The sequence below is a fragment of the Gymnodraco acuticeps genome, unplaced genomic scaffold (assembly GCF_902827175.1).
Source record: "Gymnodraco acuticeps unplaced genomic scaffold, fGymAcu1.1, whole genome shotgun sequence".
NCBI classification, from domain to species: Eukaryota; Metazoa; Chordata; class Actinopteri; order Perciformes; family Bathydraconidae; genus Gymnodraco; species Gymnodraco acuticeps.
The window spans coordinates 2,931,214-3,075,392 of NW_022990693.1; the positions used below are offsets into that span (position 1 = coordinate 2,931,214).

General features: G+C 41.4%; 4 protein-coding genes across 7 annotated transcripts in view; 2 read left to right on the plus strand and 2 right to left on the minus strand.

Moving 5' to 3' along the window:
* Window positions 1-5,704: 5,704 nt before the first annotated feature.
* On the plus strand, window positions 5,705-35,620 carry nlk2 (nemo-like kinase, type 2). Its single transcript, XM_034230510.1, has 11 exons — window positions 5,705-7,594; window positions 17,649-17,778; window positions 19,445-19,500; window positions 20,224-20,330; window positions 20,532-20,617; window positions 21,387-21,596; window positions 24,141-24,242; window positions 25,561-25,647; window positions 28,090-28,288; window positions 28,403-28,496; window positions 28,995-35,620. The coding sequence occupies exons 1-11, from the start codon at window positions 7,074-7,076 to the stop codon at window positions 29,047-29,049; spliced, it is 1,647 nt and encodes a 548-aa protein (XP_034086401.1). The 5' UTR covers window positions 5,705-7,073; the 3' UTR covers window positions 29,050-35,620.
* An 11,947-nt stretch (window positions 35,621-47,567) lies between these two features.
* Window positions 47,568-92,350, minus strand: LOC117555583 (Na(+)/H(+) exchange regulatory cofactor NHE-RF4-like). The gene is given in 12 exon segments (XM_034230499.1): window positions 47,568-48,299; window positions 60,451-60,606; window positions 60,706-60,902; window positions 62,592-62,799; window positions 62,890-63,026; window positions 77,421-77,553; window positions 79,083-79,154; window positions 82,691-82,764; window positions 82,767-82,901; window positions 82,995-83,056; window positions 84,796-84,823; window positions 92,285-92,350. Coding segments are annotated over 12 exon segments (1,251 nt in total). The 5' UTR covers window positions 92,301-92,350; the 3' UTR covers window positions 47,568-48,266.
* A 404-nt stretch (window positions 92,351-92,754) lies between these two features.
* On the minus strand, window positions 92,755-110,614 carry nlrx1 (NLR family member X1). 4 transcript variants are annotated; one of them, XM_034230565.1, is made up of 12 exons: window positions 110,435-110,614; window positions 108,730-108,783; window positions 106,797-106,909; window positions 104,150-104,543; window positions 103,478-103,709; window positions 101,036-102,203; window positions 100,675-100,858; window positions 99,701-99,796; window positions 98,914-99,000; window positions 96,757-97,008; window positions 96,462-96,666; window positions 92,755-94,624 (listed from the first exon to the last, which is right to left on the minus strand). In XM_034230565.1, the coding sequence occupies exons 2-12, from the start codon at window positions 108,744-108,746 to the stop codon at window positions 94,454-94,456; spliced, it is 2,919 nt and encodes a 972-aa protein (XP_034086456.1). In that variant the 5' UTR covers window positions 108,747-108,783; window positions 110,435-110,614; the 3' UTR covers window positions 92,755-94,453. The 4 variants fall into 4 exon arrangements, with proteins under 4 accessions (XP_034086456.1, XP_034086459.1, XP_034086457.1 ...); XM_034230568.1 differs by having other exon boundaries at window positions 106,697-106,909; window positions 110,435-110,607; XM_034230566.1 differs by having other exon boundaries at window positions 110,430-110,607.
* Window positions 110,615-141,318: 30,704 nt separating this feature from the next.
* Window positions 141,319-144,179, plus strand: part of efhd1 (EF-hand domain family, member D1) — a 25,119-nt gene continuing 22,258 nt past the window's right edge. Inside the window, exon 1 of the mRNA XM_034230611.1 lies at window positions 141,319-141,704. Coding sequence (XP_034086502.1) covers window positions 141,421-141,704 — 284 coding nt within the window. The 5' untranslated portion in view covers window positions 141,319-141,420. The remainder of the gene's footprint in view (window positions 141,705-144,179) is intronic.

A 144,179-nucleotide genomic window follows, 5' to 3' on the forward strand; every position in this document is an offset into this window, starting at 1 on the left:
CTCTGACCAATCAGCAGTCGAGAGTGTTGACGTCACTAGTTCAGCCCTGGCCCTGGTCTGATAGAACCACGATTTTATGGGGCCGGAAAAAGTACCCGCTAGCCGGTACTAGGCTATATGGAAAGGCCACCAAAAACTGGCCTGGCCGCTTGAGGACGGTTAAGGACGCTTAAACGGGGCTACCCGCTGCAGTGGAAATGCACCATTAGATGATTGGTCGTGCTTTTTACAGCGCTACGGCATCCAGAGATTCATTTTTGTATGTATTTATTGTCAAAGCATTTTATATATTCATTGCTATCGGGACGTTAAGAACATTCCATGGAATATAACAAAAAGTGTTTTCTGAAATAAATGACATACCCCATTGAATTATGACTGAAGATCGTCAGCTGTCTTCCTCTCCCTTGTTGTTCCTCGATACGTAAAGGCTGCAGCACCTTTGACAACTTCTCTCTACATATCAAACATACCGGTAAACCAGCATCGTTTGCTGTGAAAGCATATAACTCTGTCCACACATAATTAAATCCTGTGTTCCTCCGGTACTTTTCTTTGATTTATCCATAGTTCGCTCATCGAGCCGGAAGTCAGGTTATTCGCCTCCAAGAAAAGGCGCTCGCGCGGGACCGTAGCAGGATGTGACGCATATTTTAGTTGACCTAATTAAAACCGTTTTGTTTTTTTATTTATGTGTCACAGTATCACCTCAAAATACAAGATACGAAACATTTTCAACCATGCAACAAAATATAAATAGTCCTACAAATACTTTTATTTTATTTCCTTCTTATTTTTGTCTAAACTCAAGGGAGCCAGAGCAGAGGGCTTAAAGGGCCGCATGCGGCCCGTGGGCCGCGGGTTGCCGACCCCTGCCCTACCCCTACACCTTACCCCTCCGTTTGCGCGTTCACGCGGAGGGTCCGCCATATTGAGGGCTGTTCCAAACCAACGAGTGTGGAGCGGTGTGGAGGGGGAGTGGGCTCTCAAGCCCTCAAACAACGAGTCTGCATCGGTGCTGACTTGAGACCGGTCTCTACCTGACCGGTCTCAACGCTGTGTGTGTCCGTCAGGAAACAAGCTGTTTACAAGTAGTTCCAGCAAACATCCACTGATAAACTGCGATGTTAACAACCTCATGATAACCTCATATGTTTTAACTTAGGATCGTACCTGTGTTTATTCTAGAAAAAGGTAAATGTGTGCATTTTATTATAAAGTTGTGTATATTTACAGACTGTTGCAAAAACTAAGAAGCTTATAAACATCAGGTTTAAAACTAAAAGAGCTTTACAAAAAAGTAACACAATGAAAGATGTTTGGAGTTTTATTTGAGTTATTAATTTACATTTTTTGTCTAAGAGATGCTGATTTGAAACCGTTGTTACATACAGTTACCGCATTTCCTGTTTCTGCCGGAGAGAGGGGAGGCCGTCCCAAAGCTTGCTGCTGTATTTACTCCCTCCATCTGACAGGAGGGAGCCTCGTTGAGCTGCGAGTGTGGCTACAGACGGAGTTCACTCCGTCACGGAGGGGTAGGGTCGAGGGAGTGGTTTGGGATTGGGCCTACAGCATTTCAGAAAACACCACAGCATTTCAGAAAACACCACAGCATTTCACATTGGTTCTCCTTTAGGGAGAACACTTCTTGTTTGTGATTGGACAGAGCCAGCCAGAGAAGCACTGCTGTGATTGGTTGTTTTTGCTGCCAGTCATGAAATGACGCTTCGTGATTGGTCAACACCCGACAGCGAAATCAGAGCCCTAGAGAGATAAGAGTTACGACACTCTTTGATGTCGCCGCCAGCCGGTCACGTGGTTTATGTATGCCGGGATAGTTCAAAACGCACTTCCGTTGCAATGCTTCTCTATGGCAAAAACAGCACAAACATGGTCAAAATAGTCATAGATTAAACCAACGCTGTTATTTTTTAAAGATTGCTTTCATATTTACATGATGTGGTTACACTTTGTATGGATTGGCACTATTTATAAGTTTCGTTATTTAACGATATGTTGAGGGGAAAGTGTGGTATCACAAGCAGGCTATGTTGCTGTCACTGCCAGGGCAGTCACGTCCGTAGTATAGTTGCTAAAAGGCTCATCCTTCATTCACTGCTGTAGAGTAGCCTATTCAGTAGGCTATTATTTGTTTAAGACTGAATAATACCTTTGAAGAACAATCATTAAACTAGTGTGTATATTACAATACAAAGGAATCCTAGCATGCCATCAAGCATTAAAAAGTAGCGCTAGGCTAGTTGTACAGTACAGATGAGTTAACACGGAAAAGTACCAACAAAAACAAAGTACAGTCAACATGTCACATAATGAAATGTTAGTATATCCCAAAATTCAATGAAATATTAAATGAAATATTTATCACAAACGCCACCTCATTTCTACTAGTGCTAGCAGTTAAGTCATATCATACAGAAAAAGCCGACTAAGGATGGCTGACACGGTCAGGTTCAGCGGATAAAAACCAAAATAACAATAAAAACACATAATCAATCTAAATCCTGCTTGTTAGTTACCCAGCATCATTGATATATAAGCTGCTAGCGATTCATTACTGAAATCGTACCTTCAAAGCTGACGAAGTCGCGCTAGCTAACTAGCAGGCAATGCTAGCTAAATTGGTTGTAACAACCAAGATAAAATATAGATAATTACGCAGTGCATATACAAATGAAGACCAGTATACGCATCATAAAGGGCCTCTGATACAATATAGACAGTTGACAATTCAAAAGAGTTCGATATTTCAGCAACTTACCTCTGGAACTAATCGACGCGCCGTAATGTAAGTGAATGAGGTTCAACGCCCAAATGACAATATTTTTGAACTATTTCGATGTCCATACCCCGGAAGTAGGCGCCGTCATTTTTTTTACAACGGAGGTCTATGGGAGTGTCGTAACTCTTATCTCTCTAGGGCTCTGAGCGAAATATGCCCCAACACATCAGCCGTTAGCACACACTCAGAGCTCCTCATATCTGTTCATAAACTGGACAAAAGTTAAACATGTACAAACCACAGACTGTCTATGTCATGGCGAATACAGTCGCTGCTTTATTTATGTCTGTATGACGTTGTTGTGAGTGTGGACGGAGCAGCAACAGGTTCGTTTAGCCTGATGGGTCCGATTCCATTTCCATCAGAAAACACGTATTTTAAAAGCTTTTCGCCTGCCGTCTTATCTGCAGACTTGTCAAAGCGTTAATTCATGGTTTTTACTAACCGTTATCAGTATGTAGTTGCTTCGGCATCACTTTGAAACGTGTATTACAATTAAATCACGGTCAAATATGTTCATTTTGTTGTAGTTGGTATCTCCCATAGGATTTACATGGAGATACGCCCCGCCCCCTCTCAGCGCCTCTTGTTTGAATGACAGGAGCAAACACAGCTGACAGCCGCGGTGAAACTCGAGCGATTATAGCGATGCGAATATTGGGTGGTCTACCATAGTATTTACATGGAGATAAGCCCCTTAAAAACCATGAATTAATAAAGCATTAATTCTGTGTTTACTCCTGTCATTCAAACAAGACGCTGGAGAGGGGGCGGGCCGTATCTCCATGTAAATCCTATCGGAATCGGATCGATCAGGCTAAACTAACCTGTAGCTGCTCCGTCCACACTCACAACAACGTCATACAGACATAAATAAAGCAGCGACTGTATTCAAAATGACATAGACAGTCTGTGTTTTGTATATGTTTAACTTTTGTCCAGTTTCTGAACAGATATGAGGAACTGTGAGCTCTGAGTGTGTGCTAACAGCTAACGTGGCAATCACAAACAAGAAGTGTTCTCCCTAAGGAATACCCTTTCCGTCCAATGTGAAATGCTGTGGTGTTTTCTGAAATGCTGTGGGGTTTTGTGAAATGTTGTGGCGTTTTGTGAAATGCTGTTGTGTTTTCTGAAATGCTGTAGCGTTTTGTGAAATGCTGTAGTGTTTTCTGAAATGCTGTGGCGTTTTGTGAAATGCTGTTGTGTTTTCTGAAATGCTGTGGCATTTTGTGAAATGCTGTTGTGTTGTGTGAAATGCTGTGGCGTTTTGTGAAATGCTGTGGCGTTTTGTGAAATGCTGTAGTGTTTTCTGAAATGCTGTGGCGTTTTGTGAAATGCTGCGGCGTTTTGTGAAATGCTGTAGTGTTTTCTGAAACGCTGTAGCGTTTTGCGAAATGCTGTAGTGTTTTGTGAAACGCTGTAGCGTTTTGTGAAATGCTGTAGTGTTTTCTGAAACGCTGTAGCGTTTTGTGAAATGCTGTAGTGTTTCTGAAATGCTGTAGCGTTTTGTGAAATGCTGTTGTGTCTTGCACTTCAGGGCCACCGTACAGATACAATGACATTAATCTGTTTATTAACAACGAAAATAATACAAATTAAGTATGCCTACATTTAAAATAACACATTTATACATGTGTACAATAAAATATAACCGTCCTTTGCCTCATTTATAAAGTAGCCTATAAACCTTAGCATCTCACTAGCAGTAGCAACGGCAATCAGTTACAGCTGCCCTAAGTCTGTAGCCAAGTCTAATAACACCAGTGTACACGTTGCTGTGTCAATACAGCTATGTATTTGTTAATTATTTGTCTTTACAATAATACACCTGGTTTATCAGCAAGCAGTGGAATCCCCTCCAGAAGCAACAATTGCCAAGGGCTTGCGTTGCAAGGTTGCAACCATGGTTGCAACCCTCACTCGCCAATATTTATTTGTTATTACAATATATTTTTAGTAGCCTACTATCATAAATAGCCTATAGCACGTTTGTTTATTTTAGCAAACCACGTTCTCCAAGTAAAATTGAATATAAATTATAATTTATAATCTTTTTTAAAAATAGAGATCGCACATCAGTCCTGTGTACAGATCAGTTCGATAAAGTCATGCCTAAACAGCGACATTTTACACGATAAATACGGGTTTAAACTGGTTTAAACAGCAGCATTTACCACGGAAGGCGAGTGGCAGCTACCGTAAACCTTCTCTCTGGCATCTTGTGGCAACTCCCGCTACGGAGTAGTGGCATCTGTGGCAGATGCCGGAAGTGCTTGCCACTGCCTGCAGATGCCACGAAATGAGCCTGGAGAAATTGACATCTCGTCGTAAGCCAAACAAAGCAAACTTTTTTACTGATACCAGTCTGTCAATGTACTATATTTCATATAATATATTCCATTTTATTTACTCAGTTTTACAGTTTTTTTCTTTCGTTCTTATGCACCATTTTGTATTAGCCTTGGGAACCTGCAATACAATAACTATATGGCAAAAAATGCCTCAATGTAAATGTTGGGCATAATGACAATTGACAATTTGACTCATACAAAGTGCAATTGACAAATGTTTGAAACTGAATTCAGTTGGCGGATCGAAACTCTTTTGAGTGCAGTAATAATAATAATAATAATAGATGAAATTTGTATAGCGCCTCAAGTCACTCTTGAGCAGTTTCACCTGCATCGACTGACACATGAAGGAATAAAACCCAGTTCAGCCATTAACACACTGTTTTAAGGCTACAATTCCCCCAAATTATATTGTAATCAATCTAACAAGGAAATTGGTTTGGTTTATCGGTCTGTTTTGGGACTTGACGCCAGATCTTTTCTTGAATTGAATTGAATTGAACAGTCAGTTAGTTATTCACTGTCTCTGTGAGGATATCATTGGTTCCTCGGAGCAGCATTCACAACAGCCCGCAGACATCATTGGCTGCGCACGGTGTCAATCACATGGATTACCATGATGTCATTGCGCTGCGGAAGGCGATTGGCTGGCAGTCCTGCGTAATCTCACCGCCGAGTCGCTAAGGGTTTGTTCACCATGTTGGATCAACTGCACATCATAGTTAGCCTGGTGACCAATAGTTTGATAATGTCAGTGTCAACGGAGTGGCGGGGGCCCGGAGTGTAGAGCTTCAGGCGGCGGGGGGTGCTTCCTCTTCTCCGGCGAACACACTCAGCGACACCGACTCAAACGGAAGTACAGTTTGTGTGATTTGGCGACATCGCTTTGCTAGCTCCGAGCTGTCAGGTTGAAGACTGTTTATCTCTAGTTTGGCAGCTGGATACTTTATCCTACATTCAACGGATTCAACTTTCCCCCCTGCAACGATATCCCCTGGATATGTGACTATGAGCTGCGAGACGACAGTGTGACCAGGAACAAGGCTGTCGATGGGGAAAATAAGTTGCCTGCCAACCGTCTGCGAGGATTTCTCATCTCGTCTTTTGAGTCATGGTCTCAGCTTGGTAACTCTGTCAGAATGACGGGGGTTTCCTTCCAGATGCGCGCCTCGCTGGAGTGTATTTAATATGTGAGTAGAGTAAAGTGGAGTGGAGGACCGAGGCCTGGCCCTGCCTGCGCTCTCCTGTTGTGGCCTGGGTTTGGATACAAGCTCCCGTGCACCGGATCAGCAGCGTTAATTTCGGCTCGGAGATTACCCGTGTCTGGCCTGCGCACACACCGGGAGGAGGACTCAGTTTGGCGTTATAGATGCGAGCCGTGTGGAGCCCCTGTGGTGAGAAGAAGACCGGAGCCGAGGCAAACTTAGACACTTTTAAAAGATGAGTGATCTGCTTCCTATGTGACAGGCTTTAGATCACACTGTTCTATCAACACGGGGAATCTCATCCGGAGGGAGGGGGCGCCACCTCTATCATGAGGGACATCTAGGGCCACCGACTTTTTATTTATTGAGGGGGGCGCGGGTTACTTTTTAGTCCGAACTTTTTATTCATCATTGTTGGCAGTGCAACTGTACATATTTTCAGACTTGGGTGGCCATTACTGTACTCTCATGACATGCTTCCGATATTAGCCCCGGGCTACAGTAGCCTAATGGTGTGAAAGCAAGAAAACTCATTTAGAGGAAGTGGGTCAGATCCTTGTTGGCATTATGATGAGAAGGCACACCGCAATGGTTTCTCTACCCACACTTTTAAAGTAGCAGGTGTTGTTGTTTCCACATTTCCACTGTTTTTAATAGTTCCATCAGTCGACAGATAGCTTGCATCACTTTTAGAGGCGGCTTCTGGCGGGTCATTGAATGGCTCTTTGCGGCACAACGGCTACAAATGTTCCAAAAATGATGGCTGCTTACAACGGTGGCTCCTCTACAGTAGCTGCCCATCACCCGCATCACCACCACCAACTCCAGCACCTTCCACCTCCCCACATGCATCACAACCACCACGCGGGCCAGCATCACTTGCAGCACCCGGGCTCCGCCGCCGCCGTGCACACGGTGCAGCAGCACGGCTCCACGGCTGCTGCTGCCGCTGCGGTGATGCTCAACCCCGGCCAGCAGCAGCCCTACTTCCCGTCTCCTGCTCTGGGACAGGCTCCCGGACCGGCTGCAGCTCCCGCCCAGGTCCAGGCGGCCGCCGCTGGGAAAGCTCACCACCACCAGCAGCAGCAGCAGCAGCAGCAGCAGCAGCAGCAGCAGCACCACCAGCAGCAGCAGCACCACCATCAGCAGCAGCAGCAGCAGCACACGCTCCACCTTCAGCCGCAGCTGGACATAGAGTCTGACAGGCCCATAGGCTATGGAGCGTTCGGGGTTGTCTGGTAAGTGCAGTGCAATACTTTTTTATTTATATTATTATTCACTGACTGTACCAGTATTCATTTATACGAAATGGGATTAGGGCCAAATGTATTGAGTTCTGACCAAAAGTGTTTTTTTGATTTTGAGTTCTGTGATTAAAAGTCAAACATCTGAGAAAAGTCATTATTATCACTTTTTTTTTCCGAATTCTAAATAAATGTTCAGCTAAATCTTAAAACCTTTCGACCAAAAAACATTTTTACTCTGAAATGAACAAATATTTCATGGCCCTAATCCTCTTCTGTATACTACAAGCCAAACCTCCAGGCAGCCACTGATTTCCATTAATTTCATTATAATATAATAATCAACTTGTAATAGAGGCATACTGAATGCCTTCTTATGTGAGTAAAATTGTAGCATGACTGTATGGACTAATAATGCAGTTCAGATATTTTAAACGTGTAGCCTAAATGGGCACCTACAATAAAGTAAATTGACAACAAGAAGTAATTTAATCCTGATGTTTGTTCGTTGTGATAATGTATCTAAATCAATGATTTTTGAAATCCCTGCTAGTTGATCTTAATACTGAGTGATATGAACAGAAACAGAACACACTAGCACCTGTTGTAAGTGGACTAAAGCATGTCGTTGGAATGTGCAAACTGTGACTGTATCACCAAGTAGAATAACTAGGTGAATAACTTCAGTAATCTCAATGAAATGTTAAAAAAGGTTTAAAGGTTACTTCATCCCACCTTTTTATATGTTATATGATATCTACTTGTTTGGATGTTTGCCCATTTCACTGACGGCGTTATCCTTGTTTTGCAGTCGACACTGCATTCTGTCAAATTTGAATTAGAGGCGCATTTATAATCTCCAAAGTATTTATGAGTGATGACTTTTACAATTCTTGTAGTTTATAATAAAGTATACATTATCCAGTGGATGATTTTAAAAGAAAAAAAAAAAAAGGTTATCCTGAACTGCAAAGCACTTTGTGAAGTCTGCCACAGCAGTGTGTAATGACAATGGTATTTGAGGTTACTCTTCTCATTTTTCTACATGTGGCTAAGATTTGGTAGTAGAAATTAGTTTTGTGTACTTGAACAAAACATATATTGACTGGCTAGTTGGCAAAAGTATTATCAAGCAGGCTTGTCTGCTAGCTTGCATTAGCTTGCTTGATAGCTCATAGTCACACTCTTAAAATTCTCACTTAATATGATATTTGTTTTCTCAGACTCTCTACATTGGCTAGGAAAAGGTGAAGGAGGGAAGAGTTAACAACTCCCGAGTCAGATTCTTTTCATTAGATTAATGCAGAAAATAAGATTTGTGGCAAACGCATGTTTATGATACTTACACACACTTTGTTTGGCAGGATAATATCCACGTCAACACCGCTAAGGTAAAGGCGGCTAATGTTTGGTGTAATGTCATTTAGTATTATCATTTAGCCACTTTAGCAACAGCATTCTTTAAGTCATGTAAAAGCACAAGTGGGGTGTTTTATGTTGCAGAGCAAATTGGTACATTTCTGTTAACTACAGACCTTATAACAGGCATCTAACAAACCAAACAAAACATTGACTTTTCGATTCGTTGAACCCTGTGTTTAGCAATGCTGCAAAGGCTTTATAATTCAGCACTGGAGCATGCCGCTTGGGTTCACTGATTTCATACTTTGTTGAATACCATAATAAAACTAAATATTTCCCGCAGATGATTTGCATTAAAAGCTGTGATGTATCACACTAAGCATTAAGATGTGATTTTTTTAATTTGTCAGCCATCAACCGATTTTAAAAGTCAAAGTCCGGAAAATACTGCTAACGAGAAAAAAACTGAGATTAACAGCAATCTAAAAGGGGCAAAGTGGAACATGGAAGTTCATTATGTTACAGAAGAAAAAAGGGAGAGCAGCAAAGTGGCGAGTAGTACAGAACAATTTGACTTTGTTTTGCTTATTGAATTAGTGCTGTGGAAATGTCACATAACACTGATTTCATCAAGCCAACTGGTACACACACAAAGGGAGAGTTGAGTTTAACAGCAAACCGGAAAACACTCAACTGAACAAATTAACTTAAGGCTTGTAAGTCATAATTAATGATAAAATGAGCTTTTACGGTAATTTCAAGCAGCATGACACCTTTCCATAGCACTGTGGCTGTTGGTACTCAAGGGTTGAAAACATTGTTGAAGTATTTGTGAAAGACTGGATCTTAGTGCGCCGCCATCTGTTTGCTTTAACTGATCCTATTTGTAAAGGTCACTGAAGGTGAAGGGTGGTTGGAAAGGACTACAGTGTGTAGAGTTCAAATACTCTTACTTACGCTTGTTGTGTTCCTCATAAGGCTTTGGTCTCTGCATGAGTTTTTTGAACTATCGCTAAATAAGGCCCAATCTAAACGTCCACACTAGGAATCTTGGACTTTGAGGCACGTTCCAGCTAAGAGTGTGAGGTCTAAGGGCTTTGCCACTGCCACATCAACAAGCCTATAGGGCTCAATCACAGATACGTTAAGCCCTTTATTCACACTTAGTGTAAGTCTGCATTTCTGCACGCCTTGCATGAGGAAATTACGTTTGTGACAGTAATGGTAGGGTTACCAAGAGGAGCCTGGAAGCTTAAATAAAAGAGATGAACGTTATCCCCACATTTCAAAATGTTATGGAGGTAGAATCCCTACAATGACAAGGGAACAAATCATTACGATTCACGCATTGGCAGTACATTATGCATCATTAATTTGGAAACCATTTCTTTGGACTTCTGCTGAATGATACTACATTTGACAAAAAATAATTATTTGACGATTACCTGGAAAAGCCTGGAAGATGGTCAAAGTGCTTTGGCAGTGAGGAAAGAAAGAACGTACATAAAATAAATCCCAAACCCACAAGGCAAAATCATAGACGACATGTTTGTCATTGACAAGGGAACTTAATATATTGACTTAAAGTGTTTTATGCTTATGGTTTTCATGAGCCTTTGCAGCATCTAGCACTCAAGCACTTACCTCTGACGTCAGTTAAGTCCCTAAAGGGTTCAGGGCTTAGACCTTAGGGTGGAGAATGGAGATTAAGATTTGGCCCCACAAAGGTGCTCAACCAACAAACACTGGGGTGGGTAATGAAGTATTCTTTCTGCCCTTATCCCTTCATTCATTTACTTGTCACACTTTCCTAATCCAAGATCAGACAAATAATCAAGCTTGCATAAAAGATTTAGTTTAGTTTATTTATTTATTTATAGTGTCGTGGACAGTCCCCATCGATGAACTGTCACAAAAACAGTAAATGGTGCAGCTTTAGCCGACATGGCTAATTTCCAGCTGTTGTCCCCGGCCAGATGGTAATAGACACCCTTAAAATTACAATATATCAACAGCATTAGTTATAAGAAAATATATAAAATAAAAAGGAGGAAAGACAAGTAGATACCGGTGTGAGGATAAAAGAGAACAATAAACAACACACGTTACTATATACAGTACATGTCACATATAGCACATCACAATCACATAACAGAAACCAGGGGCAACATCCATGATCACAACATGTAACACAACATGTAACACTCACGCCATACTTAACACAGACTAGTGTGTGCAGGTGTAGTTCTCAGTGAACCATGTTTTTAAGTGAGCTGTGAAGGTGGTATGTGTATGTATGTCTTTGATTTGAGTGGGTAGAGAGTTCCAGTTTTGTATTGCTATGACCGAGAATGATGACTGACCAAAAGTACTCTTCCTGAATGGGACTGATAGGTCGCCACGTGTGGAGCTTCTCGTGGTCAGTCTGGTGTTGTTACGTTGAGTAACCAATGAGCTAAGAGGTGGAGGGGCTGTATTGTGCAGGATTTTGTAAACCAGAAGGATGTTCCTATACTTTATTAAATCTTCCCAACTCAGGATGTTATGCTTGTTGAGGATGGTACAGTGATGGGAGCGGTTAGGTTTCTGGTCCAGTACTTTGAGGGTTTGTACAGGGTTGCTAGTGGCTTCAGTGTGGAGCTGTTAGTTTGCCCCCAGCTTGTGAGACAGTATGTAAGATGTGACATGATCATGGCATTCATGTATAATTTGGCAGAATTCAATGTCATTGTGTTTCTTATGTATTTAAAATTTGCTAGGCTAAACTTGACTCTTTGGGTCACTTTTTTGACTTGTATTTTGAATGTTAAATTAGAGTCAATAATGATTCCAAGGTACTTAACCTGAGGCACAATGTTAATATTTTCACCTGAGAGGCTTATATTTGACGCAATGTTGCATTTTCTTTTTGTGAAAAACATTCCAACTGTTTTGTTGACATTAAGCTGAAGACAGGAGCGGTGTAGCCAGCTAGTGATCAGCACTAAAGCTGAGGTCAGTTTATCAGCAGCCTTTTGCTTTGTGTTGGCATGCACATATATCACAGTGTCATCGGCATATAGCTGTGTTTCCACATCAGGACAGACAGATGGCAGGTCATTCATATATAGGGAAAAAAGAAGTGGACCAAGTATTGAACCTTGTGGTACTCCGGTGCTTAAGTCTAGAGCTGGAGAGAGTAGATTATTGACGATAACATGCTGACGCCTACCAGTAAGGTATGATTCAATCCAACTGAGTGTTAATGGAGAGCAGTTAAAAGCCGACAGTTTGGACAGAAGGACCTTATGGTTGACTGTATCAAAGGCTTTGCGTAGATCCAGAAATACTGCACCAACAACACCTCCTTTGTCAACCATTGCTTTGACCTTTTCTATAAAAAAGCAGTTGGCTGTTTCGGTTGAATAATTTGCCCTGAAGCCAAACTGCATGGGATGAAATTGAAATGGGCTGTTGTTTAAGAAGGAGACAAGCTGTTCTGACACCCACTTCTCAGCCACCTTGGATACTACAGGTAAGATGCTAATTGGGCGGTAGTTATTGATGTTCAGAGGGTCACCTGACTTGAAAATGGGGGTTACAATTGCAGTCTTCCATGCACTTGGGAATGTCCCATGTAATACAGATTAATTGATGATTTGGGTAAGAGGACAATTTTTTGGAGCTGGAAGTGAACCGGATTCCGGAGCTAAGAGGCGGCGCCTCTGCGGTGTGAACAGGAAAAACCGGTACTTTTCAGGCTCCAGCTCCAAGCCGGAGCTGAAAATGCGTTGGTGTGAAAGGGGCAATAGGGAAACACATTTGGACAAAACAAGAGAGGAGAAGAAAACATGGGGTGAGCAGGTGGAGGTTGTTGAGATGGAGGAAGAGGAGGTCGCAACAGAAATGATAAATAAAAAAAAGACTGCTACTAAACGCAGGAGAAATAAAAAGGATGTATCAACCGTTGCAAAAAGCAGTAAAGTAGTGAGTGAGGGAAAGGAAGAAAGAGAGCAAGAACAGGCGGATGAGAGTTGGGATGATTGTGTGTCTGACAGCAGCGATGTGCCAGGTTTTTTGAGCAGTAGCCAACAAAAAAAGATGTACTCGGCTGAAATGATAACAAATGACCTGGTGCAGACAAAAAACCAACATAACGTAATCATAGAAGAATATTTCCCAGATTTGTCCGTTTTTTGTGCCTCAGCAAGACTCCACATGAGCCGGAGAGAGCAGTCTGTCCTGGATGAGCTGGAAATATATAGACTAAAAAGAATTGTTACTAAAGTAAGGAAACAAATGGGCAGCGTTGATTTTAAAAACCTCAATGTCTGTGTTTAATTTATTTGTTTTTATTTTTGCTTTTAACATCTCACTCGAAATGGATACTTTTAGAGTGGGACGTTTAAATGTGAATGGAGCCAGAGAGGAAAGAAAGAGGGCTTTAATATTTCAGACTGCAAAAATAAAACATATCGATGTCCTCTTTTTACAAGAGACGCACAGCGACGTTTTTAATGAGATGGACTGGAGAAGGGAGTGGGAGGGGGAAGTCATTTTAAGCCACAACACCTCTCTCAGTGGGGGGGTGGGCTTCCTCCTCTCCGAGTCTTTTAATCCTGTCTCACTGGAGGTCGAGCATTTTATCAATGGGAGGTTGCTTTTAATAAAAGCACGGTTTGACCTTTTTACAGCTGTTTTTATAAATGTGTATGCTCCAACAAACGGTGCAGAGAGGAAGCTTTTTTTACTCAAAGTTAATGATGTATTAAACGGTTGTGCCACGGAGGATTTTTTATTCTTGGGTGGGGATTTTAATTGTACAGAAAATGCATCTTTAGATCGCAACCATGCAGAGCAGCATCCCAGCATGCTCTGAGGCAGCTGGTCCACTTCCACGGCCTGGTGGATGTATGGAGAATAGGGGTGTAACGGTATCCGTATTCGTCCCGTACCGTCACGGTTCGGACGTCACGGTTCGGCACACGCAGTCACACGACGAATACGCCTTTTTTTTACGAGTGGGAAAAAAGTCTGTCATTCAGGGCAGTATCCACTACACTATATATAATCCAGGGGGCGGTATTGCGCCTAAAAGCTGTTTGCCAGCCGCCCTTAAACAACAAATGAAGAACAAGAAGAAACAGAACAACAAAACGAACAAAATACAAGAAGAAGAAAATTAGTATGGCGATTTCAGATAACACACAGGAGCTAGAACCCACCTGCTTCTTTTAAATCAGCTGTGTGGGAACATTTCGAGTTCCCTGTGGACTACAATAACGATGAAGTGTGCGAGTGGTGGATCGGACGAGGACGGTGTGTCGGCGTTGTTAGACAGCGGTGCGGTATGCTAATAGTAACACACGCCAAACATGCTAAATCATATCAGAAGGCATCACCCAGATTTGCCAATCACCGGAGCCCGGCAAAAGACAACAGCAGTTCAACAGCTTATCCCCGCTGTTTTTAAGAAGCCAATAGACATGAGAGCCGAGAGACCAAAATAAATAACGGAAGCTTTGTTTTCAACGACTTTGTGCTTTTGAAACACTTTCTTATTATTTATGATGTCATATTTTCAAGACATTCTTTTTAGTTGTACAGCTTGATGAAACCTTTTTGTTTGACATCAGCCATTATAGATAATATGGCCATCTGAGTGTACTGTGTAAGGTTTGTTTTTAACTGTTTAATACAGTTAATTATTCAAAATGTCAGAGTTCTTTATTTTTAAACTGAAACTTGCACTACTGTTCGAACATAAATAACAACAAACCTGGAATTATGCATTTGGGACTTTTTTTTGCTTTTTCTTGTTGTACCGAACCGTACCGAACCGTGACCTCCAAACCGAGGTACGAACCGAACCGTGACTTCTGTGAACCGTTACACCCCTAATGGAGAAGGATGCACGCAGACAACAGGCAGTACACCTGGTCCCACATCAGAGAGAATAGAATCTCATCAGCTAGACTAGATCGTTTTTATTGTTTTAAGCATCATTTTAACACTTTTAAAATGTGCAGCATATCGCCTGCTGGTTTTATGGATCACTCTTTGCTTTTATGTCATGTTTTTATTAGAAATGTTTTACCCAGAAGTGCATATTGGCATTTTAACTCGGTTTTAACATTTGATAAACATTTGAAAGAGGCCCTTATTTATTTCTGGAGTGTTTTTAGGCAGAGGAAGGGAGATTTTAGCAGTCTTAGGCAGTGGTGGGACCATGGTAAGACTGAGATAAGATTGCTCTGCCAACAGCACACCCTCAATGTCACACAAGACATCATTAGGTCTATGAAAGACCTGGAGAGTGATATGGTGGAACTAGAAACAATAAGTGAGACCACAGGAGATCGAGGATATATTGAAATCCTCAAATGCCCCTTTCACACCAACGCGTTTTCAGCTCCGGCTCGGAGCCTGAAAAGTACCGTTTTTTTCCTGTTCACACCGCAGAGGCGCCGCCTCTTAGCTCCGGAATCCGGTTCACTTCCAGCTCCAAAATATTGTCGGTCTAGAGGCAAGAGCTTCGGAGCTGAGAGGCGGCGTCGCTTACGTCTCTCTTACGTCGAGGCGGGTTGAAGTAGATGCTGAAGACCACAAAGAAGTCTTGCATTTCGCATGTGATGTTTGTAAAGTTCCAAGTAAAGTCGTCCCTTGTAAAGTCGTTCGATGCCTTCCATTTCGTTTTGTAAGAGGATAACCAAAGCGAACAGCGCTTCAATACAATCGGCCATTGTTGTTGTTGTCGATGTGAGGGATTTCCACGCGGTTTGGATTTTATGAAGCGGGCACGTAAACGGTGACGTCATGACGCAGCAGCGGCAGCTCTGGGCGGTGTGAACAGAGCGGGAGCAGAAAAGGGAAACCGGAGCTGAACCAGAAAAGCTCCCGCTCGGAGCTAGAAAGGGAAAAGCGCTGGTGTGAAAGCCGCAAAAGAGAAAAAACTGGCTTTAGCCAACCTGCTGGACGTTAAAGTTCAGGGTGCACTAGTCAAGTCCCGGTTCCTCAACACCAATGAGATGGATGCTCCCACTAGTTTCTTCTTCGGCCTGGAGAAAAAGAATGGGCAGAGGCGAGTGATCCACTCACTGCTGTCAGACACAGGGCAGGAAATAATGGAGCCAAGCCAGATCAGGAGGCGAGCTGTGAGCTTTTATTCCATCCTCTATACAAGCGAGTACGAGGAGGGGGAAACTCTGTCCGAGGGGTTCTACAACGAACTGCGGCAGGGCTGTGCTCTGTCTGGCATGCTCTATGCACTCTCCCTAGAACTCCTCCTCAACAAAATACGCTCCAAACTGCAAGGGCTGTTTTTACCTGGTTTTAGTGGAGGCATGGTTTTATCAGCGTATGCGGATGATATCATTGTTTTTATTAGAGACCAAAAAGATACAGACATTTTAGTTAACATCGTGAGGGATTTTAATTCAGCATCGTCAGCGAGGGTGAATTGGAGGAAAAGTGAGGCCCTCGCTGTCGGTGAGTGGAGTGGCGGTCTCCCAGTTCTTCCCCAGAACATGATATGGAAGAAAGATGGACTAAAGTACCTGGGTGTGTTCCTGGGTAATAAAAGCATAGTCCTGAGGAACTGGGAGGACGTCATAGGAAAGATAGAGGGAAAGCTGTGGAAGTGGCTGCTCCCTCAAATGTCTTTTAAAGGTAGTGTGTTGGTTTTAAACAACCTTGTGGCATCCCAACTGTGGCACCGTCTTAACTTGTGTGGACCCTCCCTCAGGCTTACTAGCCCAAATACAAAAGAAGTTGGTGGATTTCTTTTGGGAGGGTCTACACTGGGTGCCACAGGGGGTGCTGTTTTTATCTAGAGAGGAGGGGGGACAGGGCCTTATCCACCTGGCCAGCCGAACAACCACTTTTAGGATACAGTTTTTACAGAGGTATCTGACCGGCCCGGCTGATTTGGTGTGGAGAGATGTGAGCAGCTGCATTCTCCGACGCGTGAGTAACCTGGGGCTGGATGCTGCTCCAGGCCCACAGTGGAGGATTGTATACAAACCTCCCATTAAAAAACGTACTGCCGACCTCCAGTGGAGAATTTTACACGGTGCCATCGCCTGTAATTCTTTTATCTCCATTATTAATCCTGCTGTTTTTAACAAGTGTCCATTTTGTGGTTTTAGAGAGACTGTTTTCCATGTTTTTACAGAGTGCAAGAGACTCACGGGTTTCTTCTCTCTTTTAACATTGGTTTTTAGTCTTTTTAGTATAGTTTTTACCGAGAGTGTTTTTATCATGGGGGCTCCATATAAAAAGACAAGCAAGGAAAAGTGGCAGCTCCTGAATTACCTCTCTGGCGAAGCAAAAATGACCATTTATTTAAGCAGGGAAAACAGTGTTGAAAATAAGAAAGGGGAAGAGGCAAAAGCAATCTGGCTGTGTAACATCAGAGCCAGACTCTGGCTGGAGCATCGTTTTTATAAACACATTGGAGACTTGGACGCTTTTAAACAGCGTTGGTGTTGATGATGATATTGTGTGTTCTGTTGTGGATAAGGATTTGCACTTTGCACAAGTTTTTAAGACATAGGTTTTAATGTATTATTTTAAGTGATTCGTTTTTTGTATTGCACAATGAAGCACTTTATTTGAAGAATGTATAATTGATCGTATGTAAATAAAGTGTTTTTGCAAAAGTCAAAAAGTCTTCTTCTTCTTCTCATTATTGGTTCTCTTCCCCCAGGTCAGTGACAGACCCCAGAGATGGAAAGCGAGTTGCCCTAAAAAAAATGCCGAATGTCTTCCAAAACCTTGTTTCTTGCAAGAGGGTGTTTCGGGAGCTGAAGATGCTATGCTTCTTCAAACATGAAAACGTAAGTACCAGCTGGAAACACATGTGTAGAACCCCTTTCTTTACCTGCAGGCCATTGTGAATGACAGTCCTCCTGTGACCGACAAGTCTATCAACGCTAGCACTAGTCGCAAGCTTTTCCAATCAATGATTTCATTCTCATCATGGATGTTTAAAGAGAAATGGATAGAGCGTTGGAGGCATGCCCCCCTTTCATTCATATAAACATTTCTCAGTGGCATGCAATGCCAAACTGGAGTAGAAAAAGACCTGGATCATCTGGGGACCTGGGCCCATAGATTTTGCACACTTGGAGCCCAGTGATGTCATGTTACTGACAAATCATTTAGTATACAGTCTTTTGGCGACTATGAAAATTTGCTTCAACTCACAGCTAGTGTTAATTTCGTTGACTAAAACTATGACGAAATATGTTCGTCAACGATCTTTTTTTCCATGACGAAAACGAGACGATGACGAGACGGCACCGACGGCAGTAAACAATAACTGCAACGAAATCATCATGCAATATCGTTGACGAAAAGTGACGAGACGAAAATGTAGTTTACTAAATAAAAACTATGCCAACATCTCTTTTTACTTTCGTTGACGAAAAATGAGGAGACGAAATATCATCAAAGATAGCGTTACATTTCTGATAGTCAGTTTTTCTCCCAGCAGTTCCATTTCCGGTGCTGTGGCTGGGCAGCAGCTTTGTGTCTGTGCTGCGCGCGGCGGTACATTTGAATTACACCGGGCAGCGGCACACTGTGAACTGTCAGGAAGACTCGGGTCTAACTCATGGTCTAACTAACCTTATTTAACAGAAAATAAAATGGCAACAACAGGGCATGGGAGCAGTGGTCGCACTCGCGTTAACCGAATTACCACCCCCCCCCCCCCGTCAGCGCGAATGAGTGATAAATTGTGCACTCGACGGATAATAATGGATTATGACGGAAATGTTACGATCCTGTCCGTCAAAATGACTGACAACGAAAAAGTCTAAAGCCACCACTGCTTGGGAGAAAGAAACGATGTGATATTTGGGCCCATTTTAGCTACAATGAGGCGGAGAAAAAAAGCGAAGGCATTGTTTTATCAGAAGGGAAGCAATGCGGCCATAACACAGCTGGTGAAAACACCACAAACCTGAGCAGATACTCTCTGCAAAGCTTCTTCATCATTCAACCTGTGGTTTTCATCAAATAAGGACAAGATATAATCCTATTTATTTATATATGCTAAAATGACAAATTATTGGTTTTGGCTAGACTAGTTTGACTGAAATGTTCTATATAATCTGATGACTAAAAAAGACTCAACAGTTTTCATTGACAAAAAGTAGACTAAAATAATTAGTTTTCTTTGACTAAAATAAGACTAAAATGCTCAGACTTTTAGTCGACTAAAACTTGACTAAATAAAAACAGGATGAAGGTGACTAAATATGACTAAAACTAAAAAGGAAATGTAACACAGGACTAAGACTAAAACTAAATTTAAAAAATAGCTGACGAAATTAACACTACTCACAGCTAACTTTCAGGATTGATTCTCTTGATTAGTAGCGTTAGCTTTGTTAGCATGACGACTGAAAAGCAGTCTATAGATGTCTTTGGATATTTCGGTCTCACACCTGGTATCAACGTGAAAACAACATATCTTGGCTTTCCCTTTTTCTTCAGGTTCTCTCTGCTCTGGACATATTACAACCTCCTCACATTGACTACTTTGAAGAAATGTATCCTTCACCAATGATTCATTCAAAGAGGGTTCTGTGTTGATAGCTGTTGCCAGACACCATGGGTTATCTTCGGGGAATTGGACAGCTCTGTAGTACCTCGTCAAACTTCTAACAATCATAAACATTACACAACATGTCCATTTCAATAGCAGTTTTCAGTTGTTTTTGAAGTTGGACAATAACAAAACAAAGTGATGATTTTTAGTATTCTGTTTAGTGGATGTTTCCCTCTAAAAGAAGACATGTTGTGTAAGCAAAATTGCCCAAACTCTAGTAAATTGACGAGTGCATTAAATGTATGAGTTAATTGAGCCTAGTGCATTGATGACTTAAAGCAAAAATTCATATAATATATAAATAAATAAAAAATACATATTGTAATTTTTGGGTTGAACAGAGGACTGGTTTGTATTGTGGCAATATATTCTTATACCTTGTGGAGATCGAGAATGGCTTAAAATGTTAGATATTTGCTCCAAGTCAAGTACAATTGATATCCAAGATAGAAATATTCTAAGGGCAAGGAGGCCAGATCAGCTGTCACGAGAACACTAAACTGTCCTTGGGTATAGTTGGAAACAGGAGCCCTGCTGATTCTGAGGCTTAACTTGAACTTTAAGATATTGAGTATGGCTTTAGAACACAGAGGTTCTCAGTGAGATTTTCTGTTTGTGCTGTTGGATGTGTTTCTGTTTCTCCCCTTAATTTCCCACTGGTCAGCTATGTGGTGACTGAACTGATGCAAAGTGACCTCCATAAGATCATCGTATCACCACAGCCTCTGAGCTCGGACCACGCCAAAGTGTTTCTTTATCAGATTCTACGAGGTAGGTTCTCAGCTACTTTTCTTTGAAATCCTCTATCCTGCCATTGTTCACTTTATTCAAGTGCAGTGTTTTGGTTTCTTTCAAAGTAAGTTGGAAAAGATAAAAGCAGCTGGTTGAAATTCAAAGTACTGCAAATCTATACCATGTCTGGTGTAATATTCTCTCCTGTTGTCTCTTCCTCCTGCACCGTACCATCACCAGGACTTAAATACCTTCATTCTGCTGGCATTCTACACCGAGACATCAAACCTGGCAACCTCCTGGTCAACAGCAACTGTGTGCTCAAGGTGTATGAAACAGGCTTTAATTGGCCATCCTTCTTTAACCCTCCTATTGTCTTCGTTTCCGCCCCCCCCCCCTTACTTTGGTGCTCGCGGTCAAACACACAAACACAAAAACCATTAATCAGCACCAAATGTCATTTAACACGCTTTCAAACTGTACATATTGTATCAGACTACTGGTATACATGAAAAACTGCAGTAAATATACAAAGAACAGACACTGAACATGTATTGCGTGTGCCAGTTGTTATCCATGTGGGGGGATTGGCCACATAAGAGCGGGAAATGTATCAAATTGTTCTGTGTGTGTGTGCCAGGTGTGATTCACATGGGGGGATTGGGCACATAAGGGGGGGGGGGGAACACATCTAGAGTATGTAGGTGTGTGTGTGTTTGATCTGATGACAAATAATAGTTGTTTTCTTATGTTGGCTGGTAAGTACAGTATGTACCATGGGCTATAGGTCTGTACTTAGGGGCTATATGAAGAACATTGGAAACCTCTATAACTACAGAGTTTTTTCAATACCTTTGTCACAGTGTCAATAAGTTGTTAACTTTACAGGCTTTAGGAAGATTCAAGTTATTAAAGGACAATTTTACATGCATTGTACGTGTTCTTTTCTTCTAGGCCGATCTGGGGAAAACTCAGACAAAACAAATGGTTTTAAAATACATTGGTGAAATAATCAAACCCTCACAGACTAATGAATCAAGTGGAAAAAGTCAAATATGGGACAGGTGTAGTAACCTATGAACGACTGCTCTCCAGATCTGTGATTTTGGCCTGGCCCGGGTGGAGGAGTCGGACGAGTCCCGACACATGACTCAGGAAGTGGTGACTCAGTACTACCGGGCTCCTGAGATCCTCATGGGGAGCCGCCATTACTCCAACTCCATCGATATCTGGTCTGTGGGCTGCATCTTCGCTGAGCTGCTGGGGAGACGCATCCTCTTCCAAGCCCAGAGTCCCATCCAGCAGGTAACGGATCATCATCCATCCATCCATAGGGGTTTCTTTGATGCTTGATTTACATAGTGAATTTAATTCAATTTACTCTACAGCCCTTAAAAAAAGACTTACAATTACAGTTTCCAAAATCTAAGATGATATCCAATCACAATATCAATATATTGCCCAGCCCTAAATTAAATACACACACAGTATTCATATACTATATACACATACATAATCGAATAAAATGTACACACAAAATAGGGTTTTACAATAGTCACGCTGTTGTTATCTGCATAGAGAACCAACCAGGTCTTTATTGTCAATTTCCAGTTTTATATTTCATCATATTTGAGTGAGAAACCTTTCTGGTAACTCAACACTCTCTCTATGGTTACTTTTGTTGTCTTGATACATTCAGGATAATGTACATTTCCACAACATCAATTATTTACTGATTGTTTCCAAGCTGCTTTTATTTTGCACATTGTCCCCCGTCACTGTTAATCTGCCGCCTGTGAAACCGAACGTTTCACATTTAAAAGCCTTTAGAGCTTAAGTAATGGTAATAAGGTAGATTGGAAGCTATAACTAGGCATGGGTGAATTTAAAACAGTATTTGTGTTCAAAAGATGGTGTTTTCAGCATAATGAACAGTGGTTCTGTGGTACAGACAGCTGAAACGTGAGAGTTGTTCATGATACAAAAGCTTCTCAGGGTGTCTCTAAATATTCTATAAGAATCACAATCAATACTTTTATTTATCAATCTTCTGTTTGTGTGATACAGACAGGGAGATAAAAAATAAAAATACATACATACACACCTGTACACCCCGAGACATACATAATCAAACAAAGACACATGTGCAGTTGTGCACACATTAAAAAGCAAGTTGGGTTTTGTGCCCAACATTTTTGAATAAAATAAACAATGCCATTTATTAAAATAGATTAATACTAAAATATTATAACATTATAAATTAAAAGAAAAATAATATATATTTTTTAAATAATTAGAATATATTTATATAAACAAAGGAGTAAATTAAAATGTCCAACAAAAGATTAAAATAAAATACCAATATTTATATAAGTTAATTATAATTTTATAATTGATCTAATATTTAGATCACATGAATGAATGAAAGTGCTACTTGTTTTTTTGCTAGCTGATGCTCAATCTCATCCTCTTTTTCAAAGTCACTGTCAGACTCAGATTTCTCAGAAATGTGATCCTCACATTCTGAAGCCTCTTCCTCTACATCATCATCAAATGGTTCTCTCTCTTCCAGAATCATTTGCAAGGCCCTCTGAGCAGAGAATCGTTTGGCCATCTTGATCAGCTGTGATAAGGACCCAAACTGGCAAAGCTTTATTTACTGTGTCTCGCCCCAAATTTGCAGCTTGGATAGTGTGTGAAAAAAATAAAGATTGGTTCGCACACACACACACACACACACACACACACACACACACACACACACACACACACACACACACACACACACACACACACACACACACACACTCGGGCTGTCCCGAATACCATTTGTCGGGCTCCGGATATTCGATAGTATTCAGCAGCGAATATTCGGATATTCGGCCTGCGCGGGGGGGGGGGGGCGTAGTAATCAGCAGCGAACCGCTTCAACATGTGTATTTCGGTTTATTCACGGCATTCATTTTGTTATTCTACAGTATTGTTGTTTTATAGTTATTTGTTAATGTAACCCAATTTGTGTTCTTTGAAATTGAAAAGGATATCGCATTGTGTTTGTTACTTTCGTTGCAGTTGTATATGTCTTAAGTGTAATTTGGCTTGGCTTCCTATTTATAGACATGCTTTTATTTTGAAGGAGAGTTAGCGCAGTTGACAGGAAGTTGTTGTTGCTTTGGAAACAACGTGACGGAGATTAACGGAGAAAAGTAATATCTACATATAAAGACGGAGAAAGTAAACGATAACGTTTATGGTTAAGTGTTGGCACCCCCCGAAGAGGCACAAGCTCTTACGTTGATATTGGAGATTTGAATAAATTCAATTTGAAAAACAAACGGGGAAAAAACAAACAAAACGAATATCCGAATAACGAAATTGAAACCCAAATAGTACTCCAACGAACGAATATTCGGATACAGCCCACACACACACACACACACACACACACACACACACACACACACACACACACACACACACACACACACACACACACACAGAATGGTCATTGAAAATGTGATCTGATATATGTTCTTCACAGAAAATGAGCCAAGGCCATTGAGTGTGAGTTTGAAAAAATAATTGATCATATCATTTTTCTTTACCTAAATAATGAAAACGGGTCCCACAGACCCGAATACCATACAAGGGTTAAAATAACCTTGTGGAAGCATGTCTGATACATGTGAGAGGATCTTCACAGGTTTGTTATACATTATACTGTCTTTTTTTATGAGGATGGTATTACTGGTGGGATTTAGTTGCTTCTCGCTGGTATGAAATGAATTACTCTGTTCTCAAAGAAAACGATCCGGCATGCTGAACCATAACGTGTGTTTAACCGTGCAGCTGGATCAGATCACTGACCTGTTGGGGACTCCCTCTATGGAGGCCATGAGGACGGCGTGTGAAGGGGCCCGCACACACATCGTCAGAGGACCCCACAAACAGGTAGGCTGATGAAGAGATACCGGCGGGGTTTCATCATTGTACAGTACAGACGCTCTAATGACACCAATCCATCCAATCAGAACACTCTGTTTATCGCCGGGGAAGTTGGGTTTAGTGATTGTTATTCCATTTTGGAATCAAATAAATACATATTTAAAAAATTCAATACAAATATTTATATAAACAGAAGAAGTCAAAGATGTCAAATAAAAGATAATAGAACAAACATATTTACATAAATTAAAAGTCAGAATGTAAAATAAAAAGATAAACAAATAAAATGTAACTATATAGAATATAATAGATAGATAGAATTGGAGGGATGAAACCCTCTTTAATGGTCACACATGCAGAGCTGCTTTTGACCCATCCTAGTAACAGGAGCAGTGGGCAGCTATTGTAAATCGCCCGGTGGGGGGTTGTCCGGTGCCTTGCTCAAGGACACCACGGCAGGGCCCAGGAGGTGAACTTGGACCTCTCCAAGTACCAGTCCATACACCACATTTAGGTTAGTTCTGGGACTTGAACCGACTACCCTATGGCTCACAGTCCAAGCCCCTACTGACTGAGCCACTGCCGGTAAAAAAAAAACGATAGGAGGTCAATTAAATGTCCAGTAAGAGGTATAGTAAAAAAAACAATAGTCTATAAACATGTAACATTCATTTGTAACACTCACTTGATACACAATATAATTATTTAACATATATGAACAAGCAGTAAGCTTTTTTTCAAAGAAGAGTAGGAGAATACAAAATGAAGGAACACAATTTAAAATACCTGAACCCTGAAAATGCAGACTGTTTCCCCTCTGCTGCCCCAGCACTGCCCTCAGTTGGAGCTGCTCCTTATTGCAGGGTGAAAGAGTGACATTGAACTCACTCAGGTGGGTCGCATGTATTTGAGTGGGTTACAAACACAAGAAGTCAGAATGTGCAATACAAAAATAAAGAAATGTTTACAATCATTAAAAGCTGAAGTAAATTATCCAATAAAGAGGACATCAAATAGAAATATCTATAATCATAACAAGTTAAAGTAAAAATGTGCACATTGTAATACATAACAGCTGTTTTACAATATATACAGTGGTGTATAAGTATGAATAAGTCTAAAATAGGTTTTTACCTTGGCAGTTCGCCACCAATATTTCCCCACATGCCCTGATGCGACCTTTTTGAATATTGAAGATTCAGAAACCATGCATCTATTGCTTGCAGTTTTCCTCCCCACATTCTGTTGGCACATTGAAAGCTATCATTGACACACATGTTGTTAAAGTTGAGCAGAAGCTGAATGATGTTTCTTTGGTCCACAGCCATCACTTCCTGTTCTGTACACACTATCAGGCCAAGCCACCCATGAAGCCGTGCACCTCCTCTGCAGGATGCTGGTGTTTGATCCGGTGAGTCACTGTTACACAGGCACATGGTTTTGCGTTTTGTTAATGAACCAAACCCCTTGAAGGTCATTGAAAACCTGGAAAAGTCATGGAAATTCAAAATGCTAATTCCAGGCCCTGGAAAAGTTATGGAAAACAATATTGTTCCCAAAGTTTTGGAAAAGTCATGTAAATTTAACTAAAATTGCATCAAATATAATTTATATTTTATCTTATCGCCGAAATAGTAATACTATAACGATAATAAATACTGTATCGTAATGAAACGTATAATGGCATTTAACGGTCGAGTTATTTTGCTGGTGAGAGATTTGAGTTGCTTTAGCGTGTAGAAGCTAGTAAGCCTATTTGATTTGTTTTAGATACGCTCAACATGTTTCATATGCAGACCTTATTTTCCTGTTCCATGTTCAAATAAACCATTTTCAGTGGTACGCTGAGAAAGAGTCATTGATTTTGGTCATGGAAAATTAGGTAAAGGTCATGGAGAAGTCGTGGAAAAGTGGTAATAAGGTTGAAAATCATTGGTGAAAAAGTGTATGAACCCTGATAGATGTGTACTGTACAACGCAGTGTACACGGTGTGTGCCTCTCACCACACAGGACTGTTGGAAGCAAGCAGCAAAGTAACACAGCAGGTCTACCTGGCCAGTGTGTGCACCTGTACTGGAAGGAGCCAGTTCTTCGCATTGGTTGCAACATTTAGATAACTTTATTTATTCTGTGAATATTTTGGGGGCTTTGATAAGCTATTCACTTATCTGTGTCAGCTTCTTGGCCGTGCAACACACCGGAGTCGTGCACTTACTACATACTGTATGCTGAAGTGTTATTTAAAACAAAACATTAAGTTGACGAAACACTCAAATGTAATTAATGTCAGATTAACTTGTGTGTTGGATGGGGCAGTGATATCATAAACCTGTTCATTTACGCATTCAAACATTCGGTAGTTTTTCTTTTTCCAGCTGTTCTGTAATTCACCTTGCAGCTACAGCTATGTTGCTTTTATCCTGGATTAAGTGTGCAAGTCATGGATGTTTAAAGTTGAACTTCTTCATATTTGTCTAACATGATACTTTACTTTTCATTCATGAAGTATGACGCTGCGCTGTCAGTACGCTTATCCATGTTTGTGATTGGTCAAATGTTGCTAACCCCGCCCCTTTCACGTGAACGCACTCTCAGCTGGACGGAGAAACCCTGGCTTGATTTAGCGAGTTGATAACCAGCGTCGTAGGACCGCCTAGCGAGATCTCGTTTGTTAGGGTTAGTTAAAGGTCCCATGACATGGCCATTTCTACGGCTTGTTGGAGCTCCTACCCCCCCCTCCCTGTGAGCCCAGTGTGCTCTGATTGGTCGGGACGTTGAGAGGCTCGTTGCTGCGATCTGCTGCGAGGAGCGGACAGGCTTCCGGGTCGGCGATACAGCGAGAACAAGCGAAATTCATCCTGAGCACACAAACACTCACAGCCGAAGTAAAAACAATAAGTGTGGCTTGATATTGAGTAAGAAAAAGGTTTATAACGCTGTGAGAATGGGTCTGCAGAGAGCATTTCTCCGCCATCCCAACTTAGCAGCCTGAAAGACGTTTACCCATTTAAACAATCGTGGTAGATACCTTGTTTGTTTTAAACATCATAAATACACAAACAACAATGAATACTTACAGGTTGTGTACCGGAATCTCCCGCTGGTCCAAACAAAGTAGGAACAGCATCGTTCTTCAGTGTCCTACGATGTGCATATCCGCCATGAATCGCTGAAAGGTTTGGGAAGCTTTGTTTCATGAAAGGCTGGCAGAGGGTGTGGCCTCTGGGTATCCCCATGTCAGAGTACCCAGGAAGAAAACAATGGAAAATGAGAAATCTCCAACGAGGCGTTTTGGGGCAGCATAGACTGTGTTAGAGTTTTACTTCAATACAGGGTGTACTTTGAGGGTTAGTGACTCTGCAGACCGTTTACATAAAAACCTTCATAACACACAAGGGGATGGGTAATAACCGGAAAAGCATGACATGGGACCTTTAAGCCCGGTAACTCAGAGATATTCAGAGTATGTTGAACTGGCTTCGTCGTACAGGTTCCCTCGTTTTGAAGTCAATGTTTTTTTGAACGTGATCGTGCAGTGTGCGATGCAGAGGGAGTAGTTTTTTTATTAAACTGCCTGAATTAAGATCTGTGGTTAACATATAATGCGTCAGTAAAAAATGTTCCCAAGTTAAAGTGGCTAAATGGGACTTCTAAACATGGATGTATGAAGAGAACTGGTTACATTGTCAGAGGCGGGACCCTGGTCGTTCCTATGAACGTTGCCTCTCGAGAGCAAAAGTACCCATATCTGGGCCCAAAGATAAATGAACCTGAAACTATATTCTGAGGCGAAGAGTGATGTTAAATGTAGCCAATACTCACTCAACTGTAACTGGTGTGTTTGGTCTCCAGTCAAAGAGGATCTCAGCGAAGGACGCCCTGGCCCACCCGTACCTGGACGAGGGTCGCCTGCGCTACCACACCTGCATGTGCAAATGCTGCTACACCACCTCCACCGGACGCGTGTACACCAGCGACTTCGAGCCCGTCACTAATCCCAAGTTTGACGATGATTTTGAGAAGAATCTCAGCTCTGTGAGGCAGGTCAAAGGTACGTGTACCTGCTGTTATTCACTTACTGGTGTTGCGATGAAGGACATGACTATATATAACTTCATTTGGATAACATTGAGTAAGACATGCTGTCGGTGTTTCATCCTCTCAGAGATCATCCATCAGTTCATCCTGGAGCAGCAGAAGGGGAGTCGGGTGCCGCTCTGCATTAACCCTCAGTCAGCTGCTTTCAAGAGCTTCATCAGGTGGGAGGCTTTAAGGTCATTTGATGATGATGATGATGATGATGATGATGTGTAACTTTTTTTTTTCAAATCAGAATTTTCAATGAAAGACAAAATACAATATTGATATTTATACAAACATAAGAATAAATATTTAAACAAAACAAAAGTTTAAATAAAATGTAGAAAAAACCTAAGGTGTTAAAGGAATTAAAAATAAAATGAAGAAATACAGATATTTATATCAAAGACGTGAAAGGCCCAATAAAAGATGGAATAAAATACAAATATTCATATAAACAAAACAAGTTGATATAAAATGTAAAAAAAGAATTAAAAAAGCAAACACAAGGAGTTAATATAAAAATATTTTTAAAAAGTGTACACTGTACTACAATATTCTTTTAAATTAGAGGAACACATCAAAGGTAACCGCTACACATGTAACTAAGCACCAAACGTCTCTGTTAGAATACACTGAACAGCTGATACTAACCTCCCTCTGCCCTTGCTCCCCAGCTCCACGGTGGCTCAGCCCTCTGAGATGCCCCCCTCCCCACTGGTGTGGGAGTAGCTGCTGCTGCGTCCTCATCTTTCCAACACGCTGCTAGGCCGGGAACAGGAACGCCTCTCAACGTCTTCTATCGTCTGCGTAGCATTTCACTGGAGAGCAGGACTCGCAGGTCTGCTGAAACATGAAACATGAAACAAATGAAGAGAATCCACTGATAACTGCTTTACAGGGGTTAGAGGAGCCCGGTATGCAAATGAATGCTCTGTAGACCAAATCAGAATGTTTTAAACAAACTCATCTGGTTACTTCCAGGTAGATTACAGTTATTGTACATTTGTTTAGCTATATATATATATATATATATATATATATATGTATATATATGTATATATATATATATATATATATTAATATACATTTAAAAAAGATGTCTATTTTAAGATTATTGTGATCACAAATGGATTAATTTCCCTACTCAATCAGGCCACTGAAAACTAAATCCAACTTCTTATTCAGACAATCGATTGTAATTGTTGGTAGGCTTAACGTTTTTCCAACTGCAAGCTCCCCGTATTTTATAAAAACATGCACTTGTCACATTGATATTTTAACTTATTAAAGATGAATTATTACAGGCATGTAATCCCCCCTGTATCCCCAAGTGTCCCCCTTTCACAGTTGGCCATAGTTTTTAACTTATGTCACGGTTCATTTGCCAAAGATCAGGAGCCTCATGTATAAATGCAACATAAAAGATGTGGGCAATGATGGGATTTATAAAATGATATCGGTGTGAACATTTTCTACGTTTCTACACCACGTGAGGAGTTCACAATCGTTCCAGGGCTGCGGTCTAACGGTCAAAAGAATCAGGTGCTATGTGTTTTTATAACCACATGTCCTTAATGTCACGTGGTTAAAAGACGGAGAATTCATCAGGATTTAGGAAAAAAAACTCCGTACAACAACAGTGATAGCGTAACGTTCATAATATTGATTGAATACTCGGTATATGTCAGAAGACACGGTAAGCTTGTGTCTTTTCATTTACCAATCACACCATAACGCTTTGATATATGTATATCAAATATAATGGAAGTCAATGAATAGACTTAAACTAAATAGCAAGACATTTATTTCTGGTTTTTATACATCTCAATGAAGATAAGCGTATACTCAAATCCACACGTTTGGCATCCTAAAAAAAAAGGTCAGGCATACAGGAATGTAATAATTGTTTAGATATATATGTGTGTAAATATACATGTTTAAGAACAAGGAAATTAAGGCATGCTATTTTGCGCTAAAACTAAGGTTTATACATGAGGCCCCAAAACATTTCTAAATATTCTCTGTAATATGAAGTTGAACCTGTACCAATATGTACATTTTTGTCAGTCAGTCATCATGAAGGGGGACAGGTTTATTTCCATTGGAAGTAATGAGTGTTCACAGTGCTCAGTAGATTAGATTTGCTGATGCACAATTGTAATGATATTGTGTGGGCTTTTTAGATAAATAGTGTTTGTTTTTGTTGAAGTAGTTCAGTGTTGAAGGTGAGGGTTTAACGACTCATTTACATGAAGAACAATTGAACCTTTCCATGAATAGGAAATACTTTTAAAGGGACCACTCTAAAGGATGCCCTCATACTACCAATAAAAAACACCTTTCCCATGGTACTTGTACTGCTAATACTTAGCTCAGTACTAGTGTATTAGTTTAGTTGCCAGCTCATAGAGTCCTATAGTGAACCTGGAAATGTTGAGTACACCAACGTTTTATGATAGAAATGTACGGGTCCCCAGCACAAAGAAACTACTGGATGCTAACCTGCATTTGTTGGGCAATTTGCACATTTAGCATATATGCTTTAATTAGCATGAATTAGCATTGGGGACAATAGTTAAATAATGGCTTTGCAGATTTGGAAAATGTTCGAGTGGTTTTGGGGGTTATAGAGGATGCTGAATCCATTTTAGATCTTTATCATATACAAAATTGCAGTTTTACCCAGAAAATGACAATATTTGTTCTCTCGATGGGCTGATTTTGATACATTATGGGTCGGTTTGGAAGATTAATGGGACTCTGGATCATTTGGATTGGACAGATCCCCTATTTATAAAAAAAAAAAGAACGGTCCACAGTAGAGATAATAATTTTCATTTTGTGCTCTCTATATCCAATGTTCACAACACATGGTCGTCAAAACCAGCCCACCTAGAGTACAGATATTGGCACTTTCTGGTTAAACTGCCATCTTTGATCCTGAAAATGTCAGAAATGGGTTCAGCATCCTAGATAACCCTCAAAACCACTCCAACATTGTCCAAATCGGCCAAGCCATTTTCTTTATTATTGTTTACATAGCACATGTGCTAATTGTGCAAATTGTCCAACATATGCAAGTTAGCATCCGGAAGTTTGTGCTGGGCACCCTACTATACATTTCTAACATAAAACTTTAGGTTACTCAACATTTCCAGTGTCACTATGGCAGGCTGGCTATATTGCTAAACAGTCCTGTGAGCAAAACTTACATTTTTTGTATGAATGAAAATGCTCCACCCTCTTGTGTGCCTCCTAACTTCACTGTTGTTCAGTAAGGCAACTATTAACCACTTTGCCAAACTGAGCTAACTTCACCCCAAAGAGTAGGAAGAGAAAGACTCAGGAATAAAACCAGAGTCTGCACTGAGCTGAAACACGTTGGCCCTGTTCCCCATCACACTTGCTTAAATTGCTCCCTGTACAAACCACTCAAATAGAGAGGATTTAAAACTCCTGCAACCTGTGTGGTAGTTCGAAGAAAACTTACATCTTACACAACCATTTTCGACCGTAAAGCTGCATTCACATGATCCGCTGTACAACGTCCTGATTTGCCAATCTGTTTCTATGGAGAAGCGCTAAAGTGAAGCTCTACCCTCTGCGCTGCACACTGCTTGGAATGGTTGCAGAGCCCTTCGCTCACATTTACATGTTTTTCTTTGACCTCGTTATCACTGACCTTTCAACACGCAACCAATCCGATAACAGCTGTGTGAAGTGGCACAATCTATGACCTAACCATAGAAACTGAACTAACCAGCTGCTGAGCTAAGAGAAACCAAGCTAAGAGACATTTGAGTATCATGTGAATCCAGCTTAACCCTAACCCTACTGTAGTCCATCCTTCCTGTTTATTGTCAAACTTGAGTTAACCGGTTGATTGTGGAGGAAAGATGTTGCTGCTTTTACTTATAACTCCCATATCTGACACGTGCTGAGCAGAGGAGCTGGTTTGTGTCAGCAACAGTCCCAATCCAGGTCGTTTTGATCGGCACAATGGAAAAAAACAGATCGGGATGAAATTCAGTTCATAACAGATCAACTGATAAGTGGATGAGGACTACATTCACGTATTGTTGTGAAGGGTAAAGGTTGAGGAGGAAGAAGGCTAATGCTACGTGTATCAGATCCAGATTGTAGAGAACATAGAGACTCTATGGTAGCTGAGACGGGACAGTCTTCCTCTGGACGTAGAACCCTGTGTTCTTGTTAAAGGACAAATGGGGAACAATCATTCTCTTGTGAACAAAATGTTCAAATGAAAAACGCATCAGTAAAGAAGCAGCTTAACCTCCAATATTTCTTCTATATGAATATATCAAACATCCTACTGGGCGACTCTTTCCTATTGCTTTCAGCTGCTCACCATAGAAGTAGCAGGTATAAATGATGGCATGGTCTCATCTATATGGGCTTTTTCTAAATCCAGAGCTTTAGTCCCCCTTCTCTTACATATACACTGTCGCCCCCCCAAAAAGAGCTTTGAAGTAAATTATTTAAGATATTTTTCAGAATTGTTTTCTATTCCTGTTGTGTTTAACAGCATGCATTGTTCCCCACACCTCAAAGTATGATTATGTATATATGGTAAATATAGAAACCTACACACAAACCTAAAAAACAAAACCACTGTATAGAAATGGTATTAGCCTGCACCTTTGGAGGGCTGCGAAGTTCCTTTTTATTTTTCAAACTTGCATACAAATGTATATATTTTCTTGATTTTTACCCTGCTACTAGAAGAATCCTGTAATGATTCCCAGAGTCATTTGATCTGTATCTTGTGTGTACAGCAGAGTTGTAGATATATCTAAGGAGAAGCCTTTTTTTGTTATTGTTGTTAATGATTTCACCACAGCAGCACTGTGTGAATATGTATATAAATGATTCACCGTGTTGGTCTCTACCTCTTGAGCTCATTATCTTGGCTTTGTTTACCTCCACACCTTTCTGATTTCACGTGGGGACGATTTGAAAACACTTGAATGTCCATTCAAGCTTTTATACTGAATTACTAATTACATGGACTGCTCCCCCTGCAGCCTTTACCGCACTATCCAAACACTCACCTGAAATTTTAGAAATCATCAAGACGTTTGTATTACAAAGTACCACCGATGGCCAAGGGGTCCCTGACTGTTAGCCTATGTTCACTCTTTGATAGATCAGGAGGGCAGGGAGAGGCTGCTCACCACCAAGGCTGTGTTCAAAGCTCACTGGCAACCATTCAAACATGACTTATTTTAGACTTTCAGATAACAAACTATCTTTTTCTTTTGGCTTATTTCATGCGAATGAGAATTGGACTAGTCTCTTTAGTTTATTGCAGGCTGTCCTATATATGTTTTTTTTTAAACTAATTAGAAGCCAGTAGAGTAGTCGCGTTTTAAATATGAATCCCTTGTTGAATTCAGTTTGAATTTGTCTTTCAAATTTCAAATCAATCACTCCTCAATCAATTAAAGTTTCTATATGGATCTTATCCATTTTTTTTATATTTCGAAATGGGCGCATTTTTCGAATCCGGCCTGCGGTCCTTTTACCCGTGTCATCCCCTCTACCCCCCCTTTCAAATCTTTCTTACTGATACAAGTTGAACTGGCCCAAAAGTAATGTTTAAGAGATATATAGACATGTGAAATGCTTTGCCAATAGAAATAAATGTGAAAAAAGAGACATTTGTGATTCCTGATATTTCGCAACCAAGAGCCGGGTTGGATATGAAACTCTAGTATGAGAAGCTCTAAAAATATATATATATATATATATATATATATGTGTTTCCATTTGTTCACAGAGCTTGGATTGACTGCAGGCTAGTTATTCCCCCATAACTGCACACTATTCTTCTGCTGTTTGGATAATATTTCTTCCTAGTGTTGGCAGAGATTGTGTCAACACAAAGTTTTAACCCTAGAAAACCAAACAAAAATACACTAAATGAAAAAGAACTCGTTTCTCCAGGGCGACATTTAGAAAAAAGGAAAATCCAGCAAACCAAGGCACAGCGTTACCTGTTTGAAACCAAATATTGAAGTGCTCTCTATGAAACTAAACAATAACAAGTCATGATCATGTAGAGATCCAACTGGAAATGTGCCCTTGGTAATAAATTAGCTTTCAGATTCAACTGCCAGGTTTGTTACAAATACACAGATTAAGGCCATGTTGAGTCATTTCACTCAGAAGTGGACGCAGCGTTGGAGTCGGACAAAATGCCCTGAGACCTCCGGGGTCTGGAACTATAGAGGATGCCCTATTTCATTTCCCTTAGGCCCCACTCCCACTCATACTTCTTGAATCCATTGATTAAAACTCTATTCAAGTGTTCGTACTAGGTGGTTGACATACCTCTAAAAATGTACAGATTTACAGACTTTATAGTATTTCAGCCCAAATGACCTGGCTGACTTTAACGGAGGCTTGGTATTAATGCAGTCTTTAATATGTTTCTGTTTTTAAGTACTTACAAATCCCTTTTGCCAATCAACTGCATAGATTATACTACTCCCTCCTAGAATCCTCCACAAAGCCACCTGGATGTCTGGTGTTTCTTAATTACCTTGTGTTTTATATGACAGAAACATATTAAAGTGTTTACCTACATATTCATTTTTTTTAAGGTGTCAGTCATTAAACTCGCTGTAGCTCCCTTTTCAATTGGTTCCCTACGATAAGGCTCATCATTTGGTTTTTACCACATGGAAACAGCTTCACAAGGGATTTACCACCTCGAACCCTGCACATTGACATGTGTATTATTCATCGTTGACGATTATCCCTTAACTATTCTGATACTGGTTACAGAAAAGAGACATGCCATGGGTGTCTATTGGAAACTTGATGGGAATTTTCTCAGGAATGAACACAGCTAGCAGTGGTACAGTCCCTCTCCCTCCCCCAGCTCCTGTATGAACTATTTGTGTAGATACTAGCTTCCTATATGTTTTATTTTGTGTTGGAATGAAGTACTTGAATCAAATGATGCTCATTTTGAAAAATTGTAGAGTAATAACTGACAAATGTGTGTTAGACTAACCCCAACGCAGCAACTACTACTCTTTGGATTCATAATTTGCTGTCTTATACAATGTTTGTATATTTGATGTTTTAATCAGATGCATTGTAATTTGAATAAAACTTGCAGTATATACAGTACATAGATGTATCTAATAAACTCTGCGTTCAAGCACTGTAAATCAAACTTAATGACTAAATATTAGTTGTCATATGGGATGTGTTAAAGGTTCCATCGAAAGAATAATGGTGAAAACATTAAATGTGACATCTAACGATTGCCAAACCTTGTCCATTATTTCCTCTTCAAGCTAAAAAAAAAAGGAGGCAACCTCCCAAAGCACAAGACCACACTTCATGATGAGTTTGATAAAGGGCTAATTCCAAACTGCTCCCTACTCCTACCCCTCCGTTTGTGTGTTCGTCCGGAGGGTCCGCCACATTAAGTGCTGTTCCAAACCAACGAGTGTGGAAGGGGAGTGGGTTATCAAGCCCTCCAACAGCGAGTCTGCATCACCTGACTTCACCTGCTTCACTACCTGACCGACCGAACGCTGTGTGTCCGTCAGGAAACACGCTGTTTACAAATAGTTCCTGCAAACATTTACTGATAAACTGCACAACAAGATAGACATTTAATATCGACATACAGATGTTAACAACTTAATGGTTACCACGATGTATTGTTAAACATATTACATTACATGTTACTTGTTAGACGCTTCCCCACAGGAGCAATTTGGGGTGAAGTGTCTTGCCCAGGGACACAACGACATGCTGGAGTTTGTTCCAAAGCTTGCTGCTGTTTTTACGCCCTCCATCTGGAAGAAGAGAGCCTCATTTAGCTGCGAGTGTGATTACAGATGGAGTTCACTCCATCACAGAGGGGGAGTGGGTAGGATGTGGTTTGGAATTGGGCCTTTTACAGGGATACAAACGTGTCTGGGTGAACTCGGAGCCGTTAGTACGGGGTGTTCAGGTATTCAGAGCAGAGCTCAGTGTTGGAGCTGCACCTCACGCTCTGCTGCAGTGAATGTGTCAACATTACTTTATCTCAATATTATTTAATGAATCGTTTAGCTTGCTAACTAGCACACATTGTCACTGACTCCTAGTGTTAGCTTTAGCCTTCATTTTCTAATTTATTTTGTCATGGGCTTAATGTTACACACTATCACATGTCATCATAATCATCTCTTACATTGTCACCCTTACTGATAAACAAGGCCATACATTTTAAGTTCTACATATTTATAATATTTATTTTCCTTCATGTTAGCATCACTGACTTATTTTCTTACCTGTGTAAGATGGATGAACCATGGATAGATGGATAGACAGATAGATGGATAGACAGATGCATAGACAGATCAGAGATGGGCAAATGGCGGCCCGGGGGCCGCAGATAGACAGATAGATAGATGGATATAGATAGATACTTAATTCATCCCAAATTGTGAAATGTGTGGAAACAAGTATAAACATAATAACGTTAAATACAAACTAGGCCGATTAATAAGATGTGAAGTGTTTTGTAACTTTGAACCGCTTGTCTGAATACACAAAAAACAATGAAGAAAGAGTTATCTCTGGGCTGCCAGCTGCTACCCCCGGGACCCGAAAGTGGCGTAGCCTGTACTTCAACATCAATGAACATCAATGCATACGAATGTGCTCGATATATGCTAAACACAAAGTATCTGTATCACTATAACATGATGATGGTGATAAAGAATGCATCTAACGTTCCGCTGTTCATTAAAATACAAAAACAGCGCATTAAACAAACCATTATGCTCTTACTTTGAAAACCATGCGGAAATGTCGTCATCAGCAGGCCATCACGTGGTTTCCGAAAATAACCGAGTGACACGAGTAGATTTTAGCTGAGACCGGCGGAAAGTTTGTCTCAAAACGCTGTGTGTGTAAAAAGACGATCCACAAGCAGAAATGTGAGATCCACAAGCAGAGATTTGAGATCCACAAGCGCATTTTTGGTCGACAAATACAAAATGGATTCACAAATGCCTGATCGAAAGTTGTAAATGTTAAAGAGATATTCAAAGATCTTTTTTTTATTTGTGAAGATATTTTTGCGTATTTGCAGATCCGTTTTATATTCGCACATTTATTTATGAGTTTGCAAATCTTTTAAATGCATTTGTGGATGGTGTTTTACATTTACAAATCACATTTTACACACAAATTATTTGTATTTTCACACAAATAATTATGAGACATATCTATGGCCATAGAAAAGCACATACAAATGATAGCATAGTGACATGGGCCCGAATCCCTCGATGTAAAACACAATATTGCTATATAGTGCTCAAACTTCAAGTGTGCTAACGGTCCAGCCCTGTCAGTTTTGAGATTTCGCCAAATGCCGTTGCCATAGCAATGCATCCCTCACCATAAAACACAATGTTGCTGTAACTCCAATGGACACGGTCCGATCGTCCCCCAAACTTCACCTGTATATCACCTGTCCATGCCTCAACAGCTCCATGTCAAATCTGAGATCTCACCATATGCTGTTGCCTTGGGAAAGGAATGCTCGCCAAAAAACACGATGTTGTCATAGCTCAAAGGAAACTAGTCCAAACGGCACCAGACTTCAGACTGTCCTTATTGCTCCAGCCCTGAACAGCTCTGTCAATTATGGGTTGTCCTCATATGCCGTTGCCATGGGAACACAATGCTCGCCATAAAACACGATGTTGTCTTAACTCAAAGGAAAATCATCCAAATTGCCCATGACTTCAGATGACAGTTAATGGTCCGGCCCTCAACACCTCAATATGACAATAGTGAGTTTTCCTCAAAAGCCAATGGCAACGCATCCCTCACTGTAAAACACAATATTGCTTTAACTCCTATGAAATGGTTAAAAACTGGTCAAACTTCACGTGTGCCAACGGTCCAGCCCTAAAGATAACTACATGTCAGTTTTGAGATTTCGTCAAATCCTGTTGCCATGGCAGCATAATGCTCGCCATCAAACACGATATTGTCATTACTCTAGTGAACGTGCTCCAAACGGCCCAAAACTTCACATGTTTGATATTGATGCAGACCTCAAGACATGAAAGCCTATTATGGGGTGTCATCATATGCCGTTGTCATGGCGACAGATTACTCACCATGAAACACCATGTTTATGTCTTGTGAGTTTTCCTGAAAAGCTGTTGCCATGGCAACACATCCCTCACCATAAAAAACGATATTGCTATAACTCCTGTGTAAATGGTCAAAAAGTGCTAAAAATCCACATGTGTGCTAACAGTCCAGCCCTGAAGACCTATACGTGTCAGTTTTGAGATTTCATAATATGCCTTTGCCATGGAAAGTCAATGCTCGCCATGAAACACGGTTTTCTTATAACTTCAGGCGAAATGCTCCAAACGGCTCAAAACTTCACAGGTTTGATAAAGATGCAGCCATCAACACACTTTAACCCCAATTATTGGGTGTCCTCCTATGCCGTTTCCATGGCAACACAATGCTCGCCATGAAACACGGTTCTTATAACTTCAGTGGATATGCTCCAAACGGCCCAAAACTTCACATGTTTTATAACGATGGAGACCATAAGGCATCTAAGCCTATTATGGGGTGTCGTCATATATGCCGTTGCCATGGAAACACAATGCTCGCCATGAAACACGGTTTTCTTATAACTTCAGTGGATATGCTCCAAACGGCCCAAAACTTCACATGTTTTATAACAATGGAGACCATAAGGCAGGCATCCTCAAAGTCCGGACTCCGGTCCGAGTCCGGACCGAACCACAACTGTCTCTGGACTCTGAGCAAATTATACTTTTCATATGTATTATCTGTATTATCTGTGTTATCTGCGAGACATCGCCACAACACAACGAGTCAAAATTCTCTGCTATGTCCACTGCAAACAGCGCTCTGCATGTCCGACTGTTCCACTGTCTGTGTGTGTCTGTCAACGCATTGGTCCAATCACATTCAGCATCCCGTCAGCGTTTTTTTCCCCCCCACCAACAGTCAGTGAATCAGAGGCACAGTGGGGCGGGTCTTCGCGGAATGCCGGTGGGAAAAATGCGTGTGTCGTCTCTTTCAACCTGTCTGAGTCAGAGCGAGAGTTTAAAAAAAATAAAAGTCAGAGCGAGAGTTAACAGCTCATCTAGTTGCATCTGTACTGTAGCTAGTAGCCTATAGTTTCACCTACCGGGGCTGCCACCCCAGTGGGCAGCTTTGTTTTGAAAGAAAAGTTGTGGCTCATTATTTAGGGGATTTATGAGAGAAAGTCTCTAATGTCCGAGTGCAAGTGAATGCAGCACAAGACGCACGTCTTGTAACCCCGGCCCTGGCGCGAGCGTGGAAATATGATTGGCGGCGATTTCATTTCAACGGGACGGTGCAAAACGAGAAGCATTCAGACCCAAGTACTGAAGGAATGAGGTATTTGCGGTTGTACTCAGCATTGACTCAAAACGCACTAAAGCTTTGATCTTAATAAGTTTGTGAGGCGTTTTGCTGAACAAAATGAGAATCGCCGCATTCAGCTGTAATAGACTTGATGCTCTGCTCACGGATGAGCATACAAAACTGTTAAGATGATGACCTTACTGTACGTGTGTAAATATTTTTTTTTTTTTGTGGGGGTCTGCCCCCAAAAAACTGTTTTAAGTCCTGAGAAAGTCAAATAAGACGGTGCGTAAAACTACACTGCCCAGCCAAAAAAAAGTAACCACTTTGATTTAACTAGGCCAGTAGGTAAGGACTTTCCACTGTATCCATATAACTGCAGTATAAAAGAATGCATGACTGAAGTGATGAAGACCATGTTTGAATGCAAACAAAAAGAGAAAATAACAGGTCAAATCAAGCAAATCCCCCTCTCAGATTCCACAGCAACCAGAAGAACATAAATACTGGCTGGTGATTTGATTAATCAGCTTTGTGATGGAATAACAAATGCACAGTGCATTTCCTTAGCTGTGTGTGAGTCCACTGACACCACTGACAATTCTCAGTTGCTGGTGTTTGTGAGTTTTTATGATGAGGCAAAGGGGGAGTTTGTTGAAGATGTGTTGGGCCTGACGAACCTCAGTGGATACAGAAAGGGGCAAGACATTTATAAAGCACTAATGGGAATGCTGAATGAAAGAGGGTGCAGCTGCCTTTATTCATAACTGTGCAGCTCTTACACTGCGACTGAGGGATCAAGCACATACACAATAACAATGAAAACGGCTGCATACAGATTTTTGTTTTTGCAACCTTGTGTTAAGAATCTTGTTGCAATTGTTTAAAGGTTTAAATGACCGTAATGAACGGACCTTTGTCTCATTGAAAAACATTTTTTGGACCTTTAAGATTTGTATTTGAGTACCCCTGCCATAAGGCATCTAAGCCTATTATGATGTGTCGTCATATGCCATTTGCATTTGCTCCTGTGGGTAATGTCCGCAGTAATGACTCTTACATGTCTAATATGTGTAATGTGCTGTGTGTGAGCCCCGCCAGGGTCGCCGCCAGGGATTTTGGGCCCCATGAAAATATATCTATTCGATTCTACTTTTGGGGAAATTAAGGGGAACGTCATTTAGACTAAATAGACCACGTAGAACACATTTCTGACAAGTAACCCCCCCTAGTGTCAAATATCTGCGCTTCAATGGTAAAGTAACCCTTATTTATAACTTAATTAACGAGGATAATTTTTTTGGTTTACATTTGTTTGAACATACTTTGAATTGAAGAATAAAGAATATGTTAACTAAATATAATTGAATCAGCTAAATTAACTGACCAGATCATAATCTTATTTCTAATTGTGCATATATGTCACTCCGGGTTTACTGTGAATGTTTAGGGCTAAAGTCCCGATGTGACACCAGTGTCACAGCAATATTTATGGCATTTGTTTCATATCTATTTAATCAAGAAATGTTTCCACAACAGGTTAAATGTAATCAGAATCAGAATACCTTTATTCGTCCCACAGAGGGGACATTTAAATTTGTTACAGCCGAAAAGAGCCGAAGACAGCTTAATGTTTAACAAATGGCATGTAAGCATTTTTATTCTTAAATGGCTTGAATGTTAACTTTAGCAACAAAAAACCTTTCCAAATGTAGCTAGTTCTGTCACATGTGTTAGCCTGGCACATGGACATCTTGGACATGTTGTTATGGGAACACAAAAGCAAATGACAAGGACCATGACCCACCAGACTGTTCAGGGTGTGTCACTTAGGGACTTCATGAGATAAAAAAGGCTGAAGCTGTATAAGGAACTTTCCAGAACATTTACCTTTCATGTGACACCTGTGTCTAAGCAATTATGTCTGCCTTCCGTGTTGCACCATTAGGACCCACTGATATCAAATGCTTAACTGCCTAAGTTGCAACTATGCACTTTTTGGTGGGCTAAGCCCCAACTTGACATATTTTTGGCTTCATTTATAGTGCCTGAATGTAAGTTTAAATATTATGCAATGTAAAGTTTTTCTTGGCCTACATTACCGTTATAGAAGGTAAGATATCAGTGATAGTTATGTTTCAGAATAACCTTTATTGGAAATTGTTAGAACAATCTCACTCGTCACAGGCTTGAGCTTCAACCTCAGGACCCATGTATCTGTGATCCTCTCCAGAATGGAAGTAGTCGTCACATACAGAGCATCAACTAGTTCCTGAACAGTGTCCTTCACATGCTGATATCCAAGAGAGGGAGTTACACAGTCACAAGATGGAGGAATATAAAGCAGTATTCAATGTTTACTTCAGATTAGCTCCACGTCAGAAATGATCATGCTTGTCATATGTCTCTCTCCATAGAGGCTGAATCATCATGTTAATCACATAGCTATCATATGCCTCAAACAGTCCTGATGCTCTTTTGGTAAAGTAACTCAAAAGCAGGCTAATATAAAAGTAGTGTAACTCATTACATTTCAGAGACAGTAATATTGTAATGTAACGTAGGCTATTACTTAAAAAAGACAGTAATAGGTCATTGTATTACATTTTGGAAGTAACTTGCCCAACACTGCAGATGATCCAGTCATCTCGTTGCTGCTTTCGGGCTGCGAATAAACAACTTGTGTTTTACTTTTAGGCTGTCTGAAGGTATGGACAGCTATCAAAGCTACTATACAGATCACATTAAGAACAATGTACAAATGTTTTATATGTATTCAACTTGTGCCACTGGACTTACTTTTCTGTGGTTGACCGTTACTGTGACATCAGTATAGCCACGGAAGATAGTTTGTGTGTTTCATTCCCATGCATCAAGGTTATTGTCATGTAGCCTAATTGTTTTTCCTGCACAGTGTAGAGTCTTGTTGTGATGAGAGGGATACAGGTATTTTATTAAAAAAACGTGCTCCCTGGAGAATAGCTACAGAATTTATATCACAATTTAATCGGAGCTGATCACAACTTGTCATGAGTGATCCAGTCATCTCGATGAGCGTTCGGGCTGTGAGTAAACAACTTGTGTTTTACTTTTAGGCTGTCTGAAGGTATGGACAGCTATCAAAGCTACTATACATCACATTAAGAACGATGTACAAATGAAAGTCGGACACAAATATATAATTTAAATGATTTACTCAAGTTTGCTATGTTTTGAACAGGCATCCACACAGTCACCTACTTTGTAATGTTCGATACCTCCCTGTAAGCGTTACAATATCCACCTCTCACCCACAACCTCACATACGAGTACTGAATGTGCATCAAAGTGATCGTAGGAAGGCAGGTATAGCAAAAGATGAACATAAACGACAAACGAGGCGATCGACATGTTTATTTCCTGGTAAGTCAACAATGGGTCCTCAATGTACACGCCCCGGATTCCTATGACGAAAATAATAGAATGTCGCCAGTTGTCATGACTCAAGTTATACTGCAACACCGGCAAAAATCACCGACTGTTTGAACGTATTTCAACGCATCCCTCGCCGTTAAACACGATAATGTTTATCATAACTTTTTTGATTTACATTTGTTTGCATTAAGGCTTTATGACAGGGCTCGACAGTAATGGTTGCCAGGTTGCCATTGGCAACCATTCAGAAAAAATGTCAACCACTTCTTGGCCTTTGGTTGCCATCAGTGGAAACCAGTTTTTAACATAAAGAAATAAGGACAGCTAAATGTGCACCCCAAAATAGATAAATGTTAATTATTTGTTGTATTAAGAGTGATATTTAATTATTGTTGTGACCAGTCGGAACCTGATACTTAAGTTGCACGTGCATTGGTGTGATTACGGAGCCAGAAAGCGATGCACGTTTACTCACGTGCGCGGTGCTCCCATGGATGTATAATAAGAACTGGATACAGCGTGGGAGGCGGGGCCTCATTCATTCCTATGAGAGTTGCTCAATGGCGCATGATGACAAAATGGCCCCACTTTTGAGAGAGCGAAACGTCACAGATTACCCGGCATGCCTGAGAAGTACCCGTATGTGCACTCATAGAGCATGCGCAACTTTAACCACGCTGCCCAAAAGGCTCTTTCACATTAAGCACGTGAATTTGCGTACACGTAACAGAACCGCGCATTCATGACAGCATGGTACTGGATTTATATTAACGAGGCGGCAGTTAGCAGCTAGCGGCTAGCTAGTAAATTATGCTAAGTTACACATCAATCGTTATGTACTTTTATATTACGCTGACATCAGGATCTAGTGATATCCAAGCAACAGAGTTTCATTTAGCATGATACTTGTGTGGGTTGTACATGAAACCACTTGGTAATATATACAAATGTATATGTTGAAGCCTGTTATGATCAATTGTGAGTTAAAACTTTATCTAAAAAGTAAAGCTGATGATGGATTACTGTGGTGGAGTTAAAATAACAATAGCCTATTTCTTTTTGAAATGTGATGGATAGTAACTGTGATTATTCATGTTAAGTAGCCCACAAGTAACTAAAACAATTGCAAGTGCAATAAGAAGCTACAGGAACGTTAATCTACGTCGGTAATATTAACTTTATTTAATACAAGATTTACATCATACAGCCCATGTAGTATCATATTTTACAAATGATGAATTACAGCAAACATGTGCAATATATCCATTATTACAGCTCCGTGGGATGGCAGTAATGCGATGTGGGTCCGTTGTTATTGTGCATCCATGGGTAACGAGAAACTCATGTAGTACTGAACACGTAACATGAACGTGCCGGGCGGCGCGGTCCCATGGGTTAGATGCGCGTTCATAATGCAGAGGGAAATAACTCTCAGAATAACGTTATTAGCACATTTTTACAACTTGAGGAACGAATGTTTTTAATAAGGGCTATACAAACGTTCATACTGGGTAGTTTATTTAGTTTAAAAAAAATTATCCAACGAGTTACAGACCACTCTTTCCCAATGTAAGTCAATGGGAAAAAGTGTTTCTGGGCCCAGCAACCTGAAGGAAGTGTAGTACCGCCGTTTGACCAGCACGAATATCCTCATCAGACTCCGGCGCACTTCCTGGGGGCTTGGGTGCGCCGTGTGTTTGTTTTACAAAAAATGGCGAAGCAAATTAAGTTGTTTGACTGTGGGGTAAAAAGTTCGGCCAACCCGTCAACATCTCAAACGAATGATCAAAGTGATTCAACTGATTGCTGACAGCATTAATAATTAATATCTAATTCTTAACTGTGAATGGTTTTAATTTATTTAACATTAGACATTTATTAGTCTGGCCAATCCAATACTTTAATGCTGAAGGGCCAATGGATCTATGGTGGGGGTCAGCACAAAGGTCAAGAAAACCCAAATTTGAAAGGGAGACAACGGATGACCAAGAAACTAGTGACTTGCTCAATTCATTTGTGAGGGATCTGTGAAGAACATGACAACAGCTGCACTACTGGTATTTTGTATAGCAATTGAGGGTGGACAAGTTTACTACCACTTAGGTTTCAAATAATTGTGTTAATTACTTATTGTAAAGCATTTGAAAATTATTTTGTGTCACATTTTCATTATTAAGTTGATGTATAACTGTATAGTATCGTAATTATTTAAAATATAAGGTGACTAAAAATGGCAACCGTATTTTCAATTCTGGAAACCAAAAGCTGATGCCTGGTTGCCAGCCTGGCAACTGCTTTTAAAAGTTAGCGTTTAGCCCTGCTTTATGATATCCTTCACAGTAGACATTTGAACATATACAATTGCTGACCACCACTGTCATTGCATTTTGGATGATTTAGTGAACTTTGTAACACCCATGGTGTTCCCGGTAAGAAATGGAATTAGTAACCATCCGGATCAGATAAAACACACACACACACACACACACACACACACACACACACACACACACACACACACACACACACACACACACACACACACACACACACACACACACACACACACACACACACACACACACACACACACACACACTCTAGATGTGTCCCTCCCCCTTATGTACCCAATCCCCCCATGTGAATCACACCTGACACACACACACAGAACAATTTGATATATTTCCCGCTTGTATGTGCCCATCCCCCCACATGGATCACACCTGGCACACGCAATACATGTTCAGTGTCTATTCTTTGTATATATTTACTGCACTTTTTCATGTATACCAGTAGTCTAATACAATATTTACAATTTGAAATTTGGTGATGATTAATGGTTTTTGTGTTAATGTAATAGCAGTTAAAACAGGACAGGTCAAATTTGACCAAGGACACCAAAGTAAGGGGGGGAAAACTAAGTCAATAGGAGGGTTAAATTATTTCTTGGCTGACGGAATAGGCGGAACTAACGCTATTTGTCATTCTAGTCGGACCCATTAGAGCAGTGGTTCTCAACTGGTGGGTCGCGTTTGAAGGCCCGATTTGCTAACGCTGTGCATGCAGTAGGCGTTGGACTGGAAGTACCGGGGAACATAAACGGTTTTGAAAACTTCTGTCACGTAGTGATCATCTTCTCAATAAAACATCTTTGCTAATGTTTTTTCGAGTCTTCTGGCAGAAGATCAGAATCAAGATTGTTGCTGTATTCTTTATACATCCATGGGTACAACTTCAGATAAAAATGAACACATGATCAAATATGACCCCCGGTTTGATGATTGACAGGTCACAGAACAATGGGAGCTATCTACCCTTACCCACAATTTAATCTACATTTAATCTCCTCTTTGCTCTTCTCTCTGTGTGGAGCAGCAAGTTCAGCTGTCAGAACAAAGTGAAACACAAACAATGGCATCAATATTATTCATATGTAGGGTAGTAATATATTTATTTATTTTCTTCTCAGAGAGTACCAGAATGCGTAGTTTAAATGTTAGTATTTCTAAAAATCTCCTGGGGGAGAATCCTCCCAGACCCCCCTTCTGGGGTTGGGTTTTCAACAAGTCACATTTTTCACGTGTGATGAATTGACAGGATTGGCTCTGTAACTATAAGTATCTGAAATAAATATGTGCACAGAAAAAAATACCAATAACTGTATTGCATTATTTTCTTATGCGCAATTACTTCATACTGTCTTTGTCTTTTTCGTCCTGCATTTAGTGTGCCCCCCTCAGAAAATAACTGGCCCCAGCCTGGCCCCCCCCAGTCAAATTGGTCTAGAACCGCCGGGTCCTTGTCACCTTTTTCATACCTGATGAGTTTGCATCTACTTTAAAATATATATTTGCTGAAAAGTCTAAACCTTAAAGATTTAATCCTATATCTTTTGACTGTCCATCGGCAGAAAAAAGTCATTTCTTTTCCCCCCTTTTTTCAAAAATACAAAATAAAGAATAGGAATGGCCAGCATGCAGTTAATGGTAATTAGGGCATGCTTTCAGTGACATCATGTAAATAAATATTGCATATTGCTTTTCTTGTCATTGTGTACATTCGTCTCTCCTGATCCTCGTGTGGTTCCTTTACTTTACTATATGATTATATGAGCGTAGCAACCATGATGCCTCAAAGTAATAATTGTTTATATAAACAGTTTATAATAAAAAATAAATAAATCTTTTAACCAACAATTATGTTTTCTGAGTTTTGTGCACATTTCTGTATTTTATCAAAAAGTGATCTTAATTTAAAGTTGTTAAATCACATTGATTTTACCCATATCGTGGTGCTGTTTCCTGAAAACGTTTTCTCAGCCCAAAACTTCAATGCCAACACAATACCCACATGCGCTGTTGCATGAAAAAAAAAAAAAAATCTACCAATCAAAGTCTCTCCATAGCGCCATCATAATCTTTTATTTTCTTCTTTCTAATGTTATATTTATTTATTTCTCTACATGGGGCCATGTCAGGACTAACATGTGCTTTGTTCAAGGCTCTGGGCCCTGGATAGTGACAATGATATAAAATCAAACCTTTCCAGCACCATTACAGCAAATCATATCAAATGAAGACCATGACAGACAATACAATACACATATTTATTCATTAGCTATTGGCGGCTGTGGCTCAGGAGGTAGAGTTTTGAAGTGTCCTTGGGCCGACACTGAACCCAAACTGCTCCCTGAGAGTGTGTGTGTGTGTGTGTGTGTGTGTGTGTGTGTGTGTGTGTGTGTGTGTGTGTGTGTGTGTGTGTGTGTGTGTGTGAATGGGTAAATGCTGGCTAGTGTTGTAAAGTGCTTCGAGTGGTCGTTTAATAAATGCCAATCCATTTACCATATATCATGCTCATTATTTTAAAGAAGGTTCACAGCTTACATCATGCAGTAGTCTTCACTCAAAAACATGACCATTGCTTATAATTAACAAAAGTATATAAATCAAAAAGTACATTTGGACTTCAGAGGATTAAGAAATCAATTCATGCAATGTCATTATCATAAAAACATGGGCCCAACACCGGTCCCAGGAGAAAATTAGAACAATGTCAGAAGCTCTTCTTCCTGTCTCCTGAGGTCATAGTTGTTCCATGCATTCCCATCACAAGAAAACATCACTTGTTCTCTCTGGCAGCTGAAAAACACAAAAAAGAGGGACATTTATTCAGAATATATATATATGACACTAATTAGTATTAAAAAAACATCTGTTGTAAATTTTATACAAAATACGTGTTTTGAAAAGCGATATACAATTAAATGTAATATTATTATTATACGTATTTTAAACTGAAATGCTTAAAAGGAAATTAAAGGGTTTCTAAGGAGAAGGGTTACGATGCCTTTAATGTTGCCGCAGAGAAATGTGTTTTGGCACTTATACATGTTTTGACTAAATTGCTAAGCTGGCTGCAAACTAGGGGTGTTGAAATTAATCGTTTCTACGATGCATCGCGATGCGGACGTGGACGATTCTGCATTGATGCAGGGACAGAACATAATAGATTATAGCGTAGTAACGTTGCTTCCTGATTTTTCGGCCGCGGCTGTAATAAAGTTTTGTTTATTTATTTGTTTCTGTCTCACGAATATCAAATCGGTCGGTGACGCAGAGATCAGGGAACAGAAGTGACAGCGTCACAGCGACTCCGAACACAGAGCAGCTTTATCCACCAACACAAGCAACACCAGTCCAAAACCAACAGTAGAGTGACCCGCTCTGAATCAGTCCAGAACCAACAGCAGAATGACCCGCTCTGAATCAGTCCAGAACCAACAGCAGAATGACCCGCTCTGAATCAGTCCAGAACCAACAGCAGAATGACCCGCTCGGAATCAGTCCAGAACCAACAGCAGAATGACCCGCTCGGAATCAGTCCAGAACCAACAGCAGAATGACCCGCTCTGAATCAGTCCAGAACCAACAGCAGAATGACCCGCTCTGAATCAGTCCAGAACCAACAGCAGAATGACCCGCTCTGAATCAGTCCAGAGCCAACAGCAGAATGACCCGCTCTGAATCAGTCTGCTGTGGCTCAGAGACACATGATTCAACCCGATATCACGGCAAGACGTGAACATGTGATGATTTACATTACATTACATTACATTACATTGCATTTAGCTGACGCTTTTATCCAAAGCGACTTACAATAAGTGCGTTCGACCAACAAAATACAACTTGAAGAAAACAGAATCATATAAGTACATCAGGTTTCATAGAGCAAAAACATTTCAAGTGCTACTCAACTGGCTTTAGAAAAGCCAGTCCTTTATTAGTATAAAAGTGCTTCGTTAATAGTTCTATCGCTCGAAGTGGAGTCGAAAGAGATGAGTTTTCAGTTTGCGCCGGAAGATGTGCAAGCTATCTGCCGTCCTGATGTCAATGGGGAGCTCATTCCACCATCCTGGAGCCAGGATAGCAAACCCACGTGTTTTCGCCGTTGGGAACTTGGGTCCCCCTCGCAGCGAGGGCGCAGCGAGTCGTTTGGCTGATGCAGAGCGTAGTGCACGCGCTGGGGTGTACGGTTTAACCATGTCCTGGATGTACGAAGGGCCAGATCCATTCGCAGCATGGTAAGCAAGTACCAGTGTCTTGAAGTGGATTCTAGCAGTTACCGGAAGCCAGTGAAGCGAGCGTAGGAGCGGAGTAGTGTGGGAAAATTTAGGAAGGTTGAAGACCAGACGAGCCGCTGCATTCTGGATGAGCTGCAGAGGTCGGATGGCACATGCAGGTAGACCAGCCAGGAGGGAGTTGCAGTAGTCTAGGCGTGAGATGACGAGAGCCTGGACCAGAACCTGAGTCGCTTTCTGTGTCAGCTGGGGACGTATCTTCCTGATGTTGTAAAGCGTGTATCTGCAGCAACGGGTTGTAGCAGCGATGTTTGCAGTGAAGGACAGTTTGTTATCTAGGGTCACACCCAGATTCCTTGCAGTCTGAGTCGGGGAAACAACTGAGGTGCCGATGTTGATTGTTAGATCAAGAGTGGGACAATCTTTTCCCGGAAGGAAGAGCAGCTCAGTCTTGTCAAGGTTGAGTTTGAGGTGATGAGCATACATCCACTGAGAGATGTCAGCTAGACAAGCAGAGATGCGTGCGATGACCTGGGTCTCTGAGCGGGGAAAGGACAGAATTAATTGGGTGTCATCAGCGTAGCAGTGGTAAGAAAAACCATGCGGGCTAATGACTGATCCGAGCGAGTTTGTGTACAGGGAGAAGAGGAGGGGACCAAAAACAGAGCCCTGAGGGACCCCTGTAGTTAATTGACAAGGGTCGGACTCGGACCCTCTCCAAGTCACCCTGTAGGTACGGTCTTTCAGGTATGAGGTGAGGAGGGAAAGTGCAGAGCCTGAAACTCCAAGTTTTTGGAGAGTGCGAAGGAGGATCTGATGATTCACCGTGTCGAATGCAGCAGACAGGTGCAACAGGATGATGACAGAGGAGAGGGATGCAGTTTTGGCAGTGTGCAGTTCCTCCGTGACAGCAATGAGAGCAGTTTCTGTGGAGTGACCTGCCTTGAAACCAGACTGGTGCGGATCCAGAAGGTTGTTCTGATTGAGATAACAGGAGAGTTGTTTAAAGACAGCGCGTTCAAGTGATTTAGACAGGAACGGGAGGAGAGAGACAGGCCTGTAGTTTATAACATCAGACGGGTTGAGAGTGGGTTTCTTTAGGAGAGGGTTTACTCTTGCCTCCTTGAGACTGTTTGGAAAGTGACCAGAAGTTAGAGAAGTGTTGATGAAATGGGTGAGAAACGATAGAATATCAGGAGCGATAGTCTGAAGGAGGTTTGAAGGGATAGGGTCCAGAGGACAGGTGGTAGGGCGGGCAGAGGTAATGAGGGTAAGAACCTCACTTGGAGAGAGGGGAAAAGGAGGTAAGTGTGTTGGTGGAAGGAGGGTCTGGTGACCCAGCGGTGAGTAAAGGTGAGTCAGAAAAAGAAGAGCGAATATCATCAACCTTTTTTTCAAAGTGGGTAACAAAGTCGCTTGACAGAAGTGAGGAGGGGGAAGGGGCTTTGGGGGGGTCCAGGAGGGAGGAGAAGATGGAAAATAGTTTTTTAGGATTGGAATAGGAAGATTGGATCTTATCTTGAAAGAAAGTGCTTTTTGCCTGAGAGATCGAAGCAGAGAAAGAGGAGAGGAGAGCTTGATAGTTTAGGAGGTCGTCACGGTGTTTGGATTTCCACAATTTCCGCTCTGCTGCCCTAAGGACGGTTCTATTAGCACGCAGTGCATCATTTAGCCAGGGAGCAGGAGGGGACTGACGAGCCTGCCGAGATGTGAGAGGACAGAGCGAGTCCAGAGTGGATATGAGAGTAGAGAGGAGAGTTTCTGCAGCAGAGTTTGGAGGCAGGAGTTGGAACGAGTCAGAGGAAGGGAGGGCTGAGAGCACGGACGAGGCAAAGGTAGAGGGGGAGAGGCAGCGAAGGTTACGGTGGACAAGTGCAGGATGAGAAGAGATTAGTTTGTTATGTTTGGAAAGGGATAGAGAGAATGAAATGAAGAAGTGATCGGATGTGTGGAGCGGGTTTACAGAGAGGTTAGAAGTAGCGCAGTTCCTTGAGAATATGAGATCTAGGACATTGCCAGCTTTATGAGTCGGTGGGGACGGAGACAGTGAGAAAGCAAAGGCGGTTAACAGAGATGTTAGTTCGTCTATCTTCCCTGTCTGGAGGTTGAAGTCTCCGAGAAGTACAGCGGGAGGGCCAGTTTCAGGGATGTGTGAGAGGAGATTATCTAATTCCTCCAAGAAGTCCCCCAAGGCGCCTGGTGGACGGTAGAGAACAACAATGGTTAACTGTATAGGATGGGTTACTGTGACGGCATGGAATTCAAAGGTGGAAGGAGTGAAGTTAGGTAGCTTGAAGAGGGAAAAGCTCCATTTGGGAGAGAGCAGGAGACCAGTGCCACCTCCTCTGCCAGTGGGTCTGGGTGTATGGGAGAAGGAATATGCAGTGGAGAGAGCTGCTGGGGTGGATGTGTTGGATGGAGTAATCCACGTCTCAGTGAGAGCAAGGAAATCCAGAGACTGCAGGGAGGCGTAGCCAGAGATGAAGTCAGCCTTAGGAACAGCTGACTGGCAGTTCCACAGGCCACCTGAAACTAGATGTTGGATCTCAGTGGAGCATGTGGGATAGACGAGAGCAGGCCGGTTATATCGATTACGAGATACACAGGGGCCAGTGATAATTGCGAGAAGACACATAAACAGGAATGGAGAAAATACACATGATTATAGCATGAGGGGCTAAACAACCAAATAAAATGAAACAAAATAAAAAACACCAGCGATACTTAGCTCAATCAAAGTAGGATTTGCCTCCTCTTTGCCTCCCTCGTGACTCCCACAGGACTCTAATGTCTTTGCCAGTCTTTGACTCCCACAGGACTCTAATGTCTTTGCCAGTCTTTGACTCCCACAGGACTCTAATGTCTTTGCCAGTCTTAGCCTGTCTGACGCTGAAGCTGACGCTCCAGGAAAGTGCTACCTAAAATGGACACCTGATTGCTGAGTTCTCACAGCTGTGGGGCAACGTCCTTTTAATTAGTTAACTCTGCAGCTGGTGGCCCTCAAAAGGAAATCTAGACTGGCTTCCTCCTGATTCCTTATTGTCTTTTAAGTCAATTACATTAAACCCTAAGTTATAAAGTTATGAGTTTAACCCTTAATACAGTTACACCTACTCAATAAAGCTCTTAGTATTCTACAAATGTTTAAATCAAAGTTAACCCTAGTAGTCAGTTAGTTCACTTTTAAGGTTTCAGTCAAATGACTTTTCCCAAGTTTCTGTCTGACAGATGCTGTAGCGGTTTTGAGTTTTTTAAAAACACAATTCCAGTCAGATCAACTACAGAGCATTGATACAGAGTACACACACTGAAACAGAGAAGTCTACAAACACAGTGTTACTCACACAATTCTAGAAGTCTCCAGTAGCTTTCTTACCTTTTACCACGCTGGGAGACGTGAAGATATCACGATTTCGTCCCTTCAAATGTGACAGTTACACGGTATTGTTAACATGGCCCAACGAGTGGAGAAATACCCGGAAATACCAAGCAAATGCTCTACCCCGACGGTTGGTTGTTATTGTCAATATTAATATAATAATTATTTATTTTTTAATAGTCACACTCGATTTTGCCGATTTTCTTGTTGCCCCAGCTGGTCCACACCTCTTTTAGCAGAAACAAAGGCTACATTAATGTATTAAATCGATGTTAATCCATGTGTGTGGTTGTGGAATTAACGGACGTGACTGGTGCGATTGCGTTGCCAGGCAACAGCTTGGGTTCATGTTAATTTACAAACTCTTCAACTACAACCCTAGTTATATTTAAAAACATTTTAGAAGGCCTCACAAAATACTTTAATGTAAATTAAAATTAAAATGTGAAGGAATGTGTGTATAACAAAATGCATCCGTCATAAACAATACCGGAAACATATGTAGGCTAGATCCTCAGCTCGGTGATTGGATGTTTTAGCCGCAATGCACGTTGGGATATGGTGTTTATGCAACACATTCTCACTCCCAACTCGGCCTATGTTGACGTTATGTCAGGGTCCCTGTCGTTACTTTCCAACCCAAGGGGGGGCCCTTTAGCGTCGAGTTTCAACTATCAGGGAGTCCCATTGACTTGCATAGAGCTCCCTGAGCGTTGGTAATAGATGAGTTGGGATCGCGGCGAAATGCTCTCCGCAGATCCATTCTCACAGCGTTTATCAACCTTTTTCTAACTGAATATCAAGCCACACTTATTGTGTTTACTTCTTTATTTTAATTGAATAATGTCTGACTTTTGTTGCCGTCAGTTATGGGGAGAGTAGGGACTCAGAAAACTGAAATCTGTATTGTTTCATAGTTTTTTCCTTCTAATTTTGTATTATTTTCTAAACCACAAACTGTTATTTACTCAACAATAACACATCATTATCCTTGTGTTTATTTATTTGTTTGATTGTATAATGTCAGACTTTTGGAGTCCGTCAGGACCGAGGGTCGGAGCAGCTCATAGTAGTTGCTTTAGAGAATTTTACACCCGGAAGTAAGTATTCTCTCCGCTTCGCAGCACTTTGAAAAGGGATGGAACCACGGCAGACTGACCAAAACTGGATTCGAATGGGTCCACCCCGTCGATATGTCGCATATTTCATTTTGATAGGCTAAAACGCTTTTCTAAAATCAGATTTATCCAATGGCTGTTGAGAAAGCAGGGAAGGCTATCATCACGGCCGGGGGTGTGTTTGCTGTCAATCAAACTGTAACACACAGCGGGTGCTGGTCAAGTGTTAACCAATGAGAGTAACTCACTCACACACACCCCCCCGCGGCCCCACCAAACAACAACAACGAAAGTCAGTCAATAACGCAGGCGACGCAGCAGGTTATGGAAAATGGAGGAAACTACACCTACAAAGAAAAGAAGATGCACATACAACAAAGACTGGGAAGACACTTACCCGTGGGTGAAGCCAGTGCAGGGCGACTCTCAGAGAGTTTTTTGCAATCTTTGCAAGAGTAATTTTTCACTTTCACATGGCGGTGAATACGACGTCAAAAGACACAGAGAATGCGATTCTCACAAGAAACGTGTAGCTCAAAAAGAGACATCCCACTCTATGGAGACATTCCTACTCAAACCAAAAAATGATGGCCACTCAGACAAGGTAACAGCAGCAGAAATAACCAGTGTTTACCATACAGTGCAACACTCCCATTCATACCGGTCAAATGACTGGTAACAAGCTAGCGCCGACCATTTTTCCAGACTCTGACATAGTAAAGAAAATGTCATGTGGTCGTACAAAAGCAGCGTCCATAATAACAGATGTGCTTGCCCCTGCCTCTGTGGAGAGTTGTTTGACAGAGTTAAAGACACCAGTGATTCTAGGTGGGGGGGGGGCACCTTTTGTTGCTGTGATGGACACAACTGAAAGCTATTTTATTTTATGTATTATGTTTTTGTTCCCTCCTGGCCAGTTTTTATTTGTACTTCTGGTTTTATTTTATCTATTAATTTATGTTGTGCCTAATTTTACAGGTAATACACTAGTTAGTTAGTTGAATTAGGAAGATGCATTTCTAAACACTTGAAGTGAATAATGCCTGCTGCCTTGGTTAGCCTTAGTTTACTTTTCTTTATTAAGAGATACGAAATTGTTACTGCATTTTGACTTCACTTTCTGTCATTGTGGGACAATGTGGGATACCCTCTCAATAGCACCCCACATACAGCATACTCCTTGTCCCACATTTGGTTTGTTGGGACCTGGGGGGTATACTACGAAGCAGGATTTTCGCTTAGCCGGCTAAATTCAGGGAAAACTCCGGCTTTCCGGTCCTATGAAGCTGGTTCTCTTTTTAGCAGTCTAGATCTCCATGGTAACTTATGCTTAGCGGCTAACCTGGTCGGGACCAGGTTAGGTTGCAGGCTAAGAGCTCAACTCAGTGAAAGCACTGCCTGCTGACCAATCAGAGCTCAGTGTGCGGAGTTTAAAGCGATCAAGTCATATTACAGGAGAAAGGAAATACAGAAAAGCTGCCGTCGCAGGAAAGACGGCTGGCAAAAATCACCGACTGTGTGAACGTGAACATTAATGGAATATCACCTCCCATCTTCAGAGCAATCTGACTATTATAACATTAGCGTTAAGAAAGCTTACTTAAATATCTGCCACAACATAAGTAACCGGATCAGAGTAACATTAAGTAGGCTACAGTCCGCGGCATATCACTTCATAATGTATCATATATTTTCTTATCTGAGTCAGCTGAGCCGTATCTGGCCGTGCAACACTCACAGTGTCACATACTGTATGCAGAAGTATTATTTTAAGCAACACATTAAGTTGACGAAACACTCGAGACAAATGTAATTAAAGTCAAATCGTGTTTTAGACGGGGCAGTGATATCATAAACCTGTTAATGTACGCATTCAAACACTTTTTCTTCTGCCAGCTGTATTCACCTTGCAGGTGCAGCTATGTGGCTTTTATCCTGGATAAAGTGTTTAAGTCATGGATGTTTAAAGTTTAACTTCTTCATTTTTGACTAATATTATAGTTCACTTTTCATTCAGGAAGTATGACGCTGTGCTGTCAGTACGCTTCTCCATGTTTGTGATTGGTCGAATGCTCCAAATACCACCCCTTTCATGTGACCTAACTAGATAGGAAACGGCTGGCTTGAGCGATCCACTTGATAACCAGCGTCGTAGTACAGTTTAGCGAGAGCGCGTATGTTTTGGATTAGGCCAACCAGCTAACTCAAACATATCCAGGTTAGGTTGAACCAGCTTCGTAGTATAGGCCCCAGGTCACCCTACTGTGACCCCTCCTGTTGTTAATTGATAAGCCTGAAACATGCACTTGTCAAGGTTCAGTGGCAAATTTTGCAAATATGGCAGTAGCCATCGATCATCTTAAGATAAGATATACTTTATTGATCCCAGTTGGAATTGTTTTCGTTACATCAGCATGTGTAACAGTTGTAAATATGCAGTGGTGTTTATTTGTAAATCATTTAGTATAATCACACAAATTCTGTGTTTTATATTTAATAATTATGTGTTCTTTATTTATTGATTATTCAATACCTGACAAGGTCGGAGATGAAAAACTTGGGTCGCAGGTTCCTCAACAGTGCATTACAAGACATCTATCAATATGTGTGTATACCTCGTATTCTGCACATTTCTTATACTATCTACATACATCTTATAAGAGTATAATACATATGTATAATATCAGTTAAAATAAGTGCTTAAACATACAGTAGTTAACATTGCAGGAAAGCAATATATTAGTACTTTGTCAGGCTTAATATTTATCTGTAGATACCCCCAAAGCTTTTTTCTTATTTAAAAGAAGACCTTAACCTAAAGTATTCTTTAATGTTTAAATAAAAGCCTTATTAGTTTGTCTGTCTGTGTCTCCTATTAATATCTAATAATAAAAATAATAATAAAATTCAATAACATGCTTTAACCACTAGGTGTCCCTTTCTATCAGCTGTGCACCGTTATGGTGTAAATACAGCCTATCTACCAATTGGATCAAATATAAAAGTCATCCGAATTAGTATTGATAATGCAAGGAGACGTATATTGTGTGCTTTCTGTGCATGGATCGCTGTGCATTCGTGTGTGGGTTTTTTGAGACTCCCCTGACGGTCACCCGATTCATACTTGTAATTTTTTCTATCTATAGCCAATCAGATGTCTCCTTCATTCTAAGCCAATCACATGAGCGCGCCCCCCAGGAGGGTATGATTTCTTGTGTTCATGACGTAGCACTTCATATACGCATTTTGCGCTGTCCGGAGCTGACAGCTCCATGGAGCCTGCCTGCAGGCGCTAATCTCAGGACCGAAGGACCGTAGTACAGTCGTCTTTATTTTTACGTTATTATTATTCAAAGATAAATAAGGAAGTGTGTGTTATAGGAGATGGCAGAGAGGTTTCAGCTCCGATTATTAAATCAAAGAGGCTTAATGTTTTCGATTATATTATTTCACTATAGCTATGTGGACGGTGTCAAGGTCCAATGTTGACACAATTAAACAATAGCGGGTTTAACTAAAATACAAGATGTCTTTATTTATATTATTAATAATAATAATAAAAAATATTTTATTTGCGTGCATTACCTGTTCGGAAAGCGGCAATGTAATGAGAGTGGAGGTGTCCTGAGATTAGCGCCTGCAGGCAGGCTCCATGGACCTGTCAGCTCCGGACAGCGCAAAATGCGTACATGAAGCGCTACGTCATGAACGCAATAAATCATAGCCTCGTGGGGGCGAGCTCATGTGATTGGCTTAGAATTGAGGAGATATTTGATTGTCTATAGATAGAAAAAATTACAAGTACGAATCGGGTGAGCGTCAGGGGAGTCTCAAAAAACACGAATGCACAGCAATTCGTGCACAGAAAGCGGTTTGTGTTTGCAGGTTCAGAGGATTTAAACGGAAAACAAATGTGTGAGGATCAAAAATACATATGTAAAACTTTTTTCTGTATTTGGATTTTATTTACATGTATATGAAACGGAACACATTTGTGTGTGCATTGAAAAACACAAGTATGGATCCGGAAATACAAGTGTGAATCCTTTTGCGCATCATGAAATACAAGTGTGAATCCTTCTGTGTGCTTGTGTGTATTATGAGACTGTTCTGAGCCCATAGTTTAATTGCTGATATATTCAGTGGCGACTGGTCATTAGGGGCAGCCCCACCTAGTGTCAGCAGAAAGTATTAAAAATAATGATTACAAAAAAAAGAAAGAAAAAATGAAAAAATATATTAAATATATTTTAAGATCATGTTTAATCATCTGATTCGTCTGTACATTGCTGTTTTAGTCTGTGTTCTTCTAATTAGTGTCTACAGTGTGTGCCTATTGAGCTATTTAGAGCCATGTGGGACAAAACCCGATCCTGCCCCTCCCTCTTACTGTCTAAGTCAATGGTGACTGTAAAAACTACACTGCGCATGCTCAGAATATTTTCCTATTTAATGTGTGTGGCAAAAAAATAATGACCATAGGGGCACTGAGCTGCCATCCCCACCATACGTCATCGCACATCATTCAGAGCTGATTGGCTGTAAGTACGTGTGCCGCGAAAAGTGTGGTGTGTGAAGAGGAGACGAGAGAGCTGCAGTGACGCGTCCTAAAACCCAGAAGTAAGCTGCGCATGGCTTCCCTCGACAAAAAAGCAATGAGATTTCTCCATAGGATTTTAGAAAATAGCTCCAAATAAGGTCTGTGGGAAACAAAGCTGTTAGATAAATGCACGTTTTGTTCAGCCGGATAATATCCACATGTCTACCCTACTTTTATAATTTTCGAATCATAAATCTATTGATTAGATTAGATTTATGATAGACTTTTGAAACTACAAGAACATAAGGAGGACTTTTACAAAAAAGTAATAGAGATTTCGTCCAGAGGGATAGGCAAATGGACTTCATCTTCAAGTCAAGGTAAGACTGCAATTTTATTGAAAATGGGATCTTACTAAGAGAGAACAATTCAATATTTAAATGATAAAATTACATTTTTTGGGTATCCTTCTGTTGAACTGTTTGTTTAAAATTAATTGAAGCATCAGACAAAAAAAGCTTTTGAAAATAATATTATATTTTGATTTAGGTCAAAATATAATATTTGTAAACCTGAAGAGTCAGTGCCAGTGCCTCACCAGCCATGAACCTCACTGCAGAAGCTTATAGACATCTAAGTTTTTTGTGCCCCACCACTTTTGTACATATAAAAACGCCACTGGATATATTTATGATCCACGTCACATATTCAGTTTCGGCGGCAGTTCTTCCTGTTTGTCCAGAAGTCTTCTCATCAGGGCTCAATAAATAAAGAACTACGGCAGATGTGTAATATTTAATGCAGCCGAACCGTGTATTACAATGCCGTTATGTGATGACTTCCAAAGAGAAAAGCAAGCACACTCAGAATAAAGTATTATTTTATTTTTTATCAGATTTCACATCGCATAAACACCATATCCCAACGTGCATTGCGGCTAAAACATCCAATCACCGAGCTGAGGATCTTGCCTACGTCTGTTTCCGGTATTGTTTATGACGGATGCATTTTGTTATACACACATTCCTTCACATTTTAATTTTAATTTACATTAAAGTATTTCGTGAGGCCTTCTAAAATATTTTTAAATATAACTAGGGTTGTAGTTGAAGAGTTTATAAATTAACATGAACCCAAGCTGATGCCTGGCAACGCAACGTCATGTCCGTTAATTCCACAACCACACACATGGATTAACATCGATTTAATACATTAATGTAGCCTTTGTTTCTGCTAAAAGAGGTGTGGACCAGCTGGGGCAACAAGAAAATCGGCGAAATCGAGTGTGACTATTAAAAAATAAATAATTATTATATTAATATTGACAATAACAACCGACCGTCGGGGTAGAGCATTTGCTTGGCATTTCCAGGTATTTCTCCACTGGTTAGGCCATGTTAACAATACCGTGTAACTGTCACATTTGAAGGGACGAAATCGTGACATCTTCACGTCTCCCAGCGTGGTAAATCGTCACATGTTCACGCCTTGCCGTGATACCGGGTTGCATGATTCTACAACCAGACAAATTCAATGCAAATTTGACAATAGTTGTATAATATTATGGAAATGTAACAACGTTTCAGTCGTGAATCTACAGTTATATAGCCCCTTGTTGGGGATGGACACAGTATTCTTGCCAGATGCACAGATGTAATAAGCTGTGAGATCATACCTGTGTGGGTAAAGTTCCTGACTGATCCGGGACACACTCTGTTGGACTTCCATCTCCATGTTTCAGCGGGGTTTCACTTTGGTTCTTCGTGCAGTGTGAGACAGTGTTATCCTTGACTGAACATTCGTCATAGAACAACAACGGAGAAATTCCTATCTGCGGGGAAACAAGAGAAAGCAGTGGAAGACACATTCTGATACAGTGTCTGTGCGATGAGTCCAATAGAAGTGAAAGTCCTGATATCATGGTGCTTACCTCCCTGTAGAAGTCTCTTCCTGGTATAGATATCGTGGTGAGGATGACTGCCTCCCCGCTCTGTCTAACCTCTTTGACTATGTCCTCATGCTCCATAGACTCGATAGGTTTCCCATTGACAGCCAGCAGGAGGTCTCCATCCTCCATCCCTGCCCCCTCAGCTGGACTCCCCACATCAATCTCCCTCAGCACGTGAACTGGGTCACAGCAGCAAAGGATAAGAATCAATAAAGGTTCAGAGAGAATTTAAATCACCTGATTATAACGGTTTATTAAATGGTCTTTAGAGTTTACAGCTTCAGTTGGTAACTTGATCAATAAGTATACATATACTGAAAACTGTTAGAATATCCTGACCATAGTGCATGAGAAGCATAACATGTCCAAAAAATGTATGCTACTCTACCTCCTCAAAGCGCCCATTTCGGCATTAGTAAGACTCAACTGACCAGAGGATAAACAACTTATCAGCTATTCTTTTTGACACTTGCAGTAAACAGTCAGCAGACGGCTGCTACCAATCCCATTTGACGTCTCTTGCTGATGTTGGCTACGTCTCCCTTATTGTATACATTTTCCATGTTTAGTCCTTTATTTGTTTCATTTAGTATTATTTTTAATTTATTGGCTGTTAAGAACAACGCAACTGTGCCTGCCGACCTTGTTTACAAAATATAGGTTGTTGAATAAGCTACTTTGCTAGCCGTACAGGCCCTGTCACACTGTCCCGAAATTGACACCCGATGGACACACGAATATGGAATTGTGAATTTCGCACGATGATGGCCCCGAACCACACACGAAGGCAACATTTACATTACATTTAAGACATACAACTGCAATGAAAGTACCAAAAACAATTGTGTTACAGTACTATGATACTGTACTGATATCTTCAGACTTTGTTCTTTACTTTATCCGTCGTTATATGTAGAAAATATTACGTTTTCTCCGTAATGTTGTTTCCATAACAACAACAACTTCCTGTCAACTGTCCTTCAAAATAATATATTATATCCTTTTTAGTTTCACAGAACACAAATTGGGTTATTTACATAATATATTTACATGATTTTGTTGTGCAATAAAACAACCAGATGGACACACGATAAAGGAAATGTTCAAATTCGGCTGTGATCGTAGCAACATCGGGCCATTCGTGAGGGCATCTTAAGCCATCGTATGACCGCCGGTGGAGTTTCTCAGGCTCCGGCAGCAACTTCGTGAGCGGTGGCAAAATCTTTGGCATGCCAAAAAATTGCCGAAGGACCTTGCGAAGGTTCATTTTTGTGTTGAATTTGTGTGTCAATTGTGCCCTTCGTAAGGCCATCGTGTTATCATCGGTGCCATCGGGCATTCGCCCCGATCAGAGTGAGGGCGAATGCCCGATGGCACCGATGATAACACGAAGATGACACGATTTGACAAGATGTCCTCACGAGTGCCTTACGAAGTTGCCGCTCACTAAGTTGCTGCCGGAGCCTGAGAAACTCCACCGGCGGTCATACGATGGCTTAAGATGCCCTCACGAATGGCCCGATGTTGCTACGATCACAGCCGAATTTGAACATTTCCTTTATCGTGTGTCCATCGGGTGTCAATTTCGGGACAGTGTGACAGGGCCTTAAAGGTAGGTCAACAAGTCGCTGGTATCCTTCAAAGATGGCTGACTTGCTTTTGATCACGTTGCATTGCCATTTCCTATAAACCGCTCAGTCACACAAATTAGCTTTCTTTGCACTGCCACCAAGTGGAGTTCCAGACATATACATTTCATTCTTGGAGAAAATGTTCACTAAAGTACCTACATTTGGGTATACCATGCTTCATTACAAGTCTGTGTGTGTATTATATTGTTTTCATGTGTCCTTCAGTGTATCTCTCACCTATCCGTCGCGCTCCCCCCAGCTTCTCTTGTCTCAGCAGGAAGCCATATCCGTTATGGTCTTTAACCAGATGCAAGGTTTTGGTGGTGTAGGGCAGGCCGCAGCACTCTGCCGCCACAGGCAGGGTGGGCATCTTCCTCCGGACATTACAAGACTCGCTGTCAGGGTCTATCACCAGCACCGTCACTGAGCCCCCACTCTTCTTCAACTGAGAACCAACACACAGCATGAGTCACACACATCATCAGTCCAACAGAACACACACCATGAAGCTGAGTGGAGGAAACCAGAGTCTTACGGTTCTGTTGAGAGTGGAGTGTGTGAGTGTTGACACTCGGACCCCGTTGATCCACATCAGTCTGTCTCCAAAGCAGACTCCCGCTCTCTCTGCTGGACCGCCAGTCACTGTGCTCACAGTATACTGGCCCTTTTGACCTGGTAACACACACGATCGATTTTCATAAACATAATTATCCTTATCAGCAGACCCGGCGCTGTGGGAGGGCCAGGCCCTCCCATTTGACATTCCTGCCCTCCCCCATTAAACACGTTTCTATTTATTTATAAAAATGAATTTAATTATTTTCTAATTATTTTTTAAACTATAAATAAACTGTGAACTTTAATGCTACGATGTATGTGATGTATGTGATTAAGACACTCTGCTTCTGAAACGCGCCTGGTGGGTTATGACTAGGGTTGGGAACCGAAACTCGGTTCCAGATGAGAACCGATAAGAAAATGCCGGGTACCGGGTACCCATACAAAATACACAATTTCGGTTCTGCTTAACGGTTCCTAAACGCGGTAGACTCTGTATTCCAGCGGGTCCGTCTGCGCCGCGGTGACCCGGTGGAATACAGGGCGGACCTGGAGAATCACAGAACGGCCGTCAGGGTCGTCAGCGGGCCGTTGACGGCCGGCTCGGTACACTGACGGCCGGCACCGCCCTTAATAACGGCATCATGTAAGTTGCGCTGACAGGCGACAGAGGTCCACAGTTGCCCCGCAGCGAGGCTCCCCCTGCCCTCCCGTAGACAGTTCACGAGCTCAGTCACTTCATAACACCAAAGATGGATCGTGGTAAACGCTCTGAAGTGAGGCTCCACTACACTAAAAAAGAAAAAGACAAGGCACAGTGTAATGCCTGTTAATAGCTTGCCACAGGCATTGCTCAGTTAAAATAGAGCACAGCTATTGTGTGCAATACATTTGTATTGCATGTATATTTTTTATTTGTAAAAATGTCAGTTAAAGCTTAAAAGAATAAAGATATTTTTGTTATCTAAACGTTTGACCTATTTATTTTAAAATGTTGGAATCAAAACGGGGAATCGATAAGAACCGGAATCGATAAGCAGAACCGGAATCAGAATCGGAATCGATCAATTTCAAACGATACCCATCCCTAGTTATGACGCTGGAGGAGGTCGGACCAAAACCGCGGCGCAGCCATGACGCGGCGCAGACAGACCCGGTGGAATCTAGGGGTAAACACGCCACAGTTTTGCCGCGCTGCGAGGCTCCACAAACCCCCCCCCCCCCCCGAGAGAAATCTCCAACGAGGCGTTCTGGGGAAGCATAGACAGGTCTTTTCTGTGTTAGAGTTGTATTCGCTACAGGGTGTACTTTGAGGGTTTGTGACTCTGCAGACCGTTAACATGCAGAAAAACCTTCATAACACACAAGGGGACGGGTAATAACCGGAAAAGCATGACATGGGACCTTTAATTGTTACTAAACAATTTGTGTTTGTTTTTGCCTATATGGGCATGTGTGGGTAGAGGAGGGAGGGAGTGGGGAATATAGAGTGTACTCTGACACTCTGTACATCAAATTGTTCCTGTTATTGTACAATACTATGAAATAAAAAGACGCATTAACCCCCCCCCACAAAAAAACCCCCTCTAAAATCAGTTTTCAGGAGGAGTAACACACTGGAACTCTTTCTTTGAAGTTTGTAGCTACATAACGCAGAGGTGGAAGAAGTACTCAGATCTTGTACTTGAGTAAAAAGTACCAGTGTAGGAATACTCTGTTACAAGTAAAAGTCCTGCATTCGAAATTTTACACAACTAAAAGTACAAAAGTATTAGCATCATAATATACTTAGGGTACCAAAAATAAATGTAGTCGTTGTGCAGATTGATCCATTTCAGAATAATATATATGATATGTTTTATAATGATTGATCATTAAAGTGTTATCAAAGCTGGTAAAGGTGCATCTAGTTTGAATGACTTTGTATACTGCAGGGTAGCTTGTGAATTTACTCCAGGTGGAACTAAAGTCTGATTTAAGACTTGATTATATTTCACATCATTCATCCACATCTGTAAATTAACTAAAGATATTAAATTAATTTAGTCGAGTAAAGTACAAGATTTACCTCTGAATTGTAGTCGGGTAGAAGTACAAAGTAGCGTAACATGGAAATACTCAAGTAAAGTATAAGTATCTCAACATTTTACTTAAAGATGGGGTAGGTAATTTTGGAGAAACCAGCTCGAGTGCGCTAGAATTTGAAAATACACAGCCGGAAAAAATCGGCCACTTCCTTACAGAGCCCCTCCTCCAACACACAGGAACGCGCACATGACCAATGAGGGCACGAGATAAGTTTGTGCACAGATGGAAAGCTGACAGGCAGGTAGGCCATCCAGTTATTTTAGCCGGGCCGGCTAAAATGATTGGTCGTGCTTTTTACAGCTTCCACAGATTACATTTTTTTATGGATTTTTTGTCAAAGCACTTAAGATATTCATTGCTATCGGGATGTTGAGAGCATTCCGTGGAATATAACAAAAAGTGTATCTCGAGCCGGTTTCTCAAACTTACCTACCCCACCTTTAAGTATAGTACTTGAGTAAATCTACTTAGTTACTTCCCACCTCTGTCATAATGTCACCACAGTGAGGTCATCAAGTTTGGTACAGAGATCAAAACCTGTGCCCAGCAAATGTGTGTTTGCGTGGATGGACGAATCTGAAATATTGGCATGGAGTGAGCAGAGTTGGGTGTAACGAGGGAAACATTTAATATTATTACAGTAACGCATTACATTTTTTTCGGTAACGGAGTAATGTAACGCGTTACTTTTATAAATTCAGTAATCACACTACAGCTACTAACATTGCCCGACACACGCCACTGTTATAAATTCAGTAATCACACCACAGTTAGCCTACTAACATAAATAATTACTAGATTCTCCCTTTGACATACAAGAGGGATTTCCGCCGCAGGTTTATATTTACGTAACATTTGCGCGACTTGCACGTCCACATGCAGTGCATAAACATCGCTGAGTCGTCGTCATCATCATCAACAGCGATAACTTTCGAGGGGTGGAGAGTTATGCCCATTATTTTTAGTTCGTCCGAAGAAAGGACAGGAATGTGACGGTGAGGTGCAAACTGTGTCCAGGCCAGAAGCTTTAATCCATTGCTGCAAACACAACGTCAAACCTCCACAAGCACCTGCAATGACAACATGCTAACGTGAAGCTAATAGCTAAGGACCTCCAAATCCAGAGTTTTCATTAGCCTTTAGGCTATTTAATGCTGATAGTAGGCCTTTTTTTTTTAGGCTATCAATATTTGTGTATTTAGTGGTGTTATCAAGGCCAACCTCTTATTTTGTTTTATACAGGCTATTTGTAAAGTATTTGCTTATTTTGCCAGTGTCACATTGATATGGCCCATCCATCCATCCATCTTCTCCCGCTTATCCGTGGTCAGGTCGCGGGGTAGCAGTTCCAGCAGAGAGCCCCAAACTTTCTTTTCCCTGGCCACATCAACCAGCTCTGACTGGGGGATCCCAAGGCGCTCCCAGGCCAGCGAAGAGATATAATCCCTCCACCTGGTCCTAGGTCTACCCATTGGTCTCTTCCCAGCTGGACGTGCCTGGAACACCTCCCTAGGGAGGTACCCAGGTGGCATCCTTACTAGGTGCCCGAACCACCTCAACTGGCTCCTTTCGACGCGAAGGAGGAGCGGTTCAACTCCGAGTCCCTCCCGGATGACCGAACTTCTCACCTTATCCCTAAGGGAGACCCCAGCCACCCTGCGGAGAAAACCCATCTCGGCCGCTTGTATCCGCAATCTCGTTCTTTCGGTCATGACCCATCCTTCATGACCATAGGTGAGGGTAGGAACGAAAATGGCCCGGTAGACAGAGAGCTTTGCCTTCTGGCTCAGCTCTCTTTTCGTCACAACGGTGCGGTAAAGCGACTGCAGTACCGCTCCCGCTGCTCCGATTCTCCGGCCCATCTCACGCTCCATTGTTCCCTCACTCGAGAACAAGACCCCGAGATACTTGAACTCCTTCACTTGGGATAAAGACTCATTCCCTACTTGGAGTGGACAGTCCATCGGTTTCCTGCTGAGAACCATGGCCTCAGATTTGGAGGTACTGATCCTCATCCCAGCCGCTTCACACTCGGTTGCGAACCAATCCAGTGAGTGCTGAAGGTCGCAGACCGATGAAGCCATCAGAACCACATCATCTGCAAAAAGCAGTGGTGCAATCCTTAGCCCACCGAACTGCAGACCCCCTCCCCCACGACTACGCCTCGAAATCCGATCCATGTATATTACAAACAGGATTGGTGACAAAGCGCAGCCCTGGCGGAGGCCAACCCTCACCGGAAATTGATCCGACTTACTGCCGAGGACCCGGACACAGCTCTCGCTTTGGGAGTACAGAGATTGGATGGCCCTGAGTAGAGACCCCCTCACCCCATACTCCTGCAGCACCTCCCACAGTAACTCCCTGGGAACTCCGTCATACACCTTCTCCAAGTCTGCAAAACACATGTAGACCGGATAAGCATACTCCCAGGCCCCCTCCAGGATCCTTGCGAGAGTAAAAAGCTGATCCGTCGTTCCACGACCAGAGTTGTTTGACGACCTCAGTGACCTCCCCCCGGGAGATTGGTGTTGATCCCCCGTCATACTCCAGCTCTGCCTCTAACATAGAGGGCGGAGTTGTCGGGTTCAGGAGTTCCTCAAAGTGTTCCTTCCAATGCCCTAACACTCCATCAGTTGAGGTCAACAACGTCCCATCCTTACTGTACACAGCTTGGATGGTTCCCTGCTTCCCCCTCCTGAGGTGTCGGACAGTTTTCCAGAACAACTTTGGTGCCGCCCGAAAGTCCTTTTCCATGTCTTCTCCGAACTTCTCCCACACCCGCTGCTTTGCCTCGGCCACGGCTGAGGCTGCTGCCCTTCGGGCCTGTTGGTGCAGCTGCCTCGGGAGTCCCCCGGGATAACAAATCCCTGAAGGCCTCCTTCTTCAGTCGGACGGCTTCCCTGACCACCGGTGTCCACCAGGAGGTTGACACCACAGCTCCCCGCCGCGGCTTCGGCAATAGAGGCTTTGAACACCGACCACTCTGGTTCAATGTCCCCAACCTCCACAGGAATGCCCGAAAAGCTCCGCCGGAGGTGTGAGTTGAAGGCCTCCTGAACTTGGGCCTCCTCCAGACGTTCCCAGTTCACCCAAACTACACGTTTGGGCTTACCAGGTCTATCCAGAGGCTTCCCCCGCCACTCAACTCAACTCACCACCAGATGGTGATCAGTTGACAACTCCACCCCTCTCTTTACCCGAGTGTCCAAAACATACGGCCTCAGGTCCGATGATACAATAACGAAATCGATCATGGACCTTCTGCCTAGGGTGCTCTGGTACCACGTACACTTATGAGCATCCTTATGTTCGAACATGGTGTTTGTTATGGCCAATCCATGACTAGCACAGAAGTCCAGTAACAAACCACCACTCCGGTTCAGATCAGGGGGGCCGTTCCTCCCAATCACGCCCCTCCAAGTGTCTCCATCATTGCCCACATGTGCGTTGAAGTCTCCTAGCAAGATTAAAGAGTCCTCTTCAGGAGTTCCATACAGGACTCTTTCCAGGGTCTCCAAGAAGGCTGTATACTCTGAACTTCTGTTTGGTTCATAAGCACACACAACAGTCAGAGTTTTCCCCCCCATAACCCGCAGGCGTAAGGAGGCGACCCTCTCGTCCACTGGGGTAAACTCCAACAACGAAGCACCCAACCGGGGACTTGTGAGTATCCCCACACCCGCCCGGCGCCTCACACCTTGAGCAACTCCGGAGAAGAATAGAGTCCAACCCCTATCCAGAAGTAAGGTTCCAGAGCCGACGCTGTGCGTAGAGGTGAGCCCAACCAGATCCAACTGGTAACGCTCCACCTCCCGCACAAGCTCCGGCTCCTTCCCCCCCAGAGAGGTGACGTTCCACGTCCCCAAAGCCAGCTTCTGTCGCCCGGGTCTGGTCCGTCGAGACCCTCTGCTTTCACTGCCACCCTTCTGGCAGCGCACCCGACCCCATCGCTGTTTCCCGTAGGTGGTGGGCCCGCGGGACGGAGAAGCGGAGGTGTTGCCCACGTTGCCTTTTCGGGCTGTGCCCGGCCGGGGTCCGTGGCAAGCCCGGCCACCAGACGCTCGCCGACGAGTCCTCCTTCTGGGCCTGGCTCCAGAAGGAGGACCCTGGGCTTCCTCCGGACCGGGTATCCTCACTTCCTGTGTCGTCTTTCATGAGGTCTTTTGAACCAATCTTAGTCTGAAACCAATTTGCCATGGGAGACCCTACCAGGAACACAAGGTTCCAGACAACACAGCCCCCAGGATCATCAGGGCTCACAATCCACGGTAAGGTGCTGGTTCTTCAGAGAGGTTGATATGGCCCACTTGTTCTAAATACCTATTACAATTTTTCTCTTTAAATGCTCTTTAGGTATTCACCGACTGTTAGCTTGTGGTAGCCTATTGTATTAAAGAGCATACAAATAAAGACTTGTGTTATGTCTTCCTTATTGCAATAGTAATTGTTATATGTGCCTAAGTTTTAAGTTTTGGCTATAGGCTGTTGCTGAGTAACGCAAAAGTAATGTAAAGAAACGAGTAAAGTAACGAGTTACTTTATGTTGAGAGTAACGAAGTAAAGTAATATATTACTTTTTTAAAAAGTAGTAAGTAATAGAGTGGTGCAGTGACGCATCCTAAAACCCAGAAGTAAGCTTCTTCCGGTTCCCTCGACAAAGAAGCAATGCAATTTCTCCATGGGCTTTTGGAAAATAGCTCGAAATAAGGTCTGTGGTTGACACACATTTAAGAGACGGATCACGTTTTGTTCAGTCAGATAATCTCTACTTGTCTACCTTACATTTATAATTTTCGAATCTTAAATCTAATCGATAGATTTATGATTCGGAAGAAGCTTACTTCCGGGTTTTAGGAGGCGTCACCAGGCTTGGATTTTCGTCATTTTAGGGGCAAGGCCAATTGGCCTTTGGTGTCACACATTTTTTCAGCGCGCAAAGGCCACATGCCAGGGCACAAAGGCCATTGAGGAAAAGATTAGGATTTGGAGCTTACAAATAAATAACTTCACTTTCTAATGACAAAAAACAAATCACTTTTTTAATATCAATAATCGTATCATCATATAGGCCTATGCCTCCTTAGTATTACCGTATATAAAATGAAATACTTTACTTTGAATAATTAGTGTTTGGTATGTGTTACAGACGCTGCTACCTTGTGCCTTTAACTGTGTGTATGCAAAAGAGCTGTGCCTTCTGATGCTGTGAGTGGCCGTCCCGACCTCGCAACATTCGCGGGGATTGGACAGACGTCACTCAAGCCCTGCCCGCTGCTGCCACGTCATCCGGGGGAGGAGGATAAAGGCTGGGCACGAACATCCGTCTGGAGGCCCTGTATTTTGTGACAGATGCCTCAACCCTCTACTTGTGACAAAGCCCTCATCCTGTGATTCTGTAGACTGACTAGCAGTGTGTATTCTGTGCTTCTGTAGACTGACTAGCAGTGTGTATTCTGTAGGGTTCTGTGCGAGCACACTGGTTAGCAGTGTGTCGTGGTATTCTGTGTTTAGTGTAGGGTTTGTGTGTGTGTTGCGTAGATCCAGGTTGCTTAGCTCCTGTAGACCCACATTTAGATTAGTGACATTGTGAAACAGCTTAGACCCAGGTTAGCTTAGCGCCTGTAGATCAGCATTTGTGTATATTGCTTAGACCCCAAATCACCGGTTGATCAGCAACAGCTGTGTTTCCACACAGTCCCGTTTTGTTATTGTTTTGTTTCCACTTTAGAAGTGAGATTTTCATTCCTTTTGTATAGCGGGGCAACTCTCTTTTGGAGACCCCTTTTGTTGGATAGTGACAGCTTGACCCGTTGTTGGGCCAAGCTCTTTGTGTACATCATTTTGCTTACTTGCAGTCATAAATAAACCCACCGGTAACCAATACCAATTACAAACTGGTCGTGTCGTTTCACCTTTTTACCCCTAGCAAAGAGGGAACGTAACAGTATGTTTTCCATCTACTACTTCTCCCATTCACAAATCCAAAATGAAATCTAAAAATCTAAAATTCTATTAATATGTAACAAATATATTCCATTTCAGAGCAGAAGAAATAGCCTTCAAAGGTCAAACTCTACATCATTCAGCAGTGCACAGTGAAGCTCCAACATCCAACTGTATGAACAAGCAATACTTTGAAATGCAAAAGTGTGTGTGTGTGTGTGTGTGTCAGCGCAACCCTGTCTCCTAAAAATTACATTCCCACAGAACTAAACTGCATTCTGAATTACGTTTAGCTTGAAACGTATTTACTCCCACGTTACGTTCGTTATGAACGTATCTAAAATACATTTATTTTCTACATATCTTCTAGAAACATATTTTCTCCCACGTTACGTTCCTTATGAACGTATCTTAAATACGTTTATTTTCTACATATCTTTGCCATTTATTGTCTTGCTTATAATAATGATAATAGTCATTTATAAATATCATTTTAGAGCACACCTTTGAAATCGAGAATCAGGCTCGATATATGGTTAAATTAAAATCAGTAGGCGAGGCTGTAATTTCGCCAGCTGTTACTCTCATGAGCAAGGCAGAAAATAATAGTTTTAACATGACAAAAAGCTGCTGTGTCGTTTACCTCAAACATTAAAACAAATCCAGTTACGTGTTTCTGTACTTCCTCTAAGAAGAAAAGACAGTAAAAGAAGAGCTCTGTGGCTTCAGGCTTGATCGCCGTTCAAATGACAGCGTTGGTTTCCCCAAAAGTGGGCGGGGCTGTAAAGTGACGTAGATTTTACTATCATCTATTATTCAAAACCATTCTATGTATTCTAACGTAAATTACATGCCAGTGTTTTATCTTTTTATTTATTTGTTTTTATTTTAAATCGTATAAACGTCTGTGAGGAAAATAAATGGGGTTTAGAGCCTCAAAATACTGAAATCTGTATTTTTTAAAATCTTTTCCTTCTAATTTGTTATTCTTTTCTAAATAACACACTGTTATTTACTCAACAATAACACACAATTATCCTTGTTTTTATTTATTTGTTTAATTCTATAATCTTGGGCTTTTTAGCCGTAAATAAAGTCACCAGAAACAGACGGGACATTTCGAGATTTAGGATGGCCGAAGACACTACACTACCCATAATCCCCAGCTATCGTTTGGGACTACAGTCCCGTTGACAAACCCCGTGATGTTGGAGTGGCAGTGCGCCAAGGTTACGCCGAGCGTCAAGCTCTTTGAAATGGAACGAAACCACGGCAGACTATTCAAAACTGGACTCGAACGCCCCCCGAGAAATACACATGCTGGCTATTGTGTTTCGCAACATGTTCTCTATGGCACGTATCTACTGGGAATTGTAGTTTTAAAAGACGTTTTTCCCAAAATTAGAAGTTGCCAGTATTAAACTGTGTACAGCCCTGGAGGTTTAGGCGATAGGAAACACATTGGTGTGTACACATTTAAAACATGTAATTACTAAATGGGTAAAAATCGCTTATATCCATAATGGGCAGCATTAATATATACCCACACGACAGCTTACTTTGTAATTCTACTCCACTACAATTCAGAGGTTAACCTGGTATTTTTACTCCACTACATTTAGTTTAGTTACTTTGCAGATTCTGATTAATGATGTGAAATATAAACAACCCTTAAAGCAGACTTTAGTTACACCTGAGTAAAATTCAGGGAAGGTGATTGTCAAGTGCCAACAATCAGGAGAGATATTTGATAGGTGGTGCTTGAGAAGACGAAACATTTATCTGCAGATCTCTATAAAGTATATTCATTACTCGTTATTCTCTACTAATAGTTAATTAAAAACTGTATAATGGCTATTTTGCACATCCCTTTCAAGATTTCAAGATTTTCTAAGGTTTATTGATCATATACACAACTTGGGTCGCAGGTTCCTCAACAGCGCATTACAAGACATCTATCAATATGTGTGTACCTCCACCATTAAACTGTCATATTCTGCACATTTCTTATTCTATCTACATACATAAGAGTATAATTAATGTGTATAATATCAGTTGAAAGAAGTGCTTCAACATAGTTAACATTGCAGGAAAGCAATATATTAGACGTTAAGTACTTTGTCAGGCTTAATATTCATCGGTAGATAGATACCCCCAAAGCTTTTTTCTTGTTTAAAATAAGACCTTAACCTAAAGTATTCTTTAATGTGTTAATAAAGGTTAATTCGTTTTTCTGTTTTGCACATCCTCCTATTAATATCTTTGTACATCCGGCACTAAACTGTTTTATTGTAGAGATCACTTATAGTATCTTCTTGACTTTTTATATTCTATATTTCTATCATTGACCTTCTACTTTCCCCCTATGAAAGTATGTACTCTTAATATTGTTTTCATCAAATAACATTATTCAACAAAAATAATTCAATAACGTGCTTTAACCACTAGGCGGTGCACACAAGGTACACACAGCATACTAATAATAACTTTGTATTATTAGTGTAGAACACTTATGTATGTATAACATCTGAAGATGTGTAGTTTTATTCATGTTTTTACATAATTTTACAGGATATTGCTATATTATTTCACATGTTTTACTTCTACACATTAATATCTGATTTGTAAAACATCACAGACAGAAAGGTATATCCGTCATTTAATGGTACGCTATTGAAATTCTGAATCCATAGATGTGTCTCCCATCACCCAAATCCCCTGACTATTCTCTCAACTCAGTATTTACATTCTTATATTCAAAGAAAATCAGTAATATCTTTAAAAACTACAAGTCCTTTTCTATCAGCTGTGCACCGTTATGGTGTAAATATAACCTATTATCTACCAATTGGATCAAATATAAAAGTCAGCCGAATTAGTGTTGATACTGCAAGGAGACGTATTTTGTGAAAATAAATTGAAGATGTTGTTTAATTGTTGATATATTTATGATCCACATCAAGTATTCAGTTTTGGCGGCAGTTCCTCATGTTTGTCTAGATGTCTTCTCATCAGGGCTCTATAAATAAAGAACTACGGCAGATGTATAATATTTAATTCAGCCGAACCGTGTATTACAATGCCGTTATGTGATGACTTCCAAAGAGAAAAGCAAGAACACTCTGAATTAGGTATTATTTTATTTTTCGTTTTCGGATATCACAACTTATTAACACCATATCCCAGCGTTTATTGCGGCTAAAACATCCAATCAACGAGCTTCAAGCTGAGGATTTGGGATAATCAGTTCGGTGGGTTTGTGGTGTGTATCGCTCGAAATGTCCCGTCTGTTTCCGGTGACTTTATTTACGGCTAAAAAGCCCAAGATTATAGAATTAAACGAATAAATAAAAACAAGGATAATTGTGTGTTATGGTTGAGTAAATAACAGTGTGTTATTTAGAAAAGAATAACAAATTAGAAGGAAAAGATTTAAAAAAATACAGATTTCAGTATTTTGAGGCTCTAAACCCCATTTATTTTCCTCACAGACGGGAAAAAAGTCCGACATTATACGATTTAAAATAAAAACAAATAAATAAAAAGATAAAACACTGGCATGTAATTTACGTTAGAATAAATAGAATGGTTTTGAATAATAGATGATAGTAAAACGTCACTTTACAGCCCCGCCCACTTTTGGGGAAACCAACGCTGTCATTTGAACGGCAATCAAGCCTGAAGCCACAGAGCTCTTCTTTTACTGTCCTTTCTTCTTAGAGGAAGTACAGAAAGAAGTAACTCTGGATTTGTTTTAATCTTTGAGGTGCAATAAACGACACAGCAGCTTTTTGTCATGTTACAACTATTATTTTCTGCCTCGCTCATGAGAGTAACAGCTGCCGAAATTACAGCCTCGCCTACTGATTTTAATTTAACCATAGGCCTATATCGAGCCCGATTCTCGATTTCAAATGTGTGCTCTAAAATGATATTTATAAATGACTATTATCATTATTATAAGCAAGGCAATAAATGGCAAAGATATGTAGAAAATAAACGTATTTAAGATACGTTCATAACGAACGTAACGTGGGAGAAGATATGTTTCTAGAAGATATGTAGAAAATAAACGTATTTAAGATACGTTCATAACGAACGTAACGTGGGAGAAGATATGTTTCTAGAAGATATGTAGAAAATAAACGTATTTAAGATACGTTCATAACAAACGTAACGTGGGAGAAAATACGTTTCTAGCTAAACGTAATTGAGAATGCAGTTTAGTTCTGTGGGAACGTAATTTTTAGGAGACAGGGTTGGACTGTGTGTGTGTGTGTCTCTTTAATCAACTCCTCAGAGCTCATCATATCTGTTCAGAAACTAGACAAAAGTTAAACAAGTACAAACCACAGACTTTCTCTGTCATCACGAATACAGTCGCTGCTTTAATTCTGTCTTTAGGACGTTGTTGTGAGTGTGGACGGAGCAGCTACAACGTTAGTTTAGCCTGATCGATCCAATCTCCATTCACAAAACGCGCATTTTAAAAGGTTTTGCATGCCGTCTTGTCTGCACACTTGTCAAAGCATTAAAGCATGGTTTTTACTAACCGTTATCAGTATTTAGTTACTTCGGCATCATTTTGAAATGTGTATTCCAATTAAATCACGGTAACATAGGTTAATTTGGTCGTAGTTGGTTTCCACCACAGTATTTACATGGATATAAGCCCCGCCCCTCTCCAGCGCGTCCTGTTTGAATGACAGGAGTAAACACAGCTGACCAGTGGCGAGCCGTCAGGGCCCTCTAGGCCCTCTGTGAGGGCCTAAGATATTCTACAAAATAATATTTAAAAACATTAAAAAAAATAATATATTTTTTTAAATATTTTTTTTAGTTATATTTTTCATTAGTTTTACCAATATAATTGGATTTAATTGGATTTAAAATAACATTTCCAAAGAAATAAATCCTTCGAATCTGCCTATTCAGTTTCTGTTGGAATGTGAAGGGTTAAATGAAAGAAGCTCGTCTCTGCGAGTCTGTGAAGAGAGGAGCTGTTGGACGTCCAGGCGGTCCAGCTATGAATTCACAGAGGGCCGCTATAGTAACTGAACGAGAGAGTAATGTCAAATGACAGTACAATTGACCAATCATATCTTCCCTCTAAATGGGTGGGTGTTATTATCGCGGACTTTATGACAAGTTCCGCCCGCTGTGAAACTTTTCTTGTTTCCATAGCAACAACAACTTCCTGTCAACAGCGTTAACTCGCCTTCAAAATAAAAGCATGCCAAATTACACTTAAGACATACAACTGCAACGAAAGTAACAAACACAATGCAATATCCTTTTCAATTTAAAAGAACACAAATAATAGGGTTATTTACTGGTGTTGTTTTGTGTGGTAGAGGGTCGCTTTCATTGATGCGTTTTGCACCCCGGGCCGTTGTTTTGATATTCCGCTGAAGTATAGGCTGTGACTTAATAACTCGAGGGAAGGGGGGCGGGGGGTCACAGGGCCTAGGTATAAAAGTCACGGCTCGCCACTGCAGCTGACAGCCGTGGTGAAACTTCAGCAGTTAGAGCAATGCGAATATTCGCATCGCGTCCGTTGTGAACGCAGCATAATGCAGTTCAGAAACCACTGTTCTGATGCTTTTAAAGCAACTTTTAACAGTGTAAGGGGCCCAAAGGCCATGGTGGCCATAGGACGTACAATTATTTGTGGGGCATAACGGCCAGACCGAGGGGCTACGACGGCCATGGCCGTCATGGCCGCCGTGAAAATCCCACCCTGAGCGTCACTGCACCACTCTATATGTAATATATTACTTTTTTTGAGTAACGACCCCATCTCTGGGAGTGAGGAATCCATCATTCCAGCTTGTAACTAAACACAGTATCATCTTTAACACAAATCCCTTTATATACCAGGCTTTATATATACACAGGGTGCTTTAAACTGCGTCGCAGGGATGACGTGTTGTAGGTCGATCTGGAAGTCAGCATTGCAAGGGCTCCCTTGACAAAAAGCAATGTAATTCTTCCATTGGATTTTGGGAAATAAGATCTTGTGCTAACAGACCTTTGATACTTAAAGACCTTTTGTTCAGAAAGATAATATCCACATATTTACACCACTTGTATAATAATTGAAATGTAAATGCAACTGACAGTAGTAGATAGATGTAATGCTATACGATCTACATGACAGTCGCATGACTTGTGTTCAGCGTGATAACGTTTAATGTTCTTATTCAGAAACTTTTTTGCAAATTCAGAAGTGAAGCAGAAGGAGCCCAGAAGTGCTTTAATGCTAACTCATTTTGGGTTTTAGGACCCATTCTATACAGCAAGGGTGGACTCATAGAAATCAGTGCAAGAAGTGAATTATCAATCTGACATTTTTGCTGGTTAGCTTTCTCATGAAATAGTTAACGCTCAGAGTACTGGGGGTGTATGGTCTTCAGAAAAGCTGTAAATGAGTTATTAACACTCTATCAAACAATAGCAGCAATGTGTGGGTACCTTCCACTGAGACGATGGTCATTCCCAGACCATGCTCCGGGTGTCTGCTGATGTGACACAGTCTGGGTCTGGACCAGCGCTCCCCTTTAGAGGCCCTCGCCAGCTTCTGTAGGTCCCCACCCATAGACACCGCCTGTGGAGAGACATAAATAGGATTCAATCGATGGAGAAATACATCACCGTACAGCCTAGATAAATAAAAGGGTGGCTGTGGCTCAAGGGGTCAATGGTTTGATTGCCTTGGGCAAGGGGACTTAAACCCAATAGGCATGTCTATACAAAAAACTATGTAACCAATTTTTAAAGATTCAATGGCTGTATTTGTCACATGCATCACAGTGTTGTTGGCAATGAAAATCTCAAGTCTCAGGCTCTTCCAATAATGCAACATACAATATAGGCTACCCAACATTAAAAGAATACATTCAATTGTGAAATATGCATAATGGTGAAAGTAAGTTGTAAGAATAAGACAAATATATACATCTAAGACAATGATATAAAACAAGTGTGCAACTGAGCATCAAATATCACTCACAGGCAAATGTATTTGTTGTGTGTCAAACTCATAGACTTTAAAGGTCAAACTACAGCATGCCACCTTTCTTCCAATGAAAAAAAAATGTGTCGTAAAACTGTGAAGTAACACATTTGTTTGTGTGAAACGCTCAATGAACTACATCTCTGGTCTCGCAGAACAACACACGTCACCAAGATGGCCGTCACTACTGTCTTGTCAACAAAACGATTGACTACCCTCACTATCACCACAATGAAACACATCCAGAAAAATGTCATGCAAAGCTGCCTGCCTGCCTTCCTTTGATTCTCTCTGAACTGCCTGGTCTTTTTAATGTTTAATGTCAACCATTTGTGCAGATAGCATGAAGTAGAAAAGATCGGCGATCATCGATGCTAGCGTTAGCATTTCTCCCCCGGGCTTAAATTGTGTATTATAGAATGATCACACCGGTGACAGTACTCTTCAAAGGGTTCACGAAATATGACTAATACTCTTACTGTTTAACGTTGTCTCTCTCCATTGCCTTCAATACATTATTTTTCCGAAATAAGGTCCCATGGACCGGAAGTAGATGGGCGTGACTTCGCCACTCTATCGGGGCACTGTGCTGACATACCCACCAAACGTCATCTCATAATTCAGAGAGCTGATTGGCTGTAAGTACGTGTGCCGCGAAAATAGTAGTTGTTTGTGAAGAGACGAGAGAGAGAGCAGCGTACAGCGATTAAAATCAGTAAAACTGAAAGAAAATGAATGAAGTTGACCATCTACTTCAGCTTTGGTAAGTTCATTTTATGTCATATCTTTTGTTGATCTTCTGTGTTTTGCCTATAGGCTATTGCTCTGCTGGATTGATTGATATTGTGACCTCGGTGATGAGTGTCTTATACCCCCCCCCCCTCTCTCTATCGGAACCTTGGATAGCCTACAGCTATTTGTTTACGTGTTTAAAAAAGCACCAGAAGCTTATAGACATCGAAGTTGTTCGTGCCCCACCACTTTTGTACATATAAAAACGCCACTGCGGACACTTCCCCACTAACAAGTCTGTCTGCTGCGAGATCAGCCTATTTTTAACCCCCAAGTGTTATGGAAGGTAGTAATGAGTTTTTTGTTGCATGGTAGTTCTCGTACAGTACCTGTTCGTACTCTTCCCTCCTCAACACCAGGAGGAACAGGTGGAAGCCGCATGACTGGATCTTCCTCACAATCTGTCGGGAAAGTCAGAGGGATACAAGTAATTCGGGAAATACACTCACTTAATCCGTAATGCCTATGAGGACTGTTTCTCAAACATTAGCGCCATCCCAAACTACACAAACACAAACTTTTGTGAATAATTTATATTGAAACTGAAAGGGAATGTAAGCAGCAGAGGTGTGGACTCGAGTCACATGACTTGGACTCGAGTCAGACTCGAGTCACACATTTTATGACTTGAGACTCGACTTGACAACATCACAAAAGACTTGCGACTCGACTTGGACTTGAACACCAATGACTCGGGACTTGACTTGGACTTGAGCCTTCTGACTTGAGGTGACTTGCTACTTTAATTCAGAGGTCTCCAACACGCCGATCGCGAGCTGCTGTTAGAAGAGCAGCCTTCCCGTCGGGGGGAGCAGAATCTCCAGCCGCTCCTATCTTGCTGAGATTCCTCGCAGGCAGGGGCGGGTCTTTATTTAGCTGGGCCACCATGCGGCCAATCATATGCGAGGACACACTAGGATCATACCATTATGTGAAAGAAGGGTGGGGGCACAGCATGTGCAGAGCGACGGGGATACGGGGAGCCGGATTTAAATGCAAGCGCGTCGGAAAAAGTCAAGAAATGAGCGAAAACCGAAAAAAGAAGCAGCATCTGGCTGCTTTTCAATGATATTGGAGAAAGCAAAGCTGAGTGCAGGATTTGTAAAATGAAAATAACCTTCAGAGCAGGGTAAACACTCAGGATTTATTGTCAGAGGTGGGAGAAGTTCAAACAATTAAACAAAGTTACAATCAGGGTTCCCGCGGGGTCTTAACAAGTCTTAAAAAGTCTTACATTTGATAATTAGAATTTAAGGCCTTAAAAAGGTCTTAAATATGATTCAGAAGGTCTTAAAAATTATCGGATTTGAAAGGTACTTCTGTGTTGCGATAGCGTCTAAATGTGTTTTGGGGGAAATGTCCGGGCTGCAAAGTAACCAGTACGGTAATAGCCTTTCAGTTCCCCCCAACAATTTGTATTGAATTAAATCAACATGGAACCAGTAATCACTAACTTTGTTTCCCCCGGCCCCTTATTGGAGAACACCCAGCTAGTAACCTAGCAACCAAGCTTCAGCTCATGTAGCCTATCTTCGAATCTACTTACAAATAAATATGGGGAAGTGTAAGTTCAACCGTATTTGGTTGGAAAACATCTAATTTAGTGCTTGGTTGAAACCAGTGGAGGGAACGTGTTTGAAGCCCGCTGCACCTTTTGCAAAATAAATTAGTGTTTGTTTTGCTAATGTAGCGTTAGCTAGTGCAGCGTTAGCTAGTGGAGCGTTAGCTAGTGCAGCAGCAGCTAATGTAGCGTTAGCTAGTGGAGTGTTAGCTAGTGCAGCAGCTCCCGCAACAACACCGGGGGACCTCCGGGCGAAGTGTGGGTCTACGTCAACCCTAAAAGCAGAGGTGCTGTAGACGCTAAATACCGTAGCTAAACACCAATCATACAACAGCAACGGTGAAATAGTGTAGCCAAGGCAGCAGAGCTCAGTCTGAATATAGCTCTTGTCACTCTCTCTCAGAGACACACACACACACACACACACACACACACACACACACACACACACACACACACACACACACACACACACACACACACACACACACACACACACACACACACACACACACACACACACACACACACACACACACACACTAGGGCTGCTCGATTATGGCAATAATCAAGATTATGTTGGTCAATAATTAATATCACGATTATTAAATATGATTATTCATTGACTTTGAAAACATCCATTTATTGAACTTTAAAACAGATAATAATTTGAACAGTATCTTTTTAACTGTTGATTACCCTGAACGTATAATTCAACTGAAAAACCAATACAAAAATTAATTAAATAAATGATACATTACTAAAAAATTCATTAGATCAAATATGTTGTAGTGCACTGTCACAACCTAGCAAAGCAAAATAATCGTTTTTTCCGATTATGTTGTTTTCGTAATTGTGGCAGGCCAAAATCGTAATTGCGATTAAAATATGATTAATTGCACAGCCCTAACACACACACACACACACACACACACTCAAGCGCACACACATACACACTTTTTGTCTAACACGCTAACACAGTTCTGTACTGTTATGCTGTTGTGTACAGTCATTGTTCTTATGTTGAACATGAATACATTTACTTTGTAAGTGATTATGGGACGTATTTCTTCTTTATATACATTTTCCTTCATACTTTATTGCCGTGAAATAGGTCTTAAATTCTATTCAAAGTGGTCTTAAAAAGGTGTTAAAAAGTCTTAAATTTGAGTTGGCGAAACCTGCAGGAACCCTGTACAATAAAAAGTCCTGCATTCAAAATGTTACAAGTAAAAGTACAAAAGTATTATCATCAAAATATACTTAAAGTACCACCTGCAGAGGGATCTAGATGCAGGTGTTCTTTTCCCCATAGAGACCGCCTCGCTGCACATTATCCCTTGCATAAAGATAGATTGTGGGTCCCTTATAACATGTTGTACACAGTGGAAATAAACATTCTGGTTACCTCAACATCAGGGATCTTATACATTAAACTCCTTCTGAATCAAACCGTCACTGTATAGCCTTACCTTACTGATCCCTCTTAAATTAGAAAAACACACGTTACTTTACCAGCAGAGAGAAAATGGATTATTAAATTATTAATGTGACTAATAAAGAGCAATTTGATTATTAAGTATTATTCTGTTGATCGATGTCATTACATTTGGTGAAAAACACATAATGACTTGTTTATGACTCGTTTTGTCAAAGTTTAGGACTTGACTTGACTTGAACTTGCCCATCCTGACTTGAGACTTGACTTGGACTTGCAAAACAATGACTTGAGACTTGACTCGGACTTGAGCGCAAAGACTTGAGACTTGACTCGGACTTGCAAAACAATGACTTGGTCCCACCTCTGGTAAGCAGATCCTAATCGCTGCTTTTCTTTGACCTCTGAAGTCTGAATGATTAATCTCAGGTTAAGATAGAGAAAAAAGAAAACATTCAGGCCAAAACCTTTAGATCAGTCCAATCTGTTTACTCTGAACTAAATAGTAAATGGTGTTTTTCAATTGGATATTGGAATATTGCAGAAAATAAAATCTGTTGAGTATGTTTCCTACACAAGAAGTGCGAAAATGCTAACTAATTTCCGGATTTCTGCACCAGTCTACCATTTTTTGTGTGGCATTATAGTACTTAACGAATTAGACTGAATATTGTTTACATTATAGACGATCTGCAATACTTGTAGGAAACTGAATGTGAAGTCCCCATCCAAATCCACAATATCAAACTGTTAAAACAATAATTACTTTAATTTAGCACAAAATTAAGGATTGCTATAAACATCAATTTGTTCATTCAACATCAAGACAAATGAGAACCATACATATTCACATTTCATATAAACATGTACAGGCCATGTTGCAATAGGTTGCTCTCTGTATATATCTGAGGACTGTCTACCAAATTCTTGACACTAACCCTGGAGAAGTCCGTGTTGTCCACATATTCCTCGTTGATCTCCAGCACTCGGTCTCCATCCTGGAGGCCACTATGCCCTGCAGGACTCCAGGGTCCACGTCTCTGATCTCAAAGCTCCGGCTGCTCTTGTCCGTCCGCAGGTAGAAGCCGAAGCTTTGCCCCTCCAGGCGCTTCAGCTGGCAGAGTGTGGGCACCGGGCTCGGATCAGGCTCTGCACACATTGTTAGTAAAGATCAACTCTGGGAGATTTTAGGAGAGGGTTTTTACGGGTTGTGTATGTCAAGAAATGTTTTTCAAACCTCACCAGGATCATCACTGATGACCAGAGCTGGATTATCAATCCCTTCCTTTGGATTGAAGGTAAAACTGATGTGAGGAGGAATGGAAAATGGACAGTGTGTAATCAGTGTAGCACAGCAGGGAACGTTGAGATTCATGAATTCAATACACCTAAAACACCGATACAAATTCCTCGTATGTGTTAACCTACTTGGCAATAAACCTGTTTCTGATTCTGATATTATTTTAGAACTTCACTCACAGGCGGATGTGAAATGATGATATTTGACCAACTGTTATACTTGTTTTAAACACTAGAGAGGACATGATTATGTTTATAATAGTTATTCTATGCACCTACTTAGCACAGGAGCTGTAGCAGTGTGATCGCTACAGTAGCAGGAGCCAATGAATTATGACGCAGCTAACAAATATAAGAAGTTACTAGGCTACAGAAAAAGATTGAAGGATTATTCCATACACAATTCAAATGGCAGGTTACGCAAACAGAACGAATTACAAACATTTAGAAAGAAGAAAAATATAAGACAACTAGTGCAAACAACAACCATACTCTGTGATGTGACCTTTAACAATGGTATTTCATAACCATCAACCGTTACTGTGTAGACCGTTTAAAATGTTGCGTACACTATAGTCAGGGCCGGGGTAATGAAGGCTTTAGAAAGATAAGCCTTACCCAAATGATTCGTTCCTATACTTCTGTGCACTATATATAAAGAATGTTGGTAGACTATTAGGAACTATTTCAGTTGGTATTGGTACAAAAACAACTCCTAATAACATGGCACTATCATAGGGCTAACTATGTTTTAAATTCTGTCAGAATAAGCTGAGGGAGGCTCGTAGAAAACTGCTTTAATGTGTACAGTATATGTAATCCAGAAAATGAGCAGCAAACTACTTTTTTCTATGTAAAGATAGCTTAAAGTATATAATGTGTTTTGCTCAAACTTCAAGGTGTTAAGGGAATGCCGCTTTCAAAATACATGATGCGGCACAGCTGGGATTGGAGAGAACTCTTTTGTTGTTTTTCTTAAACCCACCGTCTAACCCTAACCCTGACAATACCATGGCTGCATGTGCCAGTACATTAGAAATACATAATTTAAAGAACATTAAAAAACGTTTCAACTAAATGTTGGTACATTGCAGGATTGTTAAATATCAACAGTCTTGTCTGCTGATAGGCCTGGTAAAATAGAAAAAAAACATATTGCGAATAGAGATGTTAGGAAGCTCACAGTTCAGCCTTTATCTGCTTCTGTGTTATCACAGTGATGTCATAACTGCATGGCAATAACACAACACACTTTCAATAATTGATTTATATCTGCATGAAAATAAAAAAATTTTACGGAAGAGGATTAGAGCCACATAAACAATTTTTTTGTGAGGATTTGAAAAAAAAATTATTATTTTTTGTTCTGAGAAAAAAGTCAGAATTCTGACTTTAATCTCAGAATTCTGACTTTAATCTCAGAATTCTGACTTTTTTCTCAGAACAAAAAAACATTTTTTTTTTTGGGAGAAAAAAGTCAGAATTCTGAGATTAAAGTCAGAATTCTGACTTTTTTCTCAGAACAAAAAAAATAATATTTTTTTCAAATCCTCACAAAACATTTTTTTATGTGGCCCTAATCCTCTAACGTAGTTTTTTCTACAGTGACATGTTTTATAAACTGCCATCAATGTGAGGTATATACTGTAGGATTTGTAGGCAATAGTCCAAAACAGGGACAAAGCAGTTTTCTGTTTATTAGGACCTATCAGTACTAAAACAGTGCGTCTAAAGTTACACTTACCGGGGAAATTCCATCGCATCCTGGCAACCTGTGGAAGCGAAAGTCACAAAATCAGATACTTGTACTCATTGATATATTGTATAACAGCAGTTCAGTCCGAACTCAGGCCAACTGTCCACTGTAGAGGAAACTTCTGTGTAGCTATGCAGTGGGAGTCACCGACTCAGGAAGGAGACACGGGAAGAGCAGTAGCTTTGATGTCAAACACATGATGGTTTATTTGGAGTTAACGGCCGGAGGATTCACATCACAAGTCCAAGAGTCAGAGGTTCTGACTTCACGGTAGAGTTGCCACATCAATTCTGAAGAACTCTACCCCAGACCCATGTATTTAGCTAGTTCAGAGAGCATCATCAACATGCTGCATAACAAGATAGAATGATAACACCTCTATCAGCTGACGCCAACAGGCAGGAACAGGGAGACAAAACACTGAGAGCACAGCAGCCAAGGTTACAGTTGCCTGTGCTCAGTCAGGACAGTTTGAACTGATACACTGGGTCAAAGTTATGGGCCTTGGAAAATATTTCCACAACATCCACCATTTTAGCTGGTATTGTTTACCATAGCTACCTGTGAGCAGCTCCTGGGTGTTTTAGATTTGCGTCAACTAAAATGATAAAAAGTTATTGAACTAGGTAACTTTACCATTAGTTACCTAGTAACCAACCAGCTGAAGTTAATGCTTACAGCTACATGTAAAAGCATTGATGTAAGCTAAACAGAAAAGGTAAGCAAACATTTTAAGCACTACGCTTACCTCCTTAAATGTTACGTTAACTGATTTAATAACAAAGTTATTCATATTAACTTAACAAATGACGGCTAAGAACAATACAAAATAAATACATTTGCAAAACAGTAACATGCTAATTTTATGACATGAAAATACATTTTTTTTATTAAAGAAGGTGTTCATTTAGTGGCCTGCCTAGAAGCAGTCATTCTAAATCTATTTAGGATTTCTACAAAAAACATATTGCCTATTTATTAGTAATATATTATATTAGTCATTCTGAGTTCCAAAGAAATTAGTTACGTATTGGTTTCATTATCTTCATGAATTGGAAGCATGACTTTTTCCATGGCTAACAAAAAGCTTCACGGATTTTAGCATTCTGTTCCTCAAACAAAAATAAGTCAGTAAATACATCACTTTAGAGTTTGAAACGTATTAGTGTCTTAAAAAAGTCTGGTTAAACGAGACTAGTTAACATCATCTATCTGAACACTAGTTTTTCCTTTAGTGCTGGTTACCTGAGCTACACGAATGTGATGCTAACATTAGTTTTTTACTTCTGGCCAGTGAATGCCAGTGAAAGTAGTCCGAATAATAATTTTAAGTGTCATTATCTTTTGTTTAAAATGTAATTTATTTGTTATGATAATCCAACATTCAATGGAAAAATCCCATACATTTGTTGTTGAGGGAACCAGAGCGATGCTAACTTCTGGGTTGGACTACAAAAGTGCTTCTTCACTTCTGTACATTAGTGTCCCTGTTGTCTTTAAGTAACTCATTTCGACTAAGCAAAAATACGGTGGCCCTGAAGTGCAAGACACCACAGCATTTCACAAAACGCCGCAGCATTTCACATTGGACGGAAAGGGTATTCCTTTAGGGAGAACACTTCTTGTTTGTGATTGGACAGAGCCAGCTGTGTGATTGGTTGTTTTTGCTGCCAGTCAAGAAATGACGCTTCGTGATTGGCCCAACACATCAGCCGTTAGCTGTTAGCACACACTCAGAGCTCACAGCTCCTCATATCTGTTCAGAAACTGGACAAAAGTTCAACATATAAAAAAACACAGACTGTCTATGTCATGGTGAATACAGTCGCTGCTTTATTTGTGTATGTATGACGTTGTTGTGAGTGTGGACGGAGCAGCTACAGGTTAGTTTAGCCTGATCGATCCGATTCCGATAGGATTTACATGGAAATACGGCCCGCCCCCTCTCCAGCGTCTTGTTTGAATGACAGGAGTAAACACAGAATTAATGCTTTATTAATTCATGATTTTTAAGGGGCTTATCTCCATGTAAATACTATGGTAGACCACCCAATATTCGCATCGCTCTAATCGCTCGAGTTTCACCGCGGCTGTCAGCTGTGTTTGCTCCTGTCATTCAAACAAGACGGGCTCGAGAGGGGGCGGGGCGTATATCCATGTAAATCCTATGGGAGATACCAACTACAACAAAATGAACATATTTGACCGTGATTTAATTGTAATACACGTTTTAAAGTGATGCCGAAGTAACTACATACTGATAACGGTTAGTAAAAACCATGAATTAACGCTTTGACAAGTCTGCAGATAAGACGGCAGGCGAAAAGCTTTTAAAATGCGTGTTTTCTGAATGGAATCGGATCCATCAGGCTAAACTAACCTGTTGCTGCTCCGTCCACACTCACAACAACGTCATACAGACATAAATAAAGCAGCGACTGTATTCACCATGACACAGACAGTCTGTGGTTTGTACATGTTTAACTTTTGTCCAGTTTCTGAACAGATATGAGGAGCTGTGAGCTCTGAGTGTGTGCTAACGGCTGATGTGTTGGGACATATTTCGCTGTCGGGTGTTGACCAATCACGAAGCGTCATTTCTTGACTGGCAGCAAAAACAACCAATCACAGCAGTGCTTCTCTGGCTGGCTCTGTCCAATCACAAACAAGAAGTGTTCTCCCTAAAGGAATACCCTTTCCGTCCAATGTGAAATGCTGTGGTGTTTTCTGAAATGCTGTAGTGTCTTGCACTTCAGGGCCACCGTACGAAAATATATATTCATATTTTTCAGCTAATTCAATATAAATGTATACATTGTCCAGGTACAAAAAACAAAGCAAGTTGAAGCGGGAGGGCAGAAAGCTTAAAAAGATATACCCATTCTGCCAGTATATAACCTTAAAGGTCACCTATTATGCAAAGTCCACTTCTTCACGTCTCTTCTACATCACCATGTGTCCCCTCTTCTTCATGTCTCTTCTACATCAACATGTGTCCCCTCTTCTTCATGTCTCTTCTACATCAACATGTGTCCCCTCTTCTTCCTGTCTCTTCTACATCAACATGTGTCCCCTCTTCTTCCTGTCTCTTCTACATCAACATGTGTCCTCTCTTCTTCATGTCTCTTCTACATCAACATGTGTCCCCTCTTCTCCATGTCTCTTCTACATCAACATGTGTCCCCTCTTCTTCATGTCTCTTCTACATCAACATGTGTCCCCTCTTCTTCATGTCTCTTCTACATCAACATGTGTCCCCTCTTCCTCATGTCTCTTCTACATCAACATGTGTCCCCTCTTCTTCATGTCTCTTCTTCATCAACATGTGTCCCCTCTTCTCCATGTCTCTTCTACATCAACATGTGTCCCCTCTTCCTCATGTCTCTTCTACATCAACATGTGTCCCCTCTTCTTCATGTCTCTTCTTCATCAACATGTGTCCCCTCTTCTTCATGTCTCTTCTACATCAACATGTGTCCCCTCTTCCTCATGTCTCTTCTACATCAACATGTGTCCCCTCTTCTTCATGTCTCTTCTACATCAACATGTGTCCCCTCTTCTTCATGTCTCTTCTACATCAACATCTGTCCCCTCTGTCTTCTACATCAACATGTGTCCCCTCTTCTTCCTGTCTCTTCTACATCAACATGTGTCCCTTCTTCTTCATGTCTCTTCTACATCAACATGTGTCCCCTCTTCTTCATGTCTCTTCTACATCAACATGTGTCCCCTCTTCTTCATGTCTCTTCTACATCAACATGTGTCCCCTCTTCTTCATGTCTCTTCTACATCAACATGTGTCCCTACTTCTTCATGTCTCTTCTACATCAACATGTGTCCCCTCTTCTTCATGTCTCTTCTACATCAACATGTGTCCCCTCTTCTCCATGTCTCTTCTACATCAACATGTGTCCCCTCTTCTTCATGTCTCTTCTACATCAACATGTGTCCCCTCTTCTTCATGTCTCTTCTACATCAACATGTGTCCCCTCTTCTTCATGTCTCTTCTACATCAACATGTGTCCCCTCTTCTTCATGTCTCTTCTACATCAACATGTGTCCCCTCTTCTTCATGTCTCTTCTACATCAACATGTGTCCCCTCTTCTTCATGTCTCTTCTACATCAACACGTGTCCCCTCTTCTTCATGTCTCTTCTACATCAACATGTGTCCCTCTTCTCCATGTCTCTTCTACATCAACATGTGTCCCCTCTTCTTCATGTCTCTTCTACATCAACATGTGTCCCCTCTTCTTCATGTCTCTTCTACATCAACATGTGTCCTCTTCTTCATGTCTCTTCTACATCAACATGTGTCCCCTCTGTGGAAAGAGACTCTGAAAGTTTCAGGAACAAAGATTCTCTCTCTTTTTGATCCATTTCTATAAAACCTGTCTGAAAATGAGCTGATCAGATTTTGGCCACTTTATGATGTCATAACGATGTTTTGTCTTGTGTAACCATTAGCCAATCAGCAACCAAGGTAACCCCCCCCCTCTTATCACCTGAATCTCCTCCTAGAGCACCATTGAGTTATTTTTAACCAAATATCTCTCAGAGGGGCGTGGCTCCTTATTTTCATCTAATTTTACCCCCCCTCTATCCCGCATGCCGAGCACACTTTACCACCTCACCTTTGATGTGCCTCCCCTCCACTGAGCCATCAAGCCCCTCCCCCCGCTTCACTGTGAGCACAGGACAGGTCCAGAGACAGATGGAAAAACTCCACCAAGGCAAGGCTGCTGGCCCTGAGGACATCAGCCCCAGGGTCCTGAGGACCTGTGCCTGCCAGCTGTCTCCTGTTCAACAACAACTGTTCAACCTGAGACTGCACCTGGAGACCATCCCGGTGCTGTGGAAGACGTCCTGCGTTGTTCCTGTCCCTAAAAAGACGACTCCTTCTGGGCTCAATCACTATCGCCCAGTAGCACTCACATCTCATGTGATGAAGGTGCTGGAGAGACTGGTCTTGGCCCATCTCAGACCGCAGGTAAGATCATTTCTAGACCCTCTGCAATTTGCCTACCAGCCTCACCTGGGGGCGGACGATGCCATTATTTACCTGCTGCAGCGTGCTCACTCATACCTGGATGGATCGGGTTGCACTGTGAGAATCACCTTTTTTGATTTCTCCAGCACATTCAACGCGATCCAGCCTCGGCTACGGAGTGACAAGCTGCAGGCTATGAGGGTAGACTCGTCCACCATCTCCTGGATTACCAACTACCTCACGGACAGACCACAGTACGTCCGGCTGGGCAGTGTGCTTTCTGATGTGGTGGTTGGTAGTATAGGAGCCCCTCAGGGGACTGTGCTGTCTCCTGTCCTGTTCACCTTATACACCTCTGACTTTCAATACAACTCAGAGTCATGCCACCTGCAGAAGTTTTCGGATGACTCTGCAGTGGTAGGGTGTATAAGGGATGCACGGGAGGAGGAGTACAGAGCACTGGTGGTTGATTTTGTAGAGTGGACTGGAGGAAATCATCTGCTTCTGAATGTGGCCAAGACCAGAGAGATTGTCATTGATTTCAGGAGGAAGAGGACGTCTCCTCAGCCCCTGTGCATTCTGGGAGAGGGTGTGGCTGTTGTGGAGGACTACAAGTACCTGGGAGTGCACTTAGACAATGGGCTGAACTGGAGGATCAACACTGACGCTGTGCACAAGAAGGGGATGAGCCGACTCTATTTTCTGAGGAAGCTGAGATCCTTCCACGTGTGCAGCAAGATGCTGGAGATCTTCTACCAGTCTGTTGTGGCCAGTGCACTCTTCTTTGCTGCGGTCTGCTGGGGGGGGGGGGGGGGCAGCATCAGTGCCGGTGACACCAGCAGGATCAATAAACTGATCAGGAAAGCTGGGTCTGTCATCGGCATCAAGCTGGACCCCTTTGAAGCTGTGGTGGAGAGGAGGACACTGAACAGGCTGTTGTCCATCATGGATAACCCACCCATCCTCTCCACCTGCAGCTGGACAGTCAACGGAGCTCCTTCTCCAACAGACTGCTGCAGCTCCGCAGTGCCATAACTCAACAAATCACCTCTGGCTGGAAGATAACTCTCTGCTCCATAGTTTCTCTTGGAATAAAACCACATTGTACATTTTACACATATATAATCTGTTTATACAATATCTACATGTATATTTTCTATTTTATTTTCTTTCTATTCTTGTTTATTTGTAGTTTTGTTTTATTGTAAAATGCCTCGTCTTTTATGCTGCTGTAACAAAAACAATTTCCCAAATTGGGATCAATAAAGTACCATCTTATCTTATCTTAAAGTAACTGACAGAGAATCAGCACTTTTGAAACAGGGCTGAAACAGAGGGGATTATGGGATGCTGCAATGCATGATCTGTTTGGTATTTGGAGCCAAACACTTCAGAGACATGTTTGTATATATCTGAGACCTATAATATATTGATGAAAAACAGTATGATAGGGGACCTTTAATTAATCGTTTTTTAAAGATGAGCCAAAGACAATGAAAGTCTGTTTCTCACAATGGGAAATATATATATAATACAAAAATATTCCAAGCAAGATACTGTGTTGAAATGAATATATTTCCCTCTGAATGTAGTAAGGTAGACAAGCAGTGACAAAGAAACCTACACAGAAAAGCCATGCTAAATAATCATTTGTAGTGAGAGCTGTCATGTGACGACCCAAACCAACAATGTATCTTTTCTTCAGCTCCAAGCCCATCTGTTATATATTGATCCTGTCCAAAAACACTTCAACCAGAAAAAAGCCACCTAGAGTCAACAGGCCAAACCCTGCTTATAACCAGTGGTGGATAGTACATTTACTCTAGTACTGTACTTAAGTTCTATTTGGAGATTATTCTACTTTCCCTGAGTATTCTCAGTTTATGCTACTTTTTACTTCTACTCCATTGTAGAAGCCAATATCATACTTTTTACTACACTTAATTTATTTGTCAGCTTTTGTTACTAGTTACTTTTTAGGTTTAGATTATTAGCTAACACAAAGTCTAAATTAATTATTAAATAAACTTTGACATACATTTTTTTTCTTCCTTTTTTTGACATACATACACAAGATATCCAGCAGCAGTAAACACATATTCAAATGAGCTCCACCTTTACCAGTTGTGATAAACACGTATAAATAATATTAATAGTAACCCTGTAGCTCAATTTATATGTGATTCTAAAATGGGCCATTACGCATAAGGAGTACTTTTACTTTTGGGACTTTAATATTCCGATGCTTATACTACTGTACTTTTACTTAAGTAAGATATTGAATGCAGGACTTTTACTTGTAACAAAATACTTTTAAAATGTAGTATTGCGACTTTGACCTAAATACAAGACCTGAATACTTCTTACACCACTGCTTTTCACCATAATAAAAAAAGCAAGCCAGACACAGGTAAGAGTGACTTACTTACAGCCAGACTTCACATTTGTATAGTCAAATAATGGAGAGTGGAGCAGAGACAGAGCCTACCTGTAAAGGTCCTCATGGAGTCCTGAGTGTGTGTTCCGGCGCAGACTGTGACACTGGACAGACAAGGTTCACAGCACACACACACAATAAAAGACGCCTTCAGCCGGTGAGATAGTGACTCCTTTAGCCACAGTCATATAGGTTAAACATTTACCGACTGGCAGAGAGGAGCCGACACAATGTGGTGGAAGAAATGTCTGTAGACCCAACAGTGTCCCTTCCTTCTCGTGGCTCTTAGGTCAAAGCCCATTGGTACGTAATAAAGATGTCTTTAAAAAACCCAATATTGCTTTCTAAACATTTCCATTTAAAACAGCTGGTCACTTGAATTATCAACTTTACTCGATAAACACAAACATAAGGAAGCTGTCATTACGCTTAGCATAACAAAGGTAACTACCCAAGTAAACAAGAACATGTTTATGTTTGATCTAATACATCATTCAACAGAAATAACTTAGACAACACTGTTTACATTGTACCATTTAATGCAGCATGTTTCAATGACATGCCAGCAGTGATATTACAGCACTGCACATGCACCACATCATGCTGATCTGAGGATAGAACATCGGATACGAAATAAGGCAGCATTCCTCCATAACCTTTTTAATTTGGAGGGTTAAAGGCAGGTTCAAACAAAAACAGAAATAAGAAAAGAAAAAAGGAGCTGCAAATATTATAATTCATCAACTTCAAGAAAAAAGCTTGAAGTTATTTGGTTCAGCCCTACCATTGATACAGTTGACATGTTGCACCACAAACCCATAGGAAAGGGATAGGAGTATCATGTGCTTTTGAAACCAGCTGGGTACTGGCCCTTTTTTTCATTAGTAGTTGAACATGGGTTTTTACAAAACCCTATTGCCCATTAAACAAAGCAAACTAACTCAAACACAAGTAGATCTGCAAAAACTTTGACTAAAATTACAATATCATATTTAATACTTAATATACTTTAGGTTCTAGCAGGAACTCTAATCATAACATAACTTTAATACAACTTGACTTTTAATGCCAGCTTTTGGTACTTGGTACAGCTCAATGAAATGAAATGTAACAACACGTTTCAGTTTGTACCAAAGCACTACTTAGATGTTCTACATATATGTATAGAACAAACACATTTACAAGACCAAACCAAATGCTGGTGGTGAAATAAGGCAGCTGGTCATATCAGAGAAGAGCAATAAACACACTTCCTCTTGAATGCCGACACAGTGCAGTACATATTTGTTTTCTTTTGAACTGAATGAGTCTAAGGGAAAACATGAAGGTACACTTTGTTAGCTCAATACATATATTAAAAAAGTTCTATAAGGCTTTGCACGGAGGTGGCTGCATGTGACTCCGATTCAGGAACACATTAGGGAGGCACCAAGATGAAATCACTCGTCAGTCTCCCAGCTTAATGGACCTGATTTCAAAATCACTGCAGCAGCCTTGTTATTTTACCCATAAAGACTGACTTAAAACTTATACCCAGCATATTAGCATTTAACAAACAATCTGCTTCAGTTTGAGAGTAAAACATATCAGATGATACCTGTTGAAATCCTTTCAAAAGGTCACCTATTACGCAAAATCCACTTTTCCATGTCTTTTATACATAAATATGTATAAAAATGTTTTTTTTGGGTTGTGCAACCATTAGCCAATAGCGCCCTGTTCAACAGTGCTGACACAGAATCAGCACTTTTGAAACAGGGCTGAAACAGAGGGCTTTATGGCATGCTACAATGATCTGTTTGGTATTTAGAGACAAACACTTCAGAGACATGTTCTGTATATATCTGAGACCTATATTGTTGAAAAAGAGTATAATAGGGGACCTTTAAAAACCAAATAAATGTAACTCCATCTGCCTCCCCAGCCTCCTCTTGTGTTATCACGTAGTTGTATGTACATCAGAAAGTCTATCTATGTGTTCGTGTTCATTAAATGCACCTGAATAGTCAGTGTCAAGCTGCTCATTGTTGTTCCATAGCATTACACCGCCAAAATGCATTTTGCTGCAATTATTGGTAAAAAGCTCGCTGTGAGTCCTGACTGCATTCTCTGTTAGGATTAAAACATGTCTGACAAAGTGATAAAACAAAGTCTCTTTGAGATGCTTGGTAAACTGTTGAATGCAGTCAGCTCTTTACAGTTATGAAGATGTAGCCCGTTTCACCTCCTGGTGTTGATGGCCCATTTGCTTTTTCCTGAGGATGGAGGTATAGTGTCCTTCTCCAGCATCCGTAGAGTCTGCCGGACGCCCTTCTCCACCCTGCGGAAGTGCAGCCTCTTCCAGAAACTCTGCTGCTGCTGACGGCCCCACTCCAGGTCCCTGAGGAACACCTGCAGGGGGAGGGGCTGAGTTACTGTCATGCATCACAATGGACTTCATGGAGGAATGTATTTGTATGCTTACCCTCTCAAACTTCCTTCCTTTGTAGTTAATGATTAAGGAAATACTTTCTTAATGCTATAAAGAGGCCCCCACTTATGTTTTCTCCTCCAAATTGAAGGCCAGCCAACTGACAGCGCAATGCCTCCAAATCCCAGACTCTGGTAGTCTGCCCGACAGGAGGACGGGCAGAGAAGCAAATATCCATGGCCAGACAGCACTACTACAACTTCCATGTTAGTCACGTTACGCCGTTTTTTTTCTATTGACTGACGACGTCTTCAAATCAGCAGTTCATTTTTTCAAAAGTAAAGGTAAAACAACTTCCCAGTACAAACACAATAGCCCTTATTTAAATCATGAGGTCCCAAATGTTGTGAAATGCGCTTAATGCCGCCAAATAATTTGTTTCTTCTTTTTTTTTTCCTAAAGGCTAAAGGCCCAAACATGGACATAACAATAACTTATAGGAGATGACATTCCCGTCTCAGACAAAAAACAGAAGAAATAAAGATACAGTCAGTAGGACCACTTCAACATTTCAAACAAAAATAGTTTGGCAGCCAAAAACCACCTCAAACACAACATGGCAAGCATATTTATTGTTCCTTTAATCCCACTCTTCGTTAGAGCTCATTATTTCCCATGTCATGGCGTGTTGAGCAATCCTTTGATTTTTTGTGGCAATCATTTTTTTCAAAACATGTTTTATTTTTAATCTACTCTTCAAACACCTTAAATTAAGATTACTCCTTGATTGACTTTTAACAATATATATTTTAGCCAGAAGAATAGTTGTATTTATGAACTGTGTGCGGTCTTCATCTAAAAGCCCAAAGGGTGTAAATGTAAATTCAATATTTGCCGCCAAATAATTTGCAAACATGATTTGTGTGGAAACATTTTCATTATTAACATTTATTTTTTATTTGAACCTCTTTTCCTTTCTCTTTCTCGATCCTCCTTAGCAACGGTCATTACAGTCCTTGATCACAGCGGTCGGTTCCACTGGATTAACAATGTGTCACATGTTCTGATCAGAACTTTATTTAGCCTCCGTATTGTTTATGGTTGAATGTGGGCCGCACATATTTTTTGGATTCTTAAGTGGGCCCTGAGTTGAAAAAGGTTGGGAGCCGCTGCTCTATGGGTTAAGATACTCAGCGTCTATTCTCCATGATGAACATGACCATTCATTCGATTGCGGGGTTTCACCACAAGAGGGCGCTTTTTCACAAAAACACATTCACCAGCTAAAATAAGATAAGGTAAGGTTTCGTGGCAGCAGCATTAATACATTGTATTGCACATAATTAGAAATAAAAGAGAGTAGAAAATAAACAATTATACAATATAACATCTCAAAATAGAAGATAGAAGATAAAAACAGAACTAAAAGAGTGAAAATATAAAAGTTGACCGTGAAGATACAAATCTGTAAACTATATGACAAATAAAACACTATTTAACACTTTGTCTTGTTAAGCCGATGGTTCACACGGTATTTCTCCAAGACATACATCAGTTGCACGAAACGTCAATAATGTTTGTGGAATCAGTAGTCAATAGTTATTCATCACATATCAGTAACAGCAACATCTTTCATTTTCAGTGGTGAAATTCATTTGGATTCTTAACCTCTCATACTTTTTACCTTTTTAGTTAATGATTATGCAAATGTTTTCTAAATGCTATAGCCATAGTTTATGGATATTTAACTCAGATTAACTGTTGGGTTTTTCTTATCCCTGAGGTTCCTCTCTGACTTCATTACGTAGTTGTGTGTACCTTCAGCTGCTCCTTGACTCGTTGGCGGTCCCAGGAGGAGATGTTCTTCTGGATCACGCTGAGGATGGGGTGCCAGTCCTCAGAGAGGTCTGAGCCCTCGGTCACTGAAGCCAAGACCTTCACCCTCCGGCCGCTGTGGCTCTTGGGATCTCCTCGGACATACAGCGACTGCTTCCCCACGTCAGTGAGAGGGTTCAGGTACAAGCTGCACAACACACAACACACTACATCAACACAGGAACCTGAAGAGAATATAGTGACACTCTTCACTACACTGTGTTGCAGAGCTGCTCACTGCACAGTGTGGATGCTGGGGTGCTCCCTGCAGGCGTCCACCAGAGTCATGGCAGTCCTGTCTCCGATGTTGTTGTAGGCCACGTTGAGCTCCTGGAGGCCCTTGTGCTGCTGGAGCCTCTCAGCCAGCTCTTGGGCCCCCCGGTCCCCCAGCCCGGTGTGCATCAGGGACAGGTGCGTCAGGGACTGGTTCTCTGGGAAGGCCTCCAGCAGAGTGCTGGCTCCAGACTCCAGCAGAGTGTTGTCACACAGTCTGAAGAACACGTTAGAATAGTCAGACATTGCTGGGCTATTCAATAATGCATATAGGCTGGATTATTGTAACTCTTTATTATCAGGGTGTACCAAGAAGTCAGTCAAGTCGCTTCAGCTGATTCAAAATGCTGCAGCTCGTGTACTAACCAGAGTTAGGAAAAGGGACCACATTACTCCTGTTCTGGCTGCCTTACACTGGCTCCCTATAGAACACAGGATATAATTTAAAATTATTCTTCTCGCCTACAAACCCCTTAATGGGCAGGCGCCATCTTACCTTAAAGAACTCATTATACCCTACTGTCCTACTAGGGCATTGCGTTCCAAGAATGCAGGGTTGTTGGTTGTTCCTAGAGTCTCTAAAAGTACAATGGGAGCCAGAGTCCTTTTCTTATCAAGCTCCACATTTGTGGAATCAGCTTCCAGTTTGTGTTCGGGCGGCAGACACCCTATCCGTTTTTAAGAGTGCGCTTAAGACCTTCCTTTTTGATAAAGCTTATAGTTAGGGCTGATTAGATTCAGCCCCTAGTTTTGCTGATATAGGCTTAGTTTGTCGGGGGACATCTTACTTCTTCCTTCTCTCTGTCTATACCTGTGTACTCTCATGTTCCGATTAACCCAGCTTCCCCAAATGTCTTTCTTTTTGGTGTCTATATACGCCGGGATCCGGAGTCATGGATGATCCTGCGCTCCTCTGTCCTGCATCGCGAGCCCTGGATCTTGAGTCGTGGCTGTGGTCCTGGATCATAGGTCCTGGATGGATATCCTAGTGGATTCATCTTCCTATTATACACACATGCATTTCCAAACATTTGGACTACCTATGTTGCAAATGTATTATCTTTTCAATTTACACACGGCATCTATTGCACGTCTGTCCGTCCTGGGAGAGGGATCCCTCCTCTGTTGCTCTCCCTGAGGTTTCTCCCATTTTTCCCTTTAAACTGTGGGTTTTCTCTGGAAGTGTTTCCTTGTACGATGTGAGGGTCTAAGGACAGAGGGTGTCGTATTGTCATACTGATATTTTGTACAAACTGTAAAGTCCACTGAGACAAATGTAACATTTGTGATATTGGGCTATATAAATAAACATTGATTGATTGATATATTGCAAAAAGTTATATTTTAAATCAAATCGTTTCATACAATCATACTAACTGGGGTTCATATTGATTAATACAAGTGGCCGGTGGGGGTGAGGGTGAGCACCAATTCCTTTCACTTCCTTTATTTATTATTTGTTTTAAAATAAATGTTGCCTGCATGAAACTGACGAGGCAAAGTATCTAGATGCTTCCAGTAGTCCATTTACGGAACATTTTAGTCCGGTTGTCTTTCCCAAGGTCCTGAAGTATTCCCCTTCACATCTGATCTAACGTTTTTTCACCGAAGTTCAGTGGTTGGGAGAAGACAGGAACTGTTTTTTTAAAATATTTGACCATGGCCTGTGACTGCCTTTAACATCAAGCACATTTTCTGAAAAAAGCAGGACTAATGGACCCTTTCTTCTGGGTAAAGCATGTGAGATAAGGATCCTTTAGGAGGCTGTGCTGGTACAGAACAAATGGTCTCACTATATAATTGGTAGTAATAATACTAATAATACTAATAATACTAATGCTACTACTAATAATAATAATAATTGGCATGGTAAAACGTGGTGTTTACTCATGATGTTGAAGGTGTGTTGGTTCACAATAACCACCTGCCTGCTGTTCACCCAGCAGCTAACTGCGTTTGATGAATTACTTTGTAATGTTTGGACCTGATCTGCAGCGCTGTTGGTCAGGTCACTTTGAGTAACTCATTGAATTTTGTATATTCCAAACGAAAGACAACAGCACAGTAAAGAGCGGATTCCTTTGTACAGAACCCGTAAAGACATGAGTAAACGTGTTCTTACTGTAGAGATCTAATACAGCTCTCGGGGTCTAGAAGCAGATCCCTGAGGAGGATGCAGGACTCAGGACCCAGGCTGTTAAACTGCAAACTGAGGACAACAGAGACAGGCAGACACAACAATCACACACAGCATTCACATGCTAGACGAGAATGAGTCATTAGTCAAAATGCCTTTAAAACACATCTTATGACCCATTTATATCAATAAGGCTGGACTAAAAGCACAAGAACCTCTTTGGCTTAATGCCACATCATTAACCTGTTGGAACTGGTTTAACCATGTTTTACCACAGGGATGCCACACGTTGACTCTCTTACTTACATACTTTAGAGAAGTAGACTAATTGATGAGTCAATCAAGAAGAAAAACGATTTAATAAAGAACAAATATATATTTAGAAAAAAACAAAACAGCTATTAATCAAATGAAGCCGATAAGATGCTAACCAATAAACAAAGATACATGTTAGTAGACAAAATGCCAAAGACATGTGAGAGTTCATAGACTCATTTTCCTCTGATTGAAAACGTCACTCAGACATACCTCTTTGATTTACAATAAACTACAAATAAAAGAAAACACACTGTAATTGATTAGGACAGATAAAGTAGTTCTACTGAATTCTGATCAGTCTGATGTATTAACATTGCTATGGTTTAACAAACACTGTTCAATTCTTAGTAATATTACAGTACAACCTTTAGCAAGATGCACACAAACCACATATTTCCTTTGAAAAGGGCCCCTCTGTTATTCACTGCAAACCACAAAGAAGAGTGTTCCTCACTTGAGTTTGAATGTGTGTCTGAAGGCAGGCCACAGCATCGGAAGCCTGTCCTGAGTCAGCAGGCAGGAGGACAGGTCCAGCTCTTCAAGGCGATAACTACAGTCACACACCACAACATGTTTTGTAAAATGACAATACTAAACATACTAATTATATGCATTTCATATGCAGTAGATATAAACTATGCTATAAACTAACAACTATAATATAGCTATAATGTCTTCAGAAACTTTTTAAAACTGAAATCTTTGCGCTGAACATCGCTGCCTATGGAAAATACTTCAATACTTGTGTAATCTAGCCACAGCAAAAAAATACAACGGAGAACAGAGCTTTATTTCTGTATCATAACATATGATTTTACTAGGGCTATCAATGTTAGCGCCAATATGATAGCTGCACTGAAAATACCAGAAAACTCTGTGTATCGCACAGAGTGAACCACAGCGGCTCTCTGTGCCAGTGGGTTCGTTGATGCTTTAGCTAAGTGACAGAAAAGGATCTGTCTTCATGCCAATAATTCAGAAATCACGTTATGATAAAGTAAGGAATCTTCAGATTTCTCTTTCTCTGATTGCATTTCATGGGTCAATTTTTAGATCAATTGACACCACTAGTTGTTTTTACAAGAATGCCGTGAGAGAAACCGTAAGACTCTACTATCTTCTGGTTTAAACGTTTCAGTAAGATTTAGTCACTGAAGTTCTGCCAAAATTAAACTGCTCTTTTGTTGTAGTTTCTTGATTGTTTTTTTATTTATTTCTAATTGTTGGGTGCGAATACGATTTCCCAGCAGTAGGTGTGGCCAAGGCTGTCATTTCACGAAGCCCAATAGTTGTAGCAGCAACTCCAAGTATACTCTTTTGGATCCACTTGGTATTAAACAAGTAGAAATAATAATATCTTACAAAGCCAGGAAAAAAATAAAATGCTAAACCCTAAACACTGAACAGGTTTCAAAGGAAGCGCTTTACCTGGCAGGGGTGCACGACAGCACAGAGCTCAGGACAAAGCACTTGCGTGAGGTCATACGGACGTTGGTGAGGCGGATGCTTCTGATCGAGGCCAAAACCTCTGCGGTCAGTCTGGGGTTCTGGAACTCATAGAGGAGGAGCAGCAGATCCATCAGCTCTTCTGGGGGCTGAGGCTGGCTCAGCTCTAGTATTAAATAAGAGAAAACGTCAACATAATAAAAAATGTTTGAGCGCAGGGGATCTTTCAGGGGAATTCTGATGTGTCAAGTTAACCTTAATAGACTTACAGTACTTAAACAATCACTCAAGTCAAAAGACAAAGCACACTGTGTAACAAGACTGAAAAGAACATATCTGTTACCTCTGACAAGGTACTTCCTGAGGGCATGAGTGATCTGGGCCACAGTGGTGCTCTGAATGCTGCAGCCGAGTTGCTGGAGAAGGACACGGTTACCGTAATGCAACAGCCCCCCCATGAAGATAGGGTAGAGCTCAAAAGGCTGGGCCTCACTGATCTGCTGGGGCTCTGGGCCATGGACTCCCAGGAGGCTTTGCTCCACCTGATCCAGTACGTCCTCGTTGTAGCGATCCTCGGTGCGGAACATCTCGGCAGTCATGGTTCTGGCGATGCTGCCTTTGTTTTTAATGCTGATCTTCTCGTAGAGCTTTGGAAAAAGCTTAAGGAGGTTGAAAACAGCGAATATTCGGAGGGGAATGAACTTAGAGAGGATGTTAAAGATGGCACTGACGTCCTCACTGGCTTGACCAATGGCCAGAGACACCTCCTTGGTCATCTTCTCCAGAGCAGATTTGTTCTCTCCTAGGACGACGTAGAGAGCTGCCAGGTACTCCTGCATGGCCGGGACAGCAAAAACATACCGCTTCTGATCAATCTTACTGGGGTCTTCTGGTGAATGCTTGAAGCTTTCTACACAGGGAGCCAAGAAGAAGTCGAGCACATCAGTCCGGAACATGGCCAGCTGACGCAGCTCCTCATCCGTCTTGGTCTTCCCTCCTATCCACTGCTCCAGTTCCTCTTCTGAGAATGACGTGCGTTTGTTCGTCACGCCGTCAAACGCAAGTTTCCCGACTGTACGGACTACATACAACATCAGAGAATTGTGCTGCCCCTGAATGGCCGCATTTGTCCCTGTCCCTGTGCCAAGCACCTCTCCTCCAAAGTTGAGTCTGAGGAAACTGGTGTAGATGCCGGTCAGTGTGCGGATGGGTGCCTTGGCGTCTGTGAAATGGAGGAAGTGTAAGGTGGCACATGTGAGCCAGCAGTAGGACGGGAGGAAGCAGGCTGCAGCCAGCTGGCTCTCTCTCTGAAGGTTGAGGTAGAGTAGCTCTATCAGACCATTGACCTCATTGTTATGTGTAGTTTCTCCAGTCTGCTGCATCAGGCGGCTGGTGAAGTAAGCTCGCTGGCGGTCCAGATCATTGAAGCCACAAATCTGGGCATAGCGAGTCACGTACTTCTGAGGGATACGGTCCAGAGCAGACAGTCTGGTGGTAACCAAGACGCTGGCCTAGGAACATACAACAGCCAACTTATAAAACCAACAACAACACATATTGAAATGAATACACTTAAAGGTGGGGTAGGTAAGTTTGAGAAACCGGCTCGAGATACACTTGTTGTTATATTCCATGGAATGCTCTTAACATCCCGATAGCAATGAATATCTGAAGTGCTTTGACAATAAATCCATAATGAAATGTCATCTGTGGAAGCTGTAATACTGTAAAAAGTACGACCAATCATCTGAGCCAGCCCGGCTAAAGTAACTGGATGGCCTACCTGCCTGTCAGCCTTCCATCTGTGCACAAACTTATCTCGTGCCCTCATTGGTCATGTGCGCATTCATGTGTGTTGAAGGAGGGGCTCTGTAAGGAAGTGGCCGATTTTTTCCGGTTGTGTATTTTCAAATTCTAGCGCACTCGAGCTGGTTTCTCCAAAATGACCTACCCCACCTTTAAGAAATAAACACAGATTTAAAGAGTACCTAGTATACTTTTGCAAACTTTTTGGCTTGTTCGGCCTTGGGTATTTTCATTGATTCAGCTTGGTAAAAGAACAGCAAAGAACAGTTCTATGTTCTACAGCATTTCTCTGTAGAACATAGAACATCACCCTGATAGTGATGTTGCAAGGATGCGTCCTAAAACCCAGAGATGAGTTAGCATTTGACCACTTCCGGTTCTCCGCTCAAAGTCAAAATGCTTCCCCTTTTTTGGAGCATATATCCAGGGAAAAAGTTCAATTTCCTGATTCTTTTTGCCATGTTTTTGTATTGTGTTATTTGGTCATTATTATTTGGTATATAATTGAATATTATGGATGACAGAAGGCTGGAAAGTGCTCTTGAGCTGTAGAAGACTAGGTTCCTTTTCTTAAAACAAAGAATTTGATTATTGTTGTCGTGACAACTGTCATTATAAATAAAATGCCATATACAAATCTAACATCAGCGAAATTGATATTGCCTTGGGTGCACAACGGAAAAAAAGATCCAGTTTAGTGCTTTCCTAAATAATATATTTATATGAATAGCTGGAGCTCACATATTTCACAGCTCCAGCTCTTTAATTTAAAACAGAATAAATACAGTATGAATATGACCAAGTAACACATAAAAGTACAGACAATCTTTATTTAGCCCTTATTTAAGCCTTCCAGCTGCTTTAAAGGAAATGATCCTGCCCTTTACTCAAGGCTTTTATTGTGAAACTTCTGCAGGAAGTGCTGATTACAGAGAAATAGAACAGATGAATAAATAAGATTACAGTGATTGTCCCTCACCTCAGGCAGGAGGTACTTCCTCAGCAGGTTGACCACCACTACACCTGGAGGCAGCACCTCATTGGGGTCACTGCAAAGCTCCGTGGCTCCAATCCGGAAGTCCAGTTTCATTTTCTCCATCCCATTGAAGAGGAAGAGTACATCCCTGGCCTGGTCTCCCTCCCCGCCCAGCAGGGGGTGTTTTCTTAGGTGGAGGTACTTCCTGCCCACAAGGTCCATCAAGGAGACCGCCCTGTGATGGAGGGGATAATTCACTTTGTGCAATTTATTACTAACATATCCATCGACGTAAATTTACGGAAGAGGATTAGGGCCACATTAATTATTTTTTTGTGAGGATTTGAAAAAAAGGACAAAAAAAACGTTTTTTTTTTGGGAGAAAAACATTTTTGACTTTAAAGTCAGAATTCTGACTTTTTTCTCAGAACAAAAAAAAACACATTTTTTTTTCAAATCCTCACAAAAAAATAAATCATGTGCTCTTAATCCTCTTCCGTATAAACTAAATCTGGGCCACCGTGTCCATTTTCATATTCTAGATGAAATTCTAAAGGAAATAGCTTTGAAATCTAATCTTACAACCAGATACAGCAAACTGATTTTTATTTCCCATCTATGTTTTCTGAAGTGCTCCCGTAGGCATTTCTTCATTACTATATATATCTGTCTTACTTTGACAGTTGGCCCAGGTCCTCACAAGAGAAAGGAACCAGCAGCTTGAAGTGAGTCAGGGTGGTACCAGCGCACCAATCCAGCACCAGCTTCCGCACCACAGTACTTTTCCCGGTCCCCACGGCCCCGTACAGCAGCACGTTGAGGCCCCGGCCCTCACTCCAGGCATCGGTGGTTTCAAACAGCTGCTCCACGGTCACATGGCCGCTGTAGGGGGCCTGGGTTTGGAGAGGGGAAGTGAGCAGTCCTGCCCTCTCCTCTGCATTTCTTTCCAGGATCAGCGGGTCCACATGCATGGTCTCCGGGCTGAAGCAGCCTCCAAACTGTTTCTCCTCCTGAGGAAGGTGGCTGAACCACAGGAAGAGCTTCTTCTTGTGGATCTCTATGGCTTCTTCTGTAAGAGAGTAAAAAGTGAGCTTCACACTTTGAGTTAAAGCTTTCCCAACTTCCCTTTGACATAAGAGTCATATCTTCAGATTTCACAAAATACCGAGAGCTGCTTTTGACATGTACATTTTTCTTTTTTTCTACAAGAGGTGAAATAGTGTAATGATGTTATTTGTAGTTCTGTTTAGGATTCATTACATAATCTTGCATAAATGTTTCAGTGTTCCTTTGCATCAAGTCTTTTTGGAGCTGTGCAAGCAATCAACTGCGTGTAAGGACTTAACACTCAGTGAACACCTGTTCAAATGTAAAAAGCCCACTTTATAATGGATGACAATCAACCAATCTGCACTTCAAAACCTATGCATGTTAGCAGACACTAGAAAAACACTTGTAAACTAGGATAATGTTTTAAAAGATCTATGGGTAAACATAAGCAACTATTATAAAAGGCTATTGGAATAACTTAAAACACAGACTTGACTTACCACTGGTTCAACCGACGCTACTACAAGGTGAGGTGAAGCTATGCGGCCTTGAGCTAGCATTATGCAATGCCTATTGCATTTACGCTTCTAAGTGGTGATAATATGTGGAGTCTATCCTGCTGAACAAATGTGCAAGTATCATAAATTAGATTTTGCCACAGAGCTTATTTTCAGACATTTTCCAAAATCCAATGGAGAAATCATATTGATTTTGGTCGAGGGAGCACTTTGAGCGATAGAACTATTAACAAAGCACTTATACACTAATAAAGGACTGGCTTATCTAAAGCCAGTTGAGTAGCACTTGAAATGTTTGGCTCTATGAAACCTGATGTACTTATATGATTCTGTTTTCTTCAAGGTTGTGTCTTCCTGGTCGAATGCACTTATTGTAAGTCGCTTTGGATAAAAGCTAAATGCAATGTAATGTGATGCTAACTTTTGGGTGGGCCAACAAAAAGACGTCATCACTGCACCACTCCATTAAGACTACAGATAATGTAGCTACAACTAAAACTGTACCCAGAGGAGTATTGGTCATGAAAGCTGAAGTTCTTTTTACACTGTGGTCTCGGCACTATTTTAATGTGGGGCAACGAGCAATGAGAACAGCCTTTGGACCATTGGCATGTTCCTGACCTAGAAACCAGCTGTCTGTGTGGTATTTTGGGTCCCAGCTCGCTGCTACACAATAACCACACACACCTGTACACATATCACCAAGCTATAACTCTGCTGTTGATAATGGAAACATTTGGTCATGTGAGTTGATTAACTGAACTAAACTTGTATTTTTTTAGATATAACATTATTCATAACAGTGTGTCAGTCAGGAAACTTTTCAGGTGTGTAGTTTAGAAGAAAGTGAAGCCTAAGTTTAAAGATGGCAGCTTGAATAATGTTGGCAGGGAGGGAGGGTCTAACGAGAGAAGGATCATGGGAAAGATCCTGAGTGTTTGGAGCCTGAGCCCTGACTGGAACTGAAACCATCTCTGCTTCTGCTGCATAGATTAAGAACATTCATAATATTGTATCTGTCTCTGCTTCACTACTCTATGGAAGTGGAGTACTAAAGTGCTGTAGTGCCCCTTTAAGAGCAACCTGCTGCTGCTGCTAATAATACTTACATAACCACGACATTCACAAAGCATATTCAGCGTTAGCACTGTCCTGAAACCTTCCGCTGAATGCTAAACTCCAATCATGAAGTTGTTCAGAAACAAAAACTGTTAAAAATCAACATCCTGTATTTACACTATGAATAAACCTTGTTTGTTTTTTACTGTTTTAGTTTTATGTCAGAAAGCAATGTTTTTTTTGTTGATTTGTCAAAAAATAAAAAATAAATCACATAATCCTTCAAAAATGGCAAATCTTTAAAAAACACAACATTTTATTTCTTTGCATAATATCATTTTGAAAAATCCAACAGTTTTCAAAGATAATTTAATTGTTAGAAATAACTTTTTTTAGATGACAACATTTTTGAGAAATCACCTACTTTCTGTAAGATCATCCTTTTTTTGTGAATTAACCACATTTTCAAAATGATTACATTTTTGAACAAAGAAAAATGATTTAAATGTTAAAGAATCATCAATCTGTTGAAACAAATCACCAATTCTTTGAAAAAAATCTGTCATTATAGAAATCTGTCATTTAAAAAAATCACCTTGTTCCTGAAAAAAGGCTTAATTGTGTCAAAATCAACAACATGGTTCAATTTGACTTTTTTGTCAAAAAGCAAAGAGGCTTCAAACGGAGTTGAGCACCTGGTCCTGAAGGGGGGGAGCAGAAGCTCCTGCAGTGAATTCCAGTGGCGGAGTAGAGAGAATACTCCGCCCTCCTCTTCCACCTCCATGCTCCCAGCAGCTGACTCAGCTGTCTGCGAATCACAGCACATCACACAGTCAGCATTGTTTACAATCTTTAAAATTCAAATCCACAGAGACAAGCTTTAAAGGTCATTTTAATCTCACAGTCAACAGGTTGCAGCAGGCAGACACACATTCCCCCAAGGCACTGCCATTTTAAACAGGCACGCACATTACACCCTGTAATTCTACTAAGGCTCACCCTATGATGCTTTCACACACACGGAAATGTTAATTGCATGATAAGAACAAGTATTATGAGTAACATTCGGTCTATATGCTGTAAAATGTATTATCTCTTGGATTTACACACGGCATCTATTGCACGTCTGTCCGTCCTGGGAGAGGGATCCCTCCTCTGTTGCTCTCCCTGAGGTTTCTCCCATGTTCCCTTTAATCTGTGGGTTTTCTCTGGAAGTTTTTCTTGTACGATGTGAGGGTCTAAGGATAGAGGGTCTAAGGATAGAGGGTCTGAGGACAGAGGGTCTAAGGACAGAGGGTCTAAGGACAGAGGGTCTAAGGACAGAGGGTGTCGTTTTTCTCATACTGATATTCTGAACAATCTGTGCTGTTGTATTTGCTGTAAAGTGTCTCTACTGTAGGCTATTTTTATTATATGTACAGCACTTTGGCTCCACCAAAAATCGTTTATAAATGTGCTATATAAATAAAACTTGATTTGATTAAGGGAATTTCTTTGTCTAGAATGCTAGATCTCATTAAAAAACAAGTATTAAGTAATAATCTCCAAGATTGGCAATTGAAATACCATTCTGCTCAATCACCATATCACCACAAGAGGTACCACGACTGTTGCCCTATGGACTGTTTAAAGTCCTTGCACTTGCAGTACTATGAACTGTATGTCTTTTGCAACTTTCCTAGGAAAGGTAACACCGTTCAGATTTCTGGGAAGTGTGATCATATGTCACACTTACAAAGTTGTAACATAAATGTAACAAAGCCTAAACTTTTTTATTTTTTTTTAAAGGTGGGGTAGGTAAGTTTGAGAAACCGGCTCGAGATACACTTTTTGTTATATTCCATGGAATGCTCTTGACATCCCGATAGCAATGAATATCTCAAGTGCTTTGACAAAAAATCCATACAAAACGTCATCTGTGGAAGCCATAGTGCTGTAAAAAGCACGACCAATCATCTGAGCCGGCCCGGCTAAAGTAACTGGATGGCCTACCTGCCTGTCAGCCTTCCATCTGTGCACAAACTTATCTCGTGCCCTCATTGGTCATGTGCGCGTTCGTGTGTGTTGGAGGAGGGGCTCTGTAAGGAAGTGGCAGATTTCTTCTGGCTGTGTATTTTCAAATTCTAGCGCACTCGAGCTGGTTTCTCCAACATTACCTACCCCACCTTTAATGTTAATTAGAGCCCAAACATTGACAGCCAGGGTTGATGTGGATAAGCGGGGATTGATGCGTTCTAACTTGTACAACAGGTTTGGATGAGGTTTTTTTTGGCATGTTTAATCGCACAAATTCACAATCTCTTTCACTCTTGGTTTTCTTTCTTGAGGCAGGATTTTGTAGAAACAAAGCCAGGCTTGTCTCCTTTTTGGTTTGTGCATACAATTGAAAAATAAATATCTGGCATTTTGGCTAACAGCTTAGATGTGGGTAGCATTTACTGACACCTGTTATATCTGAGAACAAACATGAACATTTTGTACGCTTGTGTTAACCACAGATCTCATTTCATGCATCTAACCAAAAACACATTCAGAAAACCATTGACTTCCAACTGATAGAGCCGTATTCATTCCTGCACCCCTCTAAAGGGATGTGACCTCATCTATGAAAAACAATTGGTCACCTACCTCTGCACTGAGCTCATCCTTCTGTTCTGCTGCCTCTTTGAGTCAAGTAGCACTCTGTGAAAAACAGGGAACGCACAAATGTAGACATTTGTCATTTTCAATCAGGTAATCTTGAGTTTTTTTTATCATTTTTTAAACAGTGCTTTGTCTGTTGACAGAACGAGCCGTAACTTGTCTTCACCTCTTATAATCGAAAATGTAGAAAGCTAGATCCTTCACATCCACATGACTTAATCTCTCAGAAACACCATCTAAAAAGGGAAATGCTTCAATTTTCTCTTAATTTATGTTTGTTGTCATAGCAACAAAGTCATTGCCCAGCAGCAGCAGCGTGGCACCTGCCACAAGAAGCTAAACTGCCAGCGGCCACTATTTGAGCTAGCTCTGTCTCAATTATTGGGCAATCTGCTGCTCCAAACCTTATGTTAATTGTTATTTAGAGTAAATAAGCACATCTGTTCTGTATGTTATATATTTGTTTGTTAAATCATCCGTTACATTGACAATGGAGTGACATAAGTTAAAATCATGTTCAGACATGAATATCCCTTGAGGGTTAATGCGCTGATCTACCAATCAGTGTCCTTGGGCAAGATACCTGTCCAAAAATTGCTCCCGCATTTTTACAGTATTGAAAAGTGTATTTGGGTCGCTTTGGAGTCAAACCCATAACATGAAGACAATAATGTGATATAAGTTTAAAATAATATCAAATAATAGCCAGACAATCCTCAACTTTTTGAGATCAATGTGTGTGCACCATATAACAAAATATATTTGTTTATTATTTCATCATATTTGACGCGTCAGGCAAAACAATGTCTCAAAAACAAATAGGCCTATTGATGATCTTTACATTTACAACATTTGAACTGATTTGGGTCTTTCTTAATTTTTTCAAACAGGAACCTATTAACAACGTCCTTATTTCGCAAAACAAGGGAAAAAAGGTTTGATTGCTTTTTGATAATATTTGGAAGACACTTTTTTACCAACTGTATACATTTTGTCCAAGGACAAATAAATTCAACTCAACAAACTTGTTTTAGCGTTTTGGACATGGTTTATTTGAAATGTCATTGGTGGGACAGAACATGTCCACCAATTCTGGAATGACCCCTCAATTTCCAGACATTTCAATCTTTAGTTAGTTTAATTAAATCATCTAAACAGTGTATTTGGCATTGCGGAAGCATAATGTAAACTGCATCATGAAACTGGAGCAGGAAACCGCCATACCAGCAGCCGTCTGAACACTAGTAAGCTGAGAACATTGGGTGACAGTTACATAACGTTCAAACTGACAGGCGAGGAAGTGGAAAAATAAAGGACGTGACATTTCTATGGCACAAGTTCCCTGGACACTGGTGTTGAGCCAAGTCTAATAACACATTAAAATAGAGGAAGGGAACTTTAGGTTACTGACTTAACGTTACTTAAACACCTGGCATTGGCAATAGTATTTTAAGATACAGTTCCAATACATTTCATATATTCATTGCGTAGAAGCAATACCAGGAAGCACGAGTCAGTGTAGCTAAATGTTACTGGAGTCAAAGCTTAAGTGACTTTAACGTTATCATGTATGCTAGCGTATTATAAACATGTCTCTATCCCTTCACATGCTAAACTAATAAAGTTATCAATGCAAACCAAATGTGAAGTAAAATGTCACGGAAAATGAAACGATAGTAGCATACAGTACCAACGCCTTATAGTCCTGCGTCCTTGTCTCCCATCGGTGGCTGTGTCAGCGGACATTCAGGTTATCTTATCTGCCTTCATTCCTATTCATTACTCCTCATCGCTATCACTCTGTTTACTGACTGACTACCGTAACGCGACAACCGAGAGGTACACTTTAATATGTTCAGTGCTGTGTTCCGCTACAGGGGAAGTCTGGTAGGATTTTCAGAATAAAATACACTTCTGCCTATCAACAGTAGCCTAGAACAATTAGAGGCCAACTGAAAAACTGTTTTTAGTTTATTCATGAGTGGCCAAATGCAATAATTCATAGTCACAATGTTGACCGAGTAGTGTGTTGACCTGCAAGATGGTTTTATAAAAACTGTGTTTTTTTAACCGTTAAGGTTGAGCCTGCAGGCCTGGCTGTGTGTTACAGTAAATACAATCTATGGTTAAAACTAAATCTTATTTTGAGGTTAAATAATAACAAATAAGACATATAGTATATTCATGGTAGGTTTTTGCAAGTTGTAAGACCTTTATGCCAATGTTGCCACTTTATCACCTTATCTTATCTTATCTTATAAATGTCCAGCATAAAGATCTTAACCCTTCCAAAAACCTACACAAAATACAAGTCTTATTTGTATCACTACAAATTAGACTTATATTCTGTGTAGGCTTTTACCCCAAAATAACGTTTCGTTTTAAACTATTTGCGGTTTTTTTAACATGTAAACCCTTGATTTTTTTAGTTTAGTATGGAAAGATGATTACATTTAGGTCAAAATGTGTCTTCTTTCACTTGATCAGGACATTGAGATTGTGAAATCTTACAAATACCTGGGCGTTCATCTGAACAATAAACTGGACTGGAGAATACAACCAGCACAGCCCCTAGTAGACCCCCCCCCCCCACACACAACAACACAGACTATAACACCCCTTGCTGTTAAATACCAACCAACTATGTGCAATGTGCTATATGTGCAATATATATATATGCCGTTAAAACTGTGTTATATATACCTGGCTGCTAAATCCGAACTGTTACAGGATGTATATTTTGTAAATTGTGTAACTTTTTATTTTTTATTATATTTGTTATTATATCATAACTTTTTTTCTAACTTAGTACTTTTTAATGCATGTAACATATGTAACATTAAGCTGTCTGTGGCTCTTTTCTGCTGTAACTATACATACATTTCTCTTAGACCAGCAGGGGTACCACATCTATGCAGACTGCTGCAATAAGTACATTAACTAACTGTCTCATCGATGTTTGTCTGAATTAATATGATAATTTTAACAATCATATAATTCCTATCAGTTGTCAATCACTGTTATGATTCACATATTCAGTGTTATTATTAAATTAATTAACTATATTTTTTGGAGGATTTAATGATGAATGTTCCTCAAGAACCTTGCTCACCCTCCTTCAAATTTGAAAGGACGGGCAGGAGCTGGTGGAACCCCTGGTGGGTCAGGCGTAGACGGGACCCTGGACGCAACATGGGCTGGTGTCAGTGGGACCCACGACGGAGCAAGGGCTGGTGTCGATGGGACCCCAAACAGGACAGGACAGGACAGGACATGGTGTTGGCAGGAAACCCGGCGGAGCACGTGTTGGCGGGACCCCCAACAGGACATGATATGGTGTTGGCAGGAAATCCGGCGGAGCAGGTGTCGGCTGGACCCCCAACAGGTCAGGGCACGGATTTGGCAGGACTCCCAACGGAACCACCAACGGAACAGGACATGGGGTTAGCAGGACACCCGACGAGGCTGTGGCTCAGTGGATAGTGTACTGGACTTCGAATCAGGGGATAGCAAGTTTGAGTCCCACTGCAGTCAGCATGTCGTTGTGTCCCTGGGCAAGACACTTCACCCCAAATGGCTCCTGTGGGGATTGTCCACAGTACCGAATGTATGTAAGTCGCTTTGGATAAAAGCGTCTAACAAATGACATGTAATGTAATGAAACAGGTGTCGGCTGGACCTCCAACGGCACAGGACATAGGGTTGGCAGGACCCCCGGCAGAACAGTAGTCGGTGGGGTCTCCAAAGGCACAGGACATAGGGTTGGCAGGACCCCCGGCAGAAGAGTAGTCGGCGGGGCCTCCAACGACACAGGACATAGGGTTGGCAGGACCCCCGGCAGAAGAGTTGTCGGCGGGGCCTCCAACGGCACAGGACATAGGGTTGGCAGGACCCCCGGCAGAAGAGTAGCCGGCGGGACAGGACATAGAGTTGGCAGGACCCCCAGCGGAACCTCCCACAAAACAGGACATGGAGTTGGCAGGACCCCCAGCGGACCCTCCAACGGACCAGGACATCGGGTAGGGACTTGAGAGGGGACTTGAGAGGTGACTCGAGAGATGACTTGAGAGGGGACTAGAGAGGAGACTCGAGAGGGAACTCGAGAGGAGACTCGAGAGGGAACTCGAGAGGGAAATCGAGAGGGAACTCGAGAGGAGACTCGAGTGGTGACTCGAGAGGGGACTCGAGAAGAGACTCGAGAGGGGACTCGAGAGAGGACTTGAGAGGGGACTTGAGAAGAGACTCGAGAGGGGACTTGAGATGGTCGGTACGCCGACAGGAGACGGGGAGCTGGCGTTGGCCGGAGAGCCAACAGGAGACGAGGTGCTGGAGTCGGCCGGTACACCGACAGGACACAGGGAGCTGGCGTCGGCCGGAGAGCCAACAGGCGACGAAGAGCCGGAGTGGGGACCATGGCTGCTGGGCCCGGTACTTGAGCCGGAACCATGGCTGGAACTGGAGCCAGAACCATGGTTGTATGGTCCGGTTCTGGAGCAGGGACCATGGCTGCATGGGCCGGTTCTGGAGCCGGAATCATGGCTGTGGGAACCGGAACTGAAGCCGGAAACATGGCTGTAAGGTCCGGTTCTGGAGCAGGGACCATGGCTGCTGGGGCCGGCACTGGAGCCGGAACCAACATCACTCGTAATGTATTTTCCTTCTCATAATTATAAAAATACCCTTCTGGGCTGAAGATGCATCACCTGGTGGTCTGGCCCTCTGAGCTTCCTCATTGTTGTGGATGATACCTGGCTGTCAGTGGCATTTGAGTAATGTTTGGAAATCCTGTTCCTCTTTAACATCCCTGGGACCCCCTGCCTCTGTCGTAGTCATGGAAACCTCCCCTGGGGTAACGGTGTGGAAGGCCGTTGTTTGGTGCTTGTTGCTGTGTGGGGCAATATTCTGGTACTTGTAGCATCCTGTGTTGCGGACAATCTCTGGCCCAATGTGAGAACTGACCACATATGAAGCATCCTTCACCTTGGAAACCTTATCCTGTTGATCGATTACTCCCTTGGAAATGTCCTCTTCCTCTGCCACTTTGTCTTCCTAGGAAACCTCCTCCACCTCTTTGTTGATCCTGAATCTCTGGCACTACCTGAGTTTGAACTGTTTGAGGTGTCTGTCCTGCATTCTCTGGTTCTTCCTGAGCTTGAATTGTTGGAGGTGTCTGGCCTGCCTTCTCTGGTTCTTCCTGAGCATGAATTGTTGGAGGTGTCTTGTTTTCGGTAGCTTCATTGTCTTTCTCAGCTACTTTTATCTTCAAAAGTCTTTTGGTTAATGCTTCCCGTTCTGTCTTTTGTGTTTCTCTTTCTCATCGTCTTTCTTCTGTGATTTCTTCTAATCTTATGTTTTCTTCCATCAGGTGTTTTGATTGACTGGTTAGCACTCTTACTTCATACTCCAATTATTTGACACTTTTGTCCGTGGAGACTCCATTCAACTGCAAGACTTCTCCTATAAATCCAACATTTGGGGAGGGAGGAGGGATTTCGGCCAGGCTTAGATACAGCTTCAGAGTTTGGATAACTGGAGCCTCTTTTGTTTTTTCTGCTATGTCTTCCCTCACTGGCAGGTCTGCTACTTGGACCACATTTATGCTGTCTGCCAATAGGCTGGCATATTCCAGATGGAGTATCAGACTTGTAACTCTTATAAACCTTTGTTCAGCTTCCCTCCATAAATGTAGCTGTTGTAGGCATTGTTCATGCTCATAGTCGAGTACTGCTCTTCTATGGGCTTTTGTTGGTCCAGGTTGATCATCTGCTGGAATCAATCCTCTCGTTTGCCACTGTTCCAACAGTTTCTCTATTTAGTTCCATGTCTTCTGTCTAAAATGTGGATGTGTCGTAGCATCTGATCTTATGCGTATCCTCTCCTTAATAGCTCTTGAGTCTGTTCTCAACTTAGTTTCTTTCGGTGACATGTTCTTTAAATACTTGAATGAAATTACTAAGTTATCAAAGATGAAGTACTAATCCTCTGACTAGTACCTTTGTATTCCTTATAAAAGTATCCTATGTCATCAGAATTTAACTTTAACTGTTTTTTTTAAAAACAGAAATTGGAAAAACTAAATAAAAATGTTGAAAAACTGAAATTGGAAAAACTAAATAAATGTTTTGAAAAACTGACATTGGAAAAACTAAACTTTTTTTTTTTTTAAACAGAAATGGTGATTTAAATTAAAAATTATGCAAATAAAAAAATCAGAAATAAAAAAATCAACAGTGTATGGTTTTGGCTTTAAAATATGAAAATAGGAATATGGTGAAAATCCAAATATGCTGTGTACAGAGTGTACACAAGTTTATGAAATTATGCTAGTGTCATAAAAATGTGTAATTCTATCTGGGTGTGGTGAAGTATGTGTTAATTTTAGGGCTGTCAAGTTAACGTGTTAATAACTTGTTTGGCTCAGAACAACGCCACGTGGTAGGCTATATATATTATGTTGTAAATTTAGGTTTTTTAACATTAAATGAGCAGTTCTTCTCAGGATCACCTGCTCGCCATAAACACACAAATCTAAAAGTTCCTCGGTAAGCTATTGAAGAATTTGATTGAACTGGCTTCTTCTCACCATGTTTCTGGGCCCTTTGTGCACCTATGTTTAGCAAGATCTCCGTTGAAAACCGGCTGGTTCCTCTCCCGGTCGCGATCACTTTGGGGTCAGACAATTATTAGAAGTATCCTTTTCTCTCGCGTCCAGGAAGAAGTTTAAAAAGTAAGAGGCAATGGAGTCTCTGAGAAGGGTCAAATTGGTTACTTTAATTAAATAGCGTGGTAATGAAACAAACAGAAGGTGGTCGGAAGAGAGAGGCTGCAGCTCCCTCTCGCAGTCCGGGTTGTGGAAAAGAGGCTGAGACCATAGACTGTATATATAAATGGAGGTAGGGTCCATGACGTCACCAAGCCCCCAGGAAGTGCGCCGGAGTCTGATGAGAATATTCGTGCTGGTCAAACGGCGGTACTACACTTCCTTTAGGTTGCTGGGCCCGGAATCACTTTTTCCCATTGACTTACATTGGGAAAGAGTGGTCTGTAACTTGTTGGATAATTTTTTTTAAACTAAATAAACTACCCAGTATGAACGTTTGTATAGCTCTTATTAAAAACATTCGTTCCTCAAGTTGTAAAATATGCTAATAACGTTATTCTGAGAGTTATTTCCCTCGGCATTATGAACGCGCATCCAACCCACGGGACCGCGCTGCCCGGCACGTTCATGTTACGTGTTCAGCACTACATGTGTTTATCTTTACCCATGGATGCACAATAAGAACGGACCCATATCGCCTTACTGCCATCCCACGGAGCTGTAATAATGGATATATTGCACATGTTTGCTGTAATTCATCATTTGTAAAATATGATACTACATGGGCTGTATGATGTAAATCTTGTATTAAATAAAGTTAATATTACCGACGTAGATTAACGTTCCTGTAGCTTCTTATTGCACTTGCAATTGTTTTAGTTACTTGTGGGCTACTTAACATGAATAATCACAGTTACTATCCTTTTACTCCATCACATTTCAAAAATAAATAGGCTATTGTTATTTTAACTCCACCACAGTAATCCATCATCAGCTTTACTTTTTAGATAAAGTTTTAACTCACAATTGATCATAACAGGCTTCAACTTATACATTTGTATATATTACCAAGTGGTTTCATGTACAACCCACACAAGTATCATGCTAAATGAAGCTCTGTTGCTTGGATATCACTAGATCCTGATGTCAGCGTAATATAAAAGTACATAACGATTGATGTGTAATTTAGCATAATTTACTAGCTAGCCGCTAGCTGCTAACTGCCGCCTCGTTAATATAAATCCAGTACCATGCTGTCATGAACGCGTGGTGCTACGTGTACGAAAATTCATGTGCTTAATGTGAACAAGCCTTTTGGGCGGCGTGTTTAAAGTTGCGCATGCTCTATGAGTGCACATACGGGTACTTCTCAGGCATGCCGGGTAATCTGTGACGTTTCACTCTCTCAAAAGTTGGGCCATTTTGTCATCATGCGCCATTGAGCAACTCTCATAGGAATGAATGAGGCCCCGCCTCCCACGCTGTATCCAGTTCTTATTATACATCCATGGACGTCACCCATAGGATTCTGCAGAGTTGCCGAGAAGCTCTTAGTAGGCGGAGTCGGCCACTAACGGCTCGACAGTGACGTCAGAGTTCAACTCTCGCCTGCTCCAAATAAGGGCAAAGAGGCGGAGCCGAGGCGGGACCTGCTGCCACCGAGCTGGAAGTTCCAGAGCTAGCTAAATGTACCAAGCTAAGCTAACATGCTCCCCATCTGCACACTGCCGTCGCATTTTACGTTTCTAAGGTAAGCGGACATGAAACTATTCAGCAAAACTATAAATAATAATCTAAGTTATTGAGTTTTTAGCATAATACTTCAGAATCTTAAAATCCCTTAACGTTTGTATGCAATTGTGCTAAATTCAACACTGGAATCAAGCAAATATTAATATGTTTGCATGACATTAGTTATTTATATTTTGATATCACTTAATTATACGTTTAATACATTTAAATCAAGCTAAGGTACATGTGATGGTAGCTAGTGCTCTTACCTGTGAGGCCTCCTCCAAACAGCATAATAACCAGACTGTATAATTAAAACTAAGTACCAGTTCTAGATCCTTGACTTTAGACAAACAATTCAAAAGACAAAATGTATTTAAAGACCAATCTTTATTTGAATGTGCCTCTTAACCTGAGATATTAGTTATACAGTAATAGTATTGACAATCTAAAAAAACTGAGCAACTCAACAGTCAACTTTATATTTCTTATTGTCTACTCTAAAGCATTTATTATTTTCATTTTTCCCCTCTCACATTCAGTGTGGACATGGATGACGTCATGCGGTTCCCGGAAGAAACAAATGGAAAAAGAGAAATCTCCAACGAGGCGTATGGGACAGCATAGACAGGTCTTTTCTGTGTGTTTTACTCGCTACAGGGTGTACTTTGAGGGTTTTTGACTCTGCAGACCGTTTACATGCATAAAAACCTTCATAACACACAAGTAGGCCTGTCACGATAATTAATTTTGTTGGACAATACATGTTCCTGGAAATTATTGCGATAAACGATAATATTGTCGGCACTGTTGTAAGACCATTTTAGACCACTGAGAATGATAATATATAATAATAATTCAAGTACATCCTTTCAAACATAACTTTGTATTGAACATTCAACATTGCAAATGAAATGTGAAATAATATTAACTCTCTTTCTCTCTCTCTCTCTACCTACCTACCTACCTACCTACCTATCTATCTATCTATCTATATAAATAAATAAATAAATATGAGCACACATTGTCTCACAAGCAAAAAAAAACAGTCAAGGGTACAGTCCACTGTCCATACAAAGACCCAGATGCCTCAACAAGCCATATCCAAATCTGTTTTTCAAAGTTTTCGAGCAAGGAACACCAACATTCATTTCATTTCAAGCCTTTATTTATCCAGTTGTATCCCTTGAGATAATTGATCTCTTTTTCAAGGGAGACCTGCTCAAGTAGACATGTTTGCATTGTCGGGCAAATGCATCTTTGATTGTAAACTGTCGGGAAGGTGGGGGCTCTCCATCTCCAGCTGCCGTGTTTGCTACCAGCTGGGAAAACGGAAAGGGGTGGTTGTGTTTTAGGTGTAGTTTAAAATGCGTGGTATCGCCTGCTTTTGTCGCTACCTTTTTTAAACAAATGCGACACACCGCCCGGCTCATTGAAGTCCGTAGGTTCGCCTCGTTGATTTGGCTTGAATCCAAAATAGTGCCACACCGGAGAATCGAGATGTGTAGTTAGTAGGGGTCGACCAATAATCGGGGCCGATATTCCGCATTTGACCGATTATCGGTATCGGCCTTTTTTTATCAAATTGCCGATAACATTTTGGCTCTGATGCGGCCGTTTCTCTGGCTGCAGTCACCACTCTCTGTACACGAGCAATGTTCCGCCCACAGCGCTATCTGATAGGCTATTACTGAAGTGTCAATCAACACTGAAGATTTTCGGGCGGGAGCCAGCCAGAGAGGTGAGACCTTCTCAGATTACAGGCAGGTGCGAAAGAACGCAGACACAGACTGAAGCAAGCAGCAGCGCTGAGCGGCAGAGCCATACATGTGTTAAACCGAAGTTCAATAAACATCCCAATCCCCTATGCTAAAGTTGCAAAAACACCACGATCATATGATCCAATTCTATCAGTTTCCCAGTTACACAGGGACGCGGGAAGTCAGTCAGAGTTGGGGGTGCATGCAGCGTCTCGCAGCGGAGTAACTGTGGTGCGGAGGGGGGCTGCGAGCAGTTGCGCCTCCAGAAATGTTTCATAGGGGTGGCCAAATGGGGCCACTGAAAATCTTGGGGTGGCCCACCAAAACCAAGAATGTAATTGTTGTAAAAGTATAGACTAGATGAAAACAATGGCAAAGAGAATCACCTAGTGATATACCTTGGTTTCTTACTTTACATTTTCTGATACTATTCATCTGAAGTGAATATAATACGGATAGTTAACATTTTACTTCAAACAACATTTAAAATAACCTTGTTTTGTGTTATACATATGTTGGTGATATATTGTTTTGTTTTTTATATATGCTAGTTGTTCTTTCCTTTTAAAAAGACAAATATAGCTTAATTAAAAATAAGTTCCTTTATTGTAAGGCACAAAATGTTCAGCATTCTCAACACATACAATACACAACAGCAACACAACATGTTCTTCAGTTATATGTCTCTACGTTATAAATTGTTTTAGACTGAACAAAGCTGTTTGTGTCACACTGGGATCAAAGATGATTGACATGACTTTATTAAATCAAGTTTTAAAACATTTTATTTCAACAGGACCCAAAAACACAAGGGGTATAAAATGGTAAATACATACTGTGATTGAACACAAAAACACCATCTATTATTGACCTTTATAGCAAATTCAAAACATTATAAATGATACAAAACACCACCTTTTAGTATTAGACAGAAAATAGGTGACGAGACATATTTCTATTTTTTTAGAGTAGGCCACTGTGGTGAGAGTAATACATATAGCTTGTATTCCATTTGTTTTGAAAATGTATATTTATACTTTATAAACAAACTGGTTACCCTTTTGTTAAATTAGCATACAGAACATTATGAAAACAAACTTGACTAATGGTCGGCTCATAACCTCAGAACACAGAAGAGGAAAAACTGCATAGATTCTCGTTTCATTTTGAAGGAGCTGCAGACCTAAAGTGTGTAGAAGACTTAAATGATTACAAAGGTCACAATCACATTAATAAAACTGTACTTAGGTTTTAGTTTCACTTTTACAAAACAGAGTTCCACATGTACTTTCTAGCATGTATGGCCATCTCCTCACTAGCCCTATGCTGCTGCTCCCCTGCCAGCTCTGTCTCTCCTTTACTCATCTTCTTCTTAAAATAAGAAGATATGTCTGTTGACTTTCTCTTCATTTTCTGCAAATTGACATTACACACAGCAGTGATTAATAGTAGTCTACGCATTACACCAGCCCAACATACCGACATCAGCTAACGTTAGCTTAGCAAGCTAAACTAATGCTAACTAGGATAGCTGCCAAAGTGTGTTTACAGACGAATTATACCTGAAGTCAAGCCAGCCTTTACTGAGCCCCGAGCCTGTTTTCCAGGTCTTCCAGCGTTCTTCTCGTTTTAATGCCATTGAACACACATTTTGATCAGCATAACAGCTAAAGGTAAGCATATCTCCGTTTTTTTGCTACCTAAAGCTAACACACTAAAGCCTAAAGTGTTGTGGGGCTTAACAGGCAACGAACAAATATGACTTACCTTCTAGAAGTCTGGTGGATTTTTGTCAACTCCAGTCCAGTCAGTAAAAAGAAACGTTTTGCTGCAACCTGCTGCTGTCTGTGCGAATCTCAGAGTGGTACGCACGAGTATCAGAGTGGTGTGCAGAGTATCAGAGTGTTACCATGGTAGCAGAGGGAGAGGGAGGGGCTGCAGTATGAGCATTGGAAGCCCAAATCAAGCGACTCGCTGGCTGTGTATTTGTTGTTAAATATCAGATAAACTACTGCGCATACGTGACTGGCGAGGCGGTGTGTGTGGTGGGGGGGCCAGTGGGGGGGCCAACAACTATATCAGGGTGGCCATGGCCCCCCTGGCCCCCCCCCTGCTGGCGCCACTGTGGAGCCTCGCAGTTTTTCAGGTTGATATGTGAAGCTCATTAGCTAGCCAACATGTATCTAGCAAATGTTTAGCAAAATATTAGAAGTGAGGCTACTAGACTAAAGTTAGGTCTACTGTAATAGCCTCACTTTTAATATTTTGCAAAACATTAGCTAGCACTAGCGTTTTGCAGTTGCTAGCAGCTTATTGGGATTTTATGCTAGATAGACAGGCATTGTTTTGATATAATAAATTAAGCATTATTGTTACTTAAGCATGTCAGCCTGCAGCCCCACTTTTAACTCTCTGTCTCTCTCAAACTCATTGCAGATTGCTGCAATAAAGAAAAGGACAGAGAGGAAACCAGTTGTAAGATGTTTAAAAGTTCATTAAACATAATATATGCTTAAATGCATTTCAAAGAAGTTGTGTTGGAGTTTGTGTTATTCTACATTTTGACACCAAGATTTACTGATTTTACTGCATATGTATATCGGTTCCAAATATCGGTTATCGGTCTCCTTGATTACTAATAATCGGTAATCGGTTGATCCCTAGTAGTTAGGTTTGGTAACCAATTCCATTTCACTTTAAATTCCCCGCGAGTAAGTCACACGTTGTCTCCCGCTTGCGGCTATATTATTAATTTGGCTGCTATGCTGCTGCACATGCACGCGGAGTGTCCTGACCTGGCTGTGTGTCAGCCCCGCCCCTCACAGCGTGCGTGGCCGGCAGCCACAGCGCGCCTGGCAGCCACAGCGCTCCTAGCTAAAATGCTGGTCACATCCTTATGTAAATGGGAATGTATCGAGCTCAGAAAAGTTATCGAGTCAATTTTTATTTATCGTACGATAAGTCCATTTATCGATTATCGCGACAGGCCTACACACAAGGGGACGGGTAATAACAAGAAAAGCATGACATGGGACCTTTAAGTGTAATTTGGCATGCTTTTATTTTGAAGGCGAATTTACGCTGTTGACGGGAAGTTGTCCACGATAATAAAACCCACCTATTTAGAGGGAAGATATGATTGGTCAATTGTACTGTAATTTGACATTACTCTCTCGTTCAGTTACTATAGCGGGCCCTCTGTGAATTCATAGCTGGACCACCAATCAGCTCCTATCTTCACAGCAACTCGCAGAGAAGGCTAAAGGAGCTTATTTCATTTAACCCTTCACATTCAAACAGAAACTGAATAGGCAGATTCGAAGGATTTATTTATTTGGAAATGTTATTTTAAATACAATTAAATCAAGTTATTTTCGTAAAATTAATGAAAAATAGAACTAAAAAAAAAACTAAAAAACATTTTTAAATAAATATATATATATTTGTTATGTTTTTAAATATTATTTTGTAGAATATCTTAGGCCCTCAAAGAGCGCTGTTTGGGACGTTACGTTACAAAATACTACACAGACAGCGCTAGCTGGGAGATCGATCACTTTATTTGCTAAACTATGCGGTACTATTACATCCACGTAAATTACAGATCAAAGCAATGAGGCCAGATAAATTAAACCGGGATACATCCTTTACCGTCAAACTGGGTCTAAACACAGCTGCCTGTGTGCGTTTGATAAATACTTTCTGATTAATATTTATTATGCTACTTATTAGCTACATGGCCCTAACGTGTAAAGATATACACACATTTGTACCAGTGCTTTTCACAAGTAGACTCTTGCAAGCCAGTGTAGCTGGAGTGAGTCAACAACAACAAATACATATCTGAGAAGTAGGGATGCACGATAATTATCGGCCCGATAATAGGAATTATGACGTCATCCCGATAAACCCGATACCATACAATACCCGATAATATACAATATATTTTTTGGGTAAAAAAAAAGAAAAAAATACTGCGGTGTGGGTGGATTGGGATGAGGGGCGCTTGTTTTTCACTCGGCTCCTCTCGTTTTGCCAGTACTGTGGTATTAGTGGTTTAGGAAGAGGGGAGTTTTTCACAAATCCAGCGCTCCCTAACTCGTGAAGCCAGGACAGTAAACAAACATGTCGTCGGTGGTATGGGCGTTGGAGCTATGTGCAACTCAAGGCATATGCTCGAACCGGAGCTGCCTGGACGCTGCAATCATGTTGCGCACTATCCATGCTGAGTGTGCTGACTTTTCGTACAATGTCCCACTGTCTGGCTTCCTGCATAAAGTCAAGTGCTCGGCGCAGTTGTGGCGAAATGTCGCTCCTCTGTTTTCATTTAAACAGCTCCGTATATCCGTTAGCGCAGCTAGCTAGCACCAGATGCTAACAACAACAATGCACGTAAGGTCTCTCTCTCGCTCGCTCGGGCCACACATACACACACCCTCCCGGTCCTCCAGATGGCCAGTCGGTGCCTGCCGGTGAGCGTGGAAGTGTGGTCTGCCACAAGCGGGCGACAGGAGCGGGGCTGTCAGCATCAGCTTGTAGATGGTATTTTAAACTCGATGCGCTCTGAAACTACGGGGCGGCCGAGGAAAAAAATACACATGCGTTAAAATAATTTGTTTTGTATTATCGGTTATCGGTATCGGTATCGGTCTTGAGAAGCAGGAAGTTATCGGTATCGGTTTCAAAAAAACAATATCGTGCATCCCTACTGAGAAGTGATCAGGACTGTAGAGTATTCACATTTGGGCTGCAGTCGAATAGTTCATTTAGCTTAGGAACCTTCCTAACCGAGTGAAATGACCCGGAAGTCCCTCAGTGGCAGCCATGATAAGTGCCGTTCAAATTCTCTAGATCAGTGGTTCTCAAACAGGGGTACACGGACCTCTAGGGGTACGTTGGAGTACTGCAGGGGGTACGTGAGATTTATTTTACGTTAATGAAAAAAAAAAAAATAGATAAATATACCAATTTTAGGAAAAGTAACAAAGTTTGAGCAGTGGGTTTTATATTAATAGACTAGAGTTACACATATTTCAAAACACAAAGTGTAATAACTGCAGTTGCCTCCCTGTCAGAATGACAAAGATCCTCAGTGAAGCACAAGCCCATCTTTCTCACTAAATTCATTGTAAGTACAACTTATTAAACAGATCAGTTCAATGCAACTAATGTCGTCTTAGTGTTATTGCATGATATTAAAATTGGTTGGCCATGAATTTAGTGATGGATTGTAAACATTTGAAATGTAGCATTTAAGTGTTTCTCAGTTACAATGTTGTTGTTTTAATAAATCAGACACTGATGGTGAGGCTGTACCTCTTTATATAGGCTTTTTTTCCCTAGCAAATAGTTTTTGCACTGATCAGAGGGTACAATACATTATTGAAAAAAGTTTGAGAATCACTGCATGATAGGAAAGGAGGTTTCAAACTTAGTTTATAACCAGGGGTGCACATAACTTTTTTGCCCTGGTTCTCAAAGGAGCACCTGGAGATGTTTCTTGGTGCTCATCCTTCAAATGAAATAAACCGTAACTTTTGAGGGGGTCTTGACTTTATTTGCCAGACACACGGCACTGAACACACACACTGAGGTGAACACAGAACACACATGCAGAGGTGAACACAAGACAACATTAGCACGACCAGTAATCCTACAAGCTGTCATCACTACCCTCCTGACTGTTCTCCTCACTGTCTTCCTCTCTGTCAGACATGGTAGCTGATGATGTAGGCCTACTTCTTTCTCTCTGGTTGAGTCTGCTATTAGCTGCTTGCATCCACAAGTCAACAGCTGGGTTTGGGTCGAAAGTCTCTGTTGTCATCTTAGACAAGTGGATGTAATCAAATAAGTATGTGAACATAACCAATAACCTACCATAGCCAATAACAAATGAATGTAACTTATTTTATTTGTTTTGTTCATTCATATCTTATTTTACCTTAACATTTTTTTATTTATGCATTTTTTTGTATCTCTCCAGTTTTAAAGGATATTTTTGGTTACTGTCCTATAGTATACATTGGAATGATTTAAAACCTGTTTATCCCAATAATTACAAAGGAGTGCCTTGGAAATATGTGTTTACATAAATTGTGACCAAACCGTTTGAATTTAGACTAAGAGTCCTTTACCTCACTGAGCTGTAGTTAACTTATCAGCGTCTTAGTCTGACTGGAGAGGACTCTCCCTCCACATTATTGTAGAAACATCTTCTTCTTATCTCCGTTAGAGCAGCTAGCACGGCACCAGATTATAATAACAACAGCGCTGGTACCACCCTCCCTCTCTCCCTTGCTCACTCGCATTTTGTCTGTGAGCTGCGGGCGCCAGATAAGCCAACATCCCCCATTTTCATCACTTACAGCGCCCATCGTACAGGGCAAATGAAAGGTGGAACCGGGGTGAAAAGGGTGTTACATTTACTTAATTGTGAATATTGTTACATCAAGGCCGAAAATTAGGATGAGCCCCAACGGTCAAAATGTTTTTTTCCCTCCCAGAACTGCCAGCGCAGCCCCTCCCCAGATCTGGCGCCCAAGGCGAACATCTAGCCAGAGCTACGGGCCGGCCCTGAGTTCATATCATGGTTCATATGCAACTCGCAAATATCTTTCTTTCTCTCTCTCTCTCTCTCTTCTCTCTCTCTCTCCTCTATTTTCTATTTATTTTCTCCCTTCTCTCTCTCTCCCTCTCTCAATGTTGGTACGCAAATGCGCTTTGTTTCAAATGACCCGGTGCTCTTTTTTTGGCGGAGGTGCGCATGCGCACCTGCGCACCAGTTATGTGCAGCCCTGTTTATAACCTCCTTTAGCTTAGGAACCACTGGACCTCTCTCACCGAAAGGAGAGGGGAAAGTGCTGCAGCCGCAGCATTTGCCGTCACACAACAGTCGGCCGTTCACGGAAACAACCGATTATGACCGAGAAATTATATCATGAAAGTTACGGTGCTTATTAAGCTTTTTAAAACGTAGGTGGCAACTTGCCAAAGTGCTTTGTTTTGAACGTTCATCAGTATTATAATCAAAAAGAGAAATATGAACGTTAGTTTTTACTGAAATTATCAAATAAAGTCAACATTTCACAGTCTTTACTGAGCTGTGTGGGGTTTGTTCAACTTTTATTGTTTGAATGGTGATATACACAGTGATAGATGTTAAGGACTAACGTTTATAATAAATACATTTGTATTGATTTTAAGATCTTTTCATAGTTCACACAATCTTTGGGATCATTTGTATTAATGTGGACCGGAGGGAGAGGGTGACGAGCATAAGTTTCACTTTCCTTTTTTATTTAAATTCCAACTTTGGTCATGAAGAATATGTTTCTCTGTTGTCCACGTTCATAAAGCATAACACAACAGCATCAGAGCACGGTGCAGAGTCTCTAGATGAGTTTACAGTAGTCCCTCGTTCTTATTAAACATCCATGTTGTAGTCCGCTGTATAGAAAACTGTAGTTTCCATAGTTTCCCCACAGCAGCAGACGCACATTCATGACGTCCGCTGGAGCATCATAAACACGTTGGATAGTGAAAGTGCAGTCGGATTCTCTAAAGCAGTGGTTCCCAAACTTTTTGTGCCCAAGGCACACCAAAGGACAAGTAAAAATCTCAAGGCACACCTATTGTGAAAAATAGCCCTTATAACACGTGTTATCACTCATATCATGTAAAATATCTGTAAATGTGCATAATTATTTACTAATGCCAAATAAAATGTGACAAAGACAACTATATTACGAAATATTTCCGAAATTAATTTGAAACTTTATCAAATTAGGCTTCATCAAAGCAGCAACACACTCATTTAAACCAGACAGGTCACAAAATAACAAATGAGGCAAAGGAAACTCAGCAGAAATTCAGCACAGAGAACTGTCAATGCAAGGAAGCTGCATTGTCCATGGTCCTGAACTACAAATTATAAATTATAAATGTATTACTTTAAAAAAAGTAATATATTACACTACTTCGTTACTATCTACATAAAGTAACTCGTTACTTTACTCGTTACTTTACTCGCCGAGCACGTACAAACTGCGCATGCGTGAGTGGCAATAACTTTCCTTACCAGCAGGCGGCGGTAGTGTGTATTTGTCATTCAAAACAGGCAACAACCGGAAGACAGAGAAGAAGAACAGACTGCGTGATATAAACAAACAACTAATAGCGTGTGCGGGAGCTTCACCTTAGCATGTGTTCTTTGCAGGTGGGTGTTGAGGTTTGACGTGGTGTTTACAGCAGTGGATAACAGCTTCTGGCCTGGACACAGTTTGCACCTCACCGTCACATTCCTGTCTATTCTTCGGACGAACTCCACCCCTCGAAAGTTATCGCTGACTCAGCCATGTTTATGCAGCACTGCACGTGGAGATGTGGATGCGCAAGTCGCACAGATTACGTACATATAAACCTACAAAGTACTGATATAGTACATTAAAAAATAATTATTTTTGTGTAGTTGTATATTGCAATAATAACGTATGGTTGTCACAAAATCCCACGGCACACCCGGACTTGCCTCACGGCACACCAGTGTGCCGCGGCACACCGTTTGGGAACCACTGCTCTAAAGCACCGCAGTCTCTTCTCCTAAATCCTTTTGAATTCTCCTATCCACTATCCCTTAACCCCGTGACGTTTCACTCAGAGGTCAAGGGATAGACGATAGGGTTAGAACTTAGGAGCTGATCTTTGGACTATTCGACTGCAGCCCTGGTCTCTATTGTCCTTCTGCAGACACCGTACCGGAGGTAGGGATCTACAGGCGGGGGTTCGAGTAGTGTTTTGTGATAACTGCCATATGGATGTAATGTTGCTCCGTCACTATTAAGGTTATTAAACCAAGTTCTATGATAAACATGACTTGTTTATGAGAACATCAAACATGGTGTCAGTAGTCAATTCTCCGGAGTTTTTTCCCAGCTGATTTTTCACGTCTGGGTGATGTTTGCGAGGACAACTAAGCCTACTCCATCACGACGCATGGTAACTAAGCTAACATGGCGGATGGATTCCGGAGACCCGACCCACTGTATTTGACGGTAACATCGCAGAGAACTGGCGAGTATTCGAACAGGAATATTACATTTTCATCGCGGCTGCACACTATGACAAGCCAGCACGCACACGAGCATACATTCTCCTCAATATAGCTGGACCAGAGGCCATCGAGCGCGAGAGGTCTTTCGTTTATGCGGCTGAAGTGAGGGGTCCTGGCGAGGATGCGCCCATCATCACTCATGCAGAGTCTAAAGAAGACCCGGAGTGTCTGAAAAGAAAATTTAGGGAGATGTGCAACCCTCAAACAAATGTCACTATGGAAAGACACAAGTTCAATTCAAGGAATCAAAAAGTTAGTGAGCCAATTGAATCGTATGTCAGTGCTTTAAGGATCAAGGCAAATAGCTGCACATTTGGGAATCTCTATGAAGAACTAATCAGAGATAGACTGGTCTGTGGTATCAGTAATGACAACTTAAGCAAAGTGCTCCTGAGAGACTGTGATTTAACACTAATCAAGGCTGTTAACATATGTCAGATCCATGAGATGACTGAAGAGCAAAATAAAACGCTAGCTATGCCACAGCACCCTGCCACAAATGTGGATTCAGTTTAGACTTACCAGAGAGGAACACGAAAATACGACAACAAAAGGAAACCTCAGGCAAATGGATTTAGCTGTATTTCCAACTGCTACGACTGTGGAGGTAGTCATGCAGCAAAGAGGGACAACTGTCCAGTTAATGGTCAACAGTGTCATACCTGCAAAAAGTGGAATCATTTCAAGAAGTGTTGCAAGTCTATACAACAAACATATAACAAGCAAGGGCCCAGGAGGATAGTTCATCAACTAGAACCTGATCAATCTCTTCTCTGATGAGCTCGGAAAGCTACCTGTGACGTATTCCATGACTCTCGACCCAGATGTAAAACCAGTCGTTCGTCCTGCACATCGCATACCTGTGGCTATGAAAGACAGAGTCAAAGCTGAACTCGACAAGATGCAGGAACTGGGCGTGATCATTCCTGTCTCAGAGCCCACTGATTGGGTGTCCTCTATGGTAGCCACTAGCAAAAAGGACAAACAAGAAATCAGGATATGCATTAATCCAAGAGACTTGAACACTGCTCTGAAAAGACCACACCATCCTATGCGTACTGTGGAAGAAGTCACCACACACATGTCAAAAGCAACTATGTTTTCTGTATTAGATGCAAAGAGATCTTTTTGGCAGATTCCACTCCACCATAAGTCTTCCATGTTAACCACTTTCAGCTCCCCTTTTGGTCGTTACAGATTTCTAAGAATGCGCCAACCTGAGAAAAGTTTTTTAACAGGGTCAGGGAGGTTAATTTAAGGCTTAACCCCCTCAAGTGCAAGTTCAGGCTAAGCCAAGTCGGCTATGTCGGCCATGTTTTCACCAGTGAAGGACTCAAAGCAGATCCTTCCAAAACAAGTGCTATTAGTGAGATGCCAGTGCCAGCAGACGTCCCAACCATACAAAGATTTCTGGGGATGGTCAACTACCTTGGAATACCTTCATACCAAACTTCAGCCAGCTGTCAGCTCCACTATGGCAGCTCACACATAAAGACACAGAATGGACATGGCATGAACAGCAGCAGAAAGCTTTTGAAGATTTAAAGAAACGCATGTCTTGCCCACCGGTGTTGCTATACTATGATGTTGACAAGCCAGTGACACTTACCTGTGACGCTTCACAGTATGGACTCGGTGCAGCGTGTTTGCAGGAAGGAAAACCTGTAGCGTATGTTTCGCGTACGCTAATTGAAACAGAAACCAGATATGCTCAAATCGAAAAAGAGTTGTTGGCAGTGGTCTTTGCATGTTCAAAATTCAATGACTATATCTATGGTAAACCACTATTGAAACAGACCACCACCAGCCCCTCGTCACCATACTAAAAAAGCCCATACACACAGCACCTGCAAGACTACAAAGAATGATGCTACGACTACAAAATCACTCTTGTGTACAAATGCGGAAAGCAAATGTTCCTGGCTGACACGTTGTCGCGAGCTCCCCGCAGCTCCACAGTTCAGCAAGCTGAAGAAGAGGACAACTTTGACGTGATGACTGTTAACTACATATCTTCTTCTTGCTTAGAAGAGTTAGAGAGGAACACCGCTGAAGACATGACTCTGCAAACACTCAGCACCACTATCAGACACGAGTGGTCCGCTAAACAGCATAATCTTCCACATGCCATTAGACCGTATTTCCCTTTCAGAGACAAACTGATTGTTGAAAATGGAGTCATAATGAAGGGTCACAAAGCAGTTATTCCTCTGTCACTACAGAAAGAATACATCAGCATCATGCACAGAGGACATCCTGGTGAAGAAGCTACAAAGCGGAGAGCACGTGGCATTGTTTTCTGGCCAACTATGACAGACAACATTCACACAGAAATACAGTCATGCTCAGTGTGTAACAGCACAAAACCACACCAGCAGAAAGAACCACTCCATCTGCATCCAATTCCAGACCTGCCGTGGTCAACTGTAGCAACTGACATCTTTGAGTGGCACAATCAGCAATACTTAGTGCTAGTGGACTCATATTCAGGCTGGTATGAGATAGACATGCTTCGTGATATCACTGCAGCAACAATCATTGCAAAGCTGAAAAGACATTTCTCAGTTCATGGAGCACCTCACACCCTCATGTCAGACAATGGGAGGCAGTTTACTAGCCAGCGCTTTAAAGACTTTGCTTCACAGTGAGACTTCACTCATATTACCAGCAGCCCTGAGTATCCTCAGTCCAACGGGCTAGCTGAACGGGCTGTGCGCAGTGCTAAGCAGCTAATGGAGACATCTCATAGAGATGGAACTGATGTTTTTCTTAACCTATTAAACATCAGGAATGTACCACGTGATGCAAAATTAGGATCTCCTGCACAGAGACTGATGTCGAGACAAACACGTACAACACTCCCAGTCTCGGTGAAGCTGCTTGAGTCAGACATGCATCATCCACAAGAGGTAAAAGCCCAGCTTCTAAACAAGAGGCTGTATCAAAAACAGTGCTATGATAAGTCAAGCCGACCACTACAACCTTTGATGGAAGGACAGGTTGTTAGGATGCAGACCCCACAAGGTTACAACAGGACTGGAATGATTCAAGAGGTTTGCAAAGAACCCCGGTCATACGTCGTCTACTCAGACGGGAAGCTGTACAGAAGGAATCGTAGGCACATTCTGCCTGTAGCTGAGCCTGTCCCGTCACATACCTCCACAAGCAGGGCTCGACATTATAAATGGCCCGCTGGCCCGGAAGCACTATTTATGGCGCGTTTCTACTGCAGGCCTCGCTCGGTTTGGTTAGGCCTTATTAGGCCCGGCTCATTTTAATGCTGCGCTTCCATTACAGTTTAGGAACTGGTAGTTACTATAGTAACGCAGTGTAGGCGGAGCCGTGACGTCATCTTCAATGAGCGCCCCAGAAAAACAACACAGCCGTTAGCTGTTAGCACTCAGAGCTCACAGCTTTTCATATCTGTTCAGAAACTAGACAAAAGTTAAACAACATTACAAACCACAGACTCCCTGTGTCATGGCGAATATAGTCGCTGGTTTATTTATGTCTGTATAGGCCGTTGTTGTGAGTAGGGTTGCCAACTTCCAGAAATGGAAAAACGGGACACGCGCGCGAAGATTTTCGGGTTTCTGGCGGATTTAGTTACTTTTTTTTGTTACTTTATTTCGGTGTTAGGGTTATGTTATTTAATTATTTTGGGGAAGCCAGCCCCCTAGGGTTCGAGGAGTCAAACCCCCCCAAATCCCTCAAAATGCATAGGAAACTATGCATACCTATAACACAATACAAACACAATGGTCTTACACCTGCATTAGGCTACTACATCACATTGTACATCAGCATGTTCAAATCGGATAGGTGGGCACTAGGGACATCTGGGCACCTCGATGTACAATTGGCTATTTTGTCCAAAATGTTAAAAAATAAATATTTGAAAAATGGTATTAAGTATTGCAAAGTACTGTATACATGATGTGAACATGCACGGTACATCATTATTAGACTTAATGTTATCCTTCAACCAACCATTTTCCCAGCATTTTCCCATCAATCAGCTGACTGACTCTCTCTCTCACTCACACACACACACACACACACACACACACACACACACACACACACACACACACACACACACACACACACACACACCACACACACACACACACACACACACACACACACACACACACACACACACACACACACACACACACACACACACACACACACACACACACACACACACACACACCACACACACACACACACACACACACACACACACACACACACACAGAAGACCTGAGACAGATCTCCACTCACGGGCTTTACCCAACTGTGTTTTTCTTCCACTGTTTGTTGTAAGACACAAGTCTTTTCTTTTTAGAAGGGCCAGGGCCCAGAACCACATCCTCTCTCTCTTCTCCTCTTTCATCATCACCTCCTGCACCGGCAGCGCTCATTTTCCCACACGACTGAACAGGCTGACATGCCACACAAACAATGATGCCGCGCCAGCGGCCCACCGGAGAAAATCTCACACACACACGTGCGAGCATTGTGCCTGCCCTGTCAACTGAGCGGTCCTAGTGCCCTTCGGATACAGCACACAAACACACAGGCACGCAGCCAGACACACTGCATTGCGCGCAAACAGAAACATATTTTTTATTTTTCCCTTTACACGGGAATCCGGGACAAACAAAGTCCCGTACGGGACACGCCCCTTTGGCTCAAATACGGGACGTCCCGGCTAATACGGGACGGTTGGCAACCCTAGTTGTGAGTGTGGACGGCCGGAGCATATGTAACGTTAGCTTAGCCAAGCTCCATTTAGAAAACACGCATTTTTACATTACATTACATTACATTGCATTTAGCTGACGCTTTTATCCAAAGCGACTTACAATAAGTACATTCGACCAGGAAGACACAACCTTGAAGAAAACAGAATCATATAAGTACATCAGGTTTCATAGAGCCAAACATTTCAAGTGCTACTCAACTGGCTTTAGATAAGCCAGTCCTTTATTAGTATAAAAGTGCTATAATAGTTCTATCGCTCGAAGTGGAGTTTTCAGTTTGCGCCGGAAGATGTGCAAGCTATCTGCCGTCCTGATGTCAATGGAGAGCTCATTCCACCATCCTGGAGCCAGGACAGCAAACCCACGTGTTTTCGCCGATGGGAACTTGGGTCCCCCTCGCAGCGAGGGTGCAGCGAGTCGTTTGGCTGATGCAGAGCGTAGTGCACGCGCTGGGGTGTACGGTTTAACCATGTCCTGGATGTACGAAGGGCCAGATCCATTCGCAGCATGGTAAGCAAGTACCAGTGTCTCGAAGTGGATTCTAGCAGTTACCGGAAGCCAGTGAAGGGAGCGGAGGAGCGGAGTGGTGTGGGAACATTTAGGAAGGTTGAAGACCAGACGAGCCGCTGCATTCTGGATGAGCTGCAGAGGTCGGATGGCACATGCAGGTAGACCAGCCAGGAGGGAGTTGCAGTAGTCTAGGCGTGAGATGACGAGAGCCTGGACCAGAACCTGAGTCGCTTTCTGTGTCAGCTGGGGACGTATCTTCCTGATGTTGTAAATTTTAAAAGGGTTTTTCGCCTGCCGTCTGTCTGCAGACTTGTCAAAGCATTAATTCATGGTTTTTACTAACCGGTATCAGTATGTTGTTACTTCGGCATCATTTTGAAACGTGTATTACAATTAAATCACGGTCAAATATGTTCATCTTGTTGTAGTTGTAGCCCCCTTGCCAGCGATTCTCTCTCTAGTTTAGCATACTCAGCCCGACTCAGCCTGTTTGTTCCTGGCCCTAGAACCACGATTTTATGGGGCCAGAACAACTGTGAATTAGGACCCGCTAGCCGGTACTAGGCCAAGTGGAAACGCACCCAAAAACGGGCCCCGCACGGCTCGGCACGCTTAAAGCGAGCTACCCGCTGCAGTGGAAACGGGCCATTAGACACCCTGGGCCAGCATAACGTGCTTTCCACTTACCCGCTCGGGCCACTAAAAATATTGTTTAAAAAAAATGGTTCCTGTGGTATTGGTATTTTGACTAGCAATTTTGTTAAATTGTTTCGTTTATTAACGTTACAACATAGCGTTTCGTGAGTCGCTTGTCGTTGTTGGGTGAAAAGCAAACAGCTGTTTGCTGCGGAGCGCAGTGCGAGCAGGCTCCCGTGAGCGGGAGCGCGCTCCTTCACTACAGACTACATCGCGCCACCTAACCATTCGCCAAACTGTTTTTAATACCAGCGGTAACCGGCCAAGCGCCGGGCAAAAAACTATCTTCAAATGAAAGAAAGTCACCGGAGGAGTTAAAGGAGAGTGACAGGGAGTATGAGAAGAAGAGGGAGAGAACGTTTCAGCCAGCTTGATCGATGGAGTTGGCTTCTAGTGGTGCAGTGACGCGTCCTAAAACCCTTTTATAATCTATCAATTAGATTTATGATTAGAAAATTATAAAAGTAGAGTAGACATGTGGAGATTATCCGGCTGAACAAAACTTGCATTTATCAAACAGGTTTGTTTTCCACAGACCTTATTTCCAGCTATTTTCCAAAACCCTGTGGAGAAATCCCATTGCTTTTTGTCGAGGGAACCAGCAGCTTACTTCCTGGTTTTATGACGCATCACTGGCTGCACCTCTCAATATGATGCCAATATAAACAAGGTCTTCTGTCGGCTCTGTACATCAATGCCGACCTATGCCGACAAGTAAGTGAAGAGTAGAAAATATAAAAGGTATTGGCTATAGGGGAATGTCCCAGCAGTTTAGGATAATGAAGGTTCTAATCTAATCTATAGCAATTACATTTCTAACTCCTGATGACAGGAAGGCAGAAAGTGCATTATACAAATAATAATACTCATAATAATAGCATTTTTTAACAATGACCACAATATCATTATTTTAATAAACCAAATATGAACAATTGAGGAAAATGAGGAAGAACTGTTTATTCAAATGTTGTAGTACAAGTAGTAATGTAGTTAGTGCATAAATAACTATTGCAACAAATGTATTAATTTTCTTCATTATTAGTCGATTTTTTTTGGACGAATGCTCCGGGCCAGTGGGTACAATGGTGGGGCCAGTGATAATACAATTCCACCGGCCCGGAGGGCCTTAATGTCTACCCCTGACAAGTGACACTGATCATCAGGACACAGGACTTGAGTTTACAGATTGTAACACACAGGAATCACTGAACAGTGAACACATGAGGGCTGATGTTCCCACAGCTAAACTGCTGTCAGACACTCCTGAGAGTGTCTACAGGACACGCTCAGGCTGTGCTATCAAGCCCAATCCCAAATACAGAGACTGAAGCTTTGTCATGTATGCATAAGCACTCTGAGAACAATGACTCTAAACTGTTAGTTCACATAGTTATGCCATATTGAGACTTAAAGTTTTGTTTCACAGTGCAAATGTATTCTATTTTAGTAATCTACTTTGTTACTGTAGTAATTACTGAGTTAATTGCTACACGCATTCTTTGAGATAGCCTTTGTGTTCATCAGTTACTAAATGCACACATAGTTTGATAATGTGTACATTTGCAGCATTTTGTATGTTCTGTCATATGTGCTCAATATAACAGTTTTGTTCACTACTGTAGGAAGAGCTAAAGAAAGGGGATGTAGAGTATTCACATTTGGTATATTGTCCTTCTGCAGACACCGTACCGGAGATAGGGATCTACAGGCGGGGTTCGAGTAGTGTTGTGATAACTGCCATATGGATGTACAGTAATGTTGCTCCGCCACTATTAAGGTTATTAAACCAAGTTCTATGATAAACATGACTCGTTTATGAGAACATCAAATAAGGACGAACAGAAAGAGGAAAAGAGAGTACACTGAAGAGACCAGGAGGGTCAGAGCAGGAGAAAGGCAGGAGGAGATGAAGACATTAGTGAAGAAGAAGACATGTTTGTGATGAATAAAGATGAAGTGTCAGAAAGAGGGCCAGAGGCAGGGATCAGGAGGCAGATGAGACTCCAGCTGGACCACATGGTATGCTTTTATTCTCCTTGCATATTCCATCACAGCAGCACAATCTAGCAGCTCTTAGTATTGACAAATATGTATGTATTGAAATGTGTTGCTGCAGGTCACCTTTAGCTATCTTAAGAGATGGGTGATGTCATTTGTGTACTTCATTATAACTAAGTACTTTTACTGTACTTACAGTAAACAGAATTCTAGGGTATCATGAGTATTTTCTTCTGTTCTATACTATATTTGAGTTTGTTTGTCTGAACACCTTGTTTCTCTTGTGCATTAAGAACACTTGTGTTAGGCCATGATTTAACAATAAATAGGTTATATATAACAGTATAAAATACCACGTACTGTCCACCCTCCCATGCCACCCTGGCATGACCTCTTGCCCCCCCTTTGCCACCCCATGTAAAATGTTCTAGAACCGCCAATGAACACAGGGTTGAAAAAGTATTATTGCAAAATGTAACTAAGCATTTCAGGCAAACAATCCTTAGGCGGTACCGATGCGCACCCTCTCTCTTTCTCTCTTGCTCGCTCGGAGGCTCTCTCTCACTTTGGCTGTGAGCTGCGGGCGCCTGGTAAATCAACATCCCCCACTTTCATCCCTTACAGCGCCCATCGTACAGGGCAAATGCAAAATGTTGCCGGCCCGGGGTGCAAAGGGTGTTTACTTTATTCAATTATTAATGTAAATGTATTACATCAAGGGCAGAAAATTATTTATTTCTCCCAGCGCAGCGCCCCTCCAGATCTGGCGCCCTAGGCGACCGCCTAGTTCGCCAGTGCCAAGGGCCAGCCCTGCACCCTTGGATATGGTAGACCGCGGAGGATACATCAGATGTATCCTCCAAATCCGGGAAAAGATGGCTGCATTCGTGGGCCGCATTCGGAGGAGTCTCGTCTTTAAAAAAAATTGGGATAGCCTTCTTCCGGCGGAAGTGACGTATGCGGTCTACAAATGCAGCCTCCGAAGGGTGCAGCCCCTGAATTGGGACACGGCCACAGTCTCCCCATAAAACTCCTATTGCCTGCCGAAACCAGGGATCGAACCAGGGATCGAACCAGGGACGCTCTCCCAAATGAGCTATTTCAGCTCGTCACGACGGGGGCACTTTCCAGTTAATCAAAATTAATCAATAGTCAATATGCACATATGCCGCAATCTAAGAGACTGAGGCGAGTAAGTAATAGTACAAAACTAGGGTAAGAGTGACATCTGCTGACTGTTCAGTATAAGTGTAAAAAAACTGCTGAACTACAAAATAAAACCTACAGTAAATTGTGAATTTCAAACCTTTTTATCGTTCAACATTTTTTAAATAGTCTGTGTCCCACGTTCCCCTAGCCACATCCCTTTACTATTCTACTATTTTTAGGACTCAAGAAGATGAATTCATTTTGCGTGTATACATCATTTTAACATTAGATTAATTATGCATTTTAGCTTAATGCTTTGTCGTCCAGATTATGTATATTTGTCATTTGGTCTTTAGGTCTGAAGGTCCTGAACCTACCTGTTTGTAAATTGGACTTGGGCCTCCAATGATGTAACCTTTTTCAATGATTGACAAGTGAGACAAGATATTAGCATGCTTTTTATGAACTCTGGGAGCTAATTTACCATAAAAGAACAAAATAAATCCCCATTGTAAGTACCTTTATTTCAATTGTAAATTACATTGAGTCGGCAACCAGGCCATAAATTGACTATACCTGGACTACTGTTAACAACATTATGCGTACAACTTACCTAATATAGAAAACGATCATCTTATTTTGTCATTGTCTGAGCCCATATAGACAGATAATTAAATCACATAAAAGCTGAATAGTTTATGCGTAGTCATCAGAATGCATGAAAATGTATCCACCAACGTATAGCTTGCTACAGTCATACAATGTATGCAGTGCTTGAATTGGAATAAAAAAGGTGTCAGTACTCTAAATCAGCAACTGTTTCAAGTCAATTTATTTATACAGCCCAAAAACAAGTATTTGGCTCAAAGTCATAGTATATCCTATAATGCTGGTGGGTTTGTCTCTTTACTGTATATTTTAGAAAGGCTCACTGTACTTAAAGAAAATGAGATTAGAGGGGGTGCAGTGGTAAAATGCTATTTTTATAAGTGGGGAATGGACCTGACACCCTCTAGGGGGGTCCGGGGGCATGCTCCCCCGGGAAGATTTTTTTTTAAATATTGAAGTTAGATGCATCAATCTGGTGCACTTTGAGATCGAAATGAAGACATGTATGGATACCTCTCAACATCCATATGAAACAACTGTAAACAGATTAACTTTTTTTCTTTATGGATATAAAAGAAAGTAAAGCCTGACTCCTACTGGCGGCTGGTTAAATGACTCCTCGTCCCTGAGTACACTCACCATCTTTCAGCAGGAAAGGAGAGAGGGGATCCTTGTCCGGAGACAACCGCTGTCTTTTCGCACTATTATTAAGCCACGCTAAAATTTTCAAAATGCTAACGTTATGTGATGTCTTTTCTGCTCTAGTCTATCGCTGCGGCGCGTCATAGGTACGCTGGGCATATTTGTTGTCATGCGTCAAATTCAGGGCCGGACCGGGACAATAAGTCAGGCCGGGAATTATACACCCAGTCAGGCCAACACCAGTTTTTTGTGCCATTTTGCTGGATTTATTTGTCAATATTTACAGCGTTGCTGCCCATAGTGATAGCCCTCTAGTTTAAATCTACTACCCAAAAATAAACATATGGAGATGGGTTACTATTTAAAAAAAATTGCAAATCTATTTAGGAACCTGTCCATGTGAACATATTTTAAGTGGGGGTGGACCTCAAATCGGGGGGTCTGGGGGCATGCTCCCCCAATAAGATTTGTTTTAAATGTTGGACTTAAATGCATCAATCTGGTGCATTTTGAGGGGGAAATAAAGAGACTACACCCATATGAAACATAACTGTATACATTTAAATAATCATAAAATCATAAGAACATGGCCATAACCAATAACATACCATATCCAATATGACAAAACATTGAAACGTGTTTATTTATTTGTTTTTGGTTCATTTATAGTTGTGAGTGTGTCTGTGCTCCTGAACCAGCCTCTCCTGTCTCCCTCCTCTCCCCCTTGCTCCTCTTTGAGGCAGCAGCAAAGACTTGTTTTAGCTCTCAACAAGTTTATCTTACCTTTTTTCACCTAGTTAACATTTTATTTTTATTATTCATGCATATTTTACTAATCACTCCCCCCTCAAATGGAAATATGTGTTTACATAAATGGTGACCGAGCCGTTTGAGACCCACTGAGATAACTTAAACACTCAGAGTCCTTTACCTCACCTGAGCTGTAGTTACCAGCCTCTCAGTCTGACAGCAGAGGACTCTCCCTCCACCTTGTTGTTGAAACAGCTCCTTATATCCGTTAACGCAGCTAGCTAGCACCAGATGCTAACAACAATACACATAACCGGTGCGCGCGCTTTCTCGCTCGCTCGCGCCTCGCATACACACACCCTCCCGAGCTTGAATGACATACAGAGACCAATCGAGGGCATTAGTATGATCTGTATGAAAGTGGCCATGTCGGCAGGCCACATCATGTAGACAGCCAGTCACCCTCTGTGAGGCAGAGTCAGACCCACATTTGCACAGAGTTGCGTTCACAATACGTATAAAAAAAAATCCTCAGGCCAGCAGGCCACTTAACAGGCCAGGCCATCGGGAAACCTCCCGGTCCTCCCGATGGCCAGTCCGGGCCATCATGACGTGCCGCCGGCGGCTGAGTACCGGAATTTTACTGAGTACAGGCACCTTGCCGGTACTCAGTAAGAACTGAAGTGCCGGTACCACATGGGTAAAAATCAGAAGTGCCGGTACTGCGTACCGGTGAGTACCGGCCCAATTCAAGCACTGAATGTAGTATACTAATATTAGAATAATGTATTTATTATAATCAGTACTCAAGTTGTAAAAACAAATCAGGGGGGATGGTGGATTTTATCATATGGGGACATAATTTGTGCTGATAACCCGCCGAGGGTGGGAGACCAATCAGCATAAAGATAATTATTATACTCCTAAAACAACATGCATGTTATGGATGCTCAGATACTCCTTTCATTGCTCTTGACCAAGGCACCTCAGAATTAGAGTCGGTCCCCGGGCTGCCATGGCACCACTAACATTCAGGGTCAAATGCAGAGGACAATTAATGCAAAATCTTTAGTTCACTTTAATTTAAAGGGGGGGAGGGGATACAAAAATGTGGTTATAATGGAAGTCTATGGTACAAATCTTGTAGGTTAACAGTCCCTCATTTATTATTCAGATGGATCAACTGATTATACTAATAATAAAGTCAAAATAGTTTTTAGAATATTGAATTAGTGTATTTTTTCAAAAAAGCAGTTACTGGTATACGATCAAAACTGGTATCTAAAGGGTTACATTTGTATCGTAATTAATTAAATCATTATGTAAATTCTTCATGAAAAATGTGAGGACATTTTTTTGAAAAAATTGATCCGTCATCATTTTATTGCAGTTCAAATACAAATATTTTATGTTAACATTCCCAATGTTACTTTTTTTAACAGGGCATTAAGTGCAAATTGAAATTGTTTACAAAATATGAAAATATATTAAAAGATTATACAGATAATACAAAATAGGACCAATGTTGTCAATGGCTGCCTACTCCACTCTCCCCCATCTCATAGAAGTTTCCAAAGATTTTCATAATCATGCTTTTTGGTCTCAATTTTTCTGGCTCTTGCTTTCGGATTGTTAGCTAAGCAATGGCTTTGAAGCCAAGTTTTGACATACCTCTGGTCTGAACTTGTTCAGTGGAGGGCTGAAAAGCACTTGATGAAAAGCAAGGCTGACATGCTTTTTACCTCTAGGGAGCTTCTAGTTGTGGTTCAAATGTTCATCTGACTAAGACTAAACCCACGTTCACACTCAGCTGTGGAGATGACCAGAGTGTTCACTGCTTGAAGGAGGGGTTTCAGCTCTTCTGGTGCTAGTGGTATAATTTCATCAACAGTTTTGAGTCTTACCAGCTAGCTAACACGAGAGAAAAACGTGTAACTCCAAGCTAAGTTGTTATTGCTGCTTATGTCCATAGATTCCACCTTTGGTGACTAAAGTAGTGAGTAATGACTAAGATTACTGACTCTTGACTTACCTGAAATGTTATTTCTAGTATTTTTAAATATGAAGTCCCTCAGAACCTGGTCGCTTGGCCATTGTGATGACCGTTACCTGCGCTTCTGGCATCGATCAAACAGGCGCATCACGGCGCTCTGGCGCCCCCTAGGGCACTCGCATAGTATAGCGTCAGTGACTGACGCTTTTTTTCCTCATCTTATTTTGAAATTTTTTGACCGGAAAGACTGTCTCTCTCTTCTCCGCGGGCCACGGGCAGTTTGACAGTGGTACTTGAGACGGCTGTCAGGCTCCATTCTCCCTGAAAGCCTCAGTGAACAGCGTGCTTCTCTCAGCATGGCATCTAACGAGCTGGCAAAGAAGCTGCAGTCGCGGCTGGCGGCTACGCAGGAGACCGAGCCGAGGCCGGAGCCAGAACACAGCCCAGTCCGACCCAAGCCGCAGGAGGCCGATGGAGCCTGCGGAGACTCGTCCTCCGAGCTGTCCGCGATACTGACCCGCAGGCAGGACATCAACGAGGGCAACGCTGCTCCACGGCTGACCCGCGTCTTCAACCCCTACACGGAATTCAAGGAGTTCTCCCGCAAGCAGATCAAGGACATGGAGATGATGTTCAAACGGTAACCTGACGTCGTGTTGTCCTCTCAAACGCAGTCCGACATGTTTACGCGTAGTCGTGGGGATTTGGGCTGAATGAGCGTGTGCGGCGGGAAGCTCATGATGAGATTAAGATGCTGCTGTGACTTGAAGCCTCCCGGTGAAGCAGGCTGTCACTTTGTGGGGGATTCACACTGACTCATTACTGCAGTCTTTGTTGCTTGTAGCCCACATGTTATCCCTCTACCTCTAGTGTTGTGTCGTGATCAGAGGAGAGACCTGGCTGTGGCTTGCTACGCATCTCCTATACAATTGACAATCTCAGCTGGCCAAGATATGCTGTGCAGGGCAAAGGAAATAGTCTTCTATGGAGTCCCAGGTCTATCACTAAATTGTCGAATTAAACTACATTTTAAAAACACAATTTGATTATAATGCCATACAGTAATGTAAACGGTTTTGTTTGACCAACAGTCAAACATCCAAATATATTTAATTATCTTGGCTTATATGATGGGGAATTATGCAAATGATGTTGGTTTGCATGCTGTTTTAGATTTACTTGCTGGTCAAATTGACCTGGAACTCTTTTTGTATGTGTAACATGAGGTTTGAGTTAAACTCGGAATGTAACAGTTATCAATTTTATGATAAATGTGTGTGGACTTCGAGGTCTTTTAGTTGAACATCTGAACTGAGAAGCACTGGTGATGTCACTGTAGAACATTTAGGTGAAGCCTGTTTTGGCACACAACAAGCTTTTGCTCCCTCTCTCTTTCTCAATCGCTCTTTCTAAACCCAACCTGCGCACTGAGTTATACAAATAAATCATCTTAAAAACACATCTAAAAAAGATGCTTAGGCCCTGTGGCAGTTAATTAGTGTAAACCTTCATTTGATTGTTAAACAGGAGTACTTTTACATTGTTGCTTGGAAAAAGTCGACCACATCTGCTCTGGCAAATTACAATATATTTAAATTGATTCAAACCAAATAAGTCTTATTATTGTGTTAACAGTATTGACTCAACAGATGATGGTGACATAAGCTGATTCTGAGACTGTCATCGCGTGTTGGTCTGCTTTCAGTCCAGAATGAGAGCAGCTATTGTCTTTGGAAGGTTCCTCAGGGGCAGACCCCGCCATGCGACAGCAGTATCATTGTGTGCATGCTGCTGGAATCTCGGGTCACGACTCTTTTGTTATCATGAGTCAAAATTGATCACTGCAGTTCTTTGATGACTGAAAAATAAATCTGGAGCTGTCAGTTGAAGTTGTTTTTTTTAACCTTTTCTATAATCACAAGTGATTCAGACTCGTATATCTTAACAACTAGAATTCTGAACACCCCATTGTAATGAGTTGAATACTTTGGTTTGTGGCTAAATAGAGTGGTTTAGTGGTGACACATTTTTGTTGGCCGACCGGAACGTCATCATTGCATCATTTTCATTGGATTTCTGAATATTGCAGAATATAAGATCTGTTGAAAAACTTGTTTATGATACTAACATGTTTTGGTCAGCAGGATAATCTCCAAATATTAAACCAATTGTTTGATTTTTGAAGCGTAAATGGATCACCAAAGTAAAAAGCTAACGTCAGGCTATAAACACCACATGACGGTCCCATGACTTCACGTCACTGTCGCTAAGCAAAAGACAGACCGGTTAGCTGCATGATGACTTTTAGACAATTAGCCACTTGTTAGCGAGCGCTGATTTATGTACCTTTTTTTTAAAGCTTCAGATTGGGTGTTTACTTAAGTATATCTCGTATAACGAGCTATATATACAAGCTTGTATAAATCGCAGACCTTATTTCAGGAATTTAAACAAAAACCCATTCAAAGAAACGCTGTCTTCGAGACAAGGGAATCGGGTTCAGGGTTTCAGGACTCCTTCCTCCACCACTCTATACCTGTAAAATGATTGGTCTTCTGAGATGTATTAAGATGGTGAACCTCTTATTTTAGCACCATATCTGCTAAGCATCAGCATGTTAGCATTGTCAGTGTGATGGCTGTAGTATGGCCGCCAGGACATCGTTTTGATATGTTTTATCCTTGATAATGTGGCATGTTGAACTTTGATGTTTTATCTGCACGGGTGCATTTTTTAATTTATACTCATGGTAGTGGGTCAGTAAAACAAGAATTCTGAGAAGTTAATTCAGAACACTATAATAATGTCAGAAAAAAACATGTTCTACTTAAAAATGTATATTAAAAGTAAATAACCAATAATTGAAGGGAATCTAGAGGCCTATAATCTAGCAACTCATCACTATCCTACATGCTGGCTTGCTAGCTTACATTTACACTGATTTTGTAGATGTTTTATTGAGCAGAATAATATCCACATATTAACACCACCATTATTTTAAAAGCGTTAATGCAATTGCCAGAAGTAAATAGCCAACGGAATGCTATAAACTCCTCAGAGCATTTCACGTCATTGCCGCTAGGATAAAGTTGGACTTGGGTCGGGAGTGATGACA

What these genes read in the sequence shown, in the direction of transcription:
- nlk2 (XM_034230510.1), top strand. Translation starts at nt 7,074, where the DNA reads ATGGCTCTTTGCGGCACAACGGCTACAAATGTTCCAAAAATGATGGCT. An exon ending in GCTTCTTCAAACATGAAAAC is followed by an intron (nt 17,779 to 19,444) that starts GTAAGTACCAGC and finishes CTTTTTCTTCAG; the next exon opens with GTTCTCTCTGCTCTGGACAT. An exon ending in GCTTTCAAGAGCTTCATCAG is followed by an intron (nt 28,497 to 28,994) that starts GTGGGAGGCTTT and finishes CTTGCTCCCCAG; the next exon opens with CTCCACGGTGGCTCAGCCCT.
- nlrx1 (XM_034230565.1), bottom strand. An exon ending in CAGGAAGTACCTTGTCAGAG is followed by an intron (nt 100,859 to 101,035) that starts GTAACAGATATG and finishes ATTTAATACTAG; the next exon opens with AGCTGAGCCAGCCTCAGCCC. An exon ending in CCCAGCATCCACACTGTGCA is followed by an intron (nt 96,667 to 96,756) that starts GTGAGCAGCTCT and finishes TGTGTTGTGCAG; the next exon opens with CTTGTACCTGAACCCTCTCA.